The 141,229-nt window shown below is 42.8% G+C and overlaps 10 protein-coding genes, 1 long non-coding RNA gene and 1 other non-coding gene across 21 annotated transcripts; 5 read left to right on the plus strand and 7 right to left on the minus strand.

Moving 5' to 3' along the window:
* The first annotated feature begins 5,212 nt into the window (after window positions 1–5,212).
* LOC118369907 (uncharacterized) lies at window positions 5,213–8,469 on the plus strand. Its single transcript, XR_004822707.2, has 3 exons — window positions 5,213–5,407; window positions 5,881–6,045; window positions 6,951–8,469. It is a non-coding gene; the product is annotated as an uncharacterized LOC118369907 (long non-coding RNA).
* A 6,257-nt stretch (window positions 8,470–14,726) lies between these two features.
* Window positions 14,727–17,951, minus strand: LOC118369634 (steroid 17-alpha-hydroxylase/17,20 lyase). Its single transcript, XM_035754164.2, has 7 exons — window positions 17,568–17,951; window positions 17,165–17,303; window positions 16,773–17,002; window positions 16,583–16,669; window positions 16,033–16,421; window positions 15,837–15,940; window positions 14,727–15,717 (listed from the first exon to the last, which is right to left on the minus strand). Exons 1-7 carry the CDS (start codon window positions 17,880–17,882, stop codon window positions 15,437–15,439), a joined length of 1,545 nt encoding a protein of 514 aa, XP_035610057.1. The 5' UTR covers window positions 17,883–17,951; the 3' UTR covers window positions 14,727–15,436.
* A 506-nt stretch (window positions 17,952–18,457) lies between these two features.
* On the plus strand, window positions 18,458–22,718 carry borcs7 (BLOC-1 related complex subunit 7). Its single transcript, XM_035754167.2, has 5 exons — window positions 18,458–18,850; window positions 19,266–19,328; window positions 19,447–19,490; window positions 19,661–19,681; window positions 19,794–22,718. Exons 1-5 carry the CDS (start codon window positions 18,719–18,721, stop codon window positions 19,843–19,845), a joined length of 312 nt encoding a protein of 103 aa, XP_035610060.1. The 5' UTR covers window positions 18,458–18,718; the 3' UTR covers window positions 19,846–22,718.
* A 176-nt stretch (window positions 22,719–22,894) lies between these two features.
* On the minus strand, window positions 22,895–50,232 carry nt5c2a (5'-nucleotidase, cytosolic IIa). Of its 6 annotated transcripts, none has more exons than XM_035754159.2 (20): window positions 50,112–50,228; window positions 46,153–46,271; window positions 45,467–45,505; window positions 36,889–36,962; window positions 35,430–35,547; window positions 35,006–35,101; window positions 34,780–34,871; window positions 34,250–34,307; window positions 34,065–34,158; window positions 33,368–33,421; window positions 33,161–33,244; window positions 33,035–33,076; window positions 32,791–32,898; window positions 32,596–32,662; window positions 30,600–30,770; window positions 30,431–30,482; window positions 26,887–26,947; window positions 26,573–26,749; window positions 26,145–26,377; window positions 22,895–25,856 (listed from the first exon to the last, which is right to left on the minus strand). In XM_035754159.2, exons 2-20 carry the CDS (start codon window positions 46,248–46,250, stop codon window positions 25,805–25,807), a joined length of 1,770 nt encoding a protein of 589 aa, XP_035610052.1. In that variant the 5' UTR covers window positions 46,251–46,271; window positions 50,112–50,228; the 3' UTR covers window positions 22,895–25,804. The 6 variants fall into 6 exon arrangements, with proteins under 6 accessions (XP_035610052.1, XP_035610054.1, XP_035610053.1 ...); XM_035754161.2 differs by having other exon boundaries at window positions 26,116–26,377; XM_035754160.1 differs by lacking the exon at window positions 45,467–45,505 and having other exon boundaries at window positions 50,112–50,232.
* Window positions 50,233–50,438: 206 nt separating this feature from the next.
* On the plus strand, window positions 50,439–54,108 carry inaa (internexin neuronal intermediate filament protein, alpha a). Its single transcript, XM_035754165.2, has 3 exons — window positions 50,439–52,083; window positions 53,170–53,294; window positions 53,469–54,108. The coding sequence occupies exons 1-3, from the start codon at window positions 51,013–51,015 to the stop codon at window positions 53,683–53,685; spliced, it is 1,413 nt and encodes a 470-aa protein (XP_035610058.1). The 5' UTR covers window positions 50,439–51,012; the 3' UTR covers window positions 53,686–54,108.
* A 490-nt stretch (window positions 54,109–54,598) lies between these two features.
* pcgf6 (polycomb group ring finger 6) lies at window positions 54,599–61,464 on the minus strand. 2 transcript variants are annotated; one of them, XM_035754168.2, is made up of 11 exons: window positions 61,387–61,464; window positions 60,953–61,137; window positions 60,664–60,763; window positions 60,462–60,558; window positions 58,344–58,399; window positions 58,184–58,243; window positions 57,852–57,972; window positions 57,564–57,591; window positions 57,290–57,388; window positions 55,326–55,412; window positions 54,599–55,207 (listed from the first exon to the last, which is right to left on the minus strand). In XM_035754168.2, exons 2-11 carry the CDS (start codon window positions 61,112–61,114, stop codon window positions 55,157–55,159), a joined length of 861 nt encoding a protein of 286 aa, XP_035610061.1. In that variant the 5' UTR covers window positions 61,115–61,137; window positions 61,387–61,464; the 3' UTR covers window positions 54,599–55,156. The 2 variants fall into 2 exon arrangements, with proteins under 2 accessions (XP_035610061.1, XP_052354454.1); XM_052498494.1 differs by having other exon boundaries at window positions 60,953–61,447.
* Window positions 61,465–66,276: 4,812 nt separating this feature from the next.
* Window positions 66,277–77,322, minus strand: LOC118369640 (RING finger protein 122-like). Of its 3 annotated transcripts, none has more exons than XM_035754172.2 (6): window positions 76,178–77,310; window positions 69,953–70,109; window positions 68,739–68,781; window positions 68,281–68,322; window positions 68,027–68,109; window positions 66,277–66,824 (listed from the first exon to the last, which is right to left on the minus strand). In XM_035754172.2, the coding sequence occupies exons 1-6, from the start codon at window positions 76,200–76,202 to the stop codon at window positions 66,704–66,706; spliced, it is 471 nt and encodes a 156-aa protein (XP_035610065.1). In that variant the 5' UTR covers window positions 76,203–77,310; the 3' UTR covers window positions 66,277–66,703. The 3 variants fall into 3 exon arrangements, with proteins under 3 accessions (XP_035610065.1, XP_035610066.1, XP_035610067.1); XM_035754173.2 differs by having other exon boundaries at window positions 66,278–66,824; window positions 68,027–68,106; window positions 76,178–77,322; XM_035754174.2 differs by having other exon boundaries at window positions 66,278–66,824; window positions 76,861–77,315.
* On the plus strand, window positions 71,444–71,500 carry LOC118369939 (U7 small nuclear RNA). Its single transcript, XR_004822717.1, has one exon. It is a non-coding gene; the product is annotated as a U7 small nuclear RNA (small nuclear RNA).
* A 1,100-nt stretch (window positions 77,323–78,422) lies between the features above and the next one.
* Window positions 78,423–80,649, minus strand: calhm2.1 (calcium homeostasis modulator family member 2, tandem duplicate 1). The gene is made up of 3 exons (XM_035754171.2): window positions 80,464–80,649; window positions 79,501–80,129; window positions 78,423–79,272 (listed from the first exon to the last, which is right to left on the minus strand). Exons 2-3 carry the CDS (start codon window positions 80,044–80,046, stop codon window positions 78,859–78,861), a joined length of 960 nt encoding a protein of 319 aa, XP_035610064.1. The 5' UTR covers window positions 80,047–80,129; window positions 80,464–80,649; the 3' UTR covers window positions 78,423–78,858.
* Window positions 80,650–80,809: 160 nt separating this feature from the next.
* On the minus strand, window positions 80,810–83,101 carry LOC118369642 (calcium homeostasis modulator protein 3-like). Its single transcript, XM_035754175.2, has 2 exons — window positions 81,871–83,101; window positions 80,810–81,621 (listed from the first exon to the last, which is right to left on the minus strand). Exons 1-2 carry the CDS (start codon window positions 81,958–81,960, stop codon window positions 81,475–81,477), a joined length of 237 nt encoding a protein of 78 aa, XP_035610068.1. The 5' UTR covers window positions 81,961–83,101; the 3' UTR covers window positions 80,810–81,474.
* Window positions 83,102–83,875: 774 nt separating this feature from the next.
* On the minus strand, window positions 83,876–93,506 carry LOC118369638 (lymphocyte-specific helicase-like). Of its 2 annotated transcripts, none has more exons than XM_035754170.2 (23): window positions 93,339–93,506; window positions 92,990–93,090; window positions 91,409–91,527; window positions 91,182–91,304; window positions 89,687–89,725; window positions 89,561–89,585; window positions 89,378–89,439; window positions 89,233–89,274; window positions 88,878–89,102; window positions 88,611–88,793; window positions 88,320–88,463; window positions 88,004–88,200; window positions 87,801–87,897; window positions 87,542–87,703; window positions 87,257–87,399; window positions 86,878–87,022; window positions 86,587–86,670; window positions 86,347–86,466; window positions 86,105–86,221; window positions 85,829–85,988; window positions 85,000–85,096; window positions 84,817–84,893; window positions 83,876–84,607 (listed from the first exon to the last, which is right to left on the minus strand). In XM_035754170.2, exons 1-23 carry the CDS (start codon window positions 93,344–93,346, stop codon window positions 84,516–84,518), a joined length of 2,562 nt encoding a protein of 853 aa, XP_035610063.1. In that variant the 5' UTR covers window positions 93,347–93,506; the 3' UTR covers window positions 83,876–84,515. The 2 variants fall into 2 exon arrangements, with proteins under 2 accessions (XP_035610063.1, XP_035610062.1); XM_035754169.2 differs by having other exon boundaries at window positions 91,409–91,530.
* A 16,686-nt stretch (window positions 93,507–110,192) lies between these two features.
* Window positions 110,193–118,858, plus strand: LOC118369643 (uncharacterized). The gene is made up of 7 exons (XM_035754176.2): window positions 110,193–110,337; window positions 114,361–114,493; window positions 116,344–116,492; window positions 116,714–116,992; window positions 117,124–117,218; window positions 117,813–118,020; window positions 118,111–118,858. Exons 2-7 carry the CDS (start codon window positions 114,368–114,370, stop codon window positions 118,256–118,258), a joined length of 1,005 nt encoding a protein of 334 aa, XP_035610069.2. The 5' UTR covers window positions 110,193–110,337; window positions 114,361–114,367; the 3' UTR covers window positions 118,259–118,858.
* The last annotated feature ends 22,371 nt before the right edge of the window (window positions 118,859–141,229 follow it).

A 141,229-nucleotide genomic window follows, 5' to 3' on the forward strand; every position in this document is an offset into this window, starting at 1 on the left:
TGATATGATAACAGCAGTCCGGACTTTCCAGAAGACATTTGAGTTTTTCAAAAATGATCTCCAGAGAGAACTTGTCCACTTCCCCAATTTTCTGATGCAAACACAGGAAGACAAAGATGTTCTCAACCATGTTGATTTCATCCTGAAGCTGATGGATAAATTCACGGCTCGCTTTGATGACTTCAGTGTTGGAAGAGAAGTGCTTCTGCTCATCCAGAACCCCTTCTTGGTCACAAATGTTACAAAGTTGTCAGAAGAAGCTAAATAGATCTTCAGATGGATAGATGTTGCATCACAGCAAATGGAGTTGATTGAACTGCAAGAAAATGTGGCTTTAAAGGAGCAGGCTGGTGATTGTGACCCTGTCACTTTCTGGGGAAATATGGTACCTGCAGCTGATGTCCCTGTTCTCAAGAAACTGGCACTATACATCCTGACCATGTTTGGCTCCACATACAGCGGTGAATCCGCCTACTCCATAATGAACTTTATGAAAAACAAATACCCCACCAGGTTCACCAATGAACACCTGCACCAGTGACTCAGAGTTGCTCTCACACCATTTGTTCCGAATTTCACAGCATTGGCAGGAGACAGTATTCTTGGGCTGAGTAGGAGAAAACAAGGATGTCATCGAGGTAGACGAAAACGAACCGGTTCAACATGTCGTGGAGAATGTCATTAACCAGGGCCTGGAACACAGCAGGGGTGTTGGTAAGTGCAAATGGCATGACCAGGTATTTGTAGTGGCCATAGGCCACGTTGAAGGCAGTCTTCCACTAGTCCCCTGCCCGTATCCGCTCCAGATGGTAGGCGTTCCGCAGGTCCAACTTGGAGAAAACGGTGGCGACCAGGGCGGCTCGAAGGCCAAGGCGATGAGTGGTAGCGGGTAGCAGTTCTTCACCGTGATGTCATTGAAGCCCCGGTAGTCGATGCACTGGCGCAGGGTTTTGTCCTTCTTCTAAACAAAGAAGAACACTGCGCCGGAAGGGGAGGCAGAAGGACGGATACACCCTGCAGCTAGGGAGTCCTCGATGTAGGTCTCAATTGCCTTGGTCTCCGGATGCGACAGAGAGTACAGTCGTCCCCGGGGCAGTGTGGTGCCTGGGAGAAGGTCGATCCCGGCATCATAGGGTTGGTGAAGAGGAAGTGAAGTGGCTAGGGCCTTACTGAAAACCTTCCGGAGGTCCTGGCACTCCGCAGGAATGGCGGAGAGGTCCAGGGCAACTTCTGATCCCACAGGAAGACATCCCGGGGCAGGCTGCGCTGACTTCAGACAATGGGCGTGGCAGAACGGTTTCCAGCCCATAATGGCACCAGCAGTCCAGTCTGAGGGGATTGTGCCGCTGGAGCCAAGAGAATCTCAATACCACGGGAAGCTGAGGAGACTTAATCAGCATAAATTGGATTGCCTCGCTGTGGTTCCCTGACACTTGTAGGTTGATAGGAGTGGTATTGTGAGTGACCTGGCCTACAGAGCGCCTGTCCAGTGCTCTAATGTCCATGGGAATGGAGAGGGGCTGAGTGGGGATGCCCAGCTCGGACGCCAGGATAGCGTCCAAAAAACTCTCATCATCCCCAGAGTCAATGAGTACCCGGAGAGATTTCGACTGGTTCCACCACAGCAGGATAGCATGGAAAGGGATGTGAGTAAGGGGAGAGGAAAAGTTCTGTATGGCCCACCAGAGTACTCGCCCCTTGATGAGCCTGGGTTTTTAATTGGCAGATAGCTAAGAAATGTCCCGTAGCTCCACAATATAGACAGCTCTGGGTATGGAGTCAGCGTAAGTGCTCAGCCGGAGTCAATCTAGCACTACCCAGGTGCATGGACACCGAAGGAGGCGAGCCAGCAGCCCTCTGTAATTCCCGAGAGAACTCGGGTGACGTTGGGTTCACTTGGACATGTAGACTTCAGGGGTCTCCGGGATTCCTCAGAGGCGAGGTAGGAATCAAGGGCGAACGAGGGCAACAGGGCACAGATTCCCTCTCCCTCCTACGTTCTCGAAGCCGCCCATCAATCCGGATGGTCAAGGCTATGAGGGAGTCAAGGTCCATGGGCAGCTCCCGGGCTGCAAGCTAATCTTTGATCACCTCCGATAATCCGTGAAGGAACATGCCGAACATTGCTTCCGTGCTCCAGGCACTCTCAGCCGCCAATGTGCGAAAATCTACTGTGTAGTCTGCCACACTATGGGAGTCTTGACGTAGCTGGTAGGGATGCAATGGTGCACACCATATGGTTCAATACTCACACGTGACCGCAGAATTACGATATGCCTTTGCCTATCATTTCCAAAAGTTGCTTATTGCACTGCAGACGACACGCATGTTGTATATTCAGATCCACAGAACTAGACACGCACCTTGTGAACAGGCAAGGCAGACAACTGCTTGGGGCCCCAGGCCGATAGTGGGCTCTTGAGGGCGGACAAACTTTACTCCACAGCAATGTCTCAAAATGTGGCAACCGCAGTGACCGCAACCCCCTCTACCTTAAACAACCAATGGATGATTTGCAATGACATCTCAGAAGGAAACCTCCCTAAAGGGGGCCCCATGAAGAGAGGGGAAACTCTCACCTCCAATGTGACAATGGCGAGCGCTAGCGAGACAGAGAGAAGCAAATTTGAAGAGGCACCGGCGCCTTTCAAATCTGCTGTGTGGGAACATTTAGGATTCGACGTTCAATACGATGACGAGGTTAAGAAGACCGTAAACAAAGAAAGTACAGTCTGCAAGCATTGCTTTGTTACTGTCGGCTACTCGAGTGGAAACACTTCTAACATGTTGTGTCATTTACTTGTCATCACCCAGCAGTATCCCTTGCAGGTGGACCTGGTGCAAGGAGAGTCCACTTGTTAGCGAAAACACAATAATCTCTCACTGCTGCCTTCCAACAATAATTTAACCGAGTTACAATGTCCCCTCCCACCCACATTTCAGCAGAAAATGAATTCCCAAACTCTATGAAACATCACAGAGAGAAATTGAAAACGAATTGACACAGACATCCTATCTAGCTCTCTCCACTGATAGTTGGACCTCCAGAGGGATTCAAAGCTACCTCACTGTGACGGTTCTATATGTACTGGATTGGGAGATGAAGAGCTACGTGTTGCAAAAAGGGTGATGTGTTTATTTCTTTCCTTAAATATAAAGATAGCGAAACCATACCGTTACTGTGGCCCACAAAACGTGATACATACCGAACCATGGGCCACTGTACTGTTGCATCCCTAGTAGGCGGAGCAGCTTACGAGCAGCCTCTCTCCCGGACAACGGAGAATCAAACACCTTCCGCACTTCCAACTCCTCCAGACTGAGGCAGGCGGCGGACTGTTGCTCCCACACCACCGTAGCCCAGGTGAGTGCCCCCCCGGACATCAGCGTTGAGATACGCTATCCTCGAACATTCCGAGGGGAACGAAGAAGCGCGAAAATGAGGGAGCACTGGGAGAGAAAAACCAGCGCTCTGGAGGAGGTAAGCGGGGTTTTCGGGACACTGGGGTAGGCTGGAAAATTACGGATGTGACCCGCTGCCCAGTAGGGAATCCGCGGAATTGCTCCAGCAATGTATCGAACTCCTGGTCATAGCGTTCTGCCAGGGTATGGAGTCCCGCCATAAGACATTGCAGTAACTCCTCGTGTCTTCCAATGGTGTGTCCTTGCAGGGAGACAGCATTGTGGAGCTGGTCTTAGTTTGCTGGGTCAGCCATGGCCAGTTCGTAATATCAGAACTCAGGATAAGACCCAGATGCAGACAGCTAGAGTCACAGATGTTTAGGGGGCAGGCAAAAGACAGGTGAAAGGCAGGCAGCGGTCCGTAATCCCGGGCAGTCAATAAGGTACAGAACAGCAGGCTCAGAGTCAGGACAGGCAGAGGTTTGTAACCGGGTCAGAGTCAGGCAGGTGTAGAATGGCAGGCAGGCTCGGGATCAGGGCAGACAGAATGGTCAGAACCGGGAAAACTAGGAAACAGAACTTGAGAAAGCAGGGAGATGGGAAAACACGCTGGTAAGAAAAGACAAGACAAACTGGCAACAGAGAATACAGGTATACATACACTGGGGCTAATGAGGAAGACGGGTGACACCTGGATGGGGGTGCAGATAAGCACAAAGAGGTGAAACAGACCAGGTGTAATTTCTCTCATTAATGCAGGGCAAGGCCCAGCGTGACTTAAACACAAATATTGCATGGCCCACAGTGACGTTCTGTGCACTCAGATTATTATTTTCGTTCAACACTCCTTTGTACTCCATAAAACATGCACTTAGTTTTATTTTAAAATATAGAACATATTCAAGGCCCATGTTCAATGGTTAACAGTGTGCTTTCTTGCACAGACAATTATACAACCTATTTTGTTCCTCAGCCATGTTGATGCAATGTTGCACATGTTTACATTTGAAAGAAGTTGTAGTTCATTCAAATTCTTAGTCTCATTTAATGTACATTTTATATAACAACATGTTTCCTAAGTCGTAGATGATCATGTTTATTACCACAGTGCCGATAAAGGGCGATATCCATCCGGACCTTTGCCACCTAGGAAATTTGTGTCGCTGGACCTTCTCAAATAGTAGTTGAGTACCCCTGGTTTAGGGGGAAATGCTCTGAGTTTTAAAGATGCTCCTACGAATGTTCTAACATTGAACTTAGCCTTGAAATGCTGTTGGGAAATCTATTTTTATTTGTCACACGCACAGAATACAACAAGTGTGACTTTACTGTGAAATACTTACTTAGCCCTTGCAGTTAAAAAGGGCGAAAATTAACAAATAGATAGAAAAATAATAGTAACACAATAAAATAACAATAACCAGGCTATATACAAGGAGTACCGGTACCAAGTCAGTGTACTGGGGAACGAGGTAGTTTGACTGATTGATTGAGGTAATATGTACATGATGGTTTGATGGGTGACTAATTGAGGTAATACGTATATGTATGTAGGGGTGAAAAGCAGAAAGTCCAGGTAGCCATTTAATTAACTGTCTTATAGGGTAAGTAAGGGTAAGTAATCCTTCTCACCCCCAACAAGATTTAGATGCAAGTGGCTGTTCCACTGGTTGTCATAAGGTGTATGCACCAATTTGTAAGTCGCTCTGGATAAGAGCGTCTGCTAAATGACTTAAATGTAATGATTTAAATGTTATGGCTTTGGGGTAGAAGCTGTTCAGGAGCCTTTCGGTCCCAGACTTAGCATCCCCCGGTTCCGCTTGACGTGCGGTAAACCTGGTTCTCAATGTTAGAATGGAAAATCATGAATCAATTATGTATATTTCTGTGCTTTTCTTTTAGAGCAGGTTGGTGTGCCGTGGAGACAACAACCAGAGTTATGTATGTGAATCAGACCACTGCTGTGGAGAGTCTCAGTGCTGCAGCTACTACTATGAGCTCTGGTGTGAGTTACCAGCTTCCTTCTCTCTGCTCCCCTTTCCCCCTTGTCTTTTCTCTCCCTGTACTATTCCATGTCTCCTCTCCTCCGTATGCCTAACCAGAGTTATTTGAGTGAGCCTGTTGCTATCTCCTCTGTTCTGCTCTCCCCCTCTATCCTCTCCTCATATCGTATTCCCTGTCTATCCTCTGTCTCCATAGGTTGTGTAACTCTTAAATGAATACTGTGAGAGGGTAGCTCTAGTTGTTTACAGGCAGGGTTGTAGTCTCATGTTACTGGTGCAGTCCCTTTTTATAATAACTCAAGACTGACTGCATGGGCTTTAAAGGTACTGAGTCTGGAGTTTTTCATTTGTTGTTTAGGCCTATGTTGCGCTCAACAAATGATCCTGAGCACTGAGGTGCGTGTGTCAGAGGTTTGAGACCTACAGATCTGTTGGAAATGGATGCTATTGCATTAACACGTAGCTCTGTTTTCAGGGTTCTGGTTGGTGTGGACTCTCATCATCATATTAATGTGCTGCTGTGTGTCTCAGCACCGGCGCTACAAGCAGAGCTTCCAGCAGCAGAGGAGACAGAATGAGATCAACCTCATTGTATACAGAGAGGCCCACAACAACAGACAGCATCTCCCCCTCTATCTCAGTGAGTGCCTGTGTCTGTCTGTAGCATTTTGATATCCTTTAGTAGTCGTTTCTTTGCAGCAATTTGACCATGAAGGCTTGATTCACGTAGTCTCTGAACAGTTGATGTTGAGATGTGTCTGTTACTTGAACTCTGTGAGGCGCAATCTGAGGTGCAGTTAATTGCCCATTTCTGGAGCTGGTAACTGTAATGAACTTATCCTCTGCAGCAGAGGTAACTCTGGGTCTTCCTTTCCTGTGGCGGTCCTCATGAGAGACAGTTTTTGCAACTGCAGTTCTGTACATTTTCCCTATTGACTGACCTTCATGTCTTAAAGTTATGATGGACTGTCGTTTCTCTTTGCTTATTATTTGAGCTGTTCTTGCCATAATATGGACTTAGTCTTTTACCAAATAGGGCTATCTTCCGCATACCAATCCTACCTTGTCACAACACAACTTATTGGCTCAAACGCATTAAGGAAATAAATACCATAAATTAACTTTTAACAAGGCACTCCTGTTAATTGACATGCATTCCAGGTGACTACCTCATGAAGCTGGTTAAGAGAATGCCAAGAGTGTGCAAAGCTCTCTTTAAGGCAAAGGGTGGCTACTTTGAAGAATCTCAAATATAAAATATATTTTGATTTGTTTAATTTAAATGCGGAAGACTTATTTCAGTTGAAGGTATTCAGTTGTACAACTGACTAGGTATCCCCCTTTCACTTAATACTTTTTTGGTTACTACATGATTCCATATGTGTTATTTCATAGTTTTGATGTCTTCACTATTATTCTACAATGTAGAAAATAGTACAAATAAAGAAAAAACATTGAATGAGTAGGTTTGTCCAAAGGATAGACTGGTACTGTATATCAAGACATTTCAATTAATATCTGCTCCTTCCCTCTCTCGTTGTATAGGATTCCTGCCTGACTACATGCTGCCAACCTATGAGGAGGTAGTTGACAGCACTGCCACTCCTCCCCCTCCCTACAGTCCCCCTCCAGTTAGCCTCTCTGTCCACCCAGCACCCTGACTGCCCTCGTCCTTCCCCCAGACCACCACCACATACCCAGACACAACCCCCACTGCGGCTCCCCGTGTCTACACCGGGGGAGCATGGCAATGGTTTCCCTGACAACAATAACTCGCCGTTGGGCAGGTAACTGTGCTTTACAGGCGACTCGGCAATCGAGATGTGTGATAACCAGCAACTCTGGGAGGGAGGAGGAAGACACATGCTGGGAAGGGAGGAGGAAGAAAACATCTGTGATAGATGCAGACCCCAGATTCAGATCCACACAGACACCAATATACACACAGAAAATAGAGACTCAGAGTTGATCCCCCAAACCTGTGAGTGAGAGGTGTGTGTGTGTGCCTGTGAATGTGTCCCTCCTTAGAAGAAAGTAGCACAATGCTTGCATCACAATGTGCATTCCTCTGTAATGCAGCCGTGCCATATGTAGCCATATTTTAATGTGGTGATGCACTGACTCTAAAAGCCTGGAGTCTCACTGCTGTGCCACACAAAGGCCAGTAGATTATAGAGTTCCTGTACAGTTCTAAATATGAATTTATGCCATGTCGAACTGAATAGAAACTAAAAGCGGGTTGAGAGCTTTGCTGGAGGTACAAATTGGTTTCATAGAACCGCTTTCAACACTGTAGACTTCCTCATTGGTTTTGGGTCGAATTCAGGCATAACAGCGGCCTCTTGTGTAGATATATATATATATATATAATCGTTGATTTATTCAGACAAGACATAAATGACTAAATGAGATACACAGTCTAACATCAACATATGATGTAGGAATATACACAACCAGAATGAACAAAGCAAGAGAGATGCGCCAAGAAGGATTACAAGGTATATTCTTATTTTTCATTTTTAGATTAGCATGGAGCATCATCGTCTGACCTCATGTTAAAGAGACACCACGTTTATTGCACAAAAACTCACACACCCAATGCAGTGCGGAGGTTAATGTTTGAAATGGTGAATATGGCCTCCCAGAGGCCATGATTGTACTTCCGATGTGGTTTTATTTATTATTTATTATTTATTTATATATAACAATAATTCTCTAAAGAAAAGTAAAAGAACATTGAAGTAATATATATATAAAAACATTCACTACACATTAATTGAGTTTCAAACGTTAAAATAAATCAAATAAGGTCAGGGGTTACAGTTGTATAAACATATGGTAGTGTTGTAAGAATACAATGTTTAAAAAAAAAAGTTTTTGACTAATTCTAGAGATTTTATAAAATATTGTATTTCAAGTAAAAATATATTGCATTTGGGAACAGATTTCCAATATGTGTTTTTGTGAATACAACATTTACCAGAGAGAATGAAGAAATTCATGACTAATTCAGCTGTTTTTTTTTTCATTTGAGTAATAACAATAACAACATTACATCTTTCATTGTAGATACATGGGTCTTATTAATGAAATAAAACATGTAATTACTTAACTCGCTCCAAAATAACTTCACAGAGTTTCCGATGTGGGTGTGGTAGCGAATCAACCTTTATTTGTATGAGAGGCGAAGCCCAACTTGGCCAAAAATCTGTCTTCTCCAGCAGGTTGCAATGTTTTGTTTCTTTCACAAAAGCCATGAGTTTTTGTATAGAGGTCAATGAGAGGCTGTGGGAGTTTTATTTGATCAAAGTTTCGTAATGCTTAGGTTGTTACTAGTGTACTGATAAAAGTCGGTAGGACACGTGACATCTCGGCAACTTTGAGATAAAACACTTTATATCGAAGTTGTTTCAAGATCACTTTGCATATTCATGACATGAGCCTCTTTCTCCATTTAAAACAGGCGGTTGACGTCAACAACAATATTGAAAACTAAATTAAAATAATGAGATGTATCCACCAATCCAAATAGAGGAATAGGTCGCATACACACATTTAACAGATGTTATTGAGTGTGTAGCGAAAAGCTTGTGTTCCTAGCTCCAACAGTGCAGTCATATCTAACAATTCACAACAATACACAAATCTAAAAGTAAAAGAATGGAATTAGGAAATATATAAATATTAGGACGAGCAAAGTCCAGAGTATAAATAGTGTGTGTGTGTGTGTGTGTGTGTGTGTGTGTGTGTGTGTGTGTGTGTGTGTGTGTGTGTGTGTGTGTGTGTGTGTGTGTGTGTGTGTGTGTGTATATTATACAGTATTTGGGTGTGTATATGTGTGATGGGATGTATAGACATTATAGACACTGTGGATAGAATATTTAGTGTATCTGTAGAATATGTAGGATAGAATAGTATACATACAGCAATCGTGGAATAGGATGGTATTGACTAGAATACTGTATATACATATGAAATGAGTAAAGCAGTTTAAAGTGACCAGGGTTCCATTATTAAAGTGACAGTGTTCCATGTCTATGTACATTGGGCAGCAGTCTCTAAGGTGCAGGGTTGAGTAACCAGGTGGTAGTCAACTAGTGACAGTGACTAAGTTCAGGGCAGGGTACTGGGTGGAGGCCGGCTAGTGATGGCTATTTAACAGTCTGATGGCCCTGAGATAGAAGCAGTTTTTCAGTCTCTCATCCCAGCTTTGATGCACCTGTACTGACCTCGCCTTCTGGATGATAGCGGAATGAACAGGCCGTGGCTTAGGTGGTTGGTGTCCTTGATTATCTTTTTGGCCTGCCTGTGACATCGGTCCTGTAGATGTCCTGGAGGGTAGGCAGTGTGCCCCCCCCGGTGATGCGTTGGGCAGACTGCACCACCCTCTGAAGAGCCCTGTGGTTGTGGACGGTGCAGTTGTCGTGCCAGGCGGTGATACAGCCCGACAGGATGCTCTCATTGTTGCATCTGTGAAAGTTTGTGAGGGTCTTAGGGGATTTCTTCAGCCTCCTGAGGTTGAAGAGGCGCTGTTGCACCTTCTTCACCACACTGTCTGTGTGGGTGGACCATTTCAGATTGTCAGTGATGTGTACACTGAGGAACTTGAAGCTTTTCACCTCCACTGCGGCCCTGTCAATGTGGATCTGGGCGTGCGCCCTCTGCTGTCTCCACGATCGGCTCACTTGAGAAATACTGCACCGAACATCTTAGTTAGATGTAAAATGGCACAACTAAGTTTTCCTCTGCAAAAACGTCAAAATTAGTGACAGATTTCGAGTTATCTTAGATTCATTCTGACTATTATGTGGAAGTGTATATTGGCTACGGCGTCTCAAGATGGACAAACAGGACTACTGTCGCTTTTTCTAGTTTTTCAAGTGAAGATATTTTAAGGGAGTATGCAAGCTAGCCGAACTGGAGCATGAGGAAGCTTTTTAACTCTTTCAACATCTGTATCCATGGGAGCAAGTTTGGTTTTAGAAGTAGGGGGGGACATTTTTGTTATTAATATTATTATTACTATTATTCTTTTTATCCAGTTTGATAAACACTCCATTACAGACTACCGACCGCTCGGAGCCGTCCGCATGGTCCTAAAGCACACCGTTTCCTCGTTTTGTATCACATTCCAATGATAAAACTGTGGGGGACATGTCCCCAGTGAAAGTTGCACCTACCTGTATCCACTGGTGTACTTAAAAACTGTTTTCTGTTGCAAATGTTGTATTTCAGGAGTGATGCTACCTTGTAGTTCTCTATACCATATGACAAATGAGCAATGGCTAGTCTCACTTTTACATATGCAAAGCTCTGAATGCAAAGCTCTGAATGTGGCATCCATAGACAGACCACTCTCCGCTGAGTCGGCAGAAAGCGGATGTTTCTGGTTTTCAGGGATACAGTATTTTCAACCTTACTGCTGTGGCCCCTGAAAAACAAAATGGAGGTGTCTCAAGTGTGCATGGCCAGAGCTCTATATAGACAATCATTATTGTCACCCTTGATAAAGACCATAAAATAAATATGCTAATAATGAGCTATATTGTATGCTAAAATATAGGGTTCAAAATGATTGCCACCTCTGTTTTCAATAATCTAGCACCCTCCGCTTGCAAGGATAACAACACTGAGCCTTGTTATAATATGTTTTGTGAGATTGGAGAATACATTGGAAGGGATCTTAGACCATCCCTCCATACAGAGTCTTTCCAGGTCCTTGATGTCTGTCTGCTCTCATGGACGGCCTTCTTCAATTCAAACCACAGGTTTTCAATGGGGTTCAAGTCTGGAGACTGAGATGGCCATTGTGAAATGTTGATTCTGTGGTCAATTAACCATTTCTTTGTGGATTTTGATGTGTGCTTGGGGTTATTGTCTTGCTGAAAGATCCACGTGTGGCCAAGTGCCCGCCTCCTGGCAGAGGCAAACAGGTTTTTATCTAAAATGTCCTGGTAAGCTACTGGGTAAAGTTAATTACAGTTGAAGTTGGAAGTTTACATACACCTTAGCCAAATACATTTAAACTCAGTTTTTCACAATTCCTGACATTTAATCCTAGTATAAATTCCCTGTATTAGGTCGGTTAGGATCACCACTTTATTTTAAGAATGTGAAATAGTAGAGAGAATTATTTATTTCAGCTTTTGTTTCTTTTGTCACATTCCCAGTGGGTCAGAAGTTTACATACACTCAATTAGTATTCGGTAGCATTGCCTTTAAATTGTTGAACTTGGGTCTAATTTTTTGGGTAGCCTTCCTCAAGCTTCCCACAAAAAGTTGTGTGAATTTTGGCCCATTCCTCCTGATAGAGCTGGTGCAACTGAGTCAGGTTTGTAGGCCTCCTTGCTCGCACACAACTTTTCAGTTCTGCCCACAAATTTTCTATAGGATTGAGGTCAGGGCTTTGTGATGGCCACTCCAATACCTTGACTTTGTTGTCCTTAAGCCATTTTGCCACAGCTTTGCAAGTATGTTTGGGGTCATTATCCATTTGAAAGACCCATTTGCGACCAAGCTTTAACTTCCTGACTGATGTCTTGAGATGTTGATTCAATATATCCACATCATTTTCCGTCCTGATGATGCCATCTATTTTGTGAAGTGCACCAGTCCCTCCTACAGCAAAGCACCCTCACAACATGATGCTGCCACCCCTGTGCTTCACAGTTGGGATGGTGTTCTTCGGCTTGCAAGTGTCATGACGTTGCCCTCTTTGGGTACAGCAAGCCCCATCCCCCTCTCCCTGCCTCCCCCTGCCTCCTTCAACTAGGCTGCTGTGGTCAGAGAGAGGTCGTAAATTCCTGAGAAGACCCTGCCACATGGCCACACAGTATAAGAGGCAGAGTGAATTTTCATAGAGAACAAAGGAATTTCTTCCACCTCGCAGAACTTGAGGTACGAACAAATTTCATGTTCCGGGGAAAGTATAAAAGATCGGTGAAGAATCCAGCTACGAACTGGTCCATTTGTCACAACTTGGGGTAGCTCATGGGAGACGGTGTGGCCACATTACCATAACGCTGTTTATATAATAGCCTCAGATATGAGGTTTACATCTAATTGTTGTATAAGATGAATGAGTGAGTATGATACTGTTTGTAAAATTGTGTAATGTGATTTTGGACTGTTTAATGAAGGAAAATCCAATTCCCTTTTGATTTGAGCAGTTAGGGTCAGGCATCCTGGGACAGTCCCTTTTCTGCAATTCCGAATAAAACCCAACTTTGAGAAATTATCACCAGACCATGTTTTTCTCCATTAGGAGGGGACAAAGGTTGCAGACCATTGCTAAATCTTTTAACCATACCACGTGGTTAAACTCTTAGACTATCGATACCGACAGAATAAGAACAAGTCTTTGATATTAATTACTTGTCTGCAGCTAGGCATTCGGTTTCATTGAACGCGAAGAACGACAACCGCCAAAACATCCATTCTATAACGAATGAAGGAATGTCACTCTGAACAAACCACTCTAACCACAACAGAGAGAGAGAGAGGGAGAGAGAAGGACAATTCTACAAAAGAAACAACTTTTCACCAGCGATCAAGACGACACACTGAGCGTAAATATATACATTAATTGTGTAGCCGATGTGAAATGGCTAGCTAGTTAGAGGTGGTGCGCGCTAGTGGCGTTTCCATCAGTGACGTCACTTGCTCTGAGACCTTGAAGTAGTGGTTCCCCTTGCTCTGCAAGGGCTGTGGCTTTTGTGGAGCGATGGGTAACGATGCTTCGGGTAACGATGCTTCGAGGGTGACTGTTGACATGTGCAGAGCGTACCTGGTTCGCGCCCAGGTCGGGGTGAGGGGACGGACGTAATTGTTCCCGAATGAGTGAGCGTTCATGTGCAAAGGATTAGCATTTCAATTGTTATAATTATCAACTTTGTAGTGACTTCTCAGCTGACCCCCACTCCCCATTTTGTCACCCAAGCCGCGATGCCGGTTTAGCCCACTAGGGCACATTTCCTATCATTTCTGGTAACCATATTTACTTTGTTGTTTTGTTTATGCATTTCTGTGAATTACTAAAGTAATAAATAAATGATTTAAGACAATTGATGTATGGATGACTCATAGTGAAGACTGGGTTCGTGCAGATAACCAACAATTAACAACGTTTGGAATGAGACTAACGTGAGGTAAAGTAAATAATTAATTAATCAGAAGACTATGGATCAGATATGAAAATATCTGAAAGGTTATATTGGGAAATTATAACCTTGTAATCTGAATATTTTACTTGGTGCCCCGACTTTCTAGTTGATTACAGTTACATGATTAATCAGTCTAATCGGGTTATACTAATTGCAGAGAATCTTTGAGAAAACTATGTCTTCAATTTAATGATAGTAAAGACACGACACAAGCGTCCCATTTTTCCCTCCAAACATAACGATGGTCAGTATGGCCAAGCAGTTCTATTTTTGTTTCATCAGACCAGAGGACATTTCTCCAAAAAGTACGATCTTTGTCCCCATGTGCAGTTGCAAACCGTAGTCTTGCTTTTTTATTGAGGTTTTGGAGCAGCAGCTTCTTCCTTGCTGAGCGGCCTTTCATGTCAATATTCGACTCGTTTTACTGTGGATACAGATAATTTTGTACCAGATCTGATTCTCATCTAATACCTATGGCAAAATCTGACAATAGCATTAAAGAATTGAACAATTTGCAACTGAAGAATGGGCCAAATTGGCAGTAGAAATTCTACAAGAAGCATTATTCGGTAGTTATCTTGGCCAAAGGCTGTGGACAACCAAGTACTTGCTCCAGGGTGCCAATAATTATGTTAATGCAATTTGTTTTTATTTTCAAAATAAAAATGGTAAACTTAAGGTTCCCTTAAAAAAAGTGGGTTGTGCAATGTTGAAAATCCAATTACAAGGTGTGGAGACAGTTATTTTTTTATTTGAATTTCAATGTATTTTAGAAGAAATACGGTATTATTTTAGAAAAATACCAATATATTTCTTCCAATTGAAGAAGCCATTGGTGCTAAATTGGATTTTGATCTTTTTCTCTTTGTTATCATCTGCTGAAGGAAATTGCAATTTATATTTCATTGATAATCTTTTGTACAAAAACTCAGCCAAATGAATGGATATTAAAGAATGCTGAATATGACATGTGCTTTATGCTGTTGACATTTATTTGTCAGTGAGGCCATTTTGTGAGTGTGTCTTACTTGGAAGGCCAGTATATTGTTAGGATGCCAGCGCCACTAAGGGGACTTCTCTGCAAGAATACGCTCTCACTTGGATTTTCTTTGTAGCTGGAAATACTGTGGTTAGTTTTATTGACCAAACATCAACAGAGTGCTATATGATTTTTTATTCGTCACTAAAAGACAGTATTATGTAAAACAGTAGTAACAGAGAATACATTAGTACAGCTCATTAAGGCAAAAAAATATACAGCATTGTTCAACATCAATACACATGCATCAGTGAAAAATAGCAGTCATTACAAGGGCTGTCTCTGCGTAATATATCACAACCTTAGTTCACGCCTGTTTCCATGTTCTATGGTGCATTCGAGAGCTCTCTGAAATGTGGAAATACGAGTTCCCGACTCCAAAATAGCCAGTACAATGCCCTCCAAGTCAATGCCCTCCAAGTTCCAAGTGAGAAACTCAGGCCAGAATGATGATACCTGAGTATCATCGAGTTCTGAAGTTTCATCAATGACCTGTCACCTTTGCGACCAGAAGATGGTAAAACAATGCCTTTAGCTATGTGGATAAAGAAGCTACTTTGAGCAATACAGTCTTTGGTTTGACGCATTGTCAGCTAGTTAACCAACTTATTATTAGCAACACTATCTTGCTTAGCTCTCTAGCTAAAAATCTAATTCATTGTAGAGTTGTACCAACCTCAAAAGCACTAGAACGCATTTATATCATCTTCACAACTTGACCAACTGGAGCTATGAGATTCCAAGGTCAATTCGAATGCACCACTATTAGTGTTTAAACATTAACACCCATGCATGTCATTCGGTAAGGGTGGGGGTGGAGGGGGGGTCTACTAAGAGGTCTGGAGATGGCTCTTCTCCCAGCCTGCTCTTGGTGTGGCATTGACCTTGTATTTGACCGGCTGGAGGACTACCCCAAACTTTCCTTCCAGGCTGGGCAGTGGCTGGCCCGGGGACACGGTCATAGTTAAACGCTGAAGGATCCAGGAGAGGAAGAGGAAGATCTCCATCTTAGCCAGCGCCTCCCCCAGACACACTCTCACCCCTGCCCCAAACGGCAAGTAGCTGGGCGAGGGGATGCACAGACCTGTCCCCTCCTCGTTCAGGAAGCGACCTGTGGAGACACAAGAGAGAAAGACTGAGACACAGAAAACTGAGGACACAGGGAGGACTGAGGACACTAATACACAGAGAATGAGGTATAAATAGTCTATTAACTTGAGACATTCTCACCAGGGTCAAACATCTCTGGGTTCTTCCACTCCTTCTCATCGTGATGCAGGGACCACAAGTTGATGATGATGCGAGCACCTTTCCTAACAGTGAACTTGCCAATACTGCAAATTAAATACATACAGAAACAGAACAGAGTGAACTTGCTATCAGTACAAAGAAACGTCTTTAGATCAAAAAAGTAATGTGTGTGTACCTGGTGTCTGTTTGGGCTACATGGGGGATGAGTAGAGGGGCAACAGGCCGGATGCGTAGCACCTCTCTAATGGTGGCTTCCAGGTAGGGCAGGCTCCCCCTGTCACTGAGCTGGGGGGTTCTGTCTCCCCCCACCACACTGTCCAGTTCCTCCTGAATTCGCTTTTGTACCTGTGGATGGTGGATGAGGTAGGCAATTGCCCATTTTAGGACTGTTGATGTGGTTTCCACTCCGGCTCCAAATATGTCACCCACGGTCATGAGCAGGTGGTCTTCACTAAGGCCCACGGTCTCCATGGTGATCTCGGCAGTGTTGTTGTTCTCAGCACTGCGTTTGGCCCTTAGCAGGGCGTCCAGCAGGTCTCTCTGTTCATGATCGCTGTAGTCCGACTGTTGAGGAGGATAACGTAAAGCACGGCCATACACCATGGCCTGCTGCAACTGGTATTTCCCTGATATTCATAAAAGATGATGAGGTACAATAGATACTTTCATCTATATTCTATTTATATAGAGGAAAGTACCTACTGTACCTACCTGCTGTAGCCTACCTTGTGTTCCTCGTATTTTTTCTGAAGCAGCTTGTCTCTGATTGACACACACTGCTTTAGGAGACGCAGGTCTGCGTTGGGGAAGACCTAAGAGGGAGAAAAGAAGACGTGTATAGAGGCACTGAGGAAACCTGAGAGATGTACTGGTCCATTCCATCCAGGCGGCTATAAACAACAAGTTGCACTGTACCTGTAGCCATGGGAAGATGTCCACCAGACTGTCCTTAGCGACCGTATCCACGATGCCCTGGCTGAACTGCAGCATGGCCTCAAACTCGGGGTCGCCGCGGCAATAGGAGGAGCTGAAGCAGAGAGAGCAGACCACGTTGGTGACAGCTCTTGTCAGCTCTGGGGACAAGTCCAACGATGCACTGCCTGACTCTCGCAGAGTGTCACACAGGGAGAGAGCTTCCCTACAGACTGGAGAGAGTGAGAGAGAGAGAGACAGAGAGAGAGAGACAGAGACAGAGACAGAGAGACACAGAGACAGAGACAGATAGGGTTTCTCAGTACATCTGAATCAAAGAGGTCAGATTCAACAACAAATTGTTATAATGGATATAAACTTTGTTTGGTACTCACTAATCTTCTCGATGGAGGCAGAGCCCTCACCAAACATACACAAGGCTCCATGCACTGTTTTACGATGAAATCTCCAAGTGGCACCGTAGTCTGCAAAGGCAATATCTTTACCGTCCCTCGTCAACAGGTCTGTGGTTACCTTGTTAAGAACAAATATTTTATTATGTAGGCTAGGAGAGCATAAGGAGTGAGAAATGCCAATCAATGATTATGTAACACATGTTAACTGTAAAAATTCACTGCATTACACATTACATTTATTTTAATGTACATTTCAGGCACAATTATATCAATGTTATTTTGCATCAAAGACAAGCAAATAAGTGATCAGGCTGACTTTAAATGGTCTCTGTCATATAGAATAGAATAAAACAAGTTAAAACAATAAAAAATAACCACTCACTGTTCTGGGTCTTCCTGCAAAGATTTTCCCCTTTTTAAGGAGGACCTCTTTGGCGTGCTGGTGGTGGTTGACAAGGATGACTGTGTGTGGGCCCATCATTAGTGAATAGGTCTGTCCATACTTCTGCTGCAGCTTCTGGAAGAGGACATGCGGTGGCTGATTGCTTCGCAGGCTCAACAGGCTCCCGATGAGTGGGAACGCGGGCAGGCTCGGAGGGCCCCCTCTGGTCTCCAGGGACCTTCGAAGTTTCACCTGCAAGAGCAGTAGACCCAGCCCGACCACAGAGAATACACACATGCACAAAAACCACGCCATGCTGTATGTTGGGCCGAGAGGGGCTGGCGTCGTTATCAGAGCGTCGCTGAACTTCGATAGCAACAGCACTGAGGAGCAGAGGGGTTTTATACGGCTCCTTCAATGCCATACCTTGACCCTGCATATTTTAAGCTTAGATATCTTTAACAGCTCATGCCAATTTAAACAAGATAAGCTTGTTTAACTTGGATTAATCCCACTAAAGATGTTTGATAAAATAATATATATTGTTGCAAATAGACTATAATAGGCTAACGAAATACAACAATTAATTAATTAACTAACTGTTTAACTGTGTTTTAACTGTTTTATGCATAAAGGAATGCCTATTATAGGCAAGAGACACCAATAGCCTAACCTTATAATGGCAATGGACTTTTGACAATTATTTTCTGGGGTTTCAAAGATGTTTTGGCTGTTTAAGAGTGGGCGTATTCATGACAAGCTGCAATTCCGTTGTCATAACACTGCAATCACCGATAGAACAATGAGCCAGATGTTCACCGGATGTAGAAATCTGAAGCATCCGGTTTGCGTTTCTAAGAGGAAGCCCAGTGCCCAGCAGTGGGAGAAGATAGCTTTCTCAAAACTAGAATTTGTTACGAACAAAGTGGACTAAGTTTTGTAGACTTTACCCTTTGCAAAAGTTTCAAAGTAGGCGTTTCCTATTGGAAAATGCAAATACATCCATAGAATGTGCCAATAGGATCTTGCCAGCCTGTGCTTGGCTCTGCACAACCCCAAGCTTGTCCTGCCCACTATGATTAATTTGCTGCGATTGGAAACGCGACACTGTGTGGTCTATCTTGTTTGTTTATAAAAAAATCTTTGCTGCAATGGCTTCCGTGGAGTCGCAACCACGGTTTGGTCAATCTGTCAAAGGATTGTTGTCTGATAAAGTGGGCTCCTGCAGCGGGGATGTGATCGCCCTGACTCGCCAGGTGCTAAAGGGATCACGGAGTCAAGAGGTAAAGCTGGAAATCGATTAGCACCTTATTGTGAGACCTTGCTGCATTTGGTTGGTTGCCCCACAACGACAGCTAACGTTAACTAGCTAGCAAGAAAAGCCATAGAATCGCTGACCAACTGATGTTAGCTAGCTAAGGTTATTGTGTCTAGCTAACGTTAACTAGTGAGGCTGGACAAAACTAGCGAGCTCATTTGTATAGCAGCTACATCACATGATGGGCGCATCTCAATATGCCCGACCCACTATCTAAATTCCTTTTGTCATTTTCATAACTACTTCACTTGCCTATTTCATTTATGTCTGGAACTATGGCTACCATTCTCACTGGTCCAGTTTCTTACTATATCTTTATGAAGGGAAGGGAGGTGAGGAAAGGAAGCCACTTTAAACTATTTACTCAATGTGTCTTTCAGCTTCTGGGACAGGCTGCCAGAAACATGGTCATTCAGGAGGACGCCATTCTGCACTCAGAGGATGTAAGTAGTACTGGGATCCAGGTCCACACTACAGTAGCTCAACTAACAGGAACTGTGTTCACCCTGATCTAGCACTGATATTGTCGGACTACAAAAACATAATTTGTTTGTTTTACAGAGTTTGAGAAAAATGTCCATCATCACCACCCATTTGCAATATCAGTAAGTTATCCCCAGTTTATTTTGGACAAGATAGACCAATGTGCATCCGGTAATCATGATAGTCAGAATTGATTCTCATGTGCCATTTGTGTATTGCTATGCTTGGATAATAAACATTGACTAGGGAGATGACTATCATACTTTACATGACTCTTTGTTTTATCTTCCAGACAAGAGGCCATCCAGAAGAAGTAAGTCAAAATATGAACTTTGTTTGTTAGTCGACCTGCATCATTGTCCAAATACAGTCATAACACTACTCGATGACGCAATCGACCATATCTCCCATTGCTTTCTCCACAGTGTGGAACACTCCAAAAACCTTCAGGATCAACTGAGGCATTTACTGAAATGAAGTGTGCACTGAGACACTTAAATGAAAGACTTTGAGCTGCTCCTGTCTGTGTTACCATGTTGCTTCTTCTGAGAAAATATGTGCAGACCCGCCCGCCCCCGCTGCAACCTTGGGACAACATTTCCCGGGAAGCCCAATTCCTCATTGAAACTAGTGGAGAACCCCCCCCCCTTACAATGATCTCAAACTGTGTTTTTAATACACAATGAAATTAAACACAGACTACCCCTTGCTAATCAGAACTCTCAGGTATGTTGTGGTGGGCTGTCATTACAATTGCTTCACAGGAACCTAACCAGCTGAGCTAACAATGTAACAAATGTATCATTTTGTATAAAATAATCCAACAGGCTCCACATTACAAGAATCGCAGTACCCCCTGGTGCGCTGTTCACTTATTTAGCCATTTAATCCGTTTTTGAAGAAAAATCAAATTTTTCCACTGCTTTCATGTGTTTGAAACGAGAGCTTGAATAAAGTGTCCCACTCCAAAGCAGTTGCTTTCCATTGGAGCACTGCGATTGGTTGGCCAAAACTCTGGGGTGGTGCTTGGCGAAGGGTAAATTCTATCAGAATGTTCTCTAACATTGCACCTTCCTGATGTAGCCCCTGGCCTTTTGGACTGGAGGCTGCCTGGAAGTCTCCCCAGGTACATGCTGTTCTTATGAATATGCATACCAGCATATGGTGGTCTTATCCTGCATATTAGTGACTCTTATTTATTAAAGCCCTACTCCAGTCTCCATTTTAGCTCATTTATCACATGATTTAGTTAACTAAATGCACATCTCAATTGGTGGCCTTTCCTCTTTTGGTCTTTATTCTTGCAAGCAAAGGGGGAGGCCAATGACATCAGAAGGCACCATCAGGCCAATGACCTACTCCATTGGAGATTCTTGTTTGGGCAAAATACCATCCTCCCCTCTGTGACCCGGAAACCAATAAGTGGTTGAGGAGTGTGTCATTTCATTAGTAGGCAAACAGAATAGTGTCCTCCCCCGCCTACCTTTCATTGAGGATACTCGTGGATCCTACAACAGAAGAGTTTAGAAAACCGGCCACACCTTTGAATCAGCTTTTGTTTTGTCAGAGGAGAAAGATGCACACAAAAAAATATATATGTCACTCATTGTTTTATCTATAAAATGTCTTGCACAACTGAACTTTTTTTAATCACTTAACATACTTATTTTGGGATCAACCCCGTAAACATCATTGCCTAAGGATGCGCGAGGGGAGAAGGGTCGTCTCCCGAGTGGCGCAGCAGTCTAAAGCATTGAATCTCAGTGCAAGAGGCGACACTACAGTCCCTGGTTCGAATCCAGGCTGAATCACATCCGGCCGTGATTGGGAGTCCCATAGCGTGGTGCACAATTGGCCCAGTGTTGTCCAGGTTTGGCTGGGTTAGGCTGTCATTGTAAATAAGAATTTGTTCTTAACTGACTTGCCTAGTTAAAGGTTAAATACAATTTAAAGCAAGCGGTTTTCCATCCACATTCACTTTCCACACCAACTCTCCTCAATTACCTTTGACTTTTTGCAAAAGGAGGTGAGAGGACGCAGGAGGTGAGGACATCTTGGGAAAAGGCCCATGAAGTTTGCACTTGTCTAAAAAACTTTTTTACCCTTGTGTGTGTACATTATAATATGTATATGTGGGATATTGTTTTAACAGGAAAAGTTCTAAGTATAAATCAGAATATTTTCCTTCACAGTAGGGCGGGGCGGGGGTCGGAATAATGTAATTTCAATATGAATTGTTTTTTTACACTGGATCTAGAACATACTTAATATTGATTGACGTTAGCCTATTTATTGTGAAAATATTGAAGTCGATATTTTACCTATACATTTTATCTGTATGTCCACATTGTAGCCATTGTATCGACATCTGGTAGTAAAATGTCTTACCTGTCCACTGTGTCTGCATTGTGACCAGATATCCTAGTCCCTCGTATGCAAATGATTTCATTCTTTCAAAATAATATTTATTTTAAGACACATTGAAGCCATAAATCAATTGCATCACCTGTTGATGATTTTAAAGAGCTGGATCATGATGATTTAAATGGTTTTACTGTTCAGGCCTCTTCGATATCCAGACAAGCTCCATCTCCTAATCTACACCTGTAAAAATGTTGGTACAATCACAATGTGGACAAGATCAGGACAAAGGATGAATGTTAGAACCAGGTATAAATAGGGCTTTAGAGAGTACACAGGGTAGTAGATAGAGTTTGGATAAGGGATGAGAAGTCATTCAATTTCAATAAGGAAGCATATCGCATTTAACCTTGATTAGCTTGCTCATAGTGGTATTAGAGCTAGCAGTCAGGGTACATTTGGTCCATTGAAATGTGAGTGGTCTTTAAACTTCCTCAAACTTGGCATAAAAGAGGCTGCCATGGCAACAGTATCAGCAACCTTCGAAGGCTAAGCAGCTGGCTGTCCTAGACCGTGACCCTGAGTGTCGTCAAGGGGAGGTTTGCATCTCAATGACCTACTCTCACAAGGGCCAAGTAAAGTGTTGCAAGTCTCGTGTATTGTGCATGTGCTATATCATGCACACTAGGAAAGAAGTGGTGCGACTCGAGGGCTCTAGAGAGGTTGGCGTGTTGGGGACGAGCACTCCATTTGAGCTCCATGCAACTACTCCAGCCAAGATCTGGAACCTTGAGAATGTTCTTGCTGAGGGAAGAACAATGCCACTTTATCAGCTCCAAGGCCTGTCAGGCTGCAATGATTCATATGCACAGAGACCTCCTGTCACCTACCAAAGGTTTGCTGAAGCAAATGTGCAGACACTATTTTTGATTAAACAAGACATAAGAAATGTAAAGCAAAGTACAAATAAATGTATAATGACCTGCTTATTTCTATGTCATATACCTCAATTGCAATCAATAACCCTAGAAATTGCTGTCACCTCAGCACCTGAATAGTCCAAACTATCCCTGCTCTTTCTCAGATGTTTGTCTCCCCCTGTTGGTATGATATTGTAAGCCACTCAATGGAGTAAAAGGTTTGACATTACACAGTAATTCCAATCTATTGCAACGGCGCATTACATTTTATTTAACATCAAAATGGATATTCCTCCAAGTAAAATTCTCAGAAACAAATTCCACACTTAAACAGCAACTGCAGAACATGCACAAAATGTTTTCAAGAAAATACATTTTCATAAATTGCTTTAAATCCATTGGCACGGTTTACTTTTGTAAGTCGTCTCACATTCCACAGTGAATTCAAAAAGCAGCTCCAAACTCAACAGTTGGAAAACATATTTAAAAAAAATAACAGCATGGCATTCATTGGCACAGTTAGCGTTGCTTTTATACAGTAGGTAAATCCGCCACAAGGTAAAGGGACTTCTGAATTGAAACATTTGAGTTAATGGTAGTTTTCAAACTTCCAGTAGAGGGAGTCAGTCCAGTTCCATACAGTAGGACAAGACTGTACAGTAACAGCTATTAAAACAAACAAACAGCCAATCATATGAGCACATAGCTTACAGGCATAGTAAGATCTTTGACCCACATTAGGGGGAGGGGTTAGAAATAAACGTGAGGGCAACTTGGACCAGTTTATGGGTCATGCTACGCACCATAATAAACCATAAACACTCATACATAACCGTACACCCAGAGACACTTGGTTAGCCTATACTATTGCAGAAATAAGAAAATGATTCTTGCAGTGCAGAATTTCACCTCTTATATAAAAGAATATTCATGCAGCTGAATACTTACAGTTGTTAAGCCTGTTTTCTGCGGAAGCGCAGATGCATTTCAATACCATGTTTTTCAGGCTTTCAACAAAATGCCTGCAATTTGATGAGTTTTAAGCATGTCTCTGGTTATAGATACTCCGGGAGCATGCTGTGAACTTAGGCAATGTCATTGAACTACAGCCATTTGAAATGCGCATAGAAGAGGCCTACAACATCAAAGCCCTTCAGAATACTTTTACAGTAAATAACACAAGCAGCTTTTACCAGGACAGTCTTCCCTTTCAAACATTATTCAAAAGACACACAAAAATATACTTATCTTGTATATACATTGTCTCACAAATCCAGACCAGACTAAGGCAATAACAGTTTCATAGGGCTGATATACACAGTATTTCTTGATACAGAAATGGTCTGAATTAAAATGATAATACAGGGTGTATTATTGCCATACTCTGTATAATGTGTAGGGCACTAAGTAGAGACAGGGACTCTGATTGGCTGAGCTATAGAATACAACTTAATTCTGGGAAATGTAGTCTATTAGTCAGTGGGGGATGGTAAATTAGTAGGAGGAATCTGGTAACTAGAGCAGGTAACCAGATGCCAAAAGGAGAATTGCGGCTTCTGCCGGCTGCTCTGGACCTGCAGCTGCTGTGTAACGTCACGTAACGTGATACTTTTATTTGTCACATTCCTCAGACAGATGTGTACTGTACCACAGCAAAGAACAGGAAGGCCCACACACAGTTTATGCACCCAATTCAGTGCTTTTTTGGGAGCGTAAACAGGCCTTCCTGTTCTTCATAAGTATTCTTTATTAGCCCAGCACCTACGTTTTTTAAGAATGTGCGTATGATCACAAACTTTTATACTGTTCCACAGCAGCCATCACATGCTCTCTGTTTCCATAAAAATACTATTCTATAACAGTTCAGAGAAAAGCATTTCTATAATCACAAAGTCTGGTGCAAATAGGACTCCATATAAATTATACTATTGTTCCTTAGGTGGTTCAAACATTAAAGCTGCAATATGTAACTTTTTGGGCGACCCCAACCAAATTACGTAGAAATGTGAATTATAGATCTGTCATTCTTATTGAAAGCGAGTCTAAGAAGCGGTAGATCTGTTCTATGTGCCCTATTTCTATGCTTACCGTGCTGAAGTTTCGCTTGTGTCTTTTACTTGTGTTTTGTATACCAGCTTCAAACAGCTGAATATACTATTTTTGGTTATGGAAAATATATCTCACTGCGGATTACATGGTACAATGATTCTATACACTAAACTTGCTTGTTTCGTCACATATACATTAGGCAAACTATTCGAATTTTAGCAACCAGGAAATGGCAGAGCGATTTCTGCATAGTGCATCTTTAACCTAGGGAACAGTTTCATTCAGTAAAACAAACTAAAAGGCACACCACTCACAGCTAGGGGACAGTAGCAGGGCAGCGTAAGTGCATTAGTCTGGAAAACCCGACCCTAGGCTTGGGCCTTGTTTCAATTATGGACTCTTTTGGCATAGAGGAACGACATCATTGCCTACGTCACAGCTTTATCAACTTGAATAAAATACAAAATAGTAGCTAGCAAGATGAAGATCATAGCGGTTCTTTTTAAATGAGTGAATTTCACATGGCCCGTTTGCATCCTTAACTAAAAGCACTGCAAAGTTTTTTTTTGTTTTTTGTTGGGAAAGCCCCAGATTTTTCCCTCCCTTATCGACATAGGCAGTGACATAGCTCCTCTATACCAGGGATTGGCAATTGGCGGGCCGCTCCCCTTTGAAGTCCTTTGGATCAATTTACCTCCCCGGCAAAATTTATAGAATTGCAGCAAACTTGCTTTAAAACTGCAACATTTTCTCTACGCCCCATGACAAAATGTGCAGAATTGCACAAAATGAACTCTTTGGTGTCAAGAGGGGGGCTGCAAAAATGTTTTGCTTGCAATGTGGTGGGAAAAGGGCTATGCACATGTGGGTATGCAGACCTGCAAGCAACGGCGCCTCATGTGGCCCCCACACCAATCAAAGTGGCCCCCACACCAATCAATGTGGCCCATCCCTGCTCTATGCCAAATGAGTCCACCATTGAAACCAGACCCTGGTCACTGTGTTGGTGGGGTTTTCAAGACTATGCGTGCACAGCTCAAGTATGTGATACTGACTGCATAATGATGCCAGGTCAGTGCAGCCATGCTAGGGGGGCCAAGTCACCATCAGTCTCTTAGGTGTGGTCCGAAGAGCTCCATCTGGAAACTTCTCTGGAAACTTCACCAAGCAAAAAGAACAAAACAAACAACATTTACATAGCCTGTGCTGAGAAATATATACAAACGGTACAACTAAAATCTGTGTAACCCTTACCCTAATCCTGACACTTACTGAGCCTCTCCAATCCCTTTGCTGGGGATATTCAGTTACCTAGCTAACTACACAACACTACGCGCTATACACCCTCCTGGAGCAGTAGGAGTTTGCCACTAGACACTAAACTGATGCTAGATCTGTCCCAAAAGTAAAAGTCTACCCTTTGGTGAGCCTCCTCTCCCTGCTTACTCTTCCTCCTCTTCCTCTTCCTCGTCATCATCCTCATCGTGGCAGTGGGTGATCTCCTGGGGGGTCTGTGGGAACAGGTTTGGGGGCTGGATCTCACTTATGGAGCGGGTCAGCTGGTGCCTCTTACAGTCTAACTCCAACAGGTCCACGGAGTGGCGGTTACGCGTTGCCAGGGGAGACTCGGTATCGTTGATGTCCACGTGGGCGTGCTCAACCGTCGACTCATGGGGCATCTGGGAGAGAAGGGCACGAGGGAGGAAGTGTCATACAAATCCACACAGAGAACAAAAAACAACCCATAGTAGTGCTGCTCTCAATGTATTGTCTTCATACAGACAAACAACGTTCCTCCATTTTGTCCTAACTTTTGTATCCAACGAGGGAATTTACATCCGGATGTCCTATGAGACAACATTAGCTGAGCTCACCAGTACGTGTGCTGCTCTGAACAGGTAGCTGAATGGGTAGTAGAGGAGGTTGATGAAGGAGGCAGCGTACAGGTCAGCATAGCGCATCACCTGTGACGCAAAGAGAGTCTGTCTGGAGCCACTGCGGAACAGACTACCCATCATCCCATAGCACATGTCCATGTCATGGGTCACTTTCTGTGGCGAACAGGGTAAGGGAAGAAAGAAAGTTAGAAGATTTAGAGGTTGTGTGGACTGTATGCTATGTGTACGTTTGGGTATGCATATGTGCGTGGTGCCAGTTTGCAGGGTGTACAGTATGTGTGTGTGTGTACCTTGATCCTGCGCTGGAGGGAACTGATATCAGGTCTCTCGTTGCTGCTGCTGTCAAGATTTCTGTGGACAGAGAGAAAGTTCTATTGGATTGGGCTTTGGTGGAGTCAAGCTACATTCATTTGTAAGTGGTCCTTACTGCTATTAGCCCATACAAACGCATTGAATAACAGAGTCCCTCCCAAACAATCTAAAGGAAGTTTGTCCTTTTCCTCATTTTACTACGTTAAACAGTCTCTATCCAGAGTCTCATCTTTCCATAGAGGATTTATATTAGCTTTCCGGACGCTACAGACGGTCTGACATACACCGCTCTATTTCTGTCACCTTTTACCGCAAATGTGTAAGTGTTACATAGGCGGTTGCGGTGGATTGAGACGCATCCAATGCAACAAAAAAACAAAACAGAAAGCTCTAGTTTAAACTGACATATTTTATAGGGATTTTTGTATTATGCTAAGTTGTTTTTCGCGGAGGCGCGCACATCAACCTTAGGGGTTAAACAGGTTAACATTCACAAGGCTGCAGGGCCAGACGGATTACCAGGACGCGTACTCAGAGCATGCGCTGACCTCTCCCTGACGCAGTCTGTAATAGAGGTCGACCGATTATGATTTTTCAACACCGATACTGATACCCCCCCCCAAAAAAAGCCGATACCGATTAATCGGCCGTTTTGTTTTTAAAAATTTGTAATAATGACAATTACAACAATACTGAATGAACACTTATTTTAACTTAATATAATACATAAATAAAATCCATTTAGCCTTAAATAAATAATGAAACATGTTCAATTTGGTTTAAATAACGCAAAAACAAAGTGTTGGAGAAGAACGTAAAAGTGCAATATGTGCCATGTAAGAAAGCTAACGTTTATGTTCCTTGCTCAGAACATGAGAACATATGAAAGCTAGTGGTTCCTTTTAACATGAGTCTTCAATATTCCCAGGTAAGAAGTTTTAGGTTGTAGTTTTTATAGGAATTACAGGACTATTTCCCTCTATACCATTTGTATTTCATTAACCTTTGACTATTGGATGTTCTTATAGGCATTTTAGTATTGCCAGTGTAACAGTATAGCTTCCGTCCCTCTCCTCGCTCCTCCCTGGGCTCGAACCAGGAACACAACGACAACAGCCACCCTCGAAGCAGCGTTACCCATGCAGAGCAAGGGGAACAACTGTCTCAGAGTGACGTTTGAAACACTATTAGCGCACACCACGCTAACTAGCTAGCCATTTCACATTGGTTACACCAGCCTCATCTCGGGAGTTGATAGGCTTGAAGTCATAAACAGCGCAATGCTTGATGCTGTTTGAATGAATGCTTACGAACCTGCTGCTGCCTACCACCGCTCAGTCAGATACTTGTATGCTTAGTCAGATTATATGCAACACAGGACACGCTCGATAAACTAGTAATATCATCAACCATGTGTAGTTAACTAGTGATTATGATTGATTGATTGTTTTTTATAAGATAAGTTTAATGCTAGCTAGCAACTTACTTCATTCGCATAACAGGCAGTCTCCTTGTGGAGAGCAACGAGAGGCAGGTGGTTATAGCGTTGGACTAGTTAACTGTAAGGTTGCAAGATTGGATCCCCCGAGCTGACAAGGTGAAAATCTGTCGTTCTGCCCCTGAACGAGGCAGTTAACCCACCGTTCCTAGGCCATCATTGAAAATAAGAATGTTCTTAACTGACTTGCCTAGTTAAATAAAGATTAAATAAAGGTGTCAAAAATATATATTTAAAAAATAATATATATATTTTTTAATCTGACATATCGGTGTCCAAAAATACCCTAATTAATCGGCCATTCCGATTAATCGGTCAACCTCTAGTCTGTAATACCTACATGTTTCAAGAAGACCACCATAGCTTCTGTGCCCAAGAACCTCAAGGTAACCAGTCTAAATTACTATCGCCCCGTAGCACTCACATCTGTAGCCATGAAATTCTTTGAAATGCTGGTCATGGCTCACATCAACACTATGATCGCAGACACCCTGGACCCACTCTAATTTGCCTACCGCCCCAATTGATCCATAGATGGCACAATCTCAATTGCACTCCACAATGCCCTTTCCAACTTGTACAAAATGAACACCTACGTGAGAATTCTGTTAATTAACTACAGCTCAGCGTTCAACACCATAGTGCCCTCCAAGCTCATCACCAAGTGGGGAGGGTAGACAACAACACATCAGCCACACTGACCCTCAACACGGGGCCCCCTCAGGGGTGTGTTCTTAATCCCCTCCTGTACTCCCTGTTCTCCCACAACTGCGTGGTCGTGCACAACTCCAACACCATCATTAAGTTTGCAGATGACACAACAGTGGTAGACCTGATCACCGACAACAATGAGACGGCCTGTAGGGAGGATGTAATGACATGACAACCTCTCCCTCAACAAGACAAAAGGAGGTGATCGTGAACTACAGGAAAAGGAGAGCTGAGCACACCCCCATTCAAATTGAGGGGGCTGTAGTAGAGTGGTTGAGAGGTTCAAGTTTCTCAGTGTCTACATCCATAAGGATCTATCATGGTCCAAACACACCAACCCAGTCGTGAAGAGGGCGCGACAACGCCTCTTCACCCTCAGTTGGCTGAAAAGATTTGGCATGGGCCCTCAGATCCTCAGAAAGTTCTACAACTGCACTACTGAGAGCATCTTGACTGGCTGCATCACCGCTTGGTATGGCAACTGTGGTCATCCAAACGCAAGGCACTACAGAGGGTTGTGTGTACGGCCCAGTACCTCACTGGAGCCGAGCTCCCTGCTGTCCAGGACGTCTATACCAGGCGATGTCAGAGGGAGGCCCTAAAAATGACCAGACTCCAGCCACCCAAGTCATAGTACCAATGCACCAAGTCTGGAACCAAAAGGACCCTGAACAAGCCAACCAAACAGCTACCCAGACTATAATAATATAATAATAATATATGCCATTTAGCAGACGCTTTTATCCAAAGCGACTTACAGTCATGTGTGCATACATTCTACGTATGGGTGGTCCTGGGGATCGAACCCACTACCCTGGCGTTACAAGCGCCATGCTCTACCAACTGAGCTACAGGACCACTATCTGCATTGACCCGAATTGCAATAACTTATTTTGACTCATCTCATACGCGGCTGTTACAGTTTACTATCCGTCACTGTTATTCACAGTTATATGTACATATCTACCTCAATTATCTCATACCACTCACTGCACATCGACTCAGTAGCCCTTGTATATAGCCAAGTTATCGTTACTCATTGTGTATCTATTATTATGTGTTTTACTTTCCTTTATTTCTCTATTTTCTTTCTCTCTGCATTGTTGGGAAGGGCCCCCCCCATAAGTAAGCATTCACTGTTAGTCCATACCTGTTGTTTACAAAGCATAAATAAATTACAAATAAATGTAATTTGATTTTGATAGAGCACATTCGGTCAATAAAACCATGCCTAATTTAGTTTGTCAACCTTGAGCCTAAGTTTTGACCGGATGTGGTTCAGTTTGTTGTGTAGACGAGGCAGAGACACTCACTTATAGAGCTCTGCCAGGAAGATGTCCAGAGACTGGAGCTCCTCAAACAGAGCTGGAACACAGAAACACACACGGTTGTAAGAGATGCACAACAGTGCACAAACGCACAAATATACCCAAATACTGTTGTCAAGCATCAGTATCTATGACATGGGTGTGTTAAGCTCACAGCTCTTGTCAGTCCACACGTGCAGCTCCTGAGCGAGTTCAGGGATCACCAAGAAGGTCCTCCATCCCTGGCGTTTTTTGGACTTGAGGATGTCCCCAAAGATGTGGTCCCCAATGTATACTATGTCCTTCCCTTTGGCCCCCAGCAGGTCACACACTATGTCAGAGGAACCTGTGAGGAGAGAGAGAACTGAAAACTAAGGCCTTGTTGGAATACTTTTGGACCTTTTCCTCCTCTGAGTCATCACTAGATTAGTGATAGGTGAAAAGGGTTAGTCATGTCATATCAGTGATTAGAATGCTTTTCCAAAGTATTCGAACAGGGCTGTTGATGTTTGGCTCCTTGTAAATTCCCCGGGCCCCTAAAGAGTGTATCCTTACAGGCTACAAACAGACATGTACACTGTGGGAAATGAGACAGTATGGAAGCTCTACTTACATGTTTGTGTCAACAATACATTTCTAATTTATGAATGATATTTGTATATACAGTGCATTCGGAAAGTATTCAGACCCCTTGACTTTTGACACAATTTAAAAAACGATCCTCATCAAACTACACACAAACCCACAAAGTGAAAACAGTTTTTGAAAAACAGAAATATCTTATTTACATTATTAGTATTCAGACCCTTCGCTATTAGACTCGAAATTGAGCTCAGGAGCATCCTGTTTCCATTGATCATCTTTATGATGTTACTACAACTTGAGTCCATCTGTGGTAAATTAAATTGTACATGATTTGGAAAGGCACACACCTGTCTATATAAAGTCCCACAGTTGACAGTGCATGTCAGAGCAAAAACCAAGCCATGAGGTCAAAGGAATTGTCCTAGAGCTCCAAGACAGGATTGTGTCGAGAAACAGATCTGGGGAAGAGTACCAAAAAATGTCTGCAGCATTGGATCTCCCAAGAACATAGTGGCCTCCATCATTCTTAAATGGAAGAAGTTTGGAACCACCAAGACTCTTCCTAAAGCTGCCTGCCTGGCCAACCTGAGCAATCCAGGGAGAAGGGCCTTGGTCAGGGAGGTGACCAAGAACCCAATGGTCACCGACAGAACTCAGGAGTGCCTCTGTGGAGATGGGAGAACCTTCCAGAAGGACAACCATCCCTGCAGCACTTCACCAAAAGGGCCTTTATGGTAGAGTGGCCAGACGGAAGCTACTCCTCAGGAAAAGGCACATACAGCCGGCTTGGAGTTTGCCAAAAGGCACCGAAAGGACTCTCAGACCATTAGAAACAAGATTCTCTGGTCTGATGAAAACAAGATTGAACTCTTTGTCCTGAATGCCAAGCGTCATGTCAGGAGAAAACCTGGCACCATCCTTACAGTGAAGCACGGTGGTGGCAGCATCATGCTGTGGGGATGTTTTTCAGAGGCGGGGACTGGGAGACTAGTCAGGATAGAGGGAAGGATGATCAGAGCAAAGTACAGAGAGATCCTTGATGAAAACCTGCTCCAGAGTGCTTAGGACCTGGGGAGACGGTTCACCTTCCTACTGGAAAATGACCCTAAGCACACAGCCAAGAAAACGCAGGAGTGGCTTCAGGACATCTCTGAAAGTCCTTGAGTGGTCCAGCCAGAGCACAGACTTGAAACCGATCAAACATCTCTGGAGAGTCCTGAAAATAGCTGTGCGGAGCTTGAGAGGATCTGCAGAGAAGAATGGGAGAAACTCCCCAAATAAAGGTGTGCCAAGCTTGTAGCCTCATACCCAAGAATAATCGAGGCTCGTAATTGCTGCCAAAGGTGCTTCAAAAAAGTACTGAGTAAACGGTCTCAATATTTATATAAATGTGATAGTTTTTTTACTTATAATAAATTTGCAAAAATGTCTGCTATTATGGGGTATTGTGTGTAGATTGATGAGGGGGAAAACAATTTAATCAATTTCAGAATAAGGCTGTAACGTAACAAAATGTGGAAAAAGCCAAGGGATCTGAATACTTTCAGTATGCACTGTATAAATAATATGTGTCAGGAGTGCGTTACCTCCAGAGTACACGATGCCGTGCTGCAGTGGTCCTGTGTATGTGCCAATCTTCAGCCGGCCTGTGGTCTGCAACAGCAAGCACTCTGGTAAGATCATCGTGGCCATGCCAACATGAACACACAAAAACGTGCACACACACAGACACCACACTGCTAGACAGTTTAACACATACTCGAGCCCAAACACACACTCACTGTGTCGACCTGCCGTAGCACTGTCCCCTCTCCGAAGAACACGGGTTTGCGGGCATCTACTAATATCAGGTCAAAGTAGGACTGCCAGGGCCGATGGGGCATTCCCACCTGCAGCACAAACATACACACTGAACCTCTGTTCCATTTCAGCAGCTTGCCGCCTCCCGTAAACCCCTCTTCGCTTAGAGTTCTTAGGTCTAAAAGGAAGCAACAAGAATCTAAACAAGACAATTCAGTCTCTTACCTTTGGACCATGGGGGAAGTCAAACAGGTATGTCATTATTTTCTGAAATGATAAACAGAGAGACGTTATACGTGATGTTCATTGATTGTGTATGGGGTTATGTACAGTGCAGTCGGTAGGCCTCACCTCTGTGTATTTGTAGTCACTGTTGGTGGCCAGGAACACCTTGGCCACTTCATTCATCCGACTCAGGAGTAGAGGGAGCTTCCCCTTTAATGAAGAAAACATGTATTCAGCAAATGACATTTTAAGTCATACGTTTACAGGTGTTAAAAAAGACACGGTCACTGAAAATGTGTCAGATGCAATTAAATGAATGTGAAGTTCACTTACATCCTTGACCACATACTTTTCCAGGTTTTCAACCGTTTTTTCTTTCAAAGATCCCTGATGAAAACAGGTGAAAAAACATTTAGACAGGTAATAGAAGGAATAACAGATACAATAAGTATGTTTACATGCACCCAAATAACCCAATATTAAAAACAGATTATGGCAGTAGGCCGAGTATGGCAATAGTCATGTACACACACCTTACTCTGCTTATCTTAATCGAAGTAAGCATACGCCCATTAAAACACCTGGTTTTCTGAGCAATCTTTCCAATTATTAGCACATGTAAACCCCTTAAATCGGAGGTCCAGCAGTGTATTTGATCTGTGCATGTGGCAGCACCAGCAGTGCAAGCCTCCCTCTTATGCGCGAGAGAAGTATACATCTTAGAAATAGTTTTCACATCAACTTTATATGTCTGAACTCAGTATCAAATAAGCTTCCCAAAAATAACATGGTCGCTGTTAGTTTGAGTGCCAATTTTCTGCATTTCTCAAAGCCCCATTAGTGTCCATGGAAACAGGATTATTAGGGAAATCGTTATTGCAAAGCATGTAAACGTTTTAATCAAACTATTATATTAATCTGACTATTCACAATAATGGTATTACTGTGTGCATATAACCATATTCAGTGAAAAATACTTTAATGGATTTAGAAGAGGAAGTGAGTGAGTGAGGGAGGGAGGTTGTTTTACCTTCAAGTGGACCCAGTCCACAGCATCACGGACATCCTGGAACATGCTCTTGTAGGACATGAAGAGGTCTCCATTCTTAAAGCCAGTCTCGCAGCTGGGACCACAATAACTTGAATTAGAAATCCCAAAATATCTGATAATCATTCAAAATGATTCAGTTTTCAGAGGGAGAGCAGCACACTCACCTTGTGTATTTGGGGCAGTTGGTGAAGAAATCAACCAGACAAGCAAAGAGGTAGGTTTCTGAAGAGGGAGCAAGGTAAGGCCATTTGAAACAACAATGTGACATCAGCAAAAAGGACATTCCTCAGAAAATAAAAAAACACTAACTTATGGAACAACAACCAGGGGAGTATTTGAGCAGTACTCTGGAGCAGTAATGTGGACAGTATCAGCAAGACTGTGAACACAGTTCAGTGAATGTCACTCAGGCAGGGGTATTCAAGGTTGGGGTCAGTGGGGTCACCCAAATAGTTTTTACAGTTTAGTTTTTTTAAACGTAAGAACAAAAAAATAAGAGCACAATTTTTTTTGAGAAAGATTATTATTATTTGATGTTGAGTAATTGTATTTATTGGTTTCTTTTCATTTAGAAAATGTTATGAATTTAAGGTTATTTGAAATTGACAGATTTTAAAGGTTGTGTCATTAGATTTGGAGTGGGGTCGCGAGAGATCCTTGCCCCCAAAAAATGGGGTGAAGACTGCTCTCTCACCTGGGAGGTTGAACAGTGTGTTCAGAATGTAGAAGCGGTCAGTGTCTCCACGCTGGATAAACTTGTTGGGGTACATCTCCCTGATCTCAGGCCTAAAGGAACAGAGTGATTAAATGAGTATGATATGACTATACGCTGTATGTAAGTGCAATATGAGGGTACTTGGCATGAGCACATGGTAAATGTTTGGTGTGAGGGTGATATCATTACGAGCAGCAGAACTCACCCCCTCATGAAGTTGAAGCCGTGGGCACAGACCAGGATGTTGCCGTATGCGTCGACCTTGAGCAGATTCCCGTGCATTGTGTCAAACAACAGGCCTCTGGAACCAGAGGGTGGTAGGACAACTTGTCAGAACCGTTTATATGTGTGTGAGATGGGATCCATCATCTATCATCTCTAAAAAGGCTTACTAACTGAGATGTGTAACTTTTAACTGGGGCCAGACTGAAAGGGAGGATTTTCCTCAAGACCCCAAGTTATTTTTTAAAGCATATATTTGTGAAATGAAATCAGTTCAAACCAAGTACTGTTAGAAAACAAAGAAATAATTATAATTGACCAAATCAAAGACAACTCTATAATGGTATTCATAAGAATTCCATCTGGCCTTACAAATAACCGATATGAACGTGTGATGTCAGACGGACCTGGTGGGGAAAGCGGGGTCGTAGACAAAGTTGAGCAGCTCCTGTGGGTAACCGATGTGGACGAGACGTTCCACGGTCAGGTCAAATCCCAGCGACTCGTACTCAGGTGATTTATACACTGCAGTAAGCAGGGAGAGGGAAACAGCTACTGTAGTACAGGGTGATATACTCACTGGGAGAGAGCTACAATGCGGTCTCTCTGTGTTCATAGAGAGGGAGACAGATTTATGTGGCGAGACTTACAAAGCAAGATAGGGCCTACACACTGGAACATAGGGAGGGATTTACATGTGGCCTCTGTGGACAGTTGAAATGAATCTGGTATGGGTATGTTAATTGAATAACGTGCACATCCAGAACACATGTAAGCACATACACGACACACACGACCCACTAACTCACTAAGAGTGCTTCGACTGCACTGCAGATAGTGGCTATAGAAGCAAATGACCTGTAGCGGTTGGCATGTCAAAAACCCTTTAGTTCCTGGCGCTACTCCCACAGCCCCCTCCCCCCTCCCCCAGGGGTTGTTTCTCCCCACTCACTGTGTGGAAACACAACCCCTTAGCAGCACTTGTTTATGGGACGGTGACTGGGCTCGATAAACAGGCGGATGTGAGCCGCTTGGGTTACAGTTATCCTTCAGAGACCCAAAGGAGGGCAGTGGAGTGGGGTGGGGGGGTACTGGTTGAGAGGGTGACGTATGCGTAAGGTACAAACAATGTCATCCAGGCTACACGTGTCACAAAAAGCAGAGCTGGCCCAATTGAGGTTCTAGGCTATATCGAGACCTCCTACATGCAAGGGAGTAAGCTGCTGTATCAACACAAGCATTTCACCGCACCTGCGACAACATCTGAAAATCTGTGTACGCAACCAATAAACTTTGATTTGATTTGAGCAGGCGACTGTACACATTCTAAACACGCACACATTGTCAGTACACATAAAACACACACACACTGAGTACACAAAACCTTAGGAACACCTGCAATTTCCATGAGGTAGACTGACCAGGTGAAAGCTATGATCCCTTATTGATGCCACATCAGTCAGTGTAGATGAAGGGGAGGAGAAAGGTTAGATAAGGCTTTTTAAGCCTTGAGACATGGATTGTGTGTGTACCATTTAGAGGGTGACAAAATATTTAATTGCCTGTGGTAGTAGGTCCCATTTGCATGTGTTTAAAGTGTGTCAAGAACTGCAACGCTGCTGGGTTTTTCACGCTCAACAGTTTCCCGTGTGTATCGAGAATGGTCCACCACCCAAAGGACATCCAGCCAACTTGACAACTGTGGAAAGCATTTGAGTCAACATGGGCCAGCATCCCCATGGAACGTTTTCAATACCTTGTAGAGTCCATGCCCCAACGAATTGAGGCTGTTTTGATGGTAAAAGGGGGTGCAACTCAATATTAGGAAGATGTTCCTAATGTTTTGTACACTCAGTGTACACCTACCTGCCAGAGTGTAGTCCATATCAAAACCAAAGCACTTTATCTTCTCCATTGCCAAGCTTCTGTTCACAAAAACTCTGAAAAGGAAGTAGAGTATCTAGTCAGTCAGAGGTTCTGATGATGAACATATCCTAAAGAGGATACTTTGCATGAAAACAGATGATAGTAACGGTCAGGGTCGTGAGTTCAACAGTACAGAAGTGGAGCAGTGCAGTAGCAACTCTAAATGTGTCCATACAAAATATGTATTCACAGTGAGGTCACACAGATCTTTACAACGTTGGAGGGAAAAAAATGGAGTCCAACTCAAAGGCCATATTTCATATACAGTATCGTGAAAAGTATTTGCCCCTTTTCTGATTTTCTCAATTGTTGCATATTTTTTACACTCAATGTTATGCAACACTAAATGCACCTGGTGAAAAACTAATTGCCTCCCTACACTCAATAACTGGTTGTGCCTCCTTACACTCAATAACTGGTTGTGCCTCCTTACACTCAATAACTGGTTGTGCCTCCTTTACACTCAATAACTGGTTGTGCCTCCTTTACACTCAATAACTGGTTGTGCCTCCTTTACACTCAATAACTGGTTGTGCCTCCTTTACACTCAATAACTGGTTGTGCCTCCTTAACACTCAATAACTGGTTGTGCCTCAACACTCAATAACTGGTTGTGCCTCCTTACACTCAATAACTGGTTGTGCCTCCCTACACTCAATAACTGGTTGTGCCTCCTTTACACTCAATAACTGGTTGTGCCTCCTTTACACTCAATAACTGGTTGTGCCTCCTTTACACTCAATAACTGGTTGTGCCTCCTTAACACTCAATAACTGGTTGTGCCTCAACACTCAATAACTGGTTGTGCCTCCTTACACTCAATAACTGGTTGTGCCTCCCTACACTCAATAACTGGTTGTGCCTCCTTTACACTCAATAACTGGCTGTGCCTCCTTTACACTCAATAACTGGTTGTGCCTCCTTTACACTCAATAACTGGTTGTGCCTCCTTAACACTCAATAACTGGTTGTGCCTCCTTAACACTCAATAACTGGTTGTGCCTCCTTACACTCAATAACTGGTTGTGCCTCCCTACACTCAATAACTGGTTGTGCCTCCTTAACACTCAATAACTGGTTGTGCCCCCTTACACTCAATAACTGGTTGTGCCTCGCGGAGGAAGACATTCTTGGGTTTTCGAACATGAACTGCTCGTTTCAGGTCCAGCCACACCACCTCAAATCAGGTTTACATCTGGACTTTAACTAGGCCATTCCAAAACTTCAAATTTGTTGCTTTTCAGCCATTCTGATGTAGACTTGCTTGTGTATTTTGGATCATTGTCTTGCTGCATGACCCAGCTGCACTTCAGCTTCAGCTCACAGACAGATGGCCTGACATTCTCCTGTAGAATTCTCTGATACAGAGCACAATTCATGGTTCCTTCAAGGATGGCAAGTTATCCAGGTCCTGAGGCAGCAAAGCATCGCACTACCACTATCATGCTTGACCGCTGGTATGCGGTTCTTACTGTGGAATGCAGCGTTTGGTTTTCGCCAGCCATCAAGGTTTTTTCTGGATCAAAAAGAGGATTAGGTGGGGTGCGTGGCAATGGATGCATTCGGCCTGTTGACACAGCTGGATTTTAGAGAACCTTTTAGAGGCCCCCATCTTTGCGGTGTAGATTCTACTGCAATTCTACTACACATTTTGCCATGGAGCAGAGAGAAAATGCTGCAATTTTAAAGCTAATTTCCTGCAATTCTATGCATTTTGCCATGGCGAATGCTGTGTTCTTTTGCTCAAACTTAAAATCAATGCTGCTAAATTCATTGTCTTAGGAATTTTCCATTCTCCCTAACTACCTAGCTTTAATTTGGTGATTGTTAATTCTCAAATAATATATTATTAAAAAATATAGATTGAGTATACGAAACATTAGGAACACCTTCATAATATTGAGTTGCACCTTCTCATTTGGCCCTCAGTACAGCCTCAATTCATCTGGGAATGTACTCTACAAGGTGTCCAAAGGGTTCCCACAGGGATGCCGCCCACGTTGACTCCATTGCTTCCCACAGTTGTGTCAAGTTGGCTGGATGTCCTTTGGTTGGTGGACCATTCTTGATACACACAGGAAACTGTTGAGTGAAAAGCCCAGCAGCGTTGCAGTTCTTGACACAAACCAGTGCACCTGGCACCTACTACCATACCCCGTTCAAAGGCAGTTCAATCTTTTGTCTTGCCCAATCACCCTCTGAATGGCACACATTCACAATCCATGTCTCTTCCTCCCGGGGAAGGACTGCCCGTTCCATGATCTCGCCATCACGGTTGACAACTCCATTGTGTCCTCCTCCCAGAGCGCTAAGAACCTTGGCGTGATCCTGGACAACACCCTGTCGTTCTCAACTAACATCAAGGCGGTGGCCCGTTCCTGTAGGTTCATGCTCTACAACATCCGCAGAGTACGACCCTGCCTCACACAGGAAGCGGCGCAGGTCCTAATCCAGGCACTTGTCATCTCCCGTCTGGATTACTGCAACTCGCTGTTGGCTGGGCTCCCTGCCTGTGCCATTAAACCCCTACAACTCATCCAGAACACCGCAGCCTGTCTGGTGTTCAACCTTCCCAAGTTCTCTCACGTCACCCCGCTCCTCCGCTCTCTCCACTGGCTTCCAGTTGAAGCTTGCATCTGCTACAAGACCATGGTGCTTGCCTACGGAGCTGTGAGGGGAACGGCACCTCAGTACCTCCAGGCTCTGATCAGGCCCTACACCCAAACAAGGGCACTGCGTTCATCCACCTCTGGCCTGCTCACCTCCCTACCACTGAGGAAGTACAGTTCCCGCTCAGCCCAGTCAAAACTGTTCGCTGCTCTGGCCCCCAATGGTGGAACAAACTCCCTCACGACGCCAGGACAGCGGAGTCAATCACCACCCTCCGGAGACACCTGAAACCCCACCTCTTTAAGGAATACCTAGGATAGGATAAGTAATCCTTCTCACCCCCCTTTAAGATTTAGATGCACTATTGTAAAGTGACTATTCTACTGGATGTCATAAGGTGAATGCACCAATTTGTAAGTCGCTCTGGATAAGAGCGTCTGCTAAATGACTTAAATGTAAATGTAAAAAAATAATAATCTTTAACCCGTATCCTCCCCTTCATCTACACTGATTGAAGTGGATTTAACAAGTGACATCAATAAGGGATAATAGCTTTCACCTGGTCAGTCGAGAACATGGAAAGAGCAGGTGTTCTTAATGTTTTATGTACAGGTCCATTATATATTTTTTGACATACTTTCTATCTGGTTTTAGTTGTTCACAAGTTGTTTTTTTAGGCAGCAGAAAAATCCCTGTCCATAACAGGACCCATGTCGTCCAAAAGGTTATACTTTTGACTCATCTGTCCATAGAACATTCTTCCCCGAGTCTTTATGACCATCCAGGTGCATCCAGGGGATTTTTGGCAAACTTGAGTTTACTTTTTGAATGACATGGGTCCCACTATGTCTGGCAAAAACCAAACACTGCATTCCACAGTAAGAACATCCTACCAACAGTCAAGAACGGTGGTGGTAGTGTGATGGGTTGGGGATGCATTTCTCCATCCGGGCCTGGACGACTTGCCATTATTGAATTGTGCTCTGTATCAGAGAATTCTACAGGAGAATGTCAGGCCATCTGTCTGTGAGCTGAAGCGCAGCTGGTTCATGCAGCATGACAATGATCCAAAACACACAAGTCAGTCAACACATGTAAAAGTTTTAGAATGGCCTAGTCATCCAGACCTAAACCAGATTGAGATGTTGTAACAGGACCTGCAATGAGCAGTTCATGCTCGAAAACCAACAAATGCTCAAGGTGACAGTACCAGTTATTGGGTGTAAGGGGGCAAATTATTTTTCACACGGGGCATTGGGCGTTGCATAATGTTTATTAAATAAATTAAATATCATATTTTTGTGTTATTTGTACACTCAGGTTCCCTTTATCTAATATTAGGTTTTGGTTGAAGAGCTGATAACATTCGGTATCAGAAATATGCAAAAATAGAGAAAATCAGCAAAGGGACAAACTTTTTCACGGCACTGCAGTAAGATTTTTTACTTTTGACAATTTTTAGCATTGTTTACATGTAGGCTTATACATGAACAATAATTGGTGTTTGCTTGAAAATAATTTGAAGGAAATTAGCAGAAATCCACACAGAATGGAAGAACCACTGTACAAAAAGGTCCCGTAGTCTTGCATCACTGTTGTGTCAGTGTCAGCATTAACCCACTTCCTGAAAAGACTTGAGCTGTGTTCAAATACCCATACTAAAATACTGTATACTACTAGTTAATTTAGGTATACTGTAAAAAAAAAAAAAAATGTTTTTAAGTATCTTTTCAGTTTAGCGTACTAGGGCTTCGCCGGACTAACGGAAGTTGATGCTGTTGCTATGCAACCTCTTGCTAGCTTGTTAACATAACAAATGACAAGCTAGACATTTTTACGATTTTGGGTGTGTTCGGAAATTCAGTCTGTAGTTCCAGTGTGCTCCAGTGTTGTCAGATTGTCACTTCGTAAATTCAGAGCGTTTTGCTCTAGGAGCGCGTCACTGGACGCTCTGGCCGAGGAGTAGGGTTGAGCCGAGCGTTCTGACCTCACAACGGCAGTCAATCACCCAAGCTAACTGGCTAACATTAGCTATCTTGCTAGCGAAACTCAGCTAAAAAGAAACGTCCCTTTTCCAGAAACCTGTCTTTCCAAGTTAATTCGTAAAAACCTAAATAACTTCACAGATCTTCACTGTAAGTGGTTTGAAACATTGAACCATAAACAATTAATGAACATGCACCTGTGGAAAGGTCATTAAGACACTAACAGCTTACAGATGGTAGGCAATTAAGGTCACAGTTATGAAAACTTAGGACACTAAAGAGACCTATCTACTGACTCTGAAAAACACCAAAATAAACATGACCAGGGTCCCTGCTCATCTGCGTGAATGTGCCTAAAGCATGCTGCAACGAGGCATGAGGACTGCAGATGTGGCCTGGGCAATAAATTGCAATGTCCGCACTATGAGACGCCTAAGACAGCGCTACAGGGAGACAGGACGGACAGCTGATCATCCTAGCAGTGGCAGATCACGTCTAACAACACCTACACATGATTGGTACATCCTAACATCAGACCTGCAGAACAGGTACAGGATGGCAACAACAACTTCCTGAGTTACACCAGGAACGCACAATCCCTCCATAAGTGCTCAGACTGTCTGTAATAGGCTGAGAGAGGCTGGACTGAGGGCTTGTAGGCCTGTTGTAAGGCAGGTCCTCACCAGGCAACACCGGCAACAATGTTGACTATGGGCACAAACCCATCATCGCTGGACCAAACATGACTGGCAAAAAGTGCTCTTCACTGACGAGTCGCGGTTTTGTCTCACCAGGGGTGATGGTCGGATTCGCGTTTATCGTTGAAGGAATGAGCGTTACACCGAGGCCTGTACTCTGGAGCGGGAGTGATTTGGAGGTGGAGGGTCCGTCATGGTCTGGAGCGGTGTGTCACAGCATCATCGGACTGAGCTTGTTGACATTGCAGGCAATCTCAACGCTGTACGTTACAGGAAAGAAATCCTCCTCCCTCATGTGGTACCCTTCCTTGCAGGCTCATCCTGACATGACCCTGACATGTTGGATCAGAGGGTGAATGCTAGGGCCATTCCCCCCAGAAATGTCCGGGAACTTGCAGGTGCCTTGGTGGAAGAGTGGGGTAACATCTCACAGCAATAACTGGCAAATCTGGTGCAGTCCATGAGGAGGAGATGCACTGCAGTACTTAATGCAGCTGGTGGCCACACCAGATACTGACTGTTACTTTTTTTTACCCCTGTTCAAGGACACATTATTCCATTTCTGTTAATCACATCTGTGGATCTTGTTCAGTTTGTCTAAGTTGTTGAATCTTGTTATGTAAATACAAATATTAACACATGTTAAGTTTGCTGAAAATAAACGCAGTTGACAGTGAGAGGACGTTTATTTTTTTGCTGAGTTTATCTCCAGACACAAATAGCTAACTGGCTAACATTAAGTATCTTGGTAGCCATTTCCAGACACAAATTAGAGAACAGCTCGCTCTGACCATTTTACTCGCCCTAGCAGAGCTGGTTACGCTGTTTTGATGGTATCCAGGGTGTTGGTGACTGTTTTTCTGGCAACAATTTAATGACACTTTTTTTTGCCAACGTTTACTGACAACGGCCATATATTCAACGGGTGTGGAGCGTTCATAAATGCGCTCTGGCACACTCAAGATGAGTGCTCTGAAATCGGAGTAGATGGACAGAATAAACTATGTCCATTGAGAAAACAAACAGACTATAGCACTTAGCTAAGAATGATGTTAATAATAAAGTCAATAAATGTTGGGTTGTTAGATTATAGTTAATATACTGCCTGTCAAGTTTGATATATTAGTAGCCAACTAACGTTAGGACAGTAACTAACGAATATACCGGTAAATACTGCTATCATGCTATGTGGTTCATAAGGGATAGCGTAGCTAACAAATTGTCAGCCAACATAACGTGTAACGTAATTTATTTGAAAAGTCATTACATTGCTCAACATTTGTCATAATTAATTAAAGCAATTAATTTGTATCCGCTCTCGTCGGACATCGGCAGCATATCTTCCGCCATTTTCTTCAAATCTGAAAACATTGTGAATCCTCGCCCATTTTCTGAAGAATTGCATTATGGGCCCTAACAGCACGGAAATAGTGCCCACTGCTTGTGTACTTCGTATTTTGGCGAATTCAGTATGACATCCGGGGACTTTTGGCAAACTAACTATATCCGTGCTATGACCAATAAGCATACTACATACTCAATTCACATCACAAATTGTAGAGTTAGTATGAGTTTTCGAACACAGCTTTGGTTTGTTGGGAGACTAGCCTAATGTCTAGATTGAAAGAAACAACCAAGTATCACTCAAACTCAAAAATAAATCACTACATCAATGGCATGCAAATCCGTTTCTACATTTGTTACGTTGTCTGCTACACACATCTGAACTTCAAACTTCATTAAGCCTTCCTCAGATTTCCCCTGAAACCTGGCATCATTGTATTGAATTATAGGTCCACAAATGTGCTTACACACTGCTATGTTGAGTCAATTCCGTTATAACATAAGCAATCCACGATACAATGAAGGGCTCAGGTAATCCTCTTTTCCAGTGAAAGTGAATTAGGCAAGTGCTTTGTCTGCTGCTGGTGCCCATGGGCATACTGAAAGGCCTTGGCAACCACTCCAGAGTATGTGCAGTCAACTCTTGCCTGACATCTATTCCAAAAAAAAGCAACAGAGGAAGAAGGAATCATTTCACAGCACTATGGCTAATTTTGATTCAAAAGAGAACAGAAGGTAGCACACCAACCAAAGGACACAGTGGCTCCAATATCTAGGCCTCCACTGGCACATCACTTAGAATGGAGCAATGTGTTAGACATGCATTTTAAGTGCTGGGCTAGTGTGAATATTGCAACAAAGCAACACATTGAAGTTCACTGGCCTTTTTGATGCCATTTAAGAGGCACTTTCGGCTCGTCTTGTATTTATTCGGACACTAGGTATATTCACTATGAGAAGCCTACATCGTACGGACCAACAGGAAACACCTGTGGTGAAGTTCACATTTCAGACACAATGAAAATGTGAAAACGATTTTAAAACAAAAGAAGCTTGAAAATGCACCAAGGAAAATGATGCAGATCAGTTGAATATATCTAATAGGAAGCAAAGTAGGCAATAACATTCTAGATACTCCCTCGCTCCAACAAAGCCATACTGTTCCTGGCAAATTCCATTGTAACAGAATTTCACTCACTCAGATATTTCACTTTAAAATGTGTACCAAACAAAAACCATTGCTTTCAAAGTTTAACAAACCATAGAACTCTATGCACAAGGACTACTTAAACAAGTTCTAGAGAAAATTTTACAAAAACACATTTAGAGGAAGACCTATGCAGTAACAGAATAAAACTGAGGGAGATTTTACCGTAATTCTGTTATCAAACTTTTCATCTTTTATTTTTTTTTACTGTGTAAATTGTTCAAAGTAATCATTGTGCATAGAGTTTCATGTTTTTTAAACTTTGAAAATCAATGGTTTTTGTTTGGTATACATTTTAAAGTGAAAAATCGTAGTCTCAGCGTAATTCCTTTTTATTGTGCAATTGCACTCCTCCAACACTATTCTGGCCTGAAGTTTCTATTCAGATGTTATGGGATAAGACTTCAGACTGATGGCGATGGGGAGGTGGCATTAGGAACGGGTGAGGGGTGATGCAGTAAGAGAGGGGGAATGAAGGGCAGACAGAGGGGGAAGAGAGGTCACACAGAGAACTCATGACCACCTACTACCACCCACCCTCAGAGACCTACCCAGCACACAGAGGGCTAGTGTCAGTATGAACATGGGATACATGGAGTTTGAATGGAAAATAAATACACATGTACAAAAGGGTCATTCAGTCAGTATTGAGGTTCAACAAAAGTTTGGCGTACCTCATTGCAGGATGGTATTGGGCCAGTTCCCTTGGAAAGCTTTGTAATAGAGAATACATGTGCGATAGCATTACCACTGAATGTGAATGTGTCATAGCCTGCGCTCCAGTGATGCACACCACATAAATCAGGTGGTTCTTACACTGCTTTTAGACTTGTTGCATCGACAGTGCCCCTGTTTTCTTATTTGGAAAGGGTATGTAGATTTTCAACCACAGAATGAGGAAGGAAGACACTACACCATGACAACACCACCAGACTTTTTACCCGGAAATGGTTGCCGGCCACACGATATCGACACCCAAAAGACCTTTCTTACATGTTAATTACACTACATAGTTATACATCAATTTATTAAACATTAAATATATGGAATCGGGAGTATGTGTGTTTCACACACCTTCGATAACATATGAAAACTATGAAGATAAATTAGCCTACATTGCACATAAGCAATAATAAAGGAGCAATGATATATCCATGTAGCCTGGTCCCAGATCTGTTTGTGCTATCACGCCTAACCCTTGTCACTCATTGTCATGTTTGGCGTCACAATGAGTGAGAAGGAGTTGGCAAGAGAGCAGAAACAGACTAGCACTCAGGCTAATCGCCGTGACCTTAACCTGACGGAATCTTGCTCTCAAAGCATACATTTCTGTGACACGTTATGCATCTTTATTCTGTACCTGTGGTAGGCCTCACGCCGATACTTCTTCATGGCCAAGCCGTCCATGTTGGCTGGGAGGTCTGCAAAGTTCTGTAAGCGGTCGCTCCATGACGTCATCTTGAACCGTTTGAATTATTTCTGTGAATCAAAGTGAATAGGCTTTAAGGACCGGTATGTTGTCACTGGAACTATGGCAGCAGTAAAATGGTGTAGCCCTCTTGTCTAGGTTGAAGGGACCTCAATTAAGCTCCTACCATGCTCAGATGAGAAGTATTTCAAGAGTTGAGCCTGAACTCAATCATTTAAAAAATGATACTTATTATTGACTGTGACTGAGGATTTTCTTTTTTAATAACATGGCCTTCAGGGAAATCATAGCCTTCTGAAAATCACGAGGTAGGCTTGTTTGTACTCTGAGTCTTGGAGTAGACTAGTTTCTAACAATAATAAGGCTCACTACAGTGGAATCGCAGTTAATCCCTCTGTGCAAGTCTAAACACAGACAACCTCATATAAGGGCAGCTGAACATAATGCAAGAACGTGCAGCAAGCTCCTTCAACAAGGTTCATCAACAAAGTGTACAAACTTACGAGGACAGCTATGGAACGAACTACTGGTGTACGACCACAGTAGCCTAGTTGGAAAGATAATGGAATCTGGGTCATCCAATGTTACAATTGAATGATCGGCTGACAAAACGAGAAGCATGCAGCTGCACTTGGTGCGCACTGAAAGTGAACCTATCAGTGAATCTCAAAGTGCATGCGTCTCAGATGGTATGTGCACAGCTGCACTAATGCCTTGGACCAGAGCTTTAATCTGTCACTAGCTCTGGACCAGGGCCTGGTTTCCTGGTAACAATGGAATTTAGGCTTATGAGTTTTAACCATGCATCTTTCCTACCACGGCCGAAGCTATAACATGTTTCCCAAAACACCACGCAGAGAGAACGTTTGCTAATGCTTCGAATACACCGACTGTGTCATTGCACACAATAGTAGGTAGCATCATCTGGATATGTATCCGGGTGGCAGGTAGCATAGTGGTTGAGCCAGTTACTGAAAGGTTGCTAGATCGAATCCCCGAGCTGACAAGGTAAAAATATGTTGTTCTGCTCCCCTAAACAAGACAGTTAACCCACTGTTCCCCGGTAGGCCATCATTGTAAATAGGAAATTACTCTTAACTGACTTGCCTAGTTAAATGAAGTTAAATACAAAAAAAGTGTGATGCATGCAACAAAAGTTCAACATTCACCTTCTGCTACCATTTCTGTCAAGCCGTCAACACATAATTTCGATAAATCCAACATATGCACCACACTGTAACTGCCTCTGCAACGCAAACACAGTATTTCATTGGAAATTCATGTAATTCTGGTGTACCAAAATGCAATGACACTATCGGTATGATCAATGTGTAAGTGTGCCTTTAAGGCATGTGTAACAATGGTTTTGGGAAACAGCTCGGAGATGTTTTATTTTATTTATTTTTATTTCACCTTTATTTAACCAAGTAGGCAAGTTGAGAACAAGTTCTCATTTACAATTGCGACCTGGCCAAGATAAAGCAAAGCAGTTCGACACATACAACGACACAGAATTACACATGGAGTAAAACAAACATACAGTCAATAATACAGTATAAACAAGTCTATATACGATGTGAGCAAATGAGGTGAGATAAGGGAGGTAAAGGCAAAAAAAAGGCCATGGTGGCAAAGCAAATACAATATAGCAAGTAAAACATTGGAATGGTAGATTTGCAGTGGAAGAATGTGCAAAGTAGAAATAAAAATAATGGGGTGCAAAGGAGCAAAATAAATAATAAAATACAGTAGGGAAAGAGGTAGTTGTTTGGGCTAAATTATAGGTGGGCTATGTACAGGTGCAGTAATCTGTGAGCTGCTCTGACAGTTGGTGCTTAAAGCTAGTGAGGGAGATAAGTGTTTCCAGTTTCAGAGATTTTTGTAGTTCGTTCCAGTCATTGGCAGCAGAGAACTGGAAGGAGAGGCGGCCAAAGAAATAATTGGTTTTAACGATGTAACGATGCTCATACAAAGGTTCTAACGATGAATGAACGTAAAAGCGGAACACAGGGCCGAACACACCGAAAGTGTATTGCATTGTGGTACACCAGAATTACATTCATTTCCAATGAAACGCTGTGTTTGCCTTGCAACATTGCGTTGCAGAGGCAGTTGCAGTGCGTTCGTATGCATAGACGGTTTGACAGAAATGGTAGCAGAAGGTGAATGTTGAATTTTTGTTGCATATTTCCAATGAAACGCTGTGTTTGCCTTGCAGCATTGCGTTGCAGAGGCAGTTGCAGTGCGTTCGTATGCGTCAAACTGTATGCATAGACGGTTTGACAGAAATGGTAGCAGAAGGTGAATGTTGAATTTTTGTTGCATACATATCCAGATTATGCTGCGTACTATTTACTATTTTGCACAAAAGACGCTTAATAGTACGCAGCATCGCAATGCTGCAAGGCAAACGCAGCGTTTCATTGGAAATTAATGTAATTCTGGTGTACCAAAACGTAATATACTGTCGGTGTGTTCGAAGCGTTAGCGCGCAACATAGGCTACCATTTTAGCCCCAATCGTAGTGGTCGAAGTTGGCAGAGTTCGCTAAGTTATTATTTATGGATAATGTTAATAACATACTTGTAAATGTTCTGTAATAAATTACTACAACAACTTTAGCTGTCACCTTGCTTAATTTGCTACACTAGCTAGCTATGTACCTACTTCCCTCTCCGTAACGTTAACAGAACTGCGGGAAAGTAGTAACGTTACTCCGCAGGCAAGGGTGAAGCGGGAAAGTAGTAACTTTACTCCGCAGGCGAGGGTGAAGCGGGAAAGTAGTAACGTTACTCGGCAGGCGAGGGTGAAGGACACTGTCCCGGTGTTGTGAAACACCGACTTGCCACTCTCCCACTGAGTAGACTGTATCCCGGTGACATCCAGATGGTTACCAATATTATTTACCAAAGTTATTTCTCATGAAGGCTGATATCCTACTAGGGAGGAGAACATGTGGCCATGTTAACTTACTGCCGGCAACAACGTGATACAGCTGCGGAGTGGGAAGCATCTCAATACAACACGTGATCCTCCGCACCAGCTTGTCGTCAAGCTTCCTGAAGACTAACGATAACCAATTGGCGACCAATATTACAGGTTATTGCTCGCTCGCCCTTTAAAATAATCAAAACTAACTCGAGACCAGTATTTAATATATGTTTGTGTGTGAAGCCTTAAGACAACTTTCCATATTGGGCGGACAATTTGTTTTTCTAATTCGGAAAATAGAATTTCACCACCTGTGTTGCTGGTGGCGTGGAGCTCACGCAGCATCCACACAGGCACCATTCGACATCCGGCCCTCAGCTTGCATGTCTCAAACGCGTCTGAGGTATGATCTTCAATCAGACTCTACTCGATAAAACAAGCAAATCTGCAACAGCTGGCTAGCTAAGTTGCTAGCTAATGGATAGAGGGACATATGGAGGAGCTTTCTAGGGCTAGCTAGCTACCCGTGTAGCTAGCCTGTTCTGAGTCCGACTCAGTCCCAGATCTTTTTGTTCAATCATGACAACTTCTTGTCACATGAGAACAGTCACTCTTTCTAGCGCCAGCTAACAGGCAACAATAGCAAGTCAGCTAAAGTTTGCTAGGTAGAGATATTTTGACAGCTTGCGGAACATTACTTTATTTGCTTCGTCCAGCAACGAACCATTGTTCAATAATATCTCGTTGCGGGACAAAGCAAGACTTTCTGCCCCCCCACTACGGCAGCTGCTAGCTAAGCTAAAAGCAAGCAAGTCAGCTTAGTGCAGCCGGCTCTTTTAGTCCACACTCGAGAAAATAATCAATACATATTTGCATGTCGTGTATGCTTCGTTTATATACCACTTTGTTAGGCTACTATTTATGCTAGAAGCACAGGATGAGTGAGACAAGCTACTCACCAGTCTTGTTGCAATATTGAGTGGGTAGATAATGATTCACAGAGCATGCGCGAAGCCTGGTTCAGAATATGTAGATAGAAATGTAATACATAGAATGAACAGTCCATATACAGATGTTATAATAATAGGCCTACTGGAACATTCTTATTTGTAGGCGTCATTGAAGGTCTATCTGACCTCTCCCCATTCAGATCAGAGTTTACAGATCAACTTGATGCCAATGACAGGATCTCACGGTTGCATAAGATATGAGAAGTCTGTGCAAAAGAGGGAAAGTGGGCAGACTGTGCGTAAAAACACTGCTATTCGGCTGCAGCACAACTATTTCCCTTCCAATGTAAACATATCACATTTAGAATCCCATTGAAAATGTTAAATATAAGGCTACGTCTCCATCTGCCGGTGTCATGAGGTGCATGCATGGTGATATACCGGGGAATTCATATTTGTGGGGCAATTCAATTGTGCTACAGTGTCATTACGCACGACCAGAATCAGTGATGTAAAACATAGCTAAGCCGAACGAGTTGTCCATATCGTTTATAGAGCCCAGAGGCAGATGTCTAGTTCCGCAGGCTGCAGCAGCTCACACCTGCGCGATTAGTTACAAATCCTCTGACATTAGCACTGCACCAAGTGGACAGTTCCATCGATGCTCGGGAAAGGAACAGCCTCCACCTAAAAATAGTAGAAAATATCAATGTATTTAAAATATATATATATTTTAGTCTAGGCCTATTAATGTTTTATTCAAATAGATTAGTTTTCGAAAATAATCCTTCATGCGCTTATGTTATGGGGATAATGTAAAACTCCGTGTGTATTGGGTCGGTCTGCCGAAACCTATATAAGCACTGCAGACAAAGTTTTCCAAAGCCTCTCTTTCTTGCCAACCGCAAAGATGAACTACGGATCTGACTACTATACCTCGTCATCCTACAGAAAAATCTACAGGGACGCTCCTCGTTTCTCACCCTCAACCTCTCGTATGAGTAGTCCTTCCGCCTCCTCCCGCAGTTCTGTGTCCTCCACCAGTTACAGGTCTGCGGTGTCTCTCCCCCGCAGTAGTGCGTCATCGCTGGGCTACTATAGAAGGACCGGTCAGTCTTCTTCCTTTTCGACGGTGCCAGGTGACAGCCTCGATTTGACTCAATCCTCCGTTCTCAGCAATGAGTTGAAAGTCACCCGAACCAATGAGAAGGAACAACTGCAGGGTCTCAATGACCGCTTCGCCATGTTCATCGAGAAAGTGCGTACCCTGGAGCAGCAGAACAAAGTCTTGGAGACCGAGCTGGTGACCCTGCGCCAGAGGCAGCACGAGCCATCCCGCATCGCGGACCTATACCAGCAGGAGATGCGCGAGCTTCGCGCGCAAGTGGAGGAGATCGGCAGCGAGAAAGCCCACATTCTCATCGATAGGGACAATTTAGAAGAAGACCTGCACAAGCTTAGGGCCAAATATGAGGAGGAAATAAGGGCGCGCGAGGAGGCTGAGCAGACCCTGCGGTCGTTCAAAAAGGACGTGGATGACGCCACCATGGCGCGGCTGGATCTAGAGCGCAAAGTGGATTGCCTCCTGGATGAGATATCCTTCCTGAGGAAGGTCCACGACGAGGAGGTGGCCGAACTGAGCGGTATGGTCCAGGCAGCTCATGTGTCAGTCGAGGTAGAGCTGGCCAAACCCGACCTCACTTCGGCTCTGAAAGAGATCCGCAATCAGTACGAGACTCTGGCTTCTACGAACCTGCACTCCGCGGAAGAGTGGTATAAATCCAAGTTTGCCAATCTCAACGAGCAGGCCACCAGGAGCAATGATGCCATGCGGGCCAGCAGGGAGGAGATCAACGAATTCAGGAGACAACTGCAGTCCAAGACAATTGAGTTGGAGACCCTACATGGCATCAATGAGTCTTTGGAACGGCAGATTCGAGAGACAGAAGATGGACACAATCTTGAAATCGCAGGTTTGCAGGTAAAATACGTTTGTTTGCACTTGACAGCTCTCTTCCTCACACATACACGCACCCCTCCTTGCACAGGTGCGCCTGTGTTGGGGAAGTGAGAACATGTGTGTACGCATGATGGAAAAGTAAGATTACGCAAATGATTTGTAAATAAACACATTTCAATGCATGATTTATATTGCAATGGGTAGCCGTCTTTGCATCTTAAAACATTGTTATTATTTTGAGACTGTTGTATGTTCTGGGATAACACATCTGGAAGTCAACCTTCCCTGTCCATGGTTCTGAAATGCTCTAAATTTGCAACCGCACGAAGTGGCAGGATCGCCCACGAGCTCTCTAAATAAAGAGGATTTCTAACAGATATCAGCAACAGTAAACATCTGCTTGAATCATCACAGCTGGATGTCGTGTCCTGTCCAGCTGAGAGTCTTATAAGACTGACCATGAGAACCCGCGGGGGCTCGTGTGACGTGATGTCATGTGTTCATCATAAATACTGAACAAAAATATAAACGCAACATGCAACAATTTCAAAGATTTTAATGAGTTACAGTTCATATAAGTAAATCAGTCAATTTAAATAAATGTATTAGGCCCAAATCTATGGATTTCATGACTGGGCAGGGGTGCAGGTGCCCCCCCTCAGTGTATCACTATCACGCTGCTTGACATGACAGGAAACATAACGGCCCGTCGACGTCAGAGTAGTCTACGAACCTAGCTTCAACCCCGTAGAGTACTCATCAAATGCAGTGCATTATACTGAACGAACCCCGTGTATTTATACTACCCTAAATCGGATTAGTGGTCATCCGTTTATGACCTCTTGCGCAAGCGTTCAAATACTCTTCCTTGCCACCCACGAGCAAACACTTTACTAGGCTACTGTGTCCTTATAGATAATTCAATGCATATGGTTACCTAGAAATTCAGATTAAACAAAGAGTAGGGCTCAAGGAAAGGATATAGATTAAGTATTCCCACCTGGACTAAGTTTTTTTCCTTGGTCCATGTAATGACATTCAGTACTGAGAGACCTTCTGCAAAGGAGATGTTAAGGTCTAATTTGTTTCTTCCTTTCACCTAAACAGGATACCATTGGGCACCTGGACAATGATTTGCGGAACATCAAGAATGACATGGCTCAGCATCTTCGAGAGTACCAGGATCTGCTCAATGTCAAAATGGCTCTGGACATTGAAATAGCTGCCTACAGGTAATTTACGTATAGACCAGGACCTGTTAGCAAAGTCTTAGTGATTCCCATTATGGGAATATGCCCTTGCCCTCCATACTCTTTCAAAAAGAATGTTACAATATGTTAGTCACTAATCACTCTCAGCTATAAATGTATTGACAAAATACTTGTTGACCTGTGTTTGACCCTCAGAAAACTGCTGGAGGGAGAGGAAACTCACTTTAGCACAGGAATATTATTTGGCGCCTCAAACCATGGCACCAGTCACTTTGGATACCAGCCACATGCCTCAAGCTATGCACGGAGTACCAATAAGGAGAAAGAGGCTGCTCAGAAAGATGGCTTCAAGGAGATCACTGAGGAAAAAGTGGAGAAGAGTGATGAAGCAGATATCAACTCAAACAACTAGACAACAAATTCAGAGCTTGCAAGCCAGTTATCTAAAGGCACAGAGCAAATGTACTGTATATCTTACATTATTACTGGGATGCATTATGTGCAGTTGAGCACTGCTACACTCTCCAGTTTCAATTAAAATAGTGGAATTTGAGATAGTCTTTGTTAGTAATATGATATGTGGAAGGTAGGTAGGTAGTTGAAAGGAGTGATCATTTTGTAATTGAAACAAATAGAATATTTTAACGAAATGTATATATTTTTTTAGCCTGGTTGCCTGATCTGTATGTGTTTTAGCCAACTCTTGTCATTCGTTGTCATGCAATGCAAATTCAGTACATGGCTAATAATTTTGTGAGTTGGGGCTGTTGATGAAGCCATTAAAAATGTACTGTAACCTATTTATTGAACATTGTCAATAAATGACTGAGAAGTCTTTTCACTGCTCCCTGAGATCCCCCACCGAGTCGAGCAGAGCGGGAAGGATGCAAATAGGTTTGATAAAGATCCAGGCCACACACTGAGCTGAGAGAGGAGATTAACTCTCCACGGCTAATTGGCTTGGCATTTGGATCAACTTGAAAATCATCCTTTCAATGCCGACAACCTGCTAAAGACAAACACATCATTATTCTCATTTTAGTTACTGCAGAGTGAAGACTTCCCATAACCTCCCTGTCCCTCTCTGAAAAGCTCTGGCTACTGCATGAGCTCAGGGTTAGTCCTAGCTCAGTGACTAAGAGTATGACACTGCACTGAACAGATCAAGCCTCACCTCTAGAGTCACATTCCTTCTTCAGAGCCATATTACAGGTCAAAACAAACATCCTTAGCATATCCACATGTGACCAGAAATCCGAATCACATAATTACCATATCCACACCGGCTAATGCAAAATGTAGCCCAATAAAACACAATAGGTATATAATATTGCATAGTATTTTATTAGTGTTAATATTGAGAAACTGCATGTATCAAAACCCAACTTGTTGTATTGGTTGTATCAAAAAGGCATGTTTGAATTATCTTCAAGTAACAGCTGTGTGTCTCTAAACTCTGGTCAGGAAAAACTTGAATGGTTAATCAATATTCAAAACAATGACATGAAGTGACACTAAGAGTGTACAGACATTCTGTACAAATGTTCAAAGCTCTAAAATGATGTAAAATAAGGAAACAGTACAGATTACAGATACAGTGTACATTTAACTCATAACTAGTGTTTCAAAAACATGAGATTTTGGTAGTAGTAGCATGACGGGTCCTTTTTCTCTTTCGAGCCCTCTGAAATCACTTCAGTCTCTCAGACTGAAAACTATAACTTAACCATAACAATTTACAGAAGAAGGCATCTGGAAAATAGTCAGGCAAGTAGGCAGAGAGGAGAAGACTTGATTCTGTAAGGCATTAGTAACAAGAATGAAGACCGTGGTTCCCTGAAGGTCAGCATTAATATCAGGATCACATCCATCCCACTTTCCCCTCACATGTGAGCAGGCAGCACCAGTCCAAAGTGGAGAACCAAAATACCATCCTGGGAATAAAAACACATACAAGAAAAATAAGCACACAAACTCAAATGGAGGCTAACGATATCAGGGCTATTTCCAGAGAGAGTGACTATGAGTACATAGGGTCTTGAGTGGACCCACCTGTAGAGCATCGTCTCCCAGGGAGCCCTGAATCTCTCGCAGCGACTGGTAACGGTCCAGGAGGTGGTCTCCACACACGACATCCACCTGCACCACAACACGACATCATATCATTTCCACAGACTGCATGACATCATATGAGAGTGATACACTGAGCGATAACATACAGTTGCAGTCGGAAGTTTACATACACCAAATAGTTTAAAAACTCTGTTTTTCACCATTTCTGACATTTAATCCTAGTAAAAATTCCCTGTCTTAGGTCAGTTAGGATCACCACTTTATTTTAGGAATGTGAAATGTCAGAATAATAGTAGAGAGAATTATTTATTTCAGCTTGTATTTCTTTCATCACATTCCCAGTGGGTCAGAAGTTTACATACACTCAATTAGTATTTGGTAGCATTGCCTTTAAATTGTTTAACTTGGGTAGTCTTTCACACAATAAGTTGGGTGAATATTGGCCCATTCCTCCTGACAGAGCTGGTCCCATGGTGTTTATACTTGCGTACTATTGTTTGTACAGATAAACGTGGTACATTCAGGCGTTTGGAAATTGCTCCCAAGGATGACACAGACTTGTGGAGGTCTACAATATTTTTCTGAGGTCTTGGCTGATTTCTTTTGGTTTTCCCATGATGTCAAGCAAAGAGGCACAGAGTTTGAAGGCCGGCCTTGAAATACATCCACAGGTACACCTCCAATTGACTCAAATTATGTAAATTAGCCTATCAGAAGCTTCTAAAGCCATGATATCATTTTCTGGAATTTTCCAGGCTGTTTAAAGGCACAGTAAACTTAGTGTATGTAAACTTCTGACCCACTGGAATTGTGATACAGTGAATTACACGTGAAATAATCTGTCTGTAAACAATTGTTGGGAAAATGACTGGTGTCATGCACAAAGTAGATGTCCTAATCGACTTGCCAAAACTATAGTTTGTTAACAAGAAATTTGTGGAGTAGTTGAAAAACGAGTTTTAATGACTCCAACCTAAGTGTATGTAAACTTCCGACTTCAACTGTATATGGGAGTCGTCAGCAGGTAGCCTAGCAGTTAAGAGAGTTGGGCCAGTAACCAAAATGTTACTGGTTCGAATCCCAGAGCAGACTATGTGAACAATTCTCCGATGTGCCCTCGAGCAAGGCAAGTAACCCTAATTGCTCCTGTAAGTCACTCTAGAAAACTGCGTCTGCTCAATGACTCCAATGTAATGAGAGGGGGGGCATATCTGAGGGGAAACTGGTAACTGCAGTTTGGGATGAGCAAATAAAAACAGAAAAAAGGCTAATGATCAATTTCAATAAGACATAGAAATAGTATTCCTGAATAATCACAGTTCCACCCCTGGTTTAGAACTAACCTCAATAAAAATGAACAGAACTCTGGACAATCTGTTCTCCTGCTACTCAGACCACTGCTGAGCTCTGGGTTAGTTCCCCTTCCTCTGTCCTCTGCAACTCTTACTCCCCATGTTTCCCCAGACGAGGCCAGTGAGTGCCAAGAAATCAGCCTAAGTCTATAATCCCTGTCCAAGTGTGTTACTGCTAAACACGCTATGTACAGGTAGCTCTGCTCCCTGGTTGTGTTGTTACACTCTGCACTTTCATGTTAGACAAAATAACACTCTTCTCTCTCTGTCCTTGGGTGAGCTTAAGGTGCATCAACCTCTCACTTAGCTGCTTATAGCCCGGATGCCCTAGATTGCAACAATGCAGTCCACTAAGGTATATTTCAGGGGATGTGATTGAGATGGATTCCTCACACACAGGTATACACACAATTACATTTAAACATGCTTCTTTCTTGAAGCAGAGAGCCCTCTCACATAACGAGCAGATATAATGCATGTACATAATTATGCCTCTCTCTTTCTGGCATCTTGCCAGGTTTCCCTTTCAGAAATAGTTCATAACCTAATCAGACATTCTGGTAAAGTCAATGTGAAACTCCTCCCACTGACCTGGCAGGTAGGACTCAGCTCCATCTTCCTCCTGATGAAAAGTTCCACATGGCGGACAGTGGCTTCTCCCGACACTCGCACGTACCGCCTCTCCAAAGGCTGGCCAGGTACACCAGTGTTACAGATTTCAATCCCTTATTCATTTGAGCATTATATCAATATAACTAAAACAACTCAATTTCACAACAGTGTATATATGACCATGTTATTTATTTTAACAGTCTCGTACAACTATCATTAAAACTCGAGAAAAGAGCTTGTCAGCAGTAATTACCTTATAGTTGTTAATGCCTTCTTCCGCTCTGTATCAAAACAAAAACACAACATTACATAGAATTTTCTTAATCCCTGCAACCAATTATGTAAAGTTAACCATCAATCTCGTAACTTGAAATGTTCGCCCTAGTGCCTATTCACTCAATGGAAGAAATGTAGCACACCAGCACCATCTACTGGGGAGACAAGAATGACCAGAGACAAACAAACAATAACATTTCAAAATCTCTTACTGAATATCCCCCATCCCTCAAATAGAAGATACTAATGCTAGGGAGAGACTCACCCCACAAACTCCAGCTGCAGAGACACATCCAGTTCAGGAGGGATGGTGAAGACAGACTGGGGCAGCAACTCCCTCCTCTGCTTCTGGTTCTTCAGCACAGGGACCGCGGGGGACGCCACCACTGAGGTCAGAGAAAGACGAGTGTTACAGTGGCATTAGGGGAATGCTCCACACACAGCAATAAGACAGACAGAGACTGACACATGGCTAACACCAGAGGTAGAGGCTGTCTTCAGTCTTCAAATACGCAAACCCTTCATATAAACAAAGATCCATCACATATCTGCCAAAAAACAATTAACATCAACAACAAATACATAAGTATTTTATACCTGGTTTAGGCACCTCCAGTCCTCTCTGTTTGTAAAAATCTATCATCCTTGCTCTCTCCACTGCAAAGAAAATGAAGAGTAAGAACAATATTCATTTAAACTGCCAAACACAAGATTGAAATGGGAAAATGTGAGAAATGGAAGGCTTGTGGATACTTACATTCTTCTAGATGTGGCAGCATCTTGTAAACAATATCTTGCAACTGTCTGTCAGGTCTGTGGAGGTAAAAATACCCACCATACAGTAAGTATTTACATACCTGTATATAACTGTGTATTAGCCTATAGATCACTATATTCATTGATAATGGGCAAATGGGAGAGTTATAGTTATCTGCTGCAAAGCGGACTTCTGCACACATTGTTTCAGTGAAAATGTCAGTTTATCATGGCAACGTTTTCATTTAAAATGAGTTTGCACTAGGGCTGCACCCAATTGGTCGGTCGATTGTTTGGTCGATTGTTTGGTCGATAGGCTGTTGGTCGATAGGCTGTTGGTCGATAGGCTGTTGGTCGATAGGCTGTTGGTCGATAGGCTGTTGGTCGATAGGCTGTTGGTCGATAGGCTGTTGGTCGACCAAGATTTTTTTAGTTGAGCAGTGGCAAATATATATAAACAAATTATGGCACACGAAACACCTGTCTGATTCACACCTGTCAGAGGGGACTAATCCATTGTGGAGGCCGCGGGATGGCACACCAGTATCACCAATAGAAACATTTACCATTAATTGCCATAATTTTTAATCTACCATGTTTGTTTGGTTACAGTAATTTCTGTTAATGCATTCAATACATTATTATAGTCCTACCATTGTCATTGTAGGAGTGGACACGCACCTGATTCCGCATTTAAAAGTAGACTAGTCTACTTGTTCTGCACGCAATGTAAACCTATAAGTGTGCCCATTTGTGGTTCTGATACTATTTCTGATTTCCTTAACTCACCATGACTGCAGAGCTCCTCAGAGCAACTTTTTTTCTCTCGCCTCAAACACCAGGTAAACAAAGTCTGTCTTTACATCCACTGAGAATGACAATAGTTCCTCAACGTAGCCTATTTTTTAAATCTTTCCAGCTCTCTCCCCTTCGAGTACCGCTCAGTATACCAAAATGTTATGCTTTGATCCGGTGGAAACATAATAAAATAGGCCTACCTGATTCATTCTTATCCCTTGTGCAAAATAGCCTACACCTGTGTCTGTCTGTCTGGAGCTCACTGGCCTGGGAAACTGAGGGCCCAGAATATTTTATACAATGTTGCAAGTTTGCTAGCAGGTGCTTCAGGCCTGACCATGTTAATAAAATATTTCAAGTTCCTTGCAGACAGACCATGTGCAGCCAATGTGATTTATAGGATACTTATTTTTAAATCAGGATATTTTCTACCTGCGGGCTGCAAAGTTTTGTTGGCTTATGTAGGCTATTTTTACATATTGGCAATGGCAATAGAAGTTACTTTTAGATTTGTATAATTTTCATTAAGATGTAATGTGGTTAATCAAATTATATTTTGAGACATGAAGACTATTATAAACTAAACTCTTCCACAAAAATGTGCATGTGAAAATCATAACCGGCACGCAGATCAGTAGAAATGGCACTTCAAATTGTAAAGGTTGCCAACCGCTGGTGTAGCCTATTACCGGCAACTTTAGGAGCATAATGCAGAATCTGCGAAGGCCAGTAGCAGGGGGCAACAGGATTGATCTCTGGCTCTCTCTTTAGTAATTTGTGTCTTAATTTTTAAATCACAGTGCTTAAAGCATCAGACAAGCTCAGTGGCCTAAATATAGTTGATTTTATTCAAACATATATAGACATAGTGTGTCTATATATGTCAAAATAGATGTTTTAAAATGTCCACCAATCGATTGATCGAAAGAACAGACGATTCTTGGCTAGTTTGCATATTAGTCATCTGTACATTTGTGTCTCTTTGGACTGTGTCGAAGGCAGAGTTGTGCACAGCGGTTCGGTAGACAAGCGTGTGTGCTTGGAATGGATAAAAGTGGCATCTACTGATAGACACATCAGAACCTGTGCGTCACACCAGGACATTGTGTACCAGGTAACTCCCCAGCAGGAAGGGTAACCATAGAAATGTCACCTTAAAAAGAACACTAATGAGGACAAGCAGAAAAACAACCTTTGATCGCCCTTTTTGAACAACTCTCATAAACAACATGAACCGATGTCTTCAAATTCAAAACCTCTGATACAATTGAACAAGACAAGAGCATGGGTGCTCTTAGACATCAGAGGCAGGCATGTTTACCTTATATTGTACAGTGGTTGTGTCTGGTGGACCACAATGCTGCAATTGGGACACCTGTTGCTGTAGAAAAAGTGCTTCACGATGCAGCTTTTACAAACTGGGAAAGGGAAAACGCATAACAAAGCAGTTATGACTAATGTGATGAGACTGAAGTGATTGCATTCATATTTCAGGAATTTTCATTTCAATCATTGTATCTCACAAGTGTGCAGACACTCTGTTATGGTGGTGGCATCGATGAGGAACCCGCAGCAGAGAGCACAGCGGATATATGGGTAGAATTGATTAAGAGGAAGTTCAGGCTGTGAAAAGATGCAAAAACATGCATAATGTCATTCCACATTACAGTGCATCACATTTACAGAGTACAAACCATTGTAACTACCATGTAACTGAACGTTACCATATTCATAACAGTATATTATGACTCGCCACTCTAGCAATATGAGAAACGCTAACGTTAGATATTGCCCAAGTCTCCAGTACTGTACCTCATCCTCGGAGTCAACATTATTGGATGTCCCATCGTGGTCTTCAGAGCCATCGTTGTCAACGCTGTTCTGGCGGCTACCATCGGTTGGTGTCGCCTCTTCTGAATTCTGACCGACACTCAAGCAACCTGGTCTTTCGAGTTCCTTGGTCCTGTCCTCCATATTACTGCAATTTGTGTTGATTCCTACGCCAATAAATTTTTCAATTAATCAATAATTTGATATTCACCTGACCCTGGTCTGTCCGTTGAGGGGCAGTGTTGCTAACGTTAGCAAGCGTGCTGGCTACGGTTGCAAGCTCAAGGAATACACAACGATAACAGTCCTACCTTTACCTCAACGGACTCCCTATTAACCACATACGTATTTTAACCATTCAACGTTAGCACAAATTAAACTAACAAAACCAAATGTAACAGTTGCTAGCTAGCTACTTTTGTTGTCCTTCGACTTTCAGCAACTTCCGGGTTGGCGCCATGGTGGTGAAACTAGCCAATGAAATACAAGCTGAGCAGAGTCCCATAGAAATAGAACGTATAGAATGGAGCACAGTTGCTTTCTCTTATCGTGCATCAAATGAATGAATATTCATTAATATTACATCAATTAATCATTAGAACAGGGGTCTCCAACCCGGTTCCTGTAGATTTTCGCTCCAACCCCAGTTGTAACTAACCTGGTTCAGTTTATCAACTAGCTATTAGTATTAGGTGTGCAAGATTATGGTTGGAGTGAAAACCTGCAGGAGGGTAGCTCTCCAGGAATAGAGTTGGAGAGCCCTGGATTAGAACATATTAAATAATGTGTTAATTTGTGTACTTGATGGTTTACTTAAGTTTTATCAAACGTATCTCCTATAGGCTTACTTTTGGTAGCTATACATGGATCTAAGTTTATGGATCGGGTGCCGTCAGGCTATGTCCTTTAAAATATCTAACTATTAATTTGTCCATGCAAGACACAGGGAAACATGATAAATGGTTCCATGGCAGTAATATACCCTGGCCAGCAGGGAGCACAGAACCCAGCCCCGCAAGCAGCAAAGTCCTCATGGTTTCATATCATATGCCATCAGATAGAAGTGCTTCAGAATTTCACTTGGTTGTTGCGTCTCTCATATTTTAAAACAGGGATTCAGTGACTCAATGTATACAGTAATTATTCCTTATGGTGTGTGGTACCATTTGGATTGTGGTTCATCAATTAAAGCCTGCAAATCATATGCAAACTGGTTTATGCACACTTAATATACTGTGTGTCAACTCCTACCTCTACCTTGTCTGCTTTGAGATCACAGTCACTGTGTGAGTGTTCAGGGAGTGTTGTGCTGGAGCATGTTGAGTGCGACATCTCTGAATCTGACAGCAGCAAGTCTGAGCAGCACAGGCATTCATCTCCCTTCTCATTCCTGCCTTCTCATTCCTGCATTCCTGTCCACTATTCAAATACCATATTTAATTTACCACATCCATCACCCCTTGGTGCTCCTGATTTGTCAATCACCGTATTCTTATCAGCAGACTCAACAGCCTTCGTTTCTCTAATGACTGCCCTTGCCTGGTTCACTAACTACTTCTCAGATAGAGTTCAGTGTGTCAAATCGGAGGGCCTGCTGTCCGGACCTCTGGCAGTCTCTATGGGGGTGTCACAGGGTTCAATTCTTGGGCCGATTCTTTTCTCTGTATATATCAATGATGTCGCTCTTGCTGCGGGTGATTCTTTGATCCACCTCTACACAGACGACACCACTCTGTATACATCTGGCCCTTCTTTGGACACTGTGTTAATAAACCTACAAACGAGCTTCAATGCCATACAACACTCCTTCCGTGGCCCCCAACTGCTCTTAAATGCAAGCAAAATGAAATGCCTGCTCTTCAACCGATCTGCCTGCACCCGCCCGCCCGACCACCATCACTACTCTGGACTGTTCTAACTTAGAATATGTGGACAACTATAAATACCTAGGTGTCTGGCTAGACTGTAAACTCTCCTTCCATACTCACATTAAGCATCTCCAATACAAAGTTAAATCTAGAATCGGCTTCCTATTTCGCAACAAAGCCTCCTTCACTCATGCTGCTAAACATACCCTTTTAAAACTGAATAGCCTACCGATCCTTTACTTCGGCGATGTCATTTACAAAATAGACTCCAACACTCTACTCAGCAAATTGAATACGGTCTATCACAGTGTCATCCATTTTGTCACCAAAGCCCCATATACTACCCACCACTGCGACCTGTATGCTCTGGTTGGCTGGTCCTCGCTACATATTCATGCCAAACCCACTGGCTCCAGGTAATCTTTAAATCTTTACTAGGTAAAGATCCGCCTTATCTCAGCTCACTGGTCACCATAGCAATGCCCACCCGTAGCACAAGCTCCAGCAGGTATATTTCACTGGTCATCCCCAAAGCCAACTCCTCCTTTGGCCACCTTCCCTTCCAGTTGTCTGCTGCCAATGACTGGAACGAATTGCAAAATCACTGAAGTTGGAGGCTTACTAACTTTAAGCGTCAGCTGTCAGAGCAGCTTACCGATCGCTGCAGCTGTACACAGCCCATCTGTAAATAGCCCATCCATCCAACCAACTACCTACCTCATCCCCATATTTGTTTTTGTTTTTCTGCTCCTTTGCATACCAGTATTTCTACCTGCACATCCTTATCTGCACATATATCACTCCAGTGTAAATTGCTAAATTGTAATTACTTTGCCACTTTTGGCCTATTTATTGCCTTACCTCCTTACTTCATTTGCACACACTGTATACCTATTTTTCTATTGTGTTATTGACTGTACGAATGTTTATATGTGTAACTCTGTGTTGTTTTTGTCGCACTGCTTTGCTTTATCTTGGCCAAGTCGCAGTTGTAAATGACAACTTGTTCTCAACTGGCTTACCTGGTTAAATAAAGGTGAAATTAAAAATAAAAAAATAATAATAATTGGTTGGAGTAGGTTTGGAACCAGCTACACTGATTATGTATGATTGGATACTGGAAAGTGTCTCAAGACGCTTAGAACAATCAAGTCAGGAAGGAAAAAAATATTCCAAAATTGAATTCACTACAAAATCATGGTTCAATCTTGGGTCAGTGTCACGACTTCTACCGAAGTCGGCCCCTCTCCTTGTTCGGGCGCGTTCGGCGGTCGACGTCACCGGCCTTCTAGCTATCGCTGATCCACTTTTCATTTTCCATTTGTTTTGTCTTTGTCTTACACACCTGGTTTTTATCCCCCAATTACTTGTTCATTATTTAACCCTCTGTTCCCCCAAGTTTGTTTGTGAGTTGTTGTTTGTTGTATTTACGGTCCGTATTGTGGGCTCAGTAATATCGACTTGATTTGTAAGTCTAGAGTAAATTTACATGTATTACTCCTCTGCACCAGCTACACCCAGGCCTATTACAGTCAGAGTTTGTATCCACTGACCATTACACTGAATATTTGAAGATGAAGGTGAAGACAAACTTGAAGGCAAGGACATAATATTATAAATCCAGCCCATCTTGGTTGTGGATATTTAGCATTAATCTATTTTCTGTTCACAGAAGTTCACTATAGTCAAGCAGTACTTATACTGAACAAAAATATAAACGCAACATGCAACAAATTCAAAGATTACAGTTCATATAAGCAAAATCAGTCAATTGAAATAAACTCATTAGGCCTTAATCTATGGATTTCACATGACTGGGCAGGGGCGCATCCATGGGTGGGCCTGGGACGGCCTACACACTTGGAAGCCAGGTCCACCCACTGGGGAACCAGGCCCAGCCAATCAGAATACATTTTTCTCTACAAAAGGGCTTTATTGGACATACTGCCAAATTCTCTAAAACGATGTTGAAGCCGGCTCATGGTAGAGAAGTGAACATAACATTTTCTGGCAACAGCTCTGGTGGACATTCCTGCAGTCAAAATGCCAATTTCATGCTCCCTCAAAACTTGAGACATCTGTGGCATTGTGTTGTGTGACAAATCTGCCCATTTTAGAGTGGCCTTTATTGTCCCCCGCACAAGCTGGCTATGTGTAATGATCATGCTGTTTAATCATCTTCTTGATATGCCACACCTGTCAGATGGATGGATTATCTTGACAAAGGATAACATGCTCACTAACAGGGAGGTAAAAAAAACATTTGTGCAGAGATTGTTTTTAGAAATAATACTTTTTGTGAGTATAGGACATTTCTGGCATCTTTTATTTCAGCTCATGAAACATGGGACCAACACTTTATGTTGCATTTATATTTTTGTTCAGTATAGATCAGTGGATTCAGTGGAGCACAGCTAAGGCCATGCAGGGTCAGCTGAATATACAACATTTGCATGCTTAATGCTAAAGAATGAATGACATCAGAGTTCTCAATATCACTGAAACACTACACTTTATTGAAAGTCAGTTATAATACAAAACAATTCCTTAGAAATAACTTAAAAGACTATTTATTTAATTGAATTGCGATGGCATTTGCGTCCCTCAGCTTTTCAACCATGAAAAACACTTTATGACAAATAGTTACACATCATACACATTTTTTGTTTATGTTGAACTGTTTATCAATGCGAGTCCTTTCTAATGCAAAACTGTATCTTTAATGCATTGTTTAAAGAGACTTCACTAGTCGTGTTAATATCCTTCCTAATACATCTCCTCCAAAATCTAATCGAGCATCTGACGCAATTACGTAAGATTTTAGTTCTGGGTTTCTAAGATTACTCATTACACAAACGATATACTTGGACCTTGAGCCTTCTCTCCAAGAAAAACTCTTATCGGAGGAGTAGTCTATATTAAAGAAAGTTGTTAGCTATTCACACCCTTTTAGAGTGCTATAATATGGTGTGTCTAAATAAAGTCTTATTAGTGTTAGGCTAATCAATTTAAATGAAGAGAAATTACATTGTGAGCAATCAATCATATAACTTGAGTAAATTAAGGGTTAATGACATTACATCCAAGCAGCTGTGGTCTCCATTTAAGAAAATCCTCAATTACAAAAAATGTGTCATTGGTATTACCAACATTGCATTGTCTTCCGACAGGTAGGTCACTCCTACGCGATGCCCGTCCCTCAACTCGACAGTGCAGGCAGAATGGATGCAGTTTCTGACATAGATAATGGCATCATTGGTGTTACTACTCCTAGCGGTGGCAGAAGGTTATCGTCAAAATTACTTAAAGTCATTAATCGGCCATATTCATTTATTTAGAATGGGAAGATGTACCCAAATACATTTAAATAAAAACAACTAAACAAAAATGAAGTAAATGTCTTCCAAAATGCCATGCCCAAAAGGAACTGCAAATCAAGTCACTGTACCCTATGTCATAGCTGGATATCTCATTGGCCCATATTGGCAGCTATGAGCGTGGTATGTGGGTGTCACCTCCATCCAGGTCCTATGTTACTCATCGACCAATCAGACACCCTATCTTCAATTGGCAACATGGGATGGAGGGTACTGACAGTTTGTCAGTTTGTCCCCCAATATTGTTCTATGAGTTCCACTTTAAAGTCTTATCTCACACACACCTGCAGGGCTCTAACACCTTCAAAGAGTGGAGTGGATTTAAATAGTCTGTCAGAACTAGGAAATATGGGAGAGGTCAGGATGGAATGCCTGATTCCCTTCACCTGGACCAGGGTGTGATTTTTAGGGGTCAGGCGGTCTGGGAGAGGCAGGTTGGGACTGTAGTTAGTGGTGTTGAGGTGCTGTGGTGGGGTCCTTCTCTCCTCTCACACCTCCATTGGGCCCTGGGGCCTCTCTGCGCCCTGTGGGAGGTCTGGCTGCAAACGGCAGATAGGTTTGTTGCACATAGGGCAGACACTGCGGATCTCCAGCCATTTTAACAGACACCTGCATGGGGGCAGAGCGAGGAAGGTGTTATATTATAGACATACAGAGAGAGAGAGAGAGAGAGCGAGAGAGAGAGAGAGCGAGAGAGAGAGAGAGAGAGAGAGAGAGAGAGAGAGAGAGAGAGAGAGAGAGAGAGAGAGAGAGAGAGAGAGAGAGAGAGAGAGAGAGAGAGAGAGAGAGAGAGAGAGAGAGAGAGAGAGAGAGAGAGACTGACAGAAAACAGAGGAAAATATTTACAATGTGCAGAGTGTGAGCATAGCCTTGCTATTGGGAGAGGCCGCCATCGGCAGACCTGGCTCTCAAGAGACGAAATGTGTGCCCAATGCCCACAAAATGTGGTGGAAACTGAGCTGCACCTTCGGACAAATATATGACGATATGAGACACACATATTTCCCTCAGATTTCTAGGATCCAAAAGATATTAATAAGCTCCATTATCTGTTAGGTAAAATACCGCAGTGTGCGATCATCGCAGCAATAAGTGTGACCTGTGACCTGTTGCGATAATTTTAGGGCAACTGATGGAGCACATATTTATCTGGTTATATTTATGTGGCTATTTATTTACCCCTTGCCATTTGTACTTCTACTATTTGCACATTGTAACAACACTGTAGACAGTTAATAATATAACAATTCAGGGAAGGTTAAACTGTACACACCACCCTGCATATTACTATATAGGCCATTGGCTACTAACATGTCAAACATATCCTGTGAGAGAAGTCATTAGACCAGGGCAGGGGTGTCAAACTCATTTTGCCCCGGGGGCCACATTCAGTCTTCAATGAGGCGGCACTGAAAATGTGTTATATTTCATCGGCGTCGAAATTTGAAATAAATTGTTTTGGGATTTTTTTATGCTCATTTCGGCAATTGTTACACACACATTTTTTAAAACTCAAAACACACGTGGGCCAAATTGAAGGGGCTTGCATATGTTTGACACCTCTGGACTAGGGAGAGGCAGATGGCTTGTGTTAGGGGTAAACAGGCTCTTATCGTCAAATGACAAAGTCACACAGACAGTAAATGCCTGTCACCTCGACACTACACCTGGAGGGCTTTATTATGGTTTTTGTCTCAGTTTTTTTTACTTGACAATTTTAGTGTTTCATTGCTTTTGATGTCTTCCTTCTGAGTATACCTTCAGTTGTTCACTTCACGCCATCAATGCCAAGACTGTGGGAAGGGACTTACTTCTTGTGGAAGGCATGTGAGCAGGGACACACTCCAAGTTCGTCTCTGCTTTTGAACTGTTCTAAGCACACTGCACAGGTCTGCTGAAGGATGGGAAAGAGATCATGTCAACACTCCTTCCAAAAAACAAACTCTCTCACTCCCACACACACACACCATAACTCTCTAAGGCCAGGGCCAATATTCTATCCCCCTGCTGAAACAAAATGTTTTTATTTGTAAAGTGCATAGCTGGACCAATGAAGTCAACTTACTCCAAGAAGACTCAGTTTCTTTCCTGCTCCTTTCAAAACAACCTAGAAACAAAGATGCATATATGTGACAGAGGGAACTATTTTATACAATAAAATAAAAACAAAAGAACAGCTTTATAAATTTAACATAAATACGTCAACAACAACATAAGCCGATCCAAAGCTGCCAAGATGCAAAAGATCAAAGCCATCGTGAATTGAGAAATGTACAACTTTTTTGAAGAGTTTTATTTAGTGTCTGTATGTCTGACACTACAAAAAAATCCAGACTGTATCACATCCGGCAGTGATTGGGAGTCCCATAGGGTGGCGCACAATTGGCCAAGCGTTGTCCGGGTTTGGCCGGGTTAGGCCGTCATTGTAAATAAGAACTTGTTCTTAACTGACTTGCATAGTTAAATAAAGGTTCAACATAAAACGTTTTTACAAAAAATGTTTTTATTCAAAGATGAAATTACCTCATTATATCCGTATTGCTCCCTTGTGCCTTGTTGCCTTAACCTGAAACAGAATTATAAAAAGGGATTTTCAAATATTATTTTGGACATAATTCCATATTAGGTTGATCAGATGCATATCTGTATTCATAGTTGTGACATCTAAAGATTAGATTTCAATTGACTGATTTCCTTCTATAAACTGTAACTCAGTAAAATATTTGAAATGGTTGCATGTTGCTTTTATATTTTTCTTCAGTACATCTCATCTCTCTATCATATCATGTCTCATCTTGCCCAATGTGTCGGCATGGAGACCAGTTTTCCCTATAGTATTCACATGAATGTCAAATGCAAGTTACAATGTGGTCTACACTTAGCTGTGCTACAGCTGCAAAGCACTTGATCAGGAGCAAATTTCCGTATGTCTTTTTGGTTCTTTATCTGGACAACAAGAAAGTGTAGAAAACATTGCCTCAGATTTGGCCAAAAAAATACATTTAGCTCCAGGTTGAAACACAGTCTTAACAAAAAAGCCTGGCAGCTGATGATGTCATGAGGTTGTTCAACACCTAGCATTGATCACATTGCCGTTTAAAACCTATTGTACTACCTGATTGGGGCAGCAGGTAGCCTAGTGGTTAGAGCGTTGGACTAGTAACCGAAAGGTTGCAAAATTGAATCCCCGTCCTGACAAGGTCAAATCTGTCGTCCTGCCCCTGAACAAAGCAGTTAACCCATTGTTCCTAGGCTGTCACTGAAAATAAGAATTTGTTATTAACTGACTTGCCTAGTTAAATAAAGGTAAAAAAAAGAATTGTGTCAGCCTCAGGGTTGTACTTCCCAAAGAAGTTTTTTAACGTTGTTGTCTATAAAGAAAGCTACACCTGACTATGGGTTACTGAGAGTACCAAGCCCATAAGTCATTGACCTTGCTTAATGATACTGCCCCTACAGTCTTAGAAAAAAAGGTGTTATCTAGAACCTATATGGGTTCTCCAGGCTGTCCACATAGGAGAACCCTTTGAAGAACCCTTGTTGGCTCCAGCTAGAACTATTTTGGTTCCAGGTAGAACTGTTTGGGTTCCCTGTAGAGCCCTTTCCACAGAGGGTCTACATATAACCCAAATGGTTCTACCTGGAACCAAAATAGTTCTAGCTGGAGCCAACAAGGGTTCTACAACCGTAGAACCTTTATTGATCCCTTTTTTCCCAAGAATGTAGGTGAGCCTCACCTGAACATGTAGCAGCAGAAGATCAGGCTGAGCATGAAGATGAAGAGGCCGATGCCCAGGATGATGACGTACACGTTGAGGGGCAGGTTGTAGATGTCTTCCGATGTCATCTTGCCGTAAGGGTCTGAGATCTGCGATCTTAAACCGCACAGACATCCTGAGAGGAGGAAGACAGAGAGAGGAAGAAGACAGAGAGCCTTGAGTCTACTTGACCAAACTCTACAGGCCCTTCTGTCCTCACACACAAAAGACAAGAGTTCAGTGCGTGCGTCATTCTCAATAATGGATTCTGAAGCACATTTCAGTGACTTGTGTGTTTCATTTAAAATGTAGAGAGGAGGTTATGCATTCGAGGAATTAGTATGTTTTACATGTGGCATTTCAAAACATGAAGTGGTGTGTGTGTGTTGGTGTGTTCATCTACTAAGTGCACAGAGGATGTTTTACATCTGAAACAGACTGAATCAAATGAAATGTGGAATTTGGAATGTCTTATTAGCATAAATGTTTTGTATTATTTTATACTGTGCACATTGTCTGTCTGGCAGCACTGGACTAATCTCATTGCATGTGTGCTCCCAAGGCTGGCATGCATATTGCATACTGTTAGCCACTCAGCAGCTTCTTGTTTCAAATATCAATATAACACTACTTCCATTGTTGAACTTCAATGAGTTGCACAAACTTTACACAAAGTACTAAGTTACTTCAACTGAAAAGTGAGCTGTCAGTGGGAGTGGGGTGTGTGTTGGACCAGCTCCCCCATTAAGGCCTGTGTGTGTGTGATGTGTGTGTGTGTGTCCCATGTCTGAAGGCCACCCCAGAAGCCAGGCACTACATAATGACAACAAGAAAAACACTTTAGTAACATTCCTTGGAGGCTAATCTGTTACGAAACATTTCCATAACCAATGTCTCCAGCACAGAAATATTCCACAACCACATATTCTCTCTATTCATGGTCCTTTAAACACAAACTCGATCCCTATAATTAAACATCTAAAAGCAATTACATAGGAATAACAACCTTCTTTTTGTTGGACTGGAATGTGTTACACATCCCACATACAAAAAAACTACAGTTTATTATAAAATACAATAGAATTTACTATAGAATTCTGTAGTAAACTGTAGTATACTGTAGAATACTATACTCCACACTGTAATATCCCTCAATCATCTGTAGTACTTACTATATAATCTTGTAGAATACTATACACGATAGTACACTATAGTATCCATAGATCATGTGTAGTACTTACTATATAATTTTATAGTATACTGTAGAATACTATAGTAAATACTACAGTCATGTCTGCAAAAGCACTAGTGCCAACAAAAACACAAAACATGTTCAATTATAGTAATACTACAGTATTTGATTTGCATATACCCCTCCCAATCCTGGCCCCCGTATCCCAATTTGTGCCACCCATTAGTAAGGAACCTACATGCCAGGTATAGACCATATATTGTGTTCCCAACAGGTTGTGGTACATTTGCTCTTTTAGTATTTGTCCAGTAGGTTTCATCAAGGAGAAAGCCCCCGCTTCTATGTCAAATATAGTAAAACAGAAACACTACAGTATACTACGGTCATGTCAACGAAAACACTATAGTAAATACTACAGTCATGTCTGTAAAAACACTACAGTATACTACGGTCATGTCAACGAAAACACTATAGTAAATACTACAGTCATGTCTGTAAAAACACTACAGTGCCGTAAAGTCCACCAAAACACTACAGTGAATACTATTGTATATAAAGATAGCGACACTAAAGTATTTATATCATATTATACTATAGTCTTTTTTCACGTGGATTGTTCGTCGGCCTGGGGATGTGAGTGTGTGTATAGTTAATTCAGAAAGTATTCATACCTCTTGCCTTAATCCACATTTTGTTGTTACAGTCTGAAGTCAAAATGGATTAAATATTTTTTTTTCTCCCCCTTCAACACACAATACCCCATAATGAAAAAATAAAAACATGTTTTTAGACATTTTTGCTTGGGAACTTTGAAGAGAACCCTGGAGGCATGTATTGTGGGGTATGTATCTTGAATATTCCATTGCTGACAGGCAAAACAGTTTGGGAATATATCAACAAATACCAAAAGATCGTTTTTGGGTGGAGTTTTTGGGTGGCGTGCTGCTCTGTTTTGAGCCAGCTGCAGCTTTGCAGGTCTTTCTGTACTGCACTTGACCATATTACTGGACAGTAATCAAGATGGGACAAGACCAGAGCCTGAACAACTAGTACAGTTGATGTTAGTGTCAAAAACACATAACATATTTTTATAACATACATACCCCTCCCCCATCTTCACAACAACTACAGTTGAAGTCGGAAGTTTACATACACCTCAGCCAAATACATTTAAACTCAGTTTTTCACAATCCCTGACATTTAATCCTAGTAAAAAGTCCCTGTCTTAGGTCAGTTAGGATCACCACTTTATTTTAAGAATGTGAAATGTCAGAATAATGGTAGAGAGAATGATTTATTTCAGCTTTTATTTCTTTCATCACATTCCCAGTGGGTCTGAGGTTTACATACACTCAATTAGTAATTGGTAGCATTGCCTTTAAATTGTTGAACTTGGGTCAAACGTTTCAGGTAGCCTTCCACAAGCTTCCCACAATAAGATGGGTGAATTTTGGCCCATTCCTCCTGACAGAGCTGGTATAACTGAGTCAGGTTTGTAGGCCTCCTTGCTCGCAGATGCTTTTTCAGTTCTGCCCACACATTTTCTATAGGATTGAGGTCAGGGCTTTGTGATGGCCACTTCAATACCTTGACTTTGTTGTCCTTAAGCCATTTTGCCACAACTTTGGAAGTATGCTTGGGGTCATTGTCCATTTGGAAGACCCATTTCTGACCAAGCTTTAACTTCCTGACTGATGTCTTGAGATGTTGCTTCAATATATCTACATAATTGTCCTCCCTCATGATGCCATCTATTTTGTGAAGTGCACCAGTCCCTACTGCAACAAAGCACCCTCACAACATGATGCTGCCAACCCCATGCTTTATGGTTGGGATGGTGTTCTTCGGCTTGCAAGCCTCCCCCTCCAAACATAACAATGGTCATTATTGCCAAAGTTCTATATTTGTTTAATCAGACCAAATGACATTTCTCCAAAAAGCGTAATCTTTGTCCCCATGTGCAGTTGTAAACCTTAGTCTGGCTTTCTTATGGCGGTTTTGGAGCAGTGGCTTCTTCCTTGCTGGGCGGGCTTTCAGGTTATGTTGATATAGGACTCGTTTTACTGTGGATATAGATACTTTTGTACCTGTTTCCTCCAGCATCTTCACAAGGTCCTTTGCTGTTGTTCTGGGATTGATTTGCACTTTTTGCACCAAAGTATGTTCATCTCTGGGAGACAGAAAGCGTCTCTTTACTGAGCGGTATGACGGCTGCGTGGTCCCATGGTGTTTATACTTGCGTACTATTGTTTGTATAGATGAATGTGGTACATTCAGGCATTTGGAAATTGCTCCCAAGGATGAAGCAGACTTGTGGAGGTCTACAATCTTTTTCTCTTTTCGGAGGTCTTGGCGGATTTATTTGGATTTTCCCATGATGTCAAGCAAAGAGGCACTGAGTTTGAAGGTAGGCCTTGAAATACATCCACAGGTACACCTCCAATTGACTCAAATTATGTCAATTAGCCTATCAGAAGTTTCGAAAGCCATGACATCATATTCTGGAATTTTCCAGGCTGTTTAAAGGCACAGTCAACTTAGTGTATGTAAACTTCTGACCCACTGAAATTGTGATACAGTGAATTATACGTGAAATAATCTGTCTGTAAACAATTGTTGGAAAAATACTTGTGTCATGCACAAAGTAGATGTCCTAACTGACTTACCAAAACTATAGTTTGTTAACAAGAAATTTGTGGAGTGGTTGAAAAACTAGTTGTAATGACTCCAACCTAAGTGTATGTAAACTTCCGACTTCAACTGTGTGTCAATATGTCTTGCCCATGATAATTGACCATCCAATGTTATACCTAGGAGTTTAGCTTCCTCAACTTGCTCAATAGTCACACCCTTTAATATACAACTCCAGTTGAGGTTCTGCTGACATGTAGAGTGTGGCATCATTTGTAAAAATAGAGAAGAGTTATGGCCCAAGGAAACTTCCATGAGAGACACCTCACTGTACATATCTGATGTTAGAGAAGCTTCCATTGAAGAACACTCTCTGGGTTCGATTGGATAAATAACTCTCCAACCATGTGATGTAGATCCGCTTTTCGTTTTGATGCACCCCAATGCTGGGACAATCTGCAGATCTTGTTGAAATTAAATGTTTTGTAGCCGCTCAGGCAGTTTAGGGTAGAAATAGAAGACCTGTTGGCTGAGAGATGTAGATGTTATCGAGGATTGTATGAGATTTTTGTGTATTATTGTGTATTTTAACTGTTGCTTGTAATTCTATAAAATGTGTCAATTGTAAAATGCAGGTCACTCTTGTAAAGGAGACCTTGGTCTCAATGGGACTTCCTGTTAGCAAGTGAGTTTTTTCAATGACAGTTTATGATCAATAACATCAAAGGTTGCACTGAAATCTAACAATACTGCTCCAACTATCATCTTATTATCAATTTCTTTTAACCAATCATCAATCATCTAAGTTAGTGCAGTACAAGTTGAGAATAGGCAGCACACTGATTGTGTGGCTGTTAGCACCAGCAAAGGGTGCTTTACTATTTTTAGACAAAGGAATTAATTTAGCTTCCTTCCATGCCTGTGGACAGACACACTCATTTTAGGCTTTGGTTAAAGACATAGCAAATATGCGTGGCAATATAGTCTGCTAGCATTCTCAATAGTTTCCCATCTAGGTTGTCTATACCTGGTGGCTTATCATTATTGATGGATAACAATGGTTTTTCCACCTCTCCCACAACAACTTGACCAAATTCAAATTCCATTATTAGATCGTAATATGATAGTTCACTATTCAATGTTGTCATTTCACTTCTAAGTTTTTCCACTTTACTAGTGAAATAGACATCGAAATGATTGGCAAAAACGGAAGGTTTTGTTATAAATTACCCATCAACTTCAATGAACGATGGATATGAATTGGATTTTCTGCCCATGATATCATTTAAGGTACTCCAAAGTTTTTTTACATTGTGTTTTATGTCATTTATCTTTGTTTGGTAATATAATTTCTTCTTTTTTTTGTTACGTTTAGTCACAACTTTTCTCAATTTACAGTATGTCAACCAATCAACTGAGCAGTCTGACTTGTTTGCCACCTCCTTTGCATAATTTATTCGAACCATAAAATGCTTCAATTCATCATCAGTCCAGGGGGTTCTAACAGTTCATTTCCTTACAGGTAGATGCTGGTCAACACTTGGCATGAATCATTTTACTCTGTGTGTGTGTGTGTGTGTGTGTGTGTGTGTGTGTGTGTGTGTGTGTGTGTGTGTGTGTGTGTGTGTGTGTGTGTGTGTGTGTGTGTGTGTGTGTGTGTGTGTGTGTGTGTGTGTGTGTGTGTGTGTGTGTGTGTGTGTGTGTGTGTGTGAGAGAGAGCTGGATGTCACAAGAATGGCCTGCAGGCCTAGAGTGTGTGTCACCTGGGAGGACCACAATGGAAAAACCCTCTACTCAGACGTTTAGGCGTGCGTGCGTGCGTGCGTGCGTGCGTGCGTGCGTGCGTGCGTGTGTGTGTGTGTGTGTGTGCGTGCTCTGAGGGGAGATGGGGAATTGGGTTCTTTCAGTCCATGCAGCCATTTTAGACCGTCATCAGCAGAACTATCTCGGGAGAGAATGTTGAGCAACCCTAAGGTCTAATACCACCCATAGTCCCACAATGAGTAGAGTACTTTCTGGGTCAAAGGTCCCTCTTTGCCTGTGTGAAGGTCAGGCCAGAAGGGCCATTCCACCGGCTCTGTCTCTGAGGGGGTGGAGTGCTGGGTTTGGGTGAGAGGGGTGAGGGGGGGGGGCATCTGTAATCTTAGGAGGATGTTAGTAAATCATTGATAGTCAATCTCTAAGAGGTAGGCCACTCTGTGAACACATGATGTCTGGGAGAGTGTTTAGGGCTCAGTGTTGAAAAGAAAGGCACACAAAACCGGCAGGACCATAAGAGTCGTCCACTCAGATGCAAACCAATTGTAACGTGACAATACATTGTTACACCACAAACACAAAGGTCATTGTTACGCGACGAAACATTGGAAGGACATACTCACCGTTACACCACCGGACCGGGTGCATGAAATCAGCTTCCAGATGGCCAGAGACCCAGGGAATCAGTAGATTGGGGTGAAAACGTCTGAAGTCAATCACGACCACTAGGGTCACTGTGTCTGCGGTCACAACCAGTCCTAGGTCTTTGTTTGTTGGGGTGCAGACAGATTGAGGAGATTGTCCCCAGATAAGTCACTGTCTTCCAGACAATGACGTGAGTCCAAACTCTCCTGTCCCCAATGAAAAGGACTGATTACTCAACCCTTGTTGTGTTTTTAGGCTGAGTCAATCCCTTTGGGATAAAACTCTCAGTTCCTCAAGAAACTCTCTTGTGGATGATGGTCTGTTTTCCAGTAAAACATTACAAAAACAAGTCACTCATTGTTGAAATCAACTCTTTGTGATGATTTAGGTAAGCATGATGTGAATAATCAAGCAACAATGTCATCAGGAATTGAAAGGTACTTTTTTCAATCCAAAATCAAGCTCAAAACAAATGTGAAAAGGTATTGTGGAATCAAATACAGCCGTGTTGCAATGGCTCCACTCTTCAAATAAACAAAAAGATATCCGGATCATAGCGTTGTTTATACTAGGATATAAACATCCAAACCTGGCAGGTTAAAGACACATCAATGTCATTGTTAATAGTCCAAAAGGAGAGAAACATTGTCACAAGGCTTACCCCTACCTCCCCTGCTCCTCTGAGGTCCTCTGTTTTACTCTCCTTCTCTCTCTTTCTCTCTGCCTCCTCCTTCGTCTCGACATAGATTTCCTCTCTTGCTGTTAAAACCTGCCTCTGCCAATTATGGGAAACAAAGGAAAGACGCGAATGGCTCCCTGCAGTGCCCAGTGTTCCTGTGAAAGCAGCTCCTCATGCCCGCACTGGCGTTGTGCTCTCTGCTCTGTCAGCCCCAGCCATCTGCCTCCCCCCCTTCAAAACAGACAAAGAGGAGGTGAAAAAAAGAGAGAGAAAAAATGAGCCTAACACTGCTAAGTTTAACCCAGGCAGCACCTCTCCTCTGGTCCCAGTCTCTCTTTTTCTCTCTTGGCTCTCAGTCCTGCTTCCTCATAATGGAGCAAGTGAGCACGCCTCCTCAGCTCAGTTTGTAAACATATCCCTGCTCATGTGATTCGCTGTCTGCATCACAGCTCTACTTTCACCCGCCCCCTCCTTTCTCTCTGCCTTGCTCACTTTCCCTCTCCTTTTACTTCCCTCCCTCCCCTGCCCTCTTTCCAGCTATAAGCTATTACTAGGCGACAACAGAGCAGGAGCCATATAGGCAGTTAGGCAGAAAGGCAAGCAGGCAGACAGATGGGTTGAGTTCCTGGTCGACTACATTGCAGACGCCATGCCAGAGCTTACAACGCATGGATACATATTCAACATATCAGCTAACCACATCATTTGATATAGAAATCTGATGCCTGACTGCACAGTCAATGATGTGGCAGTGGTGGCACGCAACTATTGGTTGATGCAATGCAGTTGGGCAGGAACTCGACCATGGTAACATAGACAGACATGAGGACAAACAGGCAAACAGATGAACGGCTTCTAGACCAGGGATGGGCCGGGGGTGGGGAGGGCATATGGGTACTCAGCCCCGCGAGCAACTGAGGCCTCTCATGATGAGTTCAGATAACTGTCCTATACAGATAAGCAGACAATCAGCAGCCAGTGAATGTGATAGTCAGAGAGACAAGCAGATAAACACACACACACACACACACACACACACACACACACACACACACACACACACACACACACACACACACACACACACACACACACACACACACAGAGAGAGAGAGACAGAGACAAAGAAAGAGACAGAGACAGAGACAGAGACAGAGACAGAGACAGAGACAGAGACAAAGACAAAGACAAAGACAAAGACAAAGACAAAGACACAGACACAGACACAGACACAGACACAGACACAGACACAGACACAGACAGATTTAGCGAATATCTTAGAGATACCCAGGACGACAGGCATAATAGGTCGTTTTTATGGAAGATTACGAAGAAAAAAGCAACAGAACTGAATCCTGACAGAGAAAACGGTGCTCTGTCTACGAGCTGATGTTTGGAAGTGCAGGATGTTACAGTAACAGGCAATCTAGTCTGAGAGCTTGTCTCTTATTGAGAGGGAGGGTAAAACACCTCCATAAAATGTTCTGTTAAACATGGACCCTGAACTAGACACAATAAGCATATGAACACAAACTCCGAAGAAATACTTTGGACTATCGTCCTTTATCAACCATTACAGCCATGTGAAAACTGGAAGAGAGCAGAAGTAAATGGGGAACAATGACAGTGTAACGTTGGGAACATTAGTTCAATCCATATTTGAGTCCATTCCAATTTACTTCCAATAGTTATCAGGTGCCATCACTAGCCGAAGGGTGTAATAAATACAAATGTGGGATAATACAAGTAAAAGACTAATCTACCTAGGTCAGTGTTCTTTAACCCTGGTCCTGGGGACACATCAGGTGGACATGCTTTTGCTCCAGCCCTGTGCTTACACACCTGATTCTTTCAACTAATCAAGGACTTGACTATTAAGTTAATTAGTTGAATGTGTCAGTGCTGGGCTGGAACAAAAGCCTGCACTCCCAGTGGGTTCCCAGGATCATGGCTGAAGAACACTGGGGTGTCCAGTGCCAGTCAGCTCAGAGTGTCCATTTCTTTCTCCATGGCGTCTATGTTGTTCTCCACACTGTACTGGGCCCACTTGTTGAGGCGGCTATAGAGAGGCAATCCCTTTTTCTCTCTGTACAAGCAGATCCCAGTGATCCGGTTCCACTCTGTACTAGAGATGGGGCTGGCATTCTGGTGCTCCTCCAGCTGCTGTTTCTCCTCTTTCTCCAGGGCCACGAAGCCAAAGTAGCTCTTAACACTCTCAACAGCCAGGATACGGGAGTGCACGTCGGCCGTGCGCTGGAAGAGGTCGTGCTCGTTGGAGCGGAACTGGGACCAGTACGCCTCCTGTTGGTAGCCCAGGGGAGAGCAGCAGCGCTTCATGCACAGCAGGAGGAACAGAACCACTGCCATCCCCGCCACCATCAGCCACCCTAGCAGCTGAAAGGAACAACACCATGACAAATCCCCACAGGAAGAGAAGCCGAACAGCCAAGAAACAAATTCAGGAAACACAAGGGCAGTGATAAGCCATTTAATGTAATGACACTGTGATAAATCATTTGCATTTGTACTTCCTCTTTCCACCAGCTATAATGCCACAAACATAGTGTTATCATACACACAGGAAAAGAAAATGGAATAGTGGATTTAGATCAAATTAAATACCTGAGACTCGTACTTCAGTCGGCGTTCAATCTCCGCCCAAAAACCCTGCATCTCCTGTGGGACCGTGGACTTACAGGGAAACCTGGCCATGACCTCTAACCCCTGTCCAGAGGGAAAACCTTCCAAGGTTGAAGGGTCCACAAACTCACTGAGGGCACAGACATAGGCCTCCCCACGTAACAGTGAGATGACAGCCCACGTCACCGGAGCCACGGCCGCTCTGCCAATGATAGTGCCCAGGACGGCGAAGGCAGCCGCCCCCGATAGTTTCCGGCACCTCCTGAGGCGGCACTCAGACACCAGATCCCAGGTACTCTTATTCAGCATGATGCCAACGAGGTAGAATGCCAGGGCGGGCACCCCGATGGCTGCCAGGCCATAGAGATAGTTCCGCCCGGAGGAGCACGGGCAGTCGAAGGCAAATATGTTGTACATGGTCTGACTGGCCACCGTGCCCAGGGCTATCAGGCCATTGAAGATCATTACGTCCTTGCTCTTGAAGAAGAGCGAGACAAACTTGAAGTTCTCTGTGATGAGAGCAGCCATTTTGAAATGTTTGGTGTGTTGTCTGACACTGGAGAGCAATGGAGGGTTTTCCTATTTTGGAGCTTGCACACTGGGGAGTCACGCTATAGAAAGTGAGGGAGATACATGAGATCTTTGTCATCTGAGCTGCCCGGTAAGATAATATGGCGATAAGAGCATTCTATGCACTGGTAATTGAGGCTGCAACAACTGGGAATGCCTACTTCATTGACTAATGGATTTAATTTTATCGAAGAACATAAAATTATGTTTATACATGTATTTCCTGGTAAACTGACGCAGATCAACTGCATAACTTTAGCATTGGTTCATACTAGCACATTCTGTGTGGAGCTAAAGCCTTAACAGAAGCCATGTGATTCCACAGGAAAAGAACAGAGAAGAAAATCTGGAATCAATGAAGTCATGCAAACTTACATTCTATAGCCGGGAGATAGGATATTTGAGGTACATTCTTTTGTGTAGAACGGTTGAAAAACAAAATCTGTGAGTAAAAGCAAAAATGGGTATATGATTTCCTAAAGTACCAAAGAGTCCATGCTGGTAGGTTCGGGGGGAGAAACATTCCTCTTCGTGTGTGTTGTCTGGGGTCTGGGCATGTTCAGTGACTCATCGTCGGGAACTGCCCTCCGGTTTCCTCTTTCTTTTTTGAACTGAAAACACATGTTGAATGATCACAGAGCAACATGGTGGCTGCAAGCTGACTACTATCTCAGAGCAACTGACTACATCTAAGAAACTACACATAAAATATAAACAATATTCAATTGCACTTTATTTTACAGTACAGACATGACCAGTTGTTTACCAAAACACATGTATGGTAATTACACAGTAGTAACCAATGAATTATTTTGGGATTCATTAAATCTATCACCATTAGTACCAGGTACCTTTTGAAGAATAACTAGCATAATATCAAGTGGTGAATAACTCAGTCCATCCCTAATTTGCATCTGTCTGATATCCATGGAGTTGAGCAGTATGTAAAATGAACTATGCAGAACAAGTCAGTCTAAATCCCAGCACATTCCAATACCCACAGGCACATAGTTTCTAGGTACACTCTATATTATGCAGCCCATGGAAAACAGTAATAAGCGAATAAGTACTATTTACACAATCACACACACGTCTAAACGTCTGAGTAGAGGGTTTTTCCATTGTCATCCTCCCAGGTTACACACTCTAGGCCTGTAGGCCATTCTAGTGACATCCAGCTCAGGTTTACACTGGAATCATGTTTGAAGCAGCTGATCCATCTGTTCTTGCTGGGTAATCCCATGGAGTCTCTCCTCCTCTTCCACCATATCTTCTTTCCTCCTGTACCTGACTTCGGGTGAGAGAGGCAGTCCTCGCACTGCGTCTTCCCGCATGCCCTCGAAATACTGCACCACGCACTTGCGGGCAAAACCGCAGCACGCACGTCTAGTCGAAGGGCTTCTGCTCGATGTCTAGGTAGTTGCTCCAGTAGCGTGCCCGAAGGTTGGTGGCATGGTCATTGAAGCAGGGCTTGATGAGACGGCCCAGTACACCCAAAAGAATGAAGAAGAGGAGGATAGACCATCCAATCGCCTGTCAGGGAAGTATAGTATAAAGCGTTAGCATTCGGAATAGAGAATGGAGGACATTAGTCATCAGGACGATTGTTTTGGACACCCCTGCATTAGGAGTAGGATTTGAGTGTACAAGTGACTAACAAAACCCTACCTACCTGAACAGTGCAACCACATTTTTGCCGATTTGAATATTAAACCCATCAACTCAAATACGCAAAGTAAAGACATGAGTTTCAGGGTTACTTAAAAATGGGAGTACACTCACTTGGGAGTAGCGGCGCACGTAGCGTGAAACAGCTTTACGGAATGTGATATTCCTGAAGACCAAGTCCTCCTCGCAAGACACCTTGGCCATGAGCTAGACCAGGTCCAGGCCAGTGTTTTCGGGCATGCCTGTGGAAAAATAGAGTACAACTAAGTTAAAGTTAGTGTTTGAGTCCAAGTTAGAATGTTACAAGACTAGACAAGACTAGTTTTACTCTGGGTGAGGGCTTGGGTCAAAGTCAGAGTTGGAGATACAGTCTGCTATTAGTTAAGGTTATACTGTCATTAAAAGGTGTTGTGGTTATATTTACCAGAGAACGGCTTGGGGACTACACTCATGCCAAAAGCACAGATGAAGATCTTCCCATCCAGCAGAGTGACCAGAATCCACACCATTGGCGCCAGTAGAGCCCTATGCATCATGGCAGAGAACATGTACTTGGAGAGGGTTATAACATCCCAATAATTACAGGAAGTAGTTGTAGTTGTTGGACTAAAAGCTGTGATGATAGTAGTAATGGTGGTAGTAAACACAGGAACATGAGGTGGTTTGACAGCAGCACTTGAAAACTCACTTGACAATGGCATGATCTTTGCTTCTTTTCCCAATGAGTCTCAACCATTCTTCCATCATGATTCCCGTGTGTCGATTGACCAAGATTCCCAGGAAGAAGAATATTAAAGGTGGGACAAACATCACCCCCAGTGCGTAGAGTTTGTTATATTGTGGAATACAGGGGCAGTTGAAGTCAAAGCTGGTTTAGAGGTTCACACTGATTAGGGCCAGAACGATGCAGATCAGGGCCAGTACGATGCAGGGTTGGACTGAAAATACTGCAGAACTAACTTCAGGCATTCCATGGTTTAGTTAGACTGGAGTCTTATGGAACACGTATGACAATGATCCAGTAAAGTTACTGTACAAAAGTAACTGTAACTGTAAACACCTTGTTTTAAAAACAAGTAGGAAAGATTTGCCCTACCACAAAATAGTCCTTACTAAAGAATCAGCTGAATTCCAGTGTTGAATCAAAATGTTACTGCCGTACTAGTATTTTTTGGTGCTTTTTTTAGAGGTAGTCTTACAAGTCCGAGCAGAGAAGTTGAAAATGCACCAGCCAGGTTAGTGTCCTCTTTGACCACACCCCAGTAATGTGTGTGCAAGGCTGAGCACCCTGACACCAGAGGCTTTAGGAGAGAATGGAGGATGTGCTCACTAGCTCCTACTGAGCAGGTGCAAGCGAATTCAACACTGTTTAACAATTACTGACCTTTGAATGACAAAATGTGCTTTTAATGACTGCTGTACTCATCAGATCCAGTATTTTCCAGTGGTGTAGTACTTAAGTAAACATAAAAAATACTTTAAAGTAGTACTTAAGTCATATCTGTACTTTACTATTTATATTTGACAACGTTCACTACAATCTTAATGAAAATCATGTACTTTTTATTCATGCACTTATCCCTGCTCTGATCTTGCGGCCTCATTAAAAACAAATGCTTCGTTTGTAAAGATGTCTGAGTGTTGGAGAGTACCCCAGGCTACCTGTACATTAAAATAAGATAATGGTGCCATCTGTTTAGGCTAATATAAGGAATTTGAAATGTATACCTTGACTTTTGATACTTAAGTATATTTAAAACCAAATAATTTTATTATTAAAGTAGTATTTTACTGGATGACTCACTTTTACTTGAGTCATTTTCAATTTTCAAAGGTGTTTACTTTTACTAAAGTATGACAAAGGAGTACTTATTCCCATCACTGGTCTTTTCTATAGCTGTTTTACACTGAAAGTATGTGAACTGTTTGGTGGGTCACTTATCGATCCCCAACCATTACATATGTATCAAACATTGTTTTTATACATGTGAAAACATGCATAACCTTTTCAAAAGGCACATTCATCTTTTTTGGCACATGCCTACTGACAGACCGTCTGTACGTAAGCAGCACTACGTTCCACTATTATAAGGAATAGAACTCACATGACCATAACACATTCAGGTGATACGGTTTATTTTTTAAAGGGGTTGAATACAAAACAATTAAAAGGGAATGGTCTCAGCTTGTAAAGAAATACCTTTCCTTACATAAAAGTGCTTGGAGTTCTGGTCCAACATACAGTATCAATTACCCCATTTAGTGAACTGAACAAGATATGAGTACAGCATTTACTTTAGCATGTATTATGAAAAGTAATTGGTTCCAATGCAAAAGTTTTTTTTTTTAAACAAAAAAAATGACTTCCAAGTAAATGAATCACTGCACCTAAAGTGGTTAAAAAAAGTCCCGAGTATCCAACTCTACAACAATAATAACAATGGCAGGTAAGAAAGATGTCAAAGCTGTTAGAATACTTTAGTTTCAGTCTCCCTGGTTACAGACTCCACTATAACCAACAGCATTTGACAAATTCTACAACAAAAATAAACTTAAACAAAAAGGCAGTTAATAACAGACGCATAAACTTTACAATGAAATACACTTTCTTCAAGTATAAAAACAGTTGTTTTAGGAGGACGGCTTGAGTAAGTCTTCTGGTTTCAGTCTCAGTATTATAACCAACAGCAGCGTTGTGGACCCTTAGGATATAGCTCAAGATCTTTTTGGTTATGCCTTTAGGAGTAGCTCATCTTCTTTCAAACTCTGGTCAAGTTGATCTCAGATGATTCCTTGGCTTCGATAACCTTGAAGACTCCAACCTTCTGTTTTGAGCTCCTCTTGGCCTTGTCTGGAAGGAGCCAAATGATTACATTTCATACAATTGAGCTCAAACAAAAGCTAGGTTTATACTGACAACAGATGTTGAGGGTTCGTCAGGGGGCCATTCTACAGGGGATGGCACCGGAGCTCTACAGTGGTAAAGCATGCCGACAAAGGATCTGAGTATTCTAGAAAGCACCACGACATCCAATGACAGGTGTTTTTAATCGAACTCACCTAGTAGGTCACCGCGGTCCAGCAGAAACTCCAGGTCCTCATCACTAATGACCTTCCCCGTGATGCTTTTCACCTCCCTGAGAAAGACTGTCATTAGATAACAATAGACTTTGACCAACTTACTATGCATTTGACATTTCCTCTAGTGAGTTTCATAATGAACATTGATCGACAATCTCGTACTTCTCGTAATCTCTTGCGCTGAGAAGATCCATCAGCTCAGACACATCAACACAGCTCTTGGTCTGTTTGAGCTCAGCTTTTCCTCCTTTGAATTTGTCTGAAGATAAGAAAATAAAAATACAATTTTTAAAAAAGGTACTAAAATATGAACACATGCACCTAAAAAATAAAATAAAAAGCTACAATACTCAGTTCTGAAACATTTAGCATCTCTAATGCAGGGAGGGAGGGGCAACTGATGGGGTTGGGGGCCGCCAATAAAGATCTGAACTACTCATGAGCGGCAGCAGTGGCTCGTGGGTCTGCATACTCACATGTGCAGTCAGAGCCGAACCCTAGCATTTGGTGTGTCCATAGCAAAATTGTTGCCCGCCCACCCCTTGTTAGCAAAACATTTTAGCAGCCCCTCTTGACAGCAGATAAACATTAAGTTTGAGTTAATTTCCTGCAATTCTACAAATTTTGTCATAGGGTGGAAAAATTACATCTGAGTGAGTGTGACTAACCAAATCAATGTGGGCCCCCTGATCAGTATTCGACCATGACTACTAGAAGTTCAGAGAGATGGCTAGACTAATTTACCAACCTAAAAAATGTTTGCTGACAAGGGTGAGTGACCGTTAGTGACTGACAAGAGAAACTGCTGATTAAAAACAACATTTCTAAATTGCACCATGTGTATTCTACCATTTTAACTTTGTCCATGGGCCTACACAAAGGGGGCCAGGCCACCAGTTGCCCATCCCTGCTTTAATACATCTTTGATTCATGTGGGTTTTAGATTTCCCTCAATGTAATAGTTGTGTCCTGGATGTGGTACTCTACGCACTCTTGTGAATGACCATCTTCTCCAGTTTCCTCTTGGCTGAGGCTCTCTCCAGGATCTTCTGGTCAATGGTGTTGGCAGTGACCAGGCGATACACCACCACTGGTTTGGTCTGCCCGATGCGGTGGCACCTATCCTGGGCCTGCAGGTCTGCCTGGGGGTTCTGATAGAAGAAGAGTCCATTCATTATCGTATGGAAACAAGACCAGTAGGTACAAAACAAATAGTAGTAGGCAACGTTTGTTGCGCTCATCCAGAGAGCATGAGTTCTACACCTACCCAGTCACTGTCAAAGATGATGACCGTGTCAGCAGCAGTCAGGTTGATGCCCAGGCCACCTGCTCTGGTGCTCAGTAGGAAGAGGAACACTTCTGGGTCAGACGAGAACTTTGTCATCTGCAAAGAAAATATGGAGGGATAGTTGCACAGCACAAGAAAGGAGAGAGATGATTATAAGAGCTGTAGGACTGCTTCATGGCAGAGTGCTTTAAGGGTAATTCCTTTGTGGGGAGTAGACTCACGTTCTCCTCTCTGTCGGCATAAGCCATTGTCCCGTCCAGTCGGCTGTACTGGTAACCACGCAGGTAGCAGTAGTCCATTAGGATATCCAAGATGGACGTCATCTGGCTGAAAATCAGCACCTGTTTGTCCGCAATGTCGAGTCAGAAGTGGTCACAAACATCTCTCAATAAATACATATTCAAGCAAAAAAGGTTGGGGTATTAAAATCCCAACACTTGACACAGAATTTGTCAGTTTACCTTGTGTCCCCTCCTCTTCAGCTCTGGCAGCATTCTGTCTAGAATGAGGAACTTCCCAGAGGTCTGCACCAGTTGCTCATCAATCTGCAGGGGAAAGTGATTGAGGGTGAAACAAGACAATGCATTTACAAATGAGCTACACCAGATGACAGTCCAACTCCCAACGCGCTGACAAAAGCCTCTACTTAGCTGCGATGAGAAGTCATGAATGCACCCACAACATTCATTGGCCGTGTCATTTCGAAACATAATTTTGTGCCAGTAGCCATTGAAATCCAGCAGGGCCTTTACCTTGAACCCCTGAGTGGCTGGGTCCAGTGGGTACTCTATGAGGTAGGGGTGGTTACAGCACCTCTTCAGCAGCATGAGGATGTTCTGCAGTTTCAGGTTGATCTGGGAGTCTAGGGGCATCTGCACGTCCACCACCCGGGCGGGGCTGGAGAGGAGAGATACGTTATACCACAGCGGGGGCAAATGGCAAACTTTAGTCTTTATGGTTAATTTATATTAAGAGGTGACATTAAAATGCAGTTGACATTCACAAAAAATGTAGAAATTACAGACTTGATAAACTACAATTGATATGACCATAACAATATAATCATCCCATTTATGGGCACAGCATTGTTTGCGTCACACAGAACACTACCATAGTAGAGGAGATTCTGACCTCAGCTCTGCCTCCTTCTGAACCCTCTCCAGGTATTTCTCCAGGTCATAGGGCGTGTCACCATCAGTCTCTTTGTAGTCCACAGGCCTCCTGGTCCTGCGCTTAGGCCTGCCGTCAGTTGTCAGCACCACTGGGACCTCCCCCTGAAAGGGGACACGTCTCTCAGAAGCATCTTTCAAAACAAAGCACGGCCTCAGAAGTCTGCAATATTTATTTTCCATTCTATACCCTTGTTTTTCTATAGTATAACCATATGACAGTGTAGCAGTGAACTGAAGGTCTTACCTTCTCCTGGCCCAGCATTTTGGCAATGGTCTTGTTGACCACAGCAGTGTAAAAAGACTCCTGTTTGGCAGTGAGTGGGGCGTACACAACAATCTCTTTCTTGGGCGGCACCTCCAACGTCACGTCAGACTTCAGTCGTCGTAGCAGGAACGGCGTCAGAATCTGCAGATGAAAGAGAGTTTATGGACAATCTCCCTAAAGGTTTAACCATTTTAACCTTCCCCAGTGAATTGCAGAGCTAGTCAGTCAGAGGGCGTACCTGGTGGAGCATGTGCAGGATGTTCTGCTCTCGTTCGTTAGCCACAACTTGTTTTGCATTTGATCCAATGGTGTCGATGTCAAACCACGACTCAAAGCTGTAGAGATAAGTAAAGTGCAATTAAGTTTACAAGGCAAAATAAAAACATTCTGTATAGTCCCATTCCAACAGTAGAGGCAAACATAGACAGACATGTCCCTTACCTCTTGAGGTCGTCAAAGACCTCAGGCAGGAGGAAGTTGAGCAGTGACCAGAGCTCAGCCAGGTTGTTCTGCAGCGGCGTGCCTGTCAGGAGCAGTTTGTTGTCCGTGGGCAGCATCTTGAGTTCCCTCACCAGTCGGCAGTTCAGGTTTTTGATCCTGTGGCCCTCGTCCACGACCAGGTACTTCCACTGGAAGCGCTAGGGAGGAACAGCAGAAGGCGGTTATCAGTGAGATGCTGAATGGGTTAAATAGGTTGCACAACTTTAATACATGCAACTTTTACAGCTTACATGATGAGTAGGGGAGTTGGGCCTACCTGCAGAAACTTCCTGTCTATCATGGCAATCTCAAAGGAGGTGACCACCACAGGGCACATGTTGTGAGGCCCCTGGGGCTTACGAATCTGCTTTAACAACGACATCCTCTCCTTAGCAGGCCCATGGTACAGCTGTACGGACACCTTACCATTCAAGATGAACAATGAAATATATATATATATATATTTTAAACAGTAATTGATCGGTGATGCACATGACATTCAATTGCACAACTTCTGTAATACTTTGAATAGTTTTTTTTAGGGAGGAGTGTTTTTTATTTTTATTACCTCTGGAGTGAAGCGCTTGAACTCATTGATCCAGTTGGGCAGAGTGGACAGAGGGGCCACTACCAAGAAGGGTCCCAGCACCTTTCTCTCCAGCATCATGGCCACGTGGGCGATGCACTGGATGGTCTTCCCCAGACCCATCTCATCTGCCAGGATCCCATTAATACCATTCTCCCACAACATCTGGAGAAAACAAAATACACACCAAGGTTATAATGAAATATCTCTATGATCAAACAAAATGGGCATAATCAACATCCCACTTACCCTGAGCCACTCTACGCCCTCTATCTGGTACGACCTCATGACTCCCCCAGTGAAGAGCAGGGGCTGCTGGGCGGGCACGGCCTGCCCGTTCACTTTCCTGTCTGGGTCCAGCAGTTGTTTGGCATTGTCTCTCACAGCCTCCGACAGACGGCCCTTGATGTCAGCATTTGAGTCACTCATCTTTTCAATGTCCGCCGCTTCTAGCTTCTTCTTCCCAAGGACCTCCTGTTATTCACGGACAGATATATTGGCATTAGAGCATCTGGGACTCATCACTCTCCCAAGTTCTTGAGTCTAAGAGTAACAATCAGTTTTAAAAAAAGCTCATTGCAGTGTATAAACAAAAGGCCTTTACCTCATCCTCCACTTTAGGTTTCTTGGCCTTGGACATAATTTCCTGAAACAAAAAGCAAAAAAAGGATGACATATGCAACAAAAAAGGTTGAATAGCATGAAATAGGCATTAGTCTACATTTCAAAAAGAGACGGTCACCTCTTACCTCTTTAGACATGACATCAGCGATTTTGTAATCTTCCTCCCTCTCCCTTTTCTTTCTTTCAACTGAAAAAACAGAAAGACAAATTCAGGAGTTGGATATCGTCAATATAAAATTGTTTTTCGACATCAACTAGAGGATTTCAATGGTCATGATGCAAAGTAACAGGACACAAGTGCTGCCTACCTCTTCCAGTCTTTTTGCCAGTGCCCTGTGACAAGAAAATGTTTAAATGTTTAGTGATTAAGGAGCTGCTGGCAGCAATAAATCACAGAAACATAACAATAACACAGGAATGGAAAACTCACTCACCTTGTGTGTCTTTTCCAGTCTCTCTTTCTTCAGCATTTCCTGGGTATATAGGGAAAATGTACTGTTAAACACTGCTTTTTCAAATACTATTCAGACTACTTGGGTAGATATACAGTACCAGTCAAAAGTCTGGACACCAACTCAATGCAGGGTTTCTTTAATTTTTACATTGTAGAATAATAGCGACGACATCAAAACTATGAAATAACACGACAAGAACAGCTGAAATAAGCATAGAGAAAGGACAGTCCATCATTACTGTAAGACATGAAGGTCAGTCAATCTGGAACATTTCAAGAACTTTGAAAGTTTTCAGGTGCAGTCACAAAAACCATCAAGCGCTATGACGACTCTCACAAGGACTGCTACAGGAAAGGAAGACCCAGAGTTACCTCTGCTGCAGAGGACAAGTTCATTGGAGTTAACTGCACCTCAGATTGCAGCCCAAATAAATGCTTAAGAGTTCAAGTAACAGACACATCTCAACATCAACTGTTCAGAGGAGAACGTGTGAATCAGGCCTTCATGGTCAAATTGCTGCAAACCATTATAGCACACCAATAATAAGAAGAGACTTGCTTGGGCCAAGAAACACAGGCAGAGGACATCAGACAGGTGGAAATCTGTTCTTTGGTCTAATGAGCCCAAATTTGAAAGACGCAGGGTAGGTGAACGGATGATCTCCACGTGTGATTCCCATCGTGAAGCATGTAGGAGGAGGCGTGATGGTGCTTTTCTGGTGACACTGTCAGTCATTTATTTAGAATTCAAAGCACACTTAACCAGCATGGCTACCACAGCGATACACCATCCCATCTGGTTTGCGCTTAAGTGGGATATTGTTTGTTTTTCAACAGGACACTGACCCAACACACCTCCAGGGTGTGTAAGGGCTATTTGACCAAGGAGAGTGATTGATTGCTGCATCAGATGACCTGGCCTCCACAATCACACAACCTCAACCCAATTGAGATGGTTTGGGATGAGTTGGAATGAAGGAAAAGCAGCCTTCAAGACTGTTGGAAAAGCATTCCAGGTGAAGCTGGTTGAGAGAATGTGCAAAGCTGTCATCAAGGCTAATTTGAAGAATCTCAAATTTTGGTTTAACACTTTTTTAGTTACTACATGATTCCATATGTTATTTCATAGATTTGATGTCTTCACTATTATTCTACAACGTAGAATATAGTAAAAATAAAGAACCTTTGAATGAGTAGGTGTGTCCAAACTTGACTGGTACTGTATGCGTTTCCATGCATTTTTCAGACAATCGCACGAGTTGGAAAGCAATTATTCCCAAAAAGGAGGCCTGGAAACAGCAAAGCTAAGGAGCTTAGGTAGTGACTGCCTAGATTCCTGTTCTCATTTGTATTTGTTCACCTGTAACTCATTAGCTGTAACATGATCAAATCACATCTATGGATAGGTAGTAGTTGTACAATGAGCTGTGCAAGAGGTACTTCTAATATTCCACTCCACTGGTATTAGGACTTACCTCCTGCTGCTGTTGCTCCATCTTGGTAAGAAGGAATTTGGAATAGATGTTACTTTTCTCCAGCAAGTGTTGCAGCCTCTTGAAGCGAATGTCATGAGATTCCTTCTCCCGAGCTTCTCGAGCCTTGGGGGGGGAAAGAGGGTAATGTTGGCCATTGAAAACATTCCATTATCCCAACAACATCACTACAGTTATTCAGACACTGTATTTCAACAACAAAAACTAACCTTTTTCATTATCTCCTCTTCTTGTTTCTCTCCTTTCTCCATCAATTGTTTCTCCTCTTCCTCCATCTCTTTTGTGATGACAACTGCAGACACCACATCTTCAGCTTCCACACTTGCAGCTGCTGAGATGTTATATGGTTAACGTACACTACATGACCAGAAGTATGTGGACACTCGCATAACATCTCATTCCAAAATCATGGGCATTAATATGGAGTTGGTCCCCCTTTGCTGATATAACAGCCTCCACTCTTCTGGGAAGGCTTTCCAATAGATGTTGTAAAATTGCGGGGACTTGCTTCCATTCAGCCACAAGAGCATTAGAGAGGTCGGCAATGACGTTGGCCCATTAAGCCTGGCATGCAGTCAGCGTTCCAATTGATCCAAAAGGTGTTCGATAGGGTTGTGGTCAGGGCTCTGTGCAGGCCAGTCAAGTTCTTCCACATGATAGACAAACCATTTCTGTATGGACCTCGCTTTGTGCACGGGGCATTGTCATGCTGAAACAGGAAAGGGCCTTCCCCAAACTGTTGGCACAAAACACAGAATCGTCTAGAATGTCCCGCCGCACCGGTAACCCCTGTATATAGACTTATTTTTTTCATTGATTTTTATCTTTATTTAGTAAATATTTTCTTAACTCTTTCTTGAACTGCATTGTTGGTTAAGGGCTTGTATGTAAGCATTTCACGGTAAGGTCTACACCTACTGTACTCGGCACGTGACAAATAACATTTGATTTGGAATGTCATTGTATGCTATAGCATTCAGATTCCCCTTCACTGCAACTAAGGAGCCTCGGCCGAACCATGAAAAGCAGCCCCAGACCATTATTCCTCCACCACCAAACTTCAGTTGGCAATATCCATTGGGGCAGGTAGCGTTTTCCTGGCATCTGCCATACCCAGATTCGAATGGCGGACTGCCAGATGAAGAGTGATTCATCACTCCACTGCTCCAGAGTCCAATGGTGGCGTGCTTTACACCACTCGAGCCGAAGCTTGGCATTGCGCATGGTGATCTTAGGCTTGTGCATGCCTCCTTTGCCATGGAAACACCTCCTTTGACAAGCCCCCGACAAACAGTTATTAAGCTGACGTTGCCTCCAGAGGCGGTTTGGAACTCGGTAGTGAGTGTTGCAACCGAGGACAGGTGATTTTTTTTACACGCTTCAGCACTCTGTGGTTCCGTACCTGTGAGCTTGTGTGGCCTACCACTTCACACCTGAGAAGTTGTTGCTCCTACCATTTTCCACTTCACAATAACAGCACTTACAGTTGACCAGGGCAAAACATTTGATGAACTGAATTGGTGGCATCCTATGATGGTGCCACATTGTAAGTCACAGCTATTCACTAAGGCCATTCTACTACCAATGTTGAGTCTATAGAGAGTGCACGGCTGTGTGCTCGATTTTATACCCGTCAGCAAAGGCTCATTTGAAGGGGTGTCCAGATACTTTTCTATATATATCGTATATGGTTATAATTTATATGAAGGGAAGAATTGTCAACCTCTAAGGGTAGTAGCTACTACAAGTTAGTAAGCCACCGATGGCCAATAATGAGTGTCTTCACTTACCATTTTCAGGCAAAGTCTTCTCCATAGCTGTACCCAGCGGTTCTTCAGATTCGTTAGGCTTTGGACAATGAGGAGACATGCTTCGGGTTTCTTCCTTTACGCTGTTGAGTAAATATTAAATGAATGGGAGTGAGACAAATAACCGTGCATGTGTAAACTGTGTGGCAAGTAAACAGTTCAGCTAGCTAGCTAGCCTTGAAGCTACGAAACACTACACGAACGTTACCGACGTCATAGCGATTTAACGTTAGCTAGCTAGGGCTACTAACGTTAACGTTAGTCTAGCCCTAGGTTAAATCTAACCGTAGCTGCATGCACAAAGACCGTTTTGAAACAATACAGGACTTACCAACTCATATTGGGAAAACCTTCCAAACTAGATATGTAGCAAAATAAACTATTTCCGCGGGATATTTATTTTAGAAAGAACTAGCTAGATATAGCAAGTTATACAAAGAAGTTACACACGCATGCAGCAGTCTGTCTGTGTGATGACTGACTGTAGAATTAAGGAGGTGGGGCTTCATGATTTCGCGCCAAAGAGGATGAAACTAATGTTAAAGACAGGGGGATCTGATATATTGAAAATCCAGTGTTTCTATTTTTGGTTTGCAGAACATCGAAAGAGGGAAGACTTGATTATATGTTCATGAGTAAGATCATATTACATTTTCACTCGCAATAAAATTGTTCAGAATTGAGATATGAAATCGCTTCATGAAACATTTACCCCTTAGGATCATATATCTTAAATCCAATGCATTAATATTTCCCGCGAACTCTGACACGACTGACCAACGATACCGGTTCCGCAGAGTACGGTCAAAGTTTTGTATAAATACCTAACCCGTTTTCTATCTGCAGTGCCGCCCCCAGAAATGTTTCATAGTGGTGGCCAGATGTGGGCCACTGAAAATCTTGGGGTGGCACACCAAAACCAAAAGCCATAAATGAATTTCACAGCAATTCTATTATGCTGTTGTAGTATATAGGCTAGTTGAAAACTATGTCAATATGAGAGTTAAGGAATGAATACTGATATACTTTGGTTTCTTATTTTACAGTTAATGTTTAAAAAGTTTAAAAACATCACACAGAGGCCAATACAGCTTTATTATTTTCAATACAGCTTTATTCAGGTGTTTTGTAAACAAAAATATATATGTCCAAAAATGAAAAAAGAAATGGGAAAAAAAGCATTATCATGGACAATGTACATTTTACTATTACCTACTCACAACCTACTCATATCCCTGCTTTATTAGGCTACATTCTTTTCAATGCAGCTTTATTTGCCTGTTGCTGTGTCTTTTGGCAAACACATCCACAAAATCTTAAAGATTTATGTCCCTAGCCCGTCTTGACTCTACACATAGCATTAGTATGTGATTCTGATTTGTCATGGCCTACAAATCCCCCAATCTTTGTAAGTTGCTTTTGTCCATTTTTGAACCCCTCTTCAGATGTAAACACTAAATCACCTGAGGAGGGGAGCCTGAAGTGCCAGCAGGCATAGCAGTAGGCATAGTCTTTACTCTGAGAGTATTCCAGTCATTTATGCTTACTGTACCGTCTGCGGGAAAAAACTTCAGATGTGGCTGTTTGGGCCCCTCTGCTCTTGACTGGGATATATCTAGGATGAAAGAAGAGGCAAAATCAGTTATTCTAATTTGAAAATAATAATAACAATAATAATAATAACATGAGTAGCTAGCCCCTCTCCATTGTAATTACCGATTACATTTGTAATATCGGCCTATAGACAATTCTATTCAGACTATTCAAACTCAACTACTAATAAACATGAATCAGAAGGCTTTATGTGATTATGTCATGACTCATAACTCAATGTAGACACGTTATAACCATACATTTATCCAGATAACGTTACTCTCTAGCCATCCATTTCATTATCAGGGGCACTGTCACAACTTCACCTGTTGGTCCAGGAACGGGTTGAAAAGCTCAAGCTGAGTCCTGCCTCGCATGGTTGTCAACCTCTGTGACTGTTGTTGCTGCCTGTTCCGCACTTTCGTGCCATGCTGCGGTCTGTTGTTCTTTACTGTGCTCTGTCACTGATGCTGCCTGTGCGTCACTGTCATGTTCTGCCTCTGTTCTGTCATGCTCTCTCGCTGCCTCTGCCTGTTCATTGGCTTGCTCAATGATGTGATCATCATCTTCAACTGCATCCTCGCTAACGTTAACCCTCTGCTGCTGCTCCCCTGTCGGCTGCGTCTCCCCTGGACCATTTTTCTTAAAAGAAATAAGAGATATCCGTGGACTTTCTCTTCATTGTCTGGAAATTGACATAGCTACAGTGAGTAACTGTAGCTAGTAAGCTAACGCTATACCAGCCCATAATGTCAGCTAGGTAGATGATCTGCCAGTCCTAAATTCATCAAGCGGTTTGAAAATCGTTCTAGAAAGCTATGATAACTCTAACTATAGTTAGCTAACACTCACTATGCTGCAGAGTAACCTTAAACCGGCATAAACTAACTAGCGAAGCCCCACCCTCCCCCCAATACCTAATTTAATTAGCTAACTAACATATACTAGCTAGCTAGGTAATTCGACATTGTCAAAAAACGAACAGTTTACAGAATAAATACTTTTTTTTTTTACTATAAGTAGTATTGTATGACTTACTTACCCGTTAGCAGTCTCAACTCAACTCTGCAGGAAGCTGCCAGCTAGGCTAGCTTCTGATGATGCCACCAGAGACACGAAGCTGAGCTCAGCTGCTGCTGTCCAGGAGGCAGACTGCCATCTGGACTATTATGAAAAATATACATTATTGATTTAAATTAATAGTACCTCTTGTAAAATATATTATGCATATGCGACTGGCGAGGGGGGGCAAGCGATTGTGTCAGGATTGCTGTGGCCCCCCCTGGCCACCCCTTGGCGGGGCCAATGAACGCTGTATCCTCCTTGCATCTGCAAAAACCCTAGCCTTACTTATGATTCAGTGCTCCACAAATTGGTCAAAATTATTGATTTACTAGCTAACTAAATAATAGCGTAGGGTGGCAGAGAGGGACAGAGACACAATGTAAGGGTTTTCTTCTGGTGAAAGAGAGACGGACCAAAATGCAGCGTGGTGGTTATTCATGTTTTTAATAAAGACGACTATACATGAAAGACGACTATATAAAACAAGAAAAGTGAAAACCTAAACAGTCCTATCTGGTGCAAACACAGAGACAGGAACAATCATCCACAAAACCCAACACAAAACAGGCTACCTAAATATGGTTCCCAATCAGAGACAATGACTAACACCTGCCTCTGATTGAGAACCATATCAGGCCAAACATAGAAATAGACAAACCAGACACACAACATAGAATGCCCACCCAGCTCACGTCCTGACCAACACTAAAACAAGGAAAACACAAACGAACGATGGACAGAACGTGACACACAATACTTTAGTACATTTAGAAACTACTCTCACAGTAACTACAGTGGGGCAAAAAAAGTATTTAGTCAGCCACCAATTGTGCAAGTTCTCCCACTTAAAAAGATGAGAGAGGTCTGTAATTTTCATCATAGGTACACTTCAACTATGAGAGACAAAATGAAGGGAAAAAAATCCAGAAAATCACATTGTAGGATTTTTTATGAATTTATTTGCAAATTATGGTAGAAAATAAGTATTTGGTCACCTACAAACAAGCAAGATTTTTGGCTCTCACAGACCTGTAACTTCTTCTTTAAGAGGCTCCTCTGTCCTCCACTTGTTACCTGTATTAATGGCACCAGTTTGAACTTGTTATCAGTATAAAAGACACCTGTCCCCAACCTCAAACAGTCACACTCCAAACTTCACTATGGCCAAGACCAAAGAGCTGTCAAAGGACACCAGAAACAAAATTGTAGACCTGCACCAGGCTGGGAAGACTGAATCTGCAATAGGTAAGCAGCTTGGTTTGAAGAAATCAACTGTGGGAGCAATTATTAGGAAATGGAAGACATACAAGACCACTGATAATCTCCCTCGATCTGGGGCTCCACGCAAGATCTCACCCCGTGGGGTCAAAATGATCACAAGAACGGTGAGCAAAAATAAAGGAAAGGAAAGAATAAAGGAAAGAATGAATGGGTCCATGTATCGTGAGATTTTGAGTGAAAACCTTCCATCAGCAAGAGCATTGAAGATGAAACGTGGCTGGGTCTTTCAGCATGACAATGATCCCAAACACACCGCCCGGGCAACGAAGGAGTGGCTTCGAAAGAAGCATTTCAATGTCCTGGAGTGGCCTAGCCAGTCTCCAGATCTGAACCCCATAGAAAATCTTTGGAGGGAGTTGAAAGTCTGTGTTGCCCTGCTCTAGAGGAGCACTGCATGGAGGAATGGGCCAAAATACCAGCAACAGTGTGTGAAAACCTTGTGAAGACTTACAGAAAACATTTGACCTCTGTCATTGCCAACAAAGGGTATATAATAACTTTTGTTATTGACCAAATACTTATTTTCCACCATAATTTGCAAGTAAATTCATAAAAAATCCTACAATGTGATTTCCTGTTTTTTTCCCCTAATTTTGCCTGTCATAGTTGAAGTGTACGTATGATGACAATTACAGGCCTCTGTCATCTTTTTAAGTGGGAGAACTTGCACAATTGGTGGCTGACTAAATACTTTTTTGCCCTACTGTATATGTTTTGTACACAACCCGCTGCCCACATGGAGTAAGAAATCGTGAATGTATTTACGTGAGAATGCCTTGGTTCTCCGTTTACTTGTCGGAACCAAGGCTTCTTGGAAAGGGGGTTGGCTGGGCCTTTCCGTGGCCCACTTGTATGGCTCTGATTGTCCACAAGAGGCCACAAATTCCTTAGTTGCCCATGGCTACAATGACTTGTCATGTCCTTGCCGTGTCTGAATCCTGACTTAGGAAGGCCACCAAAAGATTGAGATTTCCATACCCAACTACATCATTTTCTGTCAAGATAGAACTGCCAAAGCGGGAGGAGTTGCTATCTACTGCAGAGATAGCTTGCAAAGTTCTGTCATACTTTCCAGGTCTATGCCCAAACAGTTCGAGCTTCTAATTGAAAAAAATAATCTCTCCAGAAATAAGTCTCTCACTGTTGCCGCTTGTTATAGACCCCCCTCAGCTACCAGCTGTGCCATGGACACCATATGTGAATTGATTGCCCCCCATCTATCTTCAGATTTCGTTCTGTTAGGTGACCTAAACTGGGATATGCTGAACACCCCAGCACAATCTAAGCTAGATGCCCTCAATCTCACACAAATTATCAGGGAAACCACCAGGTACAACCCTAAATCTGTAAACATGGGCACCCTCATAGACATTATCCTGACCAACTTGCCCTCCAAATACACCTCTGCTGTTTTCAATCAGGATCTCAGCGATCACTGCCTCATTGCCTGCATCCGATATGGTTCCGCGGTCAAACGACCACCCCTCATCAATGTAAAACGCTCCCTAAAACACTTTCTAATCGACCTGGCCCGGGTATCCTGGAAGGATATTGACCTCATCCCGTCAGTCGAGGATGCCTGGTCGTTCTTTAAAATTAATTTCCTCACCATCTTAAAAAAACATGCCCCTTTCATAAAAATGTAGAACTAAGAAAATATATAGCCTTTGATTCACTCCAGACCTGACTGCCCTTGACCAGCACAAAAACATCCTGTGGCGGACTGAAATAGCATTGAATAGTCCCTGCAATAAGCAACTGTTCAGGGAAGTCAGGTACCAAATCACACAGTCAGTCAGGAAAGCAAAGGCTAGCTTTTTCAAACAGAAATTTGAATCCTGTAGCTCTAACTCCAAAAAGTTTTGGGACTCTGTAAAGTCCATGGAGAACAAGAGCACCTCCTCCCAGCTGCCCACTGCACTGAGGCTAGGTAACATGGTCACCACCGATAAATCCATGTTAATCGAAAATTTCAATAAGCATTTCTCTACGGCTGGCCATGCTTTCCTCCTGGCTACCCCAACCCGGGCCAACAGCTCCGCATCCCTTGCAGCTACTTGCCCGAGCCCCCCCAGCTTCTCCTTCACCCAAATCCAGATAGCAGATGTTCTGAAAGAGCTGCAAAACCTGGACCAGTACAAATCAGCTGGGCTAGACAATCTGGACCCTCTCTTTCTAAAATTATCTGCCGCCATTGTTGCAACCTCTATGACCAGTTCAACCACTCTTTCGTATCGTCCGAGATCCCTAAAGATTGGAATGCTGCAGCGGTCATCCCCCTCTTCAAAGGGGGTGACACTCTAGACCCAAACTGTTATAGACCTATATCCATCCTGCCCTGCCTTTCTAATGTCTTCGAAAGCCAAGTTGATAAACAGATCACTGAGCATTTAGAATCCCACCGTACGGTGGGAATCCCAATCCGGTTTCCGAGCTGGTCATGGGTGCACCTCAACCACACTCAAGGTACTAAACGATATCATAACCGCCATCGACAAAAAACAGTACTGTGCAGCCGTCTGGACACTGTGCAGCCATTTGGATACTGTGTTAACAAACCTCCAAACAAGCTTCAATGCCATACAACACTCCTACCGTGGCCTCCAACTGCTCTTAAACGCCAGTAAAATCAAATGCATGTTTTTCAACCGTTCACTGCCCGCACCCACCTGCCCGACTAGCATCACTACTCTGGACGGTTCTGACTTAGAATATGTGGACAACTAGGAATACCTAGGTGTCTGGCTAGACTGTAAACTCTCCTTCCAGACTCATATCAAACATCTCCAATCCAAAATCAAATCTAGAACCGGCTTTCTATTTCGCAACAAAGCCTCCTTCACTCATGCTGCCAAACTTGCCATGGTAAAACTGACTATCCTACCGATCCTCGACTTCGGCGATGTCATCTACAAAATAGCTTCCAATACTCTACTCAGCAAACTGGATGCAGTCTATCACAGTGCCATCCACTTAGTCACCAAAGCCCCTTATACCACCCACCACTGCGACCTGCATGCTCTCGTCGGCTGGCCCTCGCTACATATTCGTCGCTAGACTCACTGGCTCCAGGTCATCTATAAATCCATGCTAGTAAAAGCTCCGCCTTACCTCAATTCACTGGTCACGATAACAACACCCACCCGTAGCACGTGCTCCAGCAGGTATATCTCACTGGTCATCACCAAAGCCAGCACCTCCTTTGGCCACCTTTCCTTCCTGTTCTCTGCTGCCAGTGACTGGAATGAATTGCAAAAATCGCTGAAGCTGGAGACTTACATTTCTCTCACTAACTTTAAATCAGCTATCTGAGCAGCTAACCGATCGCTGCACCTGTACATAGTCCATCTCTAAATAGCCCATCCAATCTTCCTACCTCATCCCCATATTGTTTTTATTTACATTTCTGCTCTTTTGCACACCAGTATCACTACTTGCACAGCATCATCTGCTCATCTATCACTCCAGTGTTAATCTGCTAAATTGTAAATACTTAGCTACTATGGCCTTTTTATTGCCTTGCCTCCTCACGCCATTTGCACACACTGTATATATACTTTCTTTTTTTCTATTTTGTTATTGACTGTACGCTTGTTTATTCCATGTGTAACTTTGTGTTGATGTTTGTGTTGCACTGCTTTGCATTATCTTGCCCAGGTCGCAGTTGTAAATGAGAACTTGTTCTCAACTAGCTTGCCTGGTTAAATAAAAAAAACTTAGCACAGGACAGCTAATCAGCTGTACCAGTGATTGTTTGGGAGGGGAGTTTTGTTCTCCCCTCGTGTTGATATTATGGGTTCAAACCACTTTACAAGGGCAGCTGCAGCCTGGCGATGTTCTGGTCTGGAGGTTGATTTATTTTCCAAGACTTTATGCACTCTGGTCAAAAGGGGCTCGTTCCGTCAGGCTGACATGCTCTCTGACCTCACTCAGGGTGTGGCTACTTATTTGTACAAAGTTATGTAAAACTATTATCTCTTATGGCTCCTAAAATCATGTCCCTATTTTAAAAATACTTTCACCATTTTTCATATTATATGCACAACATATTGGATGAAAACTTTATGCATATAGTGTGTATACTTTTCAAGTTACAGTATTTCCTCTATAACGTTTTTAATGACATCACAAAATAACAACACATATGACATTAGTGTTCTATAGATCGTCTCTGACCATTCCCCACATTCTTATGTTAGAAATATTGTTCCAGTATTCACTTTTTGAACGTGCTAAGAGTTTCCAGCAAGACCATCCAGTCTGGTCCCAGGTGTCCAACAGCCCTGATCCACCTCTACGCAGACGACACCATTCTGTATACTTCCGGCCCTTCTTTGGACACTGTGTTAACAACCCTCCAGGCAAGCTTCAATGCCATACAACTCTCCTTCCGTGGCCTCCAATTGCTCTTAAATACAAGTAAAACTAAATGCATGCTCTTCAACCGATCGCTACCTGCACCTACCCGCCTGTCCAACATCACTACTCTGGATGGCTCTGACTTAGAATACGTGGACAACTACAAATACTTAGGTGTCTGGTTAGACTGTAAACTCTCCTTCCAGTCCCATATCAAACATCTCCAATCCAAAGTTAAATCTAGAATTGGCTTCCTATTTCGCAACAAAGCATCCTTCACTCATGCTGCCAAACATACCCTTGTAAAACTGACCATCCTACCAATCCTCGACTTTGGCGATGTCATTTACAAAATAGCCTCCAATACCCTACTCAACAAATTGGATGCAGTCTATCACAGTGCAATCCGTTTTGTCACCAAAGCCCCATATACTACCCATCATTGCGACCTGTACGCTCTCGTTGGCTGGCCCTCGCTTCATACTCGTCGCCAAACCCACTGGCTCCATGTCATCTACAAGACCCTGCTAGGTAAAGTCCCCCCTTATCTCAGCTCGCTGGTCACCATAGCATCTCCCACCTGTAGCACACGCTCCAGCAGGTATATCTCTCTAGTCACCCCCAAAACCAATTCTTTCTTTGGCCGCCTCTCCTTCCAGTTCTCTGCTGCCAATGACTGGAACGAACTACAAAAATCTCTGAAACTGGAAACACTTATCTCCCTCACTAGATTTAAGCACCAACTGTCAGTGCATCTTACAGATGACTGCACCTGTACATAGCCCACCTATAATTTAGCCCAAACAACTACCTCTTTCCCAACTGTATTTAATTAATTTATTTATTTTGCTCCTTTGCACCCCATTATTTTTATTTCTACTTTGCACATTCTTCCATTGCAAAACTACCATTCCAGCCTTTTTTTGCCTTTACCTCCCTTCTCACCTAATTTGCTCACATTGTATATAGACTTGTTTATACTGTATTATTGACTGTATGTTTGTTTTACTCCATGTGTAACTCTGTGTCGTTGTATCTGTCGAACTGCTTTGCTTTATCTTGGCCAGGTCGCAATTGTAAATGAGAACTTGTTCTCAACTTGCCTACCTGGTTAAATAAAGGTGCAATAAAATAAATAAAAAATAAAATGGGGGACAATCTGCTCCTGGCAAAGCAGCGTGCAGTGATGCTGCATAACATGTGCCTTTGGGCAGCGGAGGAGAGGCACCTTATACAGGCAGATCTACACAATGGCATTTTGTATTAGGAAGGATTCTCTCTCTCTACCGCACCTGCTGTCTCTAACTCTGAATGATTGGCTATGAAAAGCCAAATGACATTTACTCCTGAGGTACTGAGGGTTGCACCCTCTACAACCACTGTGATTATAATTATTTGAACCTGCTGATCATCTATGAACATTTGAACATCTTGGCCATCTCTTTATGTTATAATCTCCACCTGGCACAGCCAGAAGAGGACTGGCCACCCCTCAGAGCCTGGTTCCTCTCTAGGTTTATTCCTAGGTTCCAGCCTTTCTAGGGAGTTTTTCCTAGCCACCGTGCTTCTACATCTGCATTGCTTGCTGTTTGGGGTTTTAGGCCGGGTTTCTGTACAGCACTTTGTGACATCGGCTGATGTAAAAAGGGCTTTAAAAAAAATATTTGATTGATTGATTGATTGTATTGCCAGCAAGAGCTGAAGCTTTTTGAAGCCCTTGCTTTTCTTGGGCAGTGTGAGGCTAAGCCAACACGCTTTCACCTGGGTGCCTCTGTGCTGCTCCCAAATAAAATGCAGAACATATTAAAGTTCCAGCAAGCATTTTTAATGCTCAAACACTAGACCACTGTTCCTCCAACTTCTGAGGCCCCGCCCTTCTTTCAGCAAATCTGACCACAACTCAATTTTCCTCCTCCCTTCCTATAGGCAGAAACTCAAACAGGAAGAACCCATGCTAAACACTATTCAACTCTGATCTGACCAATCAAAATCCACGCTTCATGATTATGCGGACTGGGATATGTTGCAAGGAAGGTTCCGAGAATAAAACTGACGAATAGACTGAAACGATAACTGAGTTTATCAGGAAGTGTATTGGAGATGTTGTAGCCACGGTGACTATTAAAACCTACCATAACCAGAAACCGTGGATAGATGGCAGCATTCGGGCAAAACTGAAAGCACGAACCATCGCATTAAACCATGGCAATGTGACTAGGAATATGGCCGAATACAAACAGTGTAGTTATTCCCTCCATAAGGCAATTAAACAGGCAAACATCAGTATAGAGACAAAGTGGAGTTGCAAATCAACAGCTCAGACATGAGACATATGTGGCAGGGTCTATAGACAATCACAGACTACAAAGGGAAAACCAGCCACGTCGTGGACACCCGACGTCTTGCTTCCGGACCAGCTAAATACCTTCTTCGCCAAATTTGAGGATAATATCATATCACCTCCATCTTACCTGTCACCCTAGACCCAAGTCAATTTACTTGCTTAGGTCCACTTCTTGACGGGCCGCCCCCAGGTGAAGATAGGAAACAACACATCCACTTCGCTGATCCTCAACACTGGAGCCCCAGAAGGGTGCCTACTCAGCCCCCTCTTGTACTCCCTGTTCACCCATGACTGTATGGCCAAGCACGCCTCCAACTCAATCATCAAGTTTGCAGATGACACAAAAATAGTAGGCTTGATTACCGGACAGCCTACAGAAAGGAGGTGAGGGCTCTGTGAGTGTGGTGCCAGGAAAATAACCTCTCACTCAACGTAAACAAAACAAAGGAGATGAGAAGGTGGAAAGTTTTAAGTCCCTAGGCATACACGGCACTTACAAACTGAAATGGTCCACCCACACGGACAGTGTGGTGAAGAAGGCGCAACAGCGCCTTTTCAACCTCAGGAGGCTGAAGAAATTTGGCTTGTCATCAGATGCACAATTAAGAGCATCCTGTCAGGCTGTATCGCCGCCTGGTATGGCAAGTGCACCGCCCACAACCTCAGGGCTCTCCAGAGGGTGGTGCGGTCTGCAAAACGCATCACCGGGGTCAAACTACCTGCCTCCAGGACACCTACAGCACCCGATGTCACAGGACAGGAAACACCCGAGCCACGGCCTGTTCACCCCGCTAGCATCCAGAAGGCGAGGTCAGTACAGGTGCATCAAGGCTGCAGAGGGAGGTGTTAAGTCCCAGGATCCTTACATGCTGACCAGACCGAACACGTCGTGTGCGCAAGCATCGCAAAATACATTTTGAAATCCATGTTATTCAATTATTGCACCCACACTGCTCGCGCACACCAACGAGCGTATGCGATGCCAAGGGCTAAAATATAACTCATTTCTATTTCTGATGCAGATCGCACTGAAAGTCCTGCCTCTTCCATCTCTTCATTGGTTTATAGAAGCAGGTACCCACGTGCCATCTCCTCATTGGTTATACCCATGTGGGTGATTGAAAGACGAACTGCCGGTAGTCGTGGTAATACTATGAAAGTTTAGATGCCGATCACCATATAAGTTCAATGATGAAAAATCCTGGAAGGAGGAGAGATGACTAGAAACGATTCGGTTGGCCGTTTTATGTGTGGATTAATTTGTCGGAGTAGAGGACCTTGTGCAGTTCAGGTAAAATAACAACTCAATGTTTATATCCCAGGACAAATTAGCTAGCAACAGCAAAAATTGCCATACATGTTTAATGCTTTTCGACCTGTCCCCAACTTAATGTAATTGTTTCAGAGTTTGTTTTGATATTGTAACCTGCGTGTCGTGATCGCATTTCGTATAGGGGGACAAAATAAATGTGTGCATGATAGAACACGATGGCGCACGTGCGCAGCCGGTGTGGGTACCGTGTTAGCTTAGTGATGAGCTTTGAGGGTACTATGGTGTTGAATGCTGAGCTGTAGTCAATGAATAGCATTCTCACATAAGTGTTCCTTTTGTCCAGGTGGGAAAAGGCTGTGTGGAGTGCAATAGAGATTGCATCATCTGTGGATATGTTTGGGCGGGATGCAAATTGGAGTGGGTCTAGTGTTTCTGGGATAATGGTGTTGATGTGGGCCATTACCAACCTTTCAAAGCACTTCATGGCTACGGACGTGAGTGCTATGGGCCTGTAGTCATTAAGGCAGGTTGTCTTTGTGTTCTTGGCACAGGGACTATGGTGTTCTGCTTGAAACATGTTGGTATTACAGACTCAGTGTATCAAATACTTGTTATCCCCACTGTATATACTGTATTCTATAATATTCTACTGTATCTTAGTCTATGCCGCTCTGACATTGCTCATCCATATATTTATATATTCTTAATTCCATTCCTTACTTAGATTTGTGTGTATTGGGTATATGTTGTGAAATTGTTAGATATTACATGTTAGATATTGCTTCACTGTCAGTACTAGAAGCACAAGCATTTCGCTACACCCGCAATAACATCTGCTAAACACATGTATGTGACCAATAAAACTGTATTTGATTTGGCAGAGCCACCTCACCCTCTTCCTGGAGATCTACCATCCTGTGGGTATTCAGTCCAACCCTAACCTAACATACCTGATTCAGCTAGTTGAGGGTCATGTTCCAGGCCCTGACCAAATTGCAGATCATGCATTGCATCAACCAATAGTTGCATAGTATGTCATTTGCATGCCACATCATTGACTGTGCTGTCAGGCATTAGACTGCTCTACTGCTATATCATATGAGTGGCATTCCTGCCTGACTACATTGCAGACGCCTGCCAGATTTCGCAAAACTTGGATAGGTGTTTAACATATCAGCTTACCACATCATATGATATAGCAATGTAATGCCCGAGAGCCAGTGACGTGGCACACAACCATTGGTTGATGCAATGCAACGTCTTCAACATAATCAGGCAGGAACACCACCAATATGTGGTTAGCTGATATGTTCAACACTAGCCTTGTGTGGCCATCCTTCCAAATCTTGTCTCATTGTGTCACGCCCTGACCGTAGATATCTCTGTTTCTATATATTTTGGTTAGGTCAGGGTGTGACTAGGGTGGGTACTCTAATGTTGTATGTCTAGGGTTTTGTATGTCTAGGGTTGTTGTAGGTCTAGGGGTGTTTGTATTTCTATGTTGACCTGATATGCTTCCCAATCAGAGACAGCCATTTATCGTTGTGTCTGATTGGGGATCATATTTAGGCAGCCCTGTTTCCCACTTTCTAGTGTGGGATCTTGTCTATTGGTAGTTGCCTGTCACTATTTTGTATAGCTTCACGTTTTTTTTTGTTGGTTTATTCTGTGTTCATTCAGTTAATAAAAAGAATGTACGCATACCATGCTGCGCCTTGGTTCAATCCTTATAACGAACAGAAGATCAGACCACAAAAAGACCAAGCAGCGTGGTCAGGAGGAATGGACCTGGGAGGAGATTCTGGATGGAGCAGGACCCTGGACACAGGCTGGGGAGTATCGCCGTCCCAAGGAAGAGATAGAGGCATCGAAAGCGGAATGGCGATATTACGAGGAGTTGTACCAACGAGAGGCAGCCCCCAAAAAGGTTTGGGGGGGGGCACACGGAGAGGTCGGCGGGGCCGGGGGCTAAACCAGAACCAGTCAGGGAGTCAAGTGAGGAGCTCGACGCAAGATTCAGTGATGCGCACGGTGTCTCCAGTTCGCATACATAGCCCGGTGGGCTCTATTCCAGCTCCCCGCATTGGCCGGGCTAGAATGGGCATCCAGCCAGGAAGGATGGTGCCGGCTCAGCGCTCCTGGTCTCCAGTACACCTTCTTGAACCAGCATATCCTGTTCTGGTTCTGTGCACTGTGTCTCCGGTGCATATGCACAGCCCAGGGCGTCCTGTGCCATCGCCCCGCATTTGCAGGGCGAAAATAAACATCCAGCCAGGACGGGTTGTGCCAGCTCTACGCTCCAGTCCTCCAGTGCGCCTCTACAGTCCAGTATGCCCTGTGCCTCCTCCCCGCACTAGCCCTGAGGTGCGTGTCATCAGCCCGGTGCCACCTGTACCAGTCCCAAGCATTAGACCTCCAGTGTGTCTCCACAGTCCAGTAAGTCCTGTGCCTTCTCCTCGCACTCGCTCTGAGGTGCGTGTAATCAGCCCGTACCACCAGTGCCGGCACCACGCATCAGACCTCCAGTGCTCCTCCACAGTCCAGTACGTCCTGTGCCTCCTCCCCGCACTCACCCTGAGGTGTGTGTCATCAGCTCGGTGCCACCTGTACCGGTCCCACGCACCAGGCCCCCAGTGCACCTCCACAGTCCAGTATGTCCTGTTCGTCCTGTTCCTTCTCTTTGCACTCGCCCTGAGGTGCATGTCCCCAGCCTGGTACCACCAGTGCCGGCACCACGCATCAGACCTCCAGTGCCCCTCCACAATCCAGTACGTCCTGTTCCTCCTCCTCTCACTCACCCTGAGGTGCGTGTCCCCAGCCCGGTACCAACAGTGCCGGCACCACGCATCAGATCTCCAGTGTGTCTCCACAGTCCAGTACGTCCTGTGCCTCTTCCCTGCAATCGCCCAGAGCTGTCCAGAGCTTCTGGCGACAGTTTTCTATATACTTTGGTTAGGTCATGGTGTGACTAGGGTGGGTACTCTAGTGTTGTATGTCTAGGGTTTTGTATGTCTACGGTTGTTGTAGGTCTAGGGGTTTTTGTATTTCTATGTTGGCCTGATATATTTCCCAATCAGAGACAGCTGTTTATCGTTGTCTCTGATTGGGGATCATATTTAGACAGCCCTGTTTCCCACTTTCTGGTGTGGGATCTTGTCTATGTGTAGTTGCCTGTCAGCACTATTTTGTATAGCTTCACGTTTCGTTATTTTGTTGGTTTATTCGGTGTTCATTCAGTTAATAAAAATAATGTACGCATACCACGCTGCGCCTTGGTCCGATCCTTATAATGAACGTGATACATTGAATCGGGTTGGAAATCTGGAGAAATCCAGAATAGGATTCTGGGTTTGAATGGGAGTGTAAGTTTTTCTTCAAACCCTTATCTAGCACACCTAACTAACTGGTTGATCAGATGAATCACGTTAGCCTCCTGAGTGGCGCAGTGGTCTAACTGAGCCACTAGAGATTCTGGGTTTGAGTCCAGGCTTTGTCGCGGCCGACCAGGAGACCCATGGGGCGGTGCACAATTGGCCTAGCGCTGTCCGGGTTAGGAGAGAGTTTGGCTGGCAGGGATGACCTTGTCCCATCGCTCACTAGTGACTCCTGTGGTGGGCAGGGCACAATGCACGCTGACACGGTGCCAGGTGTATGGAGTTTCCTCTGATGCATTGGTGGGGCTGGCTTCCGGGTTAAGTGGGCCACGACCGGGAAACCCATGGAGCGGCACACAAATGGCCCAGCGTTGTCCAGGTTAGGAGGGTTTGAGAGGATTTGGGTATTTACGGGAGTTGCAGCGATGAGACAAGACTGTAACTACCAATTGGATACCACGAAATTGGGGAGATTAAGCATTTTTTTTAATAAAGATGAATCACGTTAGTTACTACTGGGTTTGGAGCGGAAAAACCTACAGGATGATAGCACTCCAGGAACAGAGGTGGTCAGCCCTCCAATAATGATTTGCTGGAGGTCGCAGTCAAGCTAGCAAGCAGCCAGCTGGGCCAGGAGTTGCTGGAGCTCGTTCAGATTTGACTTTTAAAACTATGTTTGAAATGTTTTTATTAATTACGGAGCTTTAAATGCAATGCTCACTTATTATTTATTAATGTACGTTACCATTTTGCTTCCTGTGGCGGGCACGAGAGGTCTGGTTGTTGCCCATGCTGTAAATGTGATCTCGTTGTGTCATTGTCAATACAGTACATCAACACTGTTAGAATTGCGTAAATTCGAATCTGGTATCAGGATAAATATAACAATGAGTCACCGATTGTATACTATGTATTTTTTATTAGCTAAGTAATAAATGGCAAATGCAACTTTCGTATATACGGGTGTAACGGATGTGAAATGGCTAGCTAGCTGAGACCTTGAAGTAGTAGTTCCCCTTGTTCTGCAAGGAGCGATGGGTAACGATGCTTCGTGGGTGACTGTTGTTGATGTGTGCAGAGGGTCCCTGGTTCGCGCCCGGGTATGGGTGAGGGGACGGTCTAAAGTTATACTGTTACACGGGCTCACTGTAATACCACGCAGGGAAGAACAGAGAACTAACAAGATGTATGTAAACAGTGTTCTTATACTGTGATCGACATTGTCCCAACCCGCCTGTTGGCCTATCACAGTAGAGGCTGGGTGTGGTTTAAACTTGCCCAGCCTATCGCAGGCGCTCAGGCGGGTCCCTGCCTCTTGGCGCTTCTTGGAGTCCTCCCTCCGTAGATGTATAGATTCCTACTGTTCTGGTATCACCCCCTAGTTATAACAGTTGCTCAGTTCCTGCTATTGTGTGGTTCAGTATTTTTCCATTTCAGTTAAACCTCGGGATGACCACCCCTCCCTATCACAACTTTGTAAGATACATCAAGTCACACCATGTGCTCAATATTGTTACATACAAACACAAGGACAAAGCATCTGCTGGGCTGTTATATACAGTTTTGCAACATGCAGGTCACACCATGTTACTCAGTTCTTGTCACACACAAACAGGCAAGTAGCAAGCAGTTGTTTAATCTCATAATGATGCTCTCGTGCACAAATGCAGACACCTCACACAATCAACATCAGATAATATTTAATCATATATATATGGTAAGAACTATAATGTAAAATACAGAATCCCACAACACCACGATATGAAACACTGATTTGAACCTTCTGACCAACTAGTGGAACAGGCGGCAGGCACCCCACTGTCTGATTCATATCGCTTGATTTCTGATTATATCGACTGATTGCTGTTATTGTACAGGGTGCACAATTCTACTCATGAGCACGAAAACAAAACAGAGCAGGCTATTTCCGGTTAGGCTACATTTCAAAGATAATGAAAGTGAAAGGGTGTTGTCTAACATAGGCTAGATAGGTTAACCTACACGACATATTGTTCTGCAGTCCCTATACGTTTTCTTCAAGGTAAGACCCCCTAACATTTCTCCAATAGGCCAACATCTAATCCAATATAGCATAATACATTTCTCGGCAGTGTTGTAGTACTCCTTGAGTCCGGTCTCAAGGTGTCGGATTACATTTTTACTTGGCTTTAGTGAGGATTTGTAATTTCTCCCAGAGACCAGCAGAGTAAAAAACTCATAATTATCAGCTTCCATTCAGTCAGTGCATAAAAGCGCATCTTCAGGCCAAATATATAGGCTGTACTCCGTTATTGAAACATTTAGGGATTATCCTCTATTGAGACATGGGATTCCAACTTTAGTCATAACATTATTGTCCTTTATTTTCATTGAAAAATATCCTTAAACTTTCTCCCAGTTTCATTGACTTGCTGGCAGGGAAGAGTGGGGGAAATTGTTGGAAAGTTACATGCTCAATATTAGTAAAGGGGAGACAGGGAAATTGTAACAGTCTTTATATCTGTTGTAGACATGTTTGCGCAGTGCCGAACCTATTGTACCTAGGCCTTCAGTATGTGACAGGCTTGTGATGCTGAAAGGACAGCGACTGTAATAACAGTGCACTCATTCATGGAGGAGAGTTTTGTGAAACACACTTTTTTTCAGTGGGCATTCCCTATACTCACTTCTTAATAATCCCTTCTGTTGTGTATCAAGTGCAGTGGAGGTATACAACATGTTAATTGTGTAGTACAACAGAGAAATCATGCACAAAGTAGCCTACACAATTGCAAAGCATGTGAAATGTATTCACATGCAAGCAGGATACAGCCTAGTTTCAGTGGAATATCATCTGCAGGCAGCAAGAGCGAGCAGCTCTCAACTGGTTGTTTTTTACCCCTATCTACATGCAGGGTTGGGAAGGTTACTTTCTAAATGTAATCCGTTAAAGTTAATAGTTACCTGTGCAAAATTGTAATTAGTAACGTAAATTTTGGATTACCCAAACTGAGTAATCTGATTACATTAATTTACTTTCCCCTTAAGAGGCATTGGAAGAAGACAAACATGTATGTTACCAATTGAACGACATCTATTGCAGGATAAATCAATGTTAAAGTTTACATTGCTGGTCATATATGGATGTTATTTTATGGGTTGGCTTCTTCTAATCCTTCACTTTCTACTACCTATAATAATACGATTAAATTATATCTTTACATTAAAAACCAAAGTCTATCAGAATTCCAGTCATTGCAGATCTTCAAGAATAGGACTTGGAAATATGGAAGTATAGATTAGCTAAATTGTTGACCCCAAAACAAGGATTTATTAGCCATGTTGGATAATCTCCATTGTTTAAGATTTTTTTTTTAACCCATTTTTCTCCCCAATTTCATGGTATCCAATTTTTTTTTAGTAGCTACATTGCTGCAACTCCCATACGGAGAGACAAAGGTTGAAAGTCATGCGTCCTCCAATACACAACCCAACCACACTGTCCTAACCTGGACAACGCTGGGCCATTTGTGTGCCGCTCCATGGGTTTCCCGGTCTCGGCCGTCTCTAGTGGCATAGCTAGCACTGTGATGCAGTGCCTTAGACCACCGCACCACTCTGTAGGCCTGTGAAATTCTAACTTACAAGCCCTTAACCAACAGTGCCGTTCAAGAAAGAGTTAAGAAAATATTTACCAAATAAACGAAAGTAAAAAATTATAAAAATAAAGTAACAATAATGAGGCTATATACAAGGGGTACCAGTACCGAGTCAATGTGTGGGGGTACAGGTTAGTCGAGGTAAATTGTACATTAGGTAGGGGTGAAGTGACTATGCATAGATAATAAACAGCGAGTAGCAGCAGTGTACAAAACAAATGGATGGGGGGTGTCTCCTTTGGCGCTTTTCCTATTTTGTTGCATTACAATCTTTAATTTAAATAGATTTTTATTTGGATTTCATGTAATGGACAGACTCCAAATTGGTGAAGTGAAATGAAAAAAATTACTTGTTTCAAAAAAATAAATAAACTGAAAGTGGTGCGTGCATGTATTCACCCCCTTTGCTATGAAGCCCCTTAATCTGGCGCAAACAATTACCTTCAGAAGTCACATAATTAGTTAAATAAAGTCCATCTGTGTGCAATCTAAGTGTCACATGATCTGTCACATGATCTCAGTATGCATACACCTGTTCTGAAAGGCCCCAGAGTCTGCAACACCACTAAGCAAGGGGCACCAAGGGGCACCAAGCGGCACCATGAAGACCAAGGAGCTCTCCAAACAGGTCAGGGACAAAGTTGTGGAGAAGTACAGATCAGGTTTGGATTATAAAACAATATCATAAACTTTGAACATCCCACTGAGCACCATTAAATCCATTATTAAAAAATTGAAAGAATATGGCACCACAACAAACCTGCCAAGAGACGGCCTCCCACCAAAACTCACGGACCAGGCAAGGAGGGCATTAATCAGAGATACAACAAAAAGACCAAAGATAACCCTGGAGGAGCTGCAAAGCTCCACAGCATAGATTGGAGTATCTGTCCATAGGACACTCCACAGAGCTGGGTTTAATGGGAAGAGTGGCCAGAAAAAAATCCATTGCTTTCAGAGAAAAATAAGAAAACACGTTTGGTGTTCGCCAAAGGGCATGTGGGAGACTCCCCAAACATATGGAAGAAGGTACTCTGGTTAGATGAGACAAAAATGTAGCTTTTTGGCCATCAAGAAAAACGCTATGTCTGGCGCAAACCCAACACCTTTCATCACCCCGAGAACACTACACCGACAGTGAAGCATGGTGGTGACAGCATCACGCTGTGGGGATGTCTTTCATCGGCAGGGACTGGGAAACTGGTCAGAATTGAAGGAATAATGGATGGCGCTAAATACAGGGAAATGGAGGCTCACCTTCCAGCAAGACAATGACCCTAATCATACTGCTAAAGCAACACTCAAGTGGTTTAAGGTGAAACATCTAAATGTCTTGGAAAGACCTCAATCCAATTGAGAATCTGTGGTATGATTTAGAGATTGCTGTACACCAGCGGAACACCATCCAACTAGAAGGAGCTGGAGCAGTTTTGCCTTGAAGAATGGGCAAAAATCCCAGTGGCTAGATGTGCTAAGCTTATAGAGATATGCCCCAAGAGACTTGCAGCTGTTATTGCTGCAAAAGGTGCTTCCACAAAGTATTGAATAGTGGGGGTTGAATAGTTATGTATGCTCATGTTTTCTGTTTTTTTTTTGTCTTATTTCTTGTTTGTTTCAAAATAAAAATTATTTAGCATCTCTAAAGTGGTTTTGGGCTTTCCTCTGACACCGCCTAGTATATACAGTGGGGCAAAAAAGTATTTAGTCAGCCACCAATTGTGCATGTTCTCCCACTTAAGCAGCTTGGTTTGAAGAAATCAACTGTGGGAGCAATTATTAGGAAATGGAAGACATACAAGACCACTGATAATCTCCCTCGAGCAAAAATCCCAGAACCACACGGGGGGGATCTAGTGAATAACCTGCAGAGAGCTGGGACCAAAGTAACAAAGCCTACCATCAGCAAGGGCATTGAAGATGAAACGTGGCTTGGTCTTTCAGCATGACAATGATCCCAAACACACCACCCAGGCAACGAAGGAGTGGCTTCGTAAGAAGCATTTCAAGGTCCTGGAGTGGCCTAGCCAGTCTCCAGATCTCAACCCATAGAAAATCTTTGGAGGGAGTTGAAAGTCAGTGTTGCCCAGCAACAGCCCCAAAACATCACTGCTCTAGAGGAGATCTGCATGGAGGAATGGGCCAAAATACTAGCAACAGTGTGTGAAAACCTGGTGAAGACTGACAGAAAACATTTGACCTCTGTCATTGCCAACAAAGGGTATATAACAAAGTATTGAGATAAACTTTTGTTATTGACCAAATACTTATTTTCCACCATCATTTGCAAATAAATTCATAAAAAATCCTACAATGTGATAGTTGAAGTGTACCTATGATGAAAATTACAGGCCTCTCATCTTTAGTAGGAGTAGTAGGAGAACTTGCACAATTGGTGGCTGACTAAATACTTTTTTGCCCCACTGTAGGTGCTGGATGGCAGGAAGCTTGGCCCCAGTGAAGTACTGGGCCATATGCACTACCTTCTGTCGCGCCTTACGGTCAGATGCCGAGCAGTTGCCATACCAGGTGGTGATGCAACCGGTCAGGATGCTCTCGATGGTGATGCTCTCATCTAGTTTTTCAAAAGTATCTGTAATCTGATTACAATATTTTTTGCAGGTAATGTAACATATTACAGTTACCGTTTTTCCCCCGAATCAATTATATCTAACGGATTAAATTTAATCCGTTACTCCCCAACCCTGCCTACTTGTACAAATGACCTCAACTAACAGGTTGAAAAAATACAACCATTAGGCTAAGCGTTTCCCAATCAAAATGTACAACTATTATTTCCCATTGCAAAAAAACATTTCACATTTAGCACACAAAGTAACCGGTGATCTAAAGTTTAAATGCAACTTTGTTTCACACACAAGTTATTTTCGAAGAGATGGCAAACAACTGCGCGTGAGGTGTAATAAAAAATCAATTACAATCACATTTTATTTGTCACATGCGCCGAATACAACAGGTCCACCTTACAGTAGAATGCTTACTTACAAGCCCTTAGCCAACAATGCTTTAAGAAGTTACGGGAAAAAAAGTTTTAAAAGTGTTAAGTAAAAAATAGATAAGTAGAAAGTAAAAGTAACAAATAATTCAACAGTAGCAGTAAAATAACAAGCAAAGCTATATACAGGGGGTACCGGTACAGAGCCTGTGCGGGAGCACCGGTTAGTTGAGGTAATTGAGGTAATATGTACATGTAGGTAGAGTTAAAGTGACTATGCATAGATTATAAACAGAGAGAAGCAACAGCGTAAAAAAGGGGTCTGATTAACCCTTTGATTAGCTGTTCAGGAGTCTTATGGCTTGGGGGTAGAAGCTGTTAAGAAGCCTTTTGGACCTCGACTTGGCGCTCCGGTACTGCTTGCCGTGCGGTAGCAGAGAGAACAGTCTATGATTTGGGTGGCTGTAGTCTTCAACAATTTGTAGGGCCTTCCTCTGCCATCGCCTGATATAGAGGTCCTGGATGGCAGGAAGCTTGGCCCCAGTGATGTACTGGGCCAGACGCACTACCCTGCCATACCAGGCAGTGATGCAACCAGTCAAGATGCTCTCGATGGTGCAGCTGTAGAACCTTTTAAGTATCTGAGGACCCATGCCAAATATGTTCAGTCTCCTGAGGTGGAATAGGCTTTGTTGTGCCCTCTTCACGACTGTCTTGTCTTAGTGTGCTTGGACCATGATAGGGTGTGGATGATGTGGACACCAAGGAACTTGAGCCCTGTCGATGAGAATGGGTGCATGCTCGGTCCTCCTTTTTCTGTTGTCCACAATCATCTCCTTTGTCTTGATCACGTTGATGGAGTGGTTGTTGTCCTGGCACCACGACCTGGTCTCTGACCTCCTCCCTATAGGCTGTCTCATTTTTGTTGGTGATCAGGCCTACCACTGTTGTCATTGGCAAACTTGATGATGGTGTTGGAGTCGTGGCTGGCCATTTATTTTATTTGGTTTATTTAACCTTTATTTAACTATGCAAGTCAGTTAAGAAGAAATTCTTATTTACAATGACGGCTTAGGAACAGTGGGTTAACTGCCCTGTCCAGGGGCAGAATGACCGATTTTTACCTTGTCAGCTCGGGATTCAATCTAGCAACCTTTCGGTTACTGGCCTAACGCTCTAACAACTAGGCTACCTGCCGGCCATGCTTGGGGTACAGGAGGGGACTGACCACGCACACTTGAGGGGCCCCCTTGTTTAGGATTAGCGTGGCGGATGTGTTGTTCCCTACCCTTACCACCTGGTGGCAGCCCGTCAGGAAGTCCAGGATCCAGTTGCAGAGGGAGGTGTTTAGTCCCAGGGTCCTTAGATTAGTGATGACCTTTGAGGGCACTATGGTGTTGAACACTGAGCTGTAGTAAAAGAATAGCATTCTCACATAGGTGTTCCTTTTGTCCAGGTGGGAAAGGGCAGTGTGGAGTGCAATAGAGATTGCATCATCTGTGGATCTGTTTGGGCGGTATGCAAATTGGATTTCTTGGATAATGGTGTTGTGAACCATGACCATCATTTCAAAACACTTCATGGCTACAGACGTGAGTGCTACGGGTCAGTAATCATTTAGGCAGGTTACCTTAGGGTTCTTGGGCACAGGGACTATGGTGGTCTGCTTGAAACATGTTGGTATTGCAGACTCAGTCAGGGACAGATTCCAATCATATAGCAAATGTTGGTTTTATTAAGTTACATTTTTCAATTTAGTTTCTTCCCATTTCATTGACTAAACAGGAGATTCTAAAACAAACTCTCTCTCTCTCTCTCTCGTCCAGCATGGATAAATTGAGAAAGATAAGGATAGTTCTGACAGAAATCTTGTCAGCGGACGCCAGTTACATCCTTCAGCATGTACACCAGGAGGACCTGGTGACGCCACGCGAATACAGGAGCCTGCACAATGTCAGTAAATTACATCCAGAAGATTCCATTGTCGATCTGCTGGATTCACTCCTAATGAAAGGAGGAGATGAGAAATGCACTAGATTCCTGACCCTGTTGCAGGAGCCAGTCATCAGATCAACCTACCCCAAACTGGAAGAAATCAAACACATGTATTATGCACAATATTATGCACTATTAAGCACATTTTTATATAATGTAGCCCTGTTTTTGGTATGTACGATGATTGGGATCTCCTAATTAAAGCATAATAACGTTTGCTAATCTAATCTAATGACAACAGCGACATAGCTCCGGCACCCAGTAGCCCAGCACCCCCAGACGATGTCCGAGCCTGTGCCTCCTCCACAGTCCACACCCGTCGCCCAACCACATCAGGTAGAACCATTTTAAAGAATACATTTTCATTATTTTTGCACAGATCGATTGAATCACGGTGTATGTATTCTATGAATAAATCCTATCGAATGATCTATCTATTCGCTTGTGTTCCTGATCCTACCCCACCACCATTAGTGGAATTGTAGTTCAAATGTTTGACACCAATATTCTGCGCTTGGAAGCCCCAAGATGGATACACACACCTCTAGCTTCTCATTTTAATTTGTAAAGGGTTACAGATCACGTCATTTCAGACAACCAAAACTATAAATATCACGTAATTGCATCAGGTGCTTGATTAAGTTCTATTCAGTACCAGAACAAAGTTGCTTGTTAGTCGTCGCATCCCAGTCTGTCAACCTTTTATGTTATGGGCATCTGTCCACCAGAAGAGAATACACAACAAGTAAAGAATAGCCTAATGTAAACTAGAGGACTCAATGTCCCAGTTAAAGTGAACCTAATATGCAGAACAGCAACAAAAACTTTGAGGCAAAACCTGCAATTTAAAACTGCCATGAGTGGAATGGAGCTAAATCATAAACCGATATGGCATCTGGGAAAAATGACATGTGTTGTTGTTTTTATTAGGTTCAAACATTCCAACTACTCCTGTGAAAAAGAATAACCGGAGAAGTACCACTGCGTGTGGAACCATCACAGACGTTTCTGAAGTGAAGATGGGGCAGATGGGGGGGAAATACTACCAAGCTGTTCTAAACCAAGAGGATGGGCCCATGGTCATTCTCATTTTGGATCTAGAGAAACGAAATAACTTTCTAGGAGCAGAGAAGAGAAGGTAAGTCAAACAAAGTATGCTAAGCTTGATAAGATCTTGTTTATAGTGCAGGTGTAATATTGAGTATCTCTTTGTGTGTTCTTTTTCCAGGTCTTCTGTAAAGTTGAAGAGAATCTCATTCGAGAAACTTGGAATTAACAAGTACCAAGAGGGGATAAAGTTCACAAACAAATCCGAATTGACTTACACAAGAGTCAAAAACACTAAAAAGATGGAACCCACTGCTGATGAAAAATAATAAAAAAAATGTTTTTAACTAGAATGAAATTTTAAGGGTGACCTACTGACCAGACCAGAGGCAATTCATTAACTACCTAGCCAACATTATGTAAATACTCTACAATGATGATACCAATCACCATATCAAACCACTTGCCTAATAATGTGTAGCCCACTGCAGCTCAAAGAAAATTGAGTAGTTACAGGTCAACTGTGTATTAGCATATTGTTTGTGAAATAATTGTAACAACACAGAATAACTATTCCAACACAGTAGTAGCCTACTGTTTTTACAAAATCACTATTGCACTAGTGCTGAATGCTCATAGGCAGTTTTTGAAAATGTAATTTCTTCTCTTTACCACAAGATGGTACCACAAGATGGGTGTTGAAAGTTACATTTAATGGCTGAACCACTTCACCTGCTGTGGACACTGTTCAATATGTGTTTTACTGTAACACCAGTTGGTTCAGCATTAATCTAATTTACCATTCTGAGGTACTATGAGAAGTTCGAAGTTTCTCTTTTTGTTATGGATCCTTTTTTTACGCGTCGTATTTTCTCTACATAATGCACATTTTTGTGAACAACAGACCATAAAGTAATATCTCATCTAAAGAGCTTTGTGGAGTGCATTCTGTATAAAAATTCCTGATCTCCTGAGGTGCAGTATATACAAGCAAAATATATTAGGTTGTTGGTTATTATTGTAAATATTTCATAGTAAATGTTCATCATAGGCTATGTTCATGATACTATAACCTATTAGTAACTGAAGACATCTGAATGTAATTAATGTGTACTTTGCTTGGACAAGACATATGATCCCTTATCATAACACTATCCAAATGATAATAGTGTGGTTGTGGCGATCCTGTTGCCTCGCAGTATGCTGTCATCGTTGGTTGACACAGTGAGCTCACTACTGACTTGTTTGTATTGTGTCGGGTTTTTTCTGGACAGGACAGAGCAGGGCCTAATTAGACTGGCCCAACAAGCACATCCTAGAGATGTCCCTTACTGGGACAGTGGTTAGGACATTTGTCATTGGTGCTGGTGGCCTGGTTTTGAGACCCACTAGCGCAGTCACCATACTACCACAGTCTTAGCAAAATATGTTAATTTAATTATTTGGCAACAGTTACAACACACCTATCAGATATAATTCAAATCAGTTTCTCATTGAAAGATGGGAATATGAAGGATTTTCCCCTGAGCACGAATTATGACCACATATCCAATACCTACTTAATTATTAATATTATTATTAGTTATTAGTTCTATATAGCTGAGCATCTCAAAGAGAAGTCTATTGTCTTTTTTAAATCTATACCACAGTAGGCCGTCATTGTAAGTGTCACGGCCGTCATGGGAAGAAGTGGACCAAAGCGTACATTTTTCTTTTATTCAAAATGTCGCCAAAAAAACAAACAAGAAACAACAAAAACAACCGTGAAGCTTACAAGGGCTATAGTGCCCCTAACAAAGACATCTACCCACACTGAAAGGAGGGAAAAAGGGCTACCTACAGTGGGGCAAAAAAGTATTTAGTCAGCCACCAATTGGGCAAGGCCTGTAATTTTCATCATAGGTACACTTCAACTATGACAGACAATGAGAAAAAAACCCAGAAAATCACATTGTAGGATTTTTTATGAATTTATTTGAAAATGATGGTGGAAAATAAGTATTTGGTCACCTACAAACAAGCAAGATTTCTGGCTCTCACAGACCTGTAACTTCTTCTTTAAGAGACTCCTCTGTCCTCCACTCGTTACCTGTATTAATGGCACCTGTTTGAACTTGTTATCAGTATAAAACACCTGTCCACAACCTCAAACAATCACACTCCAAACTTTACTATGGCCAAGACCAAAGAGTTGTCAAAGGACACCAGAAACAAAATTGTAGACCTGCACCAGGCTGGGAAGACTGAATCTGCAATAGGTAAGCAGCTTGGTTTGAAGAAATCATCTGTGGGAGCAATTATTAGGAAATGGAAGACATACAAGACCATTTATAATCTCCCTCAATCTGGGGCTCCACGCAATATCTCACCCGTGGGGTCAAAATGATCACAAGAACGGTGAGCAAAAATCCCAGAACCACACAGGGGGACCTAGTGAATGACCTGCAGAGAGCTGGGACCAAAGTAACAAAGCCTACCATCAGTAACACACTACGCCACCAGGGACTCAAATCCTGCAGTGCCAGACGTGTCCCCCTGCTTAAGCCAGTACATGTCCAGGCCCGTCTGAAGTTTGATCCAGAAGAAGATTGGGAGAATGTCATATGGTCAGATGAAACCAAAATATAACTTTTTGGTAAAAACTCAACTCGTCGTGTTTGGAGGACAAAGAATGCTGAGTTGCATCCAAAGAACACCATACCTACTGTGAAGCATGGGGGTGGAAACATCATGCTTCGGGGCTGTTTTTCTGCAAAGGGACCAGGACGACTGATCCGTGTAAAGGAAAGAATGAATGGGGCCATGTATCGTGAGATTTTGAGTGAAACCCTCCTTCCATCAGCAAGGGCATTGAAGATTAAACGTGGCTGGGTCTTTCAGCATGACAATGATCCCAAACACACCGCCTGGGCAACGAAGGAGTGGCTTCGTAAGAAGCATTTCAAGGTCCTGGAGTGGCCTAGCCAGTCACCAGATCTCAACCCCATAGAAAATCTTTGGAGGGAGTTGAATGTCCGTGTTGCCCAGCAACAGCCCCAAAACATCACTGCTCTAGAGGAGATCTGCATGGAGGAATGGGCCAAAACACCAGCAACAGTGTGTGAAAACCTTGTGAAGACTTACAGAAAACGTTTGACCTCTGTCATTGCCAACAAAGGGTATATAACAAAGTATTGAGATAAACTTTTGTTATTGACCAAAAACTTATTTTCCACCATAATTTGCAAATAAATTCATTAAAAATCCTACAATGTGATTTTCTGGATTTTTTTTGTCTCATTTTGTCTGTCATAGTTGAAGTGTACCTATGATGGAAATTACAGACCTCTCTCATCTTTTTAAGTGGGAGAACTTGCACAATTGGTGGCTGACTAAATACTTTTTTGCCCCACTGTAAGTATGATTCCCAATCAGAGACAACGATAGACAGCTGTCCCTGATTGAGAACTATACCCGGCCAAAACATAGAAATAAAGAAACATAGAAAACAATACATAATGCCCACCCCACATCACACCCTGACCTAACCAAATAGAAATAAAACTTCTCTCTAAGGTCAGGGCAGTAAATAAGAATTTGTTCTTAATTAACTGACTTGCCTAGTTAAATTAAGGTTAAATACAAATTTAAAATAAGAACAATACAGCACATACACCATTTACAACAAATGTGTCATTGAGAAATTCATTTAAGTTAGATCAAATCAAATTTCATTTGTCACATACACGTGTTTAGCAGATGTTATTGCGGGTGTAGCGAAATGCTTGTGTTTCTAGCTCCAACAGTGCAGTGTCTAACAAGTAATATCTAACAATACACACAATATAAAGTAAAGGAATGGAATTAAAAATATCTGAATATTTGCAAGAGCAATGTCAGAGCGGCATAGACTAAGATACAGTAGAATAGGATAGAATGTAAGATGGCGGCGGAGAAGATGGCAGATATTTTACGTGCACCCAGCCGATAGTTTGTTTGTTTATTTGCGTTGTTTGTAACTTATTTTTAAAACATATTTTGTACATAATGTTGCCGCTATCATCTCTTATGACCGAAAATAACTTCTAGATATCAGGACTGCGATTACCACGGACTAGCAGAATTTTATTTTTCCTTTCACAACTCTGATGAGCCCGATACGAAGGACACGCTGTTTCCTCGAGGACAGGCCCGACCTCCGTGATTTGCGTGAAGAGTTCGGCAGAGAAAGAGGGGCTGAAGGTCGAGCTGCCTTCTGAGAATTCGTAGGCGATCAAATAAACCCCCACTTCCCTCCATTCTGCTAGCAAACGTGCAATCATTGGACAATAAAATTGACGAGTTACGCAGAAGATTAAACTACCACGGTTACATATTATGCATCACGGAGTCGTGGCTGAACTACGACCACATCAACATACAGCTGGCTGGTTATACGATGTACCGCCAGGATAGAACAGCAGCGTCTGATAAGACAAGGGGCGGCGGTCTATGTATTTTTGTAAACAACAGCTGGTGCATGATATCTAAGGAAGTCTCAAGCTATTGCTCGCCTGAGGTAGAGTACCTCATGATAAGCTGTAGACCACACTACCTATCGACAGAGTTTTCATCTGTATTCTTTGTAGCTGTTACATACCCCCACAGTCAGAGGCTGGCACTAAGACAGCATTGAATGAGCTTTATTCCACCACAAGCAAACAAGAAAACGCTCACCCAGAGGCGGCACTCCTAGTAGCCGGGGACTTGAATGTAGGGAAAATCCGTTTTACCAATGTTAAATGTGCAACCAGAGGAAAAATAACTCTGAACAACCTATACTCCACACAAAGAGATGCATATAAAGCTCTCCCTCGCCCTCCATTTGGCAAATTTGACCATAATTGTATCCTCCTGATTCCTGCTTGCAAGCAAAAATTAAAGCAGGAAGCACCAGTGCCTAGATCAGTAAAAAAGTGTTCAGATGAGGCAGAGGCTAAGCTACATGACTATTTTGCTAGCACATACTGGAATATGTTCCGGGATTCCCCCAATGTCATTGAGGAGTTCACCAAATCAGTCATTGGCTTTATCAATAAGTGCATTGACGACGTCGTCTCCACAGTGACCGTACATACAAACCCCAACCAGAAGTCATGGATTACAGGCAGCATCTGGACTGAGCTAAAGGCTAGAGCTGTCGCTTTAAAGGAGTGGGACTCTAACCCAGAAGCTTATAAGAAATCCCACTATGCCCTCTGATGAACCATCAAACAGGCAAAGCGTTAACACAGGACTAAAATCGAATCGTACTACACCGGCTCTGACGCTCTTTGGATGTGGCTGGTCTTGCAAACCATTACAGACTACAAGGGGAAACACAGACAAGAGCTGCCCGGTGACACGAGCCTACCAGACGAGCTAGGCTACTTCTATGCTCGCTTTGAGGCAAATAACACTGAAACATGCATGATCACGTTCTCCGCAGCCGATGTGAGTAGGAACTTTAAACAGGTCAACATTCACGAGGCCGCAGGGCCAGACAGATTACCAGGACTTGTACTGCGAGCATGCGCTGACCAACTGGCAAGTGTCTTCACTGACATTTTCAAACTGTCCCTGTCCGAGTCTGTAATACTAACATGTATTAAGCAGACCACCATAGTCCCTGTGCCCAAGAACATTAAGGTAACTTGCCTAAACGACTACCGACCGATAGCACTCCCATCTGTAACCATGAAGTGCTTTGAAAGGCTAGTCATGGCTCACATCAACACCATCATCCCAGAAATCCTAGACCCACTTCAATTTGCATACCGCCGCAACAGATCCACAGATGACCCAATCTCCATTGCACTCCACACGGTCCTTTCCCACCTGGACAAAAGAAACACCTATGTGAGAATGATATTCATTGACTACAGCTCAGCGTTCAACACCATAGAGCCCTCAAATCACTAAGCTAAGGACCCTGGGACGAAACACCTCCCTCTGCAACTTCATCCTGGACTTCCTGATGGGCCGCCCCTAGGTGGTAAGGATAGGTAAAAACACATCCGCCATGTTGATCCTCAACACAGGGGCCCCTCGGGGGTGCGCGCTCAGTCCCCTCCTGTACTCCCTGTTCACTCATGACTGCACAGCCAGGCATGACTCCAACATCATTATTACATTTGCTGATGACATAACAGTGGTAGGCCTGATCACCGACAACGACAAGACAGCCTATAGGGAGGAGGTCAGAGACCTGGCCGTGTGGTGCCAGGACAACAACCTCTCCCTCAATGTGATCAAGACAAAGGAGATGATTGTGGACTACAGGAAAAAGGAGGACCAAGCACGCCCCCATTCTCATCGACCGAGCTGCAATAGAGCAGGTTGAGAGTTTCAAGTTCCTTGGTGTCCACATCACCAACAAACTAACATAGTCCAAACACACCAAGACAGTCCTGAAGAGGGCATGACAAACATATTCCCCTCAGGAGACTGAAAAGATTTGGCATGGGTCCTGAGATCCTCAAAAGGTTCTACAGCTGCACCATTGAGAGCATCCTGACTGGTTGCATCACTGCCTGGTATGGCAACTGCTCGTCCTCCGATGTCAAGGCACTACAGAGGGTAGTGCAAACGGCCCAGTACATCACTGGGGCTAAGTTCCTGCCATCCAGGAACTCAAAACCAGGCAGTGTCAGAGGATGGCTCTAAAAATGGTCAATCTCCAGACACCCTAGTCATAGACTGTTCTCTCTGCTATCGCACGGTAATCGGTACCGGAGCACCAAGTCAAGGTCCAATAGGCTTCTAAACAGCTTCTACCGCCAAGCCAAAAGACACCTGAACATCTAGTCAAATGGCTACCCAGACTATTTGCATTCCCCCCTTCACCCTCTCTTTACACCACTGCTACTCTCTGTTGTCATCTATGAATAGTCACTTTAATAACTCTACCTACATGTACATACTACCTCAAATAACCGGTGCCCCCGCACATTGACTCTGTATGATGTGCCTTCTTCACCACACTGTGGTGTGGGTGGACCATTTCAGTTTGTCAGTGATGTGTACACCGAGGAACTTGAAGCTTTCCACCTTCTCCACTGCGGTTCCGTCGACGTGGATGGGGTGCTCCCTCTGCTGTTTCCTGAAGTCCACAATCAGCTTCTTAGTTTTGTTGACGTTGGGTGAGAGGTTATTTTCCTGTCACAACACTCACAGGGCCCTCACCTCCTCCCTGTAGGCTGTCTTGTCTTTGTTGGTAATCTGGCCTACTACTGTTGTGCCATCTGCAAACTTGATGATCGAGTTGGAGGCATGCGTGACCACGCAGTCAAGGGGGAACAGGGAGTACAGGTGGGGACTGCACACACACTTGTGGGTCCCCAATGTTGAGGATTAGCGAAGTGGAGGTGTTGTTTCCTACCTTCATCACCTGGGGGTGACCCGTCAGGAAGTCCAGGAACCCAGTTGCACAGGGTGGGTTTCAGAGCCAGGGCCTCAATCTTAATGATGAGCTTGGAGGGTGCTATGGTGTTGAATGCTGAGCTATAGTGAATGAACAGCATTTTTACATACATATTCCTCTTGTCCAGATGGGATAGGGCAGTGTGCGGTGCGATGGCGATTGTCTGTGGATCTATTTGGGCGGTAATGCAAATTGAAGTGGATCTAGGTGATGATCCTTGACTAGTCTCTCAAAGCACTTCATGATGACAGAAGCGAGTGCTACGGGGCAATAGTTATTTAGTTCAGTTACCTTTGCTTTCTTGGGTACAGGAACAATGGAGGAGGACATCTTGAAGCATGTGGGGACAACAGACTGGGATAGGAAGAGATTGAATGCTCTGTGGACGCAGCTTGGGATGCCGTCTGGGCCGGCAGCCTTGTGAGGGTTAACATGCTTAAATGTCTTACTCACGTGGCCACGGAGAAGGAGAGCCCACAGTTTTTCGTGGCACTGTGTTATCCTCAAATTGGGCGAAGAAGGTGTTTAGCTGGTCCGGAAGCAAGACGTCGGTGTACGCGATGTGGCTAGTTTTTCCTTTGTAGTCCGTGATTGTCTGTAGACCCTGCCACATATGTCTCATGTCTGAGCCGTTGATGTGCAACTCCAGTTTGTCTCTATACTGATGTTTGCCTGTTTAATTGCCTTACGGAGGGAATAACTACACTGTTTGTATTCAGTAATATTCCCAGTCACATTCCCATGGTTTAATGCGATGGTTCGTGCTTTCAGTTTTGCGCGAATTCTGCCATCTATCCATGGTTTCTGGTTAGGGTAGGTTTTTAATAGTCACAGTGGGTACAACATCTCCTATACACTTCCTTATAAACTCAATCACCGTATCAGTTTATTCGTCCTTGTTCTCGGAGGCTACCTGGAACATATCCCAGTCCGCGTGACCAAAAATATCTTGAAGCGTGGATTCCGATTGGTCAGACCAGCGTTGAATAGTCCTTAGCATGGGTACTTCCTGTTTGAGTTTCTGCCTATAGGAAGGGAGGCAAAAAATTGAGTCGTGATCAGATTTACCAAAGGGAGGACCTTGTAGGCATCCCGGAATTTGGAGTAGGAGTGGTCGAGTGTTTTAGCAGTGCGAGTACTACAGTCAATGTGTTGATAGAACTTCGGTAACATTTTCCTCAAATTTGCTTTTGTTAGAATCCCCAGCTATAATAAATGCAGCCTCAGGATATGTGGTTTCCAGTTTGCATAAAGTCCAGTGAAGTTCTTTGAGGGCCATCATGGTATCGGTTTGAGGGGGAATATACACGGAAGGGAATTCTCTTGGGAGATAATGCGGTCAGCATTTGTGAGGTATTCTAGTTTGGGTAATCAAAAGGACTTGATATATTATCACAATCACACCATGAGTAGTTAATCATGAAACATACAACACCGCCATGCTTCTTCCCAGAGAGAGATTTGTATTTTTGCATAATTTTTGTTTTTACTCCCTTTTCGTGGTATCCAAATGTTAGTAGTTACTATCTTGTCCATCGCTACAACTCCCGTACGGGCTTGGGAGAGATGAAGGTCGAAAGCCATGGATCCTCCAAAACACAACCCAACCAAGCCACACTGCTTCTTAACACAGCGCGCATCCAACCTGGAAGCCAGCCGCCCCAATGTGTCGGAGGAAACACCGTGCACCTGTCGACCTGGTCAGCGTGCACTGCACCCGGCCCGCCACAGGAGTCGCTAGTGCGCGATGAGACAAGGATATCCCAACCTGCGAAACCTTCCCTAACGACACTAGGCCAATTATGCGTCGCCCCATGGACCTCCCGGTCACGGCCGGCTGCAACAGAGCCTGGGCTGGAACCTAGAGTCTCTGGTGGCACAGCCAGCACTGCGATGCAGTGCCCTAGACCATTATTTTCTTCTGTGGCACCATTTTCTTCTGGTGTGTTGTCAGATAGGTATGTTGTAACTGTTGCCAAATAAAGAAATAAACATATATTGCTAAGAATGTAAGTGTATTGTTATTCCACATGTAGGTCTTGAACCCAGGATACCAGCAATAATGACAAACACTCTAACCACTCTCCCAATAAGGGATACCTCTAGGGAGTGTGCTTTTTGGGCCATAAGAAACCCTAACCCCTCCTCCTTAGGCATGTAGATGAAACAACTTGATAGATGTAAGTAAAAGGGTACATGCACTTTGAAGTAAATCTCACCAATTTTAAAAGTACACTCAAGAAAAACTCATGTATTAACTGACACCTGAGACAGAGATGGTGGCGTAGCGGGAAGATTGGAATACCGTGAACCACAAGGTTGTACAAATCCCATGTGGAACAATGAACATGCTCAATGTAATCATGTCTGTCAAATATGCAATTTTCTTTGTTTTTGGAGAACGTTAGACAACGTTGAGTTCCTCTGTCCAGTGTCTGTGTTATTTTGCCCATCTTAATATTTTCTTTGCATTGGCCAGTCTGAGAAATTGATTTTTCTTTGCAACTCTGCCTTGAAGGCCAGCATCCCGGAGTCACCTCTTCACTGTTGACGTTGAGACTGGTGTTTTGCAGGTACTATTTAATGAAGCTGTCAGTTGAGGACTTGTGAGGCATCTGTTTCTCAAACTATACACTCTAATGTACTTGTCCTCTTGCTCAGTTGTGCACCGGGGCCTCCCACTCCTCTTTCTATTCTGGTTTTAGACAGTTTGTGCTGTTCTGTGAAGGGAGTAGGACACAGCGTTCTAAGAGATCTTCAGGTTCTTGGCAATTTCTCGCATGGAACAGCCTTCATTTCTCAGAACAAGAATAGACTGACGAGTTTCAGAAGAAAGTTATTTGTTTCTAGCCATTTTGAGCCTGTAATCGAACCCAGAAATGCTGATGCTCCAGATACTCAACTAGTCTAAAGAAGGCCAGTTTTATTGCTTATTTAATCAGAACAACAGTTTTCAGCTGTGCTAATATAATTGCAAAAGGGTTTTCTAATGATCAATTAGCCTTTTAAAATTATGAAACTTGGATTAGCTAACACAACGTGCCATTGGAACACAGGAGTGATGGTTGCTGATAATGGGCCACTGTACGCCTATGTAGATATTCCATTAAAAATCAGCCTTTTCCCCGCTACAATAGTCATTTACAACATTAACAATGTCTACACTGTATTTCTGATCAATTTTATGTTATTATAATGGACAAAAAATGTGCTTTTCTTTCAAAAACAAGGACATTTCGAAGTGACCCCAAACTTTTGAACGGTAGTGTACATTTGCTCTTTTGCAGGTTTTACTCATTTATTCTATCCTAGCCAAATTTCCCCATCTGCCTGCATGCGCCTCCCATATATCAAGGTGTTTTGGTACATCCCTTGTGAACTACGCTTTTCCACGTGCTATCTTTTACTATACCAGAGGTCAGTATAGTCTACCAGTCTAATGGACTATTCTGCCCTGCATCCACCATTCATAGTGACAATAGTGGTAGGTTGATTATTGTTCCAGTTCTGCAATAGGCTAACTAGCAATCATACCAAACATAAAAACATTGAAAGCTGCATAATTTTTAAAATATGAATCAACAAGAACAAATTGGAATAGCTGATAGGCAGCAGAGAGGCCAGGTGCATCATTGTGCATAAAAGAACACTGAAGACATGAGACATACAACTCAAAAATCTCCCCTATTGATCGTGTTATCGTACAATACAATGATCCTACCGAGAATAACCTACAACACCACAATGCAATGAATAATTGCATTATTTTTTTCAAGTGAGTACAACATTCTAGCCTACTAGGCTGCGGTGAAAATGTCATTTGAATAACGAAGCAAAAGCCCTGTGATTTGAATGTTTCATTCAATTCTGATCAGTTGTGGGTTTTACTCCCAACAGTTTAGAAGGCCTAAAAAGGCTGTATTTGACTTCTGATACTGAATGCACTGTCTGTTGCAGATCATCATTCTCCCAAGTCGTCCTATAATAATGTGGCCACATGTACTCCAGGCAGGCTCAGTTATTCAGGAAATCTTAACAGATGCCGAGTTTTCCTTAGCTAGTAATTGCCTACATTTGGACAAAAAAAAGAATGAAAAACCAATAACTAAAATTGCAGCAGGCCAAATTGTCCAGGAGAGGCTGTCTAATCATAACCTACAACCTGAATTCTTGCATCAGCACCATTCTCTCATGCCTTGCGCTCACGTGTGCCTGCTGCTGACGACAGAGAGAGCAATAGAGGAGCCTTGGCCTCGGCTACTGCCGGTTGAGAAGATGGAGGCCTTTTTCATTGAAGTAAAACAAAAGATAGAGGAAAAAGAGTATGCCTAAAGTGAAAAGCCTACAAGGGGAATTTAATATAAGTTTTAATATTGTAGTGGACTAAGATGAGAAGAATAAAGGCTACTGTGCTACTACATATTCAGATAGGATGCAATTTTGGATCTTACATTTATAGTAATTTGTTTTATCATTATTATTGTTATTTTATATCATTGTTATTATTGTAAGCCTACTTATTAGTCAAAACCAGTTCTTTAAATATGCAAAACCTGTTTTGTTTAATTCTGTTCAGGCATTTCCATTGGCAAAATGTATTTGTGTGCTACTTATTTATATACATATATACGTAGGTCTGTTATAAAATAAATAACATTATCCTACTTCTGTCATCTGTTTGGAATGGTAGGCAATTTCTGCAAAATAGGCTGTTCAAAACCCTTGTGAAGGTTTGAACCAGTTTGCTAGTTGTTTTGTTTAATTCTGTTGAGCCATTTTTCTTTGGCCATGTTAAGTTCCAAATGTAATGTTGCGTTTGCCACAATATAATAGTCTGCTCCTATTTTCACTATAAACAACTTACTTCTGATCTTACCCTAATAAAGTTTAGAAACCTTTGTGAAGGTTTGGTGTGGCTATTATTAAGCTTTAGCCTATGATATGAAGGCAATGTGCCCCAGCGCTCCAACTGACTCAGACAGTATAAAAAAACATATTCATGTCTGGATTTGATTAGAGCTTTGAACGGCATGAAAATTAAAGTCTGATGCTACCTGAGCCTGATGAGCCATGCATTAAATACATTTTATGAGCCCTACATCAAAGACATTTTATGAGCCCCAGCCCAAAAAAGCCCAAATGATTGTGAAGTTATTCAATGCATAGCCTGATATAGGCTACAGCACATTATGCACAACAGAAAAACATAAAAGCCCATAGATGTTCAAAATGTAGCTATGTTCAAAAATAAGGTAACCCCGAAACCAGATGGAGATGTGTAAATTAGATGTGCATTCAGTCCTTACATTACTGTAGCATATGCTGCAGCAAATGCAGGGACCAAAAAGTCCCCCGACTGTCACACCCTAATCACCTGCCTTTGTGATTGTCTCTACCCCCCTCCAGGTGTCGCCCATCTTCCCCATTATCACCTGTGTATTCATACCTGTGTTCTCTGTTTGTCTGTTGCCAGTTTGTCTTGTTTGTCAAGTCAACCAGCGTTTTTGTCTCAGCTTCTGCTATTCCCAGTCTCTCTTTTTCTCACCCTCCTGGTTTTGACCCTTGCCTGTCCTGACTGAGCCCGCCTGCCTGACCACTCTGCCTGACCCTGAGCCTGCCTGCCGACCTGTACCGTTGCCCCACCTCTGGTTTACTGACCCCTGCCTGCCTTAACCTGTCTTTTGCCTGCCCCTGTTGCATTATTAAACCATTGTTCATTCAACGTTGTCTGCATCTGGGTCTTACCTTCATACCTGATACCGACTTTATTGTGCAATCCTGTTCACTTTAAAAATGATGTGTGTAGTATTTTCTTAACTGACAAATAAAATCAATCAAGCAAAACAGTGCAGAGGCTAATTTGATGAATGGAAAGAGACAACTGTTACAAAACACCAGTTTCATGACATTCAGAGAATGTCAAGCCATGCCTTCAATACTGGGTAAGTCTACAAGGTAGGGAGGTATGTATTTTCTGTTTGTCGAGATTGACAGTCTATTTATTGTGGTGTTAAAAACGCAAACCATGTCGGTATGTTTCGTTTATTAGTTGTGTGGTGCATTGGCACAGATACCTCTTGGTGGAAAACTCATTGCATATATTTTATATCATTGTCACGTTCGTTGGAATGAATATCGGGCCAAGGCGCAGCCTATGTTGAGTTCCACATAATTTTAATGAATAAAGTGAAACTTAGCAATGACCAAAAACAAATAAACAATAAACTAACAATGAACTGTGACTAACAGAGATGCTATGTGCACTAACTCAAAACACATACATTCAAGCAATATCCCATAACCCACAGGTGGAAAAATGCAAGTTAAGTATGATCCCCAATTAGAGACAACGATTACCAGCTGCCTCTAATTGGGAATCATACACAACACCAACATAGAAAATTAAACCTAGAACCCCACATAGAAATAATAAACTAGACTAAAACCCCTAGTCACGCCCTGACCTACTCTACCATAGAAACTACAGGCTTTCTATGGTCAGGACGTAACAATCATTATAAATATGGCATTAAAATGTTGAAAATCTGATTTCCCCCTAACTGATCATTGTCTGCAACCGGCTTTGATCAGTGAACTAACGAAACAGGTAAGTGGTGGTCAATGAACCCTCAGCCTTCTGGCCTATAGCCCTGTGTGGCACCGGCTCTGCCACAAAATCAAAGTAAATATTCACGTTTATAAACACAGGGTCGCTACAGTTATTGTTATTTCTGGTCATAAACCTTATCAGTTGATTGTTCAATCACTGACCATTAGACTTCAGGTGATAGGCTACTTGACAGGGAGAACGTTCGTGGAAACTTGTAAATGGTGTAAACTAGCTGCTGCTGTGTTCCTGGGTGTTGTGCCTAGGGCTTAGTTAACAATGTTGTGAAAATCTGTGGTGAAGAGGTCCTCAAGAGCAAAACTGTTTTTGTTTGAGTTTGGTATGCTGATGTTTGTACAATCCCTGATGTTGCTCAATCTAAGAGGATTTTCAAATGTGAAAAAGCATAGATTATCTGATATCCAAGGGAACGAAAAGTGCATAAGGAAGGGTATATTTAGTAATGTTATACAGGATCTGCATTATTAACTGGGGTCACATTGGCCACCCCATTCAACCACAAATAGACCTTTGGTAAGATATCAGAAATGGGGTGAGCTATGCCAGTGTGGGATATGGATAAGAAATCAACTGTGAAACAATACTATAACCCCAGGATGACTTGGCAGCTTTAGACTACAACCCCCGAGCTAAAGAGCAGACCTTGGGTCAGCACGTGTAGGCTTCAGGCCCACACAAATATGCCTGGGTTATCTGTGAGGTTATCAATGAGACTCTGCTAGCTGTAAACATATGGAAACTACCCATTAACCCATTTCCTCCATTTCATCTCCCCATCTGCTAGTTTAGCAAAAGGCTCCTCAACTATGTTTTCTTTTTGATCCTTAGTGTGGGAAGTTTTCTGCTTCATAAAGAAAAGGCCTGTACATGTTCCTATACCCTTTGAGACTTTATAGAGCTACTGTTTCTCCGCTTTACTGTTAAACATATAACCAAATGTCGTGAACACCAAGTTTCCTACAACCCGCCATGTTGCAATGACTTTCATCAAAGGCTCATTGTGCATTTATTTTGACATTGTTTTTCTCGCTGTACACTCAACCAAGAGAGCAACATGCAAGCAACGACTTGTCTGGGTCTTTGTTGTGGACACATCAAGGCCATCCCTCCTCATCATAAATCTAGAGGCTAAGAAGCAAGCCTCCTCCATCACGTCAACCGCGGTAAGTATAGACTTACACACTGTCTGAGAGTCGAGCAGGCTCAAATTACAGGGGAGAGTGTTCATGTGGCGATGTGGTATTCAAGGTGTGAGGAGTAAATACGCTGTAATCTATACATGGCAGTATTACATAGGACTCCTTGCCAGTGTCTCACTGTGTGAATCATGGGGGTTGACCTTGGTGTACCCTGGCGAATTATTATAATTGCTTCCTCAGACACTGTTTGTTTCTCGGATGGGATATCTCCTGAAATATGTCATATTGAAGGATTTCTCAGGTCATATCGTTAATGTCGCACAAAATCTGAATAAAACAATAGATGTATCGAAGACCGTGCTAGCTGTTAAAGCATTAAAAGCATCAAATTATTTATGCTTATAAAGACTTTAAAACCTCTTAGATGTTATGTTCCCTGTTTGGGAGACATTGAGCGGTTCTGGACTGGTTCCCGACTGACGTTCTGGTACAAAGCGCTCTGTGAACAACTAGGGTCCTGTGTCTTATAGCACAAGAAAGCCCCATCTCGCTGCTCTCCACTACCACTCTCCCAGCTGGGCTGACTTGAAGTGTCAAGTTTCAGACCCCACATTTGCATAGGGAATGACAGGTCACATTTTCTGGCTTATCTAGACAAAGAAACAATTTCCTGTGTCTGTGAAACTCATGAAATGGCAGTATGTAACGGATGCAGCGATACTAGTTTCATCTCGCTGTCATATTCTAGAGCTCTCAACATGACAAAATACTAATACTACATTTCATAGAATTGAACTAAGACCACGTTCTCTTGGTCACAGACGGCCAGAGATCAACATGTTGCCCTATCATTCATTGATAAAGCTGAGGACTTTAGTTTTTTTGAGTGTCAGACCACCAATGATTTCCCAGTGATAATGATAATGGTAGTGACAACGATGAATTCCAACTGTCCACATACTACATGTGGAAAACACTGCACTCTAAGTACTTTGAAAGACACAGCACAAGTCACACACGCCTTAACAAGTACAGCCATTTTTTTGTTGACATTTGTAATCTTTATCATGTGTGCATAACCTAATCTCATAAAGGCCACATGCAGTTCAAAATGCAGTGTAAAGTTCAAGACAAAACAGGGCTGGATCAGAACTTGAACTGGTATTTGGGCGGAAGCGTATATCTTTCCAAATCAACACACACTTTTATCAGCGGGTATTAAATACAAAACTGTGTCCAATTCCAAGTGTGCTGTCAAAAAGAGAGACCTATTTCATTTCCACTAAAGAATATTATGACCATTTCTCATTTTGTTCACATAAAATCATGAATCAAACAACACACAGTATATTATCTGATTAAGGTTGTTGCCTTGATTGACATATGAGTCATACCACTTTAGTGATGATTTACCAATACCATTGCCCTCACAATGAATTGTCACATATTAGACTATCCTATTGCTTCAGGTTAAAGGTGCGTCACTGTCCAACAATGCATCCCAGTGCTTTTAGCCTCTGACTTTACTAGAGTTCAGGCACACCTAATACGTTTGTTTAGCTGCAAAGCCATTGCAGGCACGCAGTCAGAGTTATTAAAAGTAGTTGGAATGCCTTATGACAACAGAGACAATAATCAGATTACTGAGGTCATCCCCCCCTACTCAAGAGAGCGTGATCTGGAATAAAACCAACCCTCCCTCTCCCCCAAACCCCCCCTCTTTGACCCAGTTCCGGTAAGTTTCTGCCAAACATAGTAAGTTAAGTCAACACCCCAAAAAAAGGACATCCAAGAAGGTAATCAGGGATTGACAGTAAATTCAAATAAACAGAGTTTATGTGGAAATGTTGATGGGGTGGGGGCTCATTAAAACAACTCAATGGCCCTTCTCTTTGATCCTCTGACCACCAGAAGCAAATTACCCTAAAATGGGTCATTCTTAGGTTAGTCAGCATTCAGATCCTTTTATGTCCATCCAGTAATTGTCCAAAAGCTCTCCCAAGAAAATCACTCTGACTCGAACAAGCAGATATGATCACAGATGATGTCTCTCCCTCGTCCTCCAAACACGAGGGTGGGAAAAACAAAATGTTAGTGACAAAGCGAAAGGCTTAGATGTGTGTGGTGAAGGCCATGTCATTGGCATACTGCAGGAGTGGAGGTGGATGAGTGTGCCCTTATGCTTTCACTTGGTGTCTGTCCCATTGATGTCTTTGTCAAAGTCTCTCAATCAAAGGAAATATAGACAAAAGCTGTGGATCAGGTGGGAGGACGGCTCTCTGCTCGTGATGAAAAGGGCAGCCGGGGGTCTGGAACAGTGAACGTGCTGTCCACCATACGTTTCCGCAGTAGCTGTCGCTCTGACCTCATGTAGGAAAGACCTGAGGAAGAAGGGAAATTATACAATAAGAGCAACACAGTGAAACAATGGCAGGGTCTTGTGGGACTAAATGTGTACACGTTTCAACCATGCCACCTGTGAATACTCCGTATCCTCTTCATGGTGTGTGCTTCAGAGTCCTACACCAAACTCAGGGATAACACAGAAACAGAAAGATTGGAAAAAAAAGGTGGAGACAGGTCTAATTGAATAAATCATCCTTTTTGATCCGACCCAGATGGGCCTGTATTATTTCATCAGCTAAAGAAGTATTAATTCAAAAGAACAGGGCACATTTAGAGACCCATGTGGTTTTATTTATCCAAGAATCTTCTCCGACTGTAATCATTTTATAGAAACGCCAAGATATACAGCTTCCAAGTCATTTCTAAACCTTAGTGTCTCTAGTGTTTTCTCAGAAGTAGGATTCTCAGAAGTACGGATTAACTTATATTACAGAATTTGTACTAGCGATATTACAGAACCTTTGCCCTGTCGTCCTCTCACGCCAACCTTAATGAAAACTATTTATTTGTGGGCTAGTGTTACCAGAGGACAGACTGTTAAAGCTGGCTAGTTGGAGGAAAACAGCTAAATAAGGATAGAGATAGACAGTTTTGAGATGTCACCATTTTTGGTGGCTCATTATGAAGATCAGCACAATGGCAACATTTTTGAGAATAAAATTCATCAAAACCCAACATTTTGGGGCTGCGCTCTTCTCCTCTTTCATTTAGATCCTTTTTCCTGGAATCACATCTCTGTTGAAACCCCTCAGATATCTGGCATCCTCTCAGACATTTCACTTCCCCTCAGACATCTTCAGTTCCCGGGCATCAACACCTAGTTATAGAATACCTGGCCAGACAAGCTCATGCAATTCGAAAGAAGAATGTTGTCTTCACCTTTGTACCTTGTTGCCCATCAATTCCCTGTGCCAATATAGTGAAGGAACAGATTTTCTCCTGTAAAGTCAACTTCCTTATAGCAGGTCTTTCTTCAATAGACTCTCGTATCTACAATGTTACTCCAACTTCCATTGACCATCAGTGTAGTTTATCAGTGGCCCACATTGTAGCTCTGACAAGCCCTTCAGATAAGTCATGTCTGGAGAGTGGCGTGCTCAATGGCTACAACTGAGTCTGCCCAATACGGGAAACATGTGTTTGTATTCTAATTGTATATTATTCTTCCTTACTTTCTCATGTTATTGTTTTAAAAACAGCACCAGGAATAATTTGGAAGTGTGAATCTGACAATTATTCCCCCTTACATTTTTTTAAGCAGGCCATTTCATACCGTAAAGCAAGTGTCTTGAACTTTACATAACAGTAACGGTGATAACCAAACCCACATGGTACAACATTTTGCCAGAAGTAGCAGAGAGACCTGTCTGAGCTCTTCGGGATAGAACAGTCTGAGGGAATGGAGTGAGTTATATGTTTTAATGCTTGAGTCAACCTGATCCGTGTGATGTCATGGTTGGAATGAAACTGGCAGGAAGAAACAACAGTTGAATGTGTCACTGCTGAAACCTGAATATTATTAACCTCTGCTTTGGAGAATTAGTCTTCATTTCCTTTACCATGTGCCATCAGAATTCGACACGTGACTAATATAGTAACTGTAGGCTATCAAAACAATAACATGCCATGTGATTGCCTACAGATGGAAAATCTTAATTTGAGCCGGTTTGCTACAGCAGAAAAATGTTCCATCAGGAAGTTATTATGTGTATTATAATTGATTAACATTTTTGTAGGGGTTGATACATTTTTCTTTAAGGGGAAATTAAGTCTGAAATGTCAAAGTGGAAATGACAAACTTGAAATCTCAAATACACTACAAGTTCTCCTGCAACAGGGTGATCAAATTAAGATCCTACATCTGTAGTAGCACACGTATCAACAGTGGTGAAATAAAAAAAAACAATGTATAATCTACTGTAGGTGGACTGAACATGGCCCTTGGTCTGTACTTGGCTCCGAGGTGTTAATGAGGCCCCAGATTGATTTTGTTTGTATTTTTCTTCATCTGCTGACTGAAAAGGAACCCCTGTTATGATATTTCAAAATAATGCATAAGATTGTCCAAAACAGCATGCGGTGAGCCTGTGCAAATTCTTAAAAGTCTATATTATATAACACATGGAAAGGATCAGTATCGAGCCTGCAGAGAAAGTTCCCATTCAGATCCAAGACCAACAAGACCGTTCGCAAAAGCCCAGTCGAAAAAAATCCCAAGCAAACCTTTTTTTTTGCTAACTCCGCATCAGTATGCATAAATAGTTTTATCTTGTGGACACCATGAACAAAATCGTATTTGTATTGGCTCCAACACTCGCTTGTACATCTCATTATCTCACTTGTGACAATGTCCCCAACAGTGAGTGGAGCGCTTTTGTTTTTCCACGTGTTAAAAAATATCACAGAGGATAGATGAGGACATGGGAAAGATGGGTATTTCCCATCACAATAATGTATGTGGGAAAGTATTCCTGTTTAGGCGCTACCAATTACACTATTACCCCGTTGCTAACAAAAAACACACAAATACAACTAAATTGCACAAATCCTATATCACACAAATACACAAATAGAATAACACGCTTGTAAAGAAGAGAACCTGATTATTACACTATTGCACTTCAAACAAGAAACACACAAACTAAATTGCACAACTGCCATCTAAACCCTGACCTTTCTGCCTTCCTTGATGCAAAGACATCAATTACATCATCATAAGAAATCTGCCCAGCAATTACATGGTTTATACTGATGACAGTGTGACTTCAGAAGTTATGTAGGTGACCCCAGTGTGTAAATGCTATAAGGTCAATGAGTACTTAGCCTACTATAGGATATAGATTGCATTGCATCCCCTTCCTTAAAATCGGATGCAAATCACAGCTTCTGAGAAGGTATGGTAAAAGGTGGAAAAGGATGGGCTATCCTTATCCAGTAATACAAGCTTTATCAGTACTCACCCACTCATTTCCATCCACACCCTGGAGGGATTTCACCCCTGTGTTGTCTCTCCTCTAACCTCTCCACCTGTCCCTTACCAAAACACTGTTAATGGCCAGCACTGGAGCAAAAATGTCAAAACACAAAGGCCTAATCTGTCTCAAAAAGGAATTTGGTATATTTAGAATCTACTCAACATTTCCCTCCCAACAATCACTCAAACGCTTGTCTTATTTATCCCAACAACTACAAGGCTTTAGTTTGTTCAAACCAGAACAAAGAAAAGCTTCATGGTAAGTATCATTAGTGTCTCAACAGACAAAAAGCTAATCCACCCCCTCATCCCTCTGCAGAGAGTGAAAGAGAGAGAAAAGTTTAAAGGATAAGTCTTGTATTGTGGCCTAGCTGACTGCAGCAAGTGTATGGGTGTGTCTGAATTCCATCACCTTGTTTTGTTTTCCCGATAGAAGAAAAACAGGATAAGACTTGTTTTAATAAGGGGAAACTGGATGGTATCCAATTATGTGTCAATAATATTTCTAAGTAATATGATCATCTAATAATATCAGGAAAGGAGCAACAAACAACAAGACTGGAAATCCATCCATATATTTCTGGAATGTTTTGAAATATCTCACTTCGGCTATCATTGATTAACAATAGTACAGTAGCAGGCTTGAAGTGTAGTAAAATATTTACAGATCCATTGTTTTGTTGAGATGTTATATGTTAGCGGATGTTAATACAGTCTGGCTTTAACATTAACCAGCTTTCCATTCAACCTTCTTATGTGAGTAAAGTACATGTTGGATAAAAAATGTCATGACAGGCCTGGTGGAAGCAGAAAACTTGTCGGTAAACCTTCCAAATGTTGATTAAACAAAATAGGATAGACAAGGGGGGGGGGGGTCTTTTGTGTCTGTAAAATTAATTATGCAATAAATATCAGTGGAAATGCTTTTATGCGCAAATATTGATAGAATAACCATCATATCAAAGTAAACTTGGAGTCACATGATGAGATGCTGTGTGGTCCTCCCACTATGACTCGTCGGGAAAGCATGCAGTATCCCATTGGGCACACACTGCTTGAATCACGTTGTTTCCACATAATTTCAACGAAAGTACATCGAACCAACGTGGGATAGACATTGGGTTATTAGGCTACAGATGAAATAAATTATGATGAACTTCACAGGGAGGTGAACGTGCAAGGTGATGCTCCTTTCAAGAATGGCTGCCATTGTGCTATTTTGGGTGTTTTTTTTAATTGTTTCTAACTTATTTCGTACATAATGTTGATGCTACAGTCTCTTATGACCAAAAAGAGCTTCTGGATAACAGAACAGTGATTATTCATCTTGAACTGGACGAACATTTTTTCTTTAATGAGTCTGACGCGAAGGATATAATGTTGCTCCCGGACAAGGACCAAATCCCTGTCATTCGCATGAAGAAAAGAAGGAACTACAGGGGCCAAAGATCAGATTGCCTTGTGAGAATTTTTCAGCGAGTGGGTAACCCACCTCTACCATCCGTTCTATTGGTCAACGAGCAATCACTGGAAAATAATCTAGATGAGCTTCGTTCGAGACTATCCTACCAACCGGACATTAAAAACTGGAATATCTTGTTTCACCGAGTCGTGGCTGAACTACGACACAGATAATATACAGTTGGCTGGGTTTTTCGTGCATTGACAAGACAGAATAGCTACGTCCGATAAGATGAGGGGTGGGGGTGTGTTCCTATTTGTCAATAACAGCTAATGCGCAATGTCTAATATTAAGGTAGTCTTGAGGACGGTGAGCAATACGTTATGATAAGTTGTAGACCACACTATCTACCAAGATCCTTTTTATAGCCCTCTATTTACCACCACAAACCAACGCTTTAAAGGCCACCTTTACTCCACACACAGAAATATGTACAAAGCTCTCACTCACCCTCCATTTGAAATATCTGACCATAATTCTATCCTCCTGATTCCTACTGACAAGCAAAAACTAAAGCAGGAAGTACCCGTGACTCGCTCAAAACAGAAGTGGTCGGATGACGCGGATGCTACGCTACAGGACTGTTTTGCTGGCACAGACTGGAATATGTTCCGGAATTCATCCAATGGCACCTCAGTCACCTGCTTCATCAATAAGTGCATCAGTGACATCGTCCACATAGTTACCATACGTACATATCCCAAACAGAAGCCATAGGTTACAGGCAACATCCGCACCAAGCTAAAGCTTACAGCTGCCGCTTTCAAGGAGCAGGACACTAATCCCAATGCTTATACGAAATCCTGCTTTGCTCTCAGATGAACCATCAAACAGGCAAAGCATCAATACAGGACTAAGATTGAATCCTACTTCACCGGCTTTGAAGCTCGTCGGATGTGGCAGGGCTTGCAAACTATTATGGACTACAAAGGGAAACAAAGCCGTGAGCTGCTCAGTGACGCAAGCCTACCAGACGGGCTAAATGCCTTTTATGCTCGCATCAATGCAAGCAACACTGAAGCATGCATGAGAGCACCAGTTGTTCCAGACGACGGTGTGATCACACTCTTCTCTGATGTGAGCAAGACCTTTAAACAGGTCAACATTCACAAGACCTTTCCCTGCCTGAGTTTTAATACCTAGATGTTTCAAGCAGACCACCATAGTGCATGTGCCCAAGAAAGTGAAGGTAACCTGCCTAAATGACTACCGCCCCATACCGCTCACGTCGGTAGCCATGAAGTGCTTTGAAAGGCTGGTCATGGCTCACA

Source organism: Oncorhynchus keta, chromosome 36, assembly GCF_023373465.1.
Source record: "Oncorhynchus keta strain PuntledgeMale-10-30-2019 chromosome 36, Oket_V2, whole genome shotgun sequence".
In the NCBI taxonomy this organism is placed as follows: Eukaryota; Metazoa; Chordata; class Actinopteri; order Salmoniformes; family Salmonidae; genus Oncorhynchus; species Oncorhynchus keta.

What these genes read in the sequence shown, in the direction of transcription:
- LOC118369634 (XM_035754164.2), bottom strand. Translation starts at nt 17,882, where the DNA reads ATGGCGTGGTTTTTGTGCATGTGTGTATTCTCTGTGGTCGGGCTGGGT. An exon ending in ACATCTTCCCATGGCTACAG is followed by an intron (nt 16,670 to 16,772) that starts GTACAGTGCAAC and finishes TCTCCCTCTTAG; the next exon opens with GTCTTCCCCAACGCAGACCT. An exon ending in GTAGCCCAAACAGACACCAG is followed by an intron (nt 15,941 to 16,032) that starts GTACACACACAT and finishes TTTAATTTGCAG; the next exon opens with TATTGGCAAGTTCACTGTTA.
- borcs7 (XM_035754167.2), top strand. Translation starts at nt 18,719, where the DNA reads ATGGCTTCCGTGGAGTCGCAACCACGGTTTGGTCAATCTGTCAAAGGA. An exon ending in AGGGATCACGGAGTCAAGAG is followed by an intron (nt 18,851 to 19,265) that starts GTAAAGCTGGAA and finishes TGTGTCTTTCAG; the next exon opens with CTTCTGGGACAGGCTGCCAG. An exon ending in ACCACCCATTTGCAATATCA is followed by an intron (nt 19,491 to 19,660) that starts GTAAGTTATCCC and finishes TTTATCTTCCAG; the next exon opens with ACAAGAGGCCATCCAGAAGA.
- nt5c2a (XM_035754159.2), bottom strand. Translation starts at nt 46,250, where the DNA reads ATGACGTCATGGAGCGACCGCTTACAGAACTTTGCAGACCTCCCAGCC. An exon ending in CGGCGTGAGGCCTACCACAG is followed by an intron (nt 45,506 to 46,152) that starts GTACAGAATAAA and finishes TCTATTACAAAG; the next exon opens with CTTTCCAAGGGAACTGGCCC. An exon ending in TGGACTGGGTCCACTTGAAG is followed by an intron (nt 33,422 to 34,064) that starts GTAAAACAACCT and finishes TGTTTTCATCAG; the next exon opens with GGATCTTTGAAAGAAAAAAC.
- inaa (XM_035754165.2), top strand. Translation starts at nt 51,013, where the DNA reads ATGAACTACGGATCTGACTACTATACCTCGTCATCCTACAGAAAAATC. An exon ending in TTGAAATCGCAGGTTTGCAG is followed by an intron (nt 52,084 to 53,169) that starts GTAAAATACGTT and finishes TCACCTAAACAG; the next exon opens with GATACCATTGGGCACCTGGA. An exon ending in ATTGAAATAGCTGCCTACAG is followed by an intron (nt 53,295 to 53,468) that starts GTAATTTACGTA and finishes TTTGACCCTCAG; the next exon opens with AAAACTGCTGGAGGGAGAGG.
- pcgf6 (XM_035754168.2), bottom strand. Translation starts at nt 61,114, where the DNA reads ATGGAGGACAGGACCAAGGAACTCGAAAGACCAGGTTGCTTGAGTGTC. An exon ending in AACAGAGTGTCTGCACACTT is followed by an intron (nt 60,559 to 60,663) that starts GTGAGATACAAT and finishes TCCCTTTCCCAG; the next exon opens with TTTGTAAAAGCTGCATCGTG. An exon ending in TGGGAGACGATGCTCTACAG is followed by an intron (nt 55,208 to 55,325) that starts GTGGGTCCACTC and finishes TTTTATTCCCAG; the next exon opens with GATGGTATTTTGGTTCTCCA.
- LOC118369640 (XM_035754172.2), bottom strand. Translation starts at nt 76,202, where the DNA reads ATGCACCCGGTCCGGTGGTGTAACG. An exon ending in CCCGGTCCGGTGGTGTAACG is followed by an intron (nt 70,110 to 76,177) that starts GTGAGTATGTCC and finishes TCCTCCTCTCAG; the next exon opens with GATGTCTGTGCGGTTTAAGA. An exon ending in AGCAATACGGATATAATGAG is followed by an intron (nt 68,323 to 68,738) that starts GTAATTTCATCT and finishes CTTTGTTTCTAG; the next exon opens with GTTGTTTTGAAAGGAGCAGG.
- calhm2.1 (XM_035754171.2), bottom strand. Translation starts at nt 80,046, where the DNA reads ATGGCTGCTCTCATCACAGAGAACTTCAAGTTTGTCTCGCTCTTCTTC. An exon ending in GACTGAAGTACGAGTCTCAG is followed by an intron (nt 79,273 to 79,500) that starts GTATTTAATTTG and finishes TGTTCCTTTCAG; the next exon opens with CTGCTAGGGTGGCTGATGGT.
- LOC118369642 (XM_035754175.2), bottom strand. Translation starts at nt 81,960, where the DNA reads ATGGCCAAGGTGTCTTGCGAGGAGGACTTGGTCTTCAGGAATATCACA. An exon ending in ACGTGCGCCGCTACTCCCAA is followed by an intron (nt 81,622 to 81,870) that starts GTGAGTGTACTC and finishes CTTCCCTGACAG; the next exon opens with GCGATTGGATGGTCTATCCT.
- LOC118369638 (XM_035754169.2), bottom strand. An exon ending in GAAGACTTTGCCTGAAAATG is followed by an intron (nt 91,531 to 92,989) that starts GTAAGTGAAGAC and finishes ATAACATCTCAG; the next exon opens with CAGCTGCAAGTGTGGAAGCT. An exon ending in TGGAGCAACAGCAGCAGGAG is followed by an intron (nt 89,726 to 91,181) that starts GTAAGTCCTAAT and finishes CTATATACCCAG; the next exon opens with GAAATGCTGAAGAAAGAGAG.
- LOC118369643 (XM_035754176.2), top strand. Translation starts at nt 114,368, where the DNA reads ATGGCAGGAAGCTTGGCCCCAGTGAAGTACTGGGCCATATGCACTACC. An exon ending in CTGGAAGAAATCAAACACAT is followed by an intron (nt 116,993 to 117,123) that starts GTATTATGCACA and finishes TAATGACAACAG; the next exon opens with CGACATAGCTCCGGCACCCA. An exon ending in CCGTCGCCCAACCACATCAG is followed by an intron (nt 117,219 to 117,812) that starts GTAGAACCATTT and finishes TGTTTTTATTAG; the next exon opens with GTTCAAACATTCCAACTACT.